Here is a 144,179-nt window from a genome sequence, read left to right as displayed (position 1 = left end):
TAGGATTATGTTCTCGGTATGGACTTGGAGACTTGGTGCCCTATTTGGTAGGCAATAGATTGCCTCCTCCTTTCCTCCTAACTATTATTCAGAGTCATTTCTCCTTTGGGATTTGCCAGCCAAACCTTCCCTTCCCACTGTATCCCCAGTACCAGGTGGGAACTTTGCAGGCAATGGATAAGGCTCCCAGAGAGAGATGGACCTTTGGGTTTAGAGAACACATAATCTAAGGCATCAGCAAAGCAGTGAGTGTAACTGAGGAATGATAGACTCTGTGAGTATAGTATATAATCTCTGTGATGAGCAGAAGTTGTGAGTGTGTGTGTGTGTGTGTGTGTGTGTGTGTGTGTGTGTGTGTGTGTTATACCAAGAGGGGAGATCCTGAAAGCTGCCTTGCTTCACCTTTTCTTCAGAGTGGCTGGCACTGTCCTGAAAGACTGGGCTTCCCCTTACAGACACATGGGCTTCATGAACTGCTCCTTGACCTTGGCAGCCACTCAGAAGAAACACTCTCTGGCTATTCTTCAGCTTTGTAGACCAGAGCTTTGAAACTGTCTGGGATCATATGTGACCAAAACCCCATTCTGGCCTCTCTGTTCAGGCTTGTAAATACAGTCAGGTGCATCTCTCTGAATGTCTGTCTCCAGGTTCTACACAGACTCAGGCATGGCTGGAGGAACTTCTGCTTTCAGCTTAGAGGAAGGGTCACCTGCTTACACTGATGCCCAGCTGGATATCCTGGCTATGTCCTCCTCCAGCTCACTCTTAGGCTATAGGAATGGGGTGAAAACCCTGAGACTAAGGCTGGTTAGAGTTAGAGGGCTCTTGAGTTCTCCCAATCTGGCCATCCTTTTATCACCATCTGATGTCACAGGTTAGGGCTATCTTCAGGTGTGTTTGGAGTCCTCAGGCAGTGCTCCGAGCCAGGGTTATGGAATCACACACAGTGTGTTCTAAATTGGCTTTGGTTTTAATGTAAGCTTTGAAGGGTTGGGTATGACGATGAACGTGGAGTCAAGTGTCCAGTCAGTGCATTGCCACGGGGAGAACAGAGGCTAATCACCCCAATGTGCCTGAATATGAGGGGAAAAAAGCAGAAGACGACATAGAAAGAACTTGGATGAGACACGCAGAAGAACTGGCACAGTAGAAATTAGAAACGGCAGTGATGATGGAATTGTCTTCTCCAGGAGGCTTTTAAAAATAGGAAACATTTTCTTGGATCCAAGCTGGGTCTTTACATATGGTTACCCAGGGCTGGTCAATTTAATTATACTAGTATGCCTCAAGCAAACCCAGACAGCTGAGAAATCTTCCCCTGCTTAAATTAGGGGGAAAAGACTGGGAAGACTTGGAGCCAGAGAAGGAGTGGGAAGGGACAAATGTACTCAGGAAGGGCTGTGTGAAGGCCACCTGGATTTCATCAGAGAACTGCCACGTTCACCTTTCACTCTTTCCTATCTGTATACACACACACACACACACACACACACACACACACACACACACACACAGAGAGAGAGAGAGAGAGAGAGAGAGAGAGAGAGAGAGAGCTACATAAGGATGTACTCTTACATACATACATACACTTTTCTGATTCCATCTCCCCTCTCCATTCTCAGTTCTAGCGAGGGTATTGAAGTAGCATCATATCAGACTCCTGGACCTCTTCTCTGGGCAGATACAGTTCTTAAAGCTGAGGCCAAGGAAGGAACCAGTTTCCCTGCCTGGCATCCCTGACTTTCTCTGACGCTGCTACGGTGATTTTTTATAGCAGTAGATTCTTTGTCTCTGGAATCGGGCTTTTCCTGAAGCCTTCAGCTTTCCCAGCCCTTGCCTAAGAATATCTGGACCAGGATGAAACCACAGTGAGGAAATGGGGGTGGAAGTAGAGATGGCTTCTGCCTTCTCCTCCGGGCTGGGTGTACCCTGCTTCATTAGCATGAGAATAGGGAGACTTTCCCCGTTATCCTCCCTCAGGGATGGAGAGCAACAGCAAGCAAAGGCTCCTGCTCTGTCCTGTTCTTTCAGCGATCCTGCGACTTGGAAAATGACTGCTGTCACTTTCTTCCAATTCCCGGAGGAATCTAAGACCCACAATATTGAGGAAAGCTTTGATGGAGCCGGCTGGTGGATCTCCACTCCAGATTTTCCAGCTGTCCCTGTCCCCCCCACCGCTCAGAGAGCAGGATGCTGAGATGGCTCGGTGATGCAGAAGGTATGTGCTTTTTCAGTTCTGGTGCTGATGCTGTGTGTGTGGTGAGGTCTCTGTGGCGCAATGGACGAGCGCGCTGGACTTCTAATCCAGAGGTTCCGGGTTCGAGTCCCGGCAGAGATGATCACCTGGCATGTGCCTCTTTTGTTTTGAATGCTGTCATGTTAGGTTGATAATTATATTTATTCCTCCCTAGAGGCTCTGAGGAGAGAAACAAAAGCCTTTTACTTGGGAATCCTAGACCTTTTCTTCCCTTTGCCTCCCTCCATCTTCATTCTTTCTCCCTTCCTCCCTGGCTGATTTTCATCATCTGATGGAAGCTTGGATGTCTGCTGCATCTTTATTCTCAGCTGATACAATCCTTTTGCCTTACAATGATATAATAGACACAAAATAACTAAGGTGCCTGGCCACAGGTTTTTATAACTGCCTGGTTCTTCCCTTCTCTCTCTGAGAATGCTGGGGGCAGATCAACCCACATGCAGAAAGGAAATGGCCAATTGTTCTCTAAGATAATATCCATCTTGACCAAAGTGCTCCTTTCAGGGTCAGGGGACAGCTGGGGTTCATACAAAGGGTAATTTCGCACACTCGTTGTCAGCTATGCTTTTGCATCCCTAGCACTTTGGATGCAATGGCTCACCACTCACATATCCATCTGTAAGGTGAAATGTAGCCATGCCCTGCTCTTTGTCTTAGTAGAATAAACTACGAAACAGTCAACTAATTGCCAGGAGCAAGTTGGCTGAGCTTATCCCCAGGAAGTTAAAGGTCTCCCTTAAGTGCTCCTTAATGTGAAGTTTGTTGTGCTTTACCTTTCTGCACGTGAATGTCATCTTTACAATTTCCAACAAGCTGTTTGCTCACCTCCTTGCATCCCTCATTAACTTCTGCCAGCTTTCCAGGTCTCATCTGACAGGCTACATCCAAGCACATTGGGAGCCTGGTCTGACTGGGCTGTAGCTGGGGTTTCTATTTGGAGCCAGCCTGGCTCCCTCCCTTGCACATTGCTGCTGCTCTATATGATTATCTAGATGGCGCTGCCCTTGCCAAGAACTGACCTCCACCTCAGGTGATCCTGAGAAATCTGAGAAGACACCTTCCCTTGCCTGCTGGCGAGAGTCAGCATCTCTCCCATGTGGGACTTCTTGGGAAGGAGACCAGAGGACACAATTATTCAGTTGCACTCTGAGTTGGGGCAGGAAGGAAGGTGCATATTTAGATGTAATGAAACCATGTTAAGGGGTGAGGTACTGAAAATACAGAATCAAACTGTGGATAGAGGCAGGTGCTTTCTCTTCTGAAATGGGCAGATTTGCAGGAAGTTGAAACTTCTGCCCATCTTTTGAAGCAGTCATATTTTAAAGGGACTGAAGAGTCTTGTAGTCAGAGCCAACACAAACCCACCTTTCTGAGTTATCTTAGAGAATGCCTTTGGGGTCCAAAGTTGAGACCAGAAATTCTCCCCAAATCCCTTCATGGAGCGTTTTATTTATTGTTAAACTGACATATTCTTTCTTATTTGCTTTGAAATCTAAGCTGAAAGAAAATATTAGTGTATGTGGAGAAAGGGGTATGAGGAAGTGGAGGGAGTTTAGGGAAGGGATGAGTTATATTTTCCAACCACAATCTTAGTATCACATATGTCTTTCTCATTCTCTGTCTCATATCACTGGTTAGCAACAGTAAAAGTTTAGAGGGTGGAAGGAGGATGTTTCCATGTGCACTGTCCAATGTCAGAGCAAGCACATGGGTTCATCCCTCATCATCCTAAGCTTCATATATCTAGAAAATTCACAAGATTGATAATTGGATGTCTTGGAGTCTTAATGACCAAGGATAAGAGTCAAATCAGGGAAGGTGTGTGTACCCAAGTAAGCTTTGCTTGGGGGTTTGTTCATTGCTTGGCCAGCTCCTTTGGTGAAGTCCCATGTCCCTAGCTTGACTTGAGTTTTCCTTGCTGGTTCTAACTTGTAATAAGAAGACCTTGGCATAAGTCATAACTACCTTCTGAACTTTATTTTGCTTATTTATAGACAAGGTTATATGATCTTTCCTACAAGTATGAAAATCAATGAGAAAGTCCATTGTGTATCTCTGCACAAATACGGAGACTCTGTTTGCTTACAGTATTTTCCTCTCTCTCTCTCTCTCTCTCTCTCTCTCTCTCTCTCTCTCTCTCTCTCTCTCATGTGGGAAGGATGCCTGTCCACAGAGTGATGGCATGTGGGGATCTAAGTATTCACTTCTTCATGCTGTCATCTGACACTGGTGCTAATTTGGGACACCTAGGAAAGAGAACTAACAGGATGTTCCTAGCTGGGAGGGTCTTTTTGAAGACAATGACCCTCTGTGGCTCCAATAAGGGAACCTTCCTTCTCAGCTAGCTAGGTGGGGATATTTGCTAGGCAGTTCATTTAAAGGATACAGAAGTTTCCACATACTTAAACTTAACTTAGTTTTGGCTCTATATGCCCACCCCTGAGGGGTGATGTTTTGGGAACCTGAAGGACATCAATATTTTTCTACATTGATTAAAAATTCTTCTGTATATGATAACAAATTTCCTCTTACTACATGAGAGAAAATTTCCAACTTAAGAATGTTATAACTATTGCATTTCAAAGCCACTCAAAATACAAAATGAAACAGATTTTTTTTATATATAACCTCACTACACTGTGTGGCTCAAATGTTTTAGAGGTACTGGAGCTGATTATTAATTGCGAAGTATGTGGGTAGATCTGTCTTATTTATTACTGTATTCTCGGTGCCTGAAGTATGCTGGGCATTTGATGGATATATTTGAAAGAATTAATGCTGATTTAGACTGGCTATGAGTTATGAAGATAGGAGCCAGAAAGTGATTCTTCTTAGCTCCTAGGAAGCAGGAACATGGGCAATGCCTTCATGCATTAATTCATTTTCTTAACAGTATTTATCAAATACTCTCTTTGCACCATTTCCCATCATTCCAGGTACTTGCATCCAGCATAGCAGCCCCCACATCTCTTGTAGATGCATATTCTTATGATAAGGCAAATGATAGGTAAATAAATATTACCATGGAATTTGAGGCTAGATGGGTGCTATGAAGGAATTTTAGGGATGAATGGGGTAGAGAGTGGTATGAAGAGTGATGATTTGGGGGGACCTTTTGGAGGGGGTGATATCTGAGTGAGTATTTGAATGAAGAGGAATTATATAAGATTTGGATACCAGGACTTTGCACAAAGAGATAGTAAGAACAAGACATCTTAGGGAGGGTTCAGTGTAGGGAGACACCCTAGCCCCACCCCATGGCAACCCGGACATGTCGGTGCCAGGTGGACCCGGGACTCGCCCATGAGGGCAGGGTAAAGGGAAGTCGGGGTGACGTAAGGGAAGGTTCTTAAGGGCTGCACGTGGAGACCCTGGCCCCTTCTCTCTGACCATGCTAGCTTGCTTCCTGTGAGCTCGCTCTGGCTTGCGTTTTGCTCTGGTGTTTACCTGAATAAAGAAGTCTTACCATCACGGACTACAGTTCATCTTTGAGCACACACGGTAATCCTAAGAGTCCAGTTTGAGCAGAAAATCCAAAGGTCAGTGCGGTGACATGGAGAGATGAGTTTAGATATTAAGAGTGGGAATGTCACTGAATGATGCCACTCTGACTCCACCTAGTTAAATCCAGCATTTTCTGACATCCTTGCTACTATCCTGAAATAAAATTCACAGGTAATATAGCGTTCCTATTCTTATAATAAAATATAATTTAGAGGCAATATAACCTTGCTAATCAGGTAGCTGAAACAAACCTATAGAATGTCCTAATAATTGTAGCATAAGAAATAAAAGGGAGATGCACCTGTAATACTGTTTTTATAAGTGAAGGCCACAGTTGTAGTCTCTCCATCACGAAGCATCTCCTTGAATGCAACAGCCACATGGGCAAAGCAGTGCTGGCATGCCGATGGCTTACGTAGCTATGGGGGACATAATACCCAACAATACCAACGGTGATTTCCCAAGGCAATGAACATCTTTTTGTACTGATTTTTACCAAAATGAAGTACTATATTTTTTTCAAAATTAGTAGCACTTGGTAGTGTGAATTCCTGGAAATTTTAAGAAGTTCCTAGGCATACTCAACCTTTCATCAATGCAATGTGATGCTGTCAGCCACAAATTTCATCTCTAGAACTATGTGGTTGAGTTCCACAACAAAAATAAAATTGCTAAAAAAGTCAATGATTTAGATAAGTTTATGTTTTTGTGTTGTGCTGTATTGATAGCTATGCTGGGTGCATGAAGCCAGTGAGCTGTGGGTTGGACATACCTGAAACTATAAAGACAACAAGGACTAATGTATAAGAATGAGTTATAGACTTAGGCTCAACTATCAACCAATACACTTTAATAGGTCATTAAAGAGAAGTACATCACAAGGGAAAGGCTCTGTGAAATTCCCAGGGGTCCATTGTCTGTATGGTTAGTAGTGGTTCCCCTTTCCTTATGACAACAGGAAATTATCAAACTTTCAATACCTTTGAGGGGCAATTCCAGAGCCTTGGATAAATACTGACAAAGGCTTATTGGCTAGGCTTTCCTATGGGCTAGTGATAACATATAGTGAGTTTCAGCAGAGATGTGGATTGGCAAGTTGAAAGGTTAATTTTGGCTATTGATACAGGATAGACATGGTTTGAGATGCAGGCAAGTCCATGGGTCTGCTCGGGCCCAGAGTTTTGCAGAGACATCAGAGTACGTCACTGTGGCATCCAATAGTTGTCACAAGAGAAAAATGTTCATTCTGCTTGTATTTGTAATCAATAGTAATGGAATGTTCATTCTTTTTTTAGTTTTTTATTTTTTTATATATTTGAATTACAAACAAGATTGAATTACATGATGATCCCAGTTCCCTTCTCCCTCCCTTCCTCCTCTACCACCCCCCCCACTAAAATCCTACCTATCATAGGAAAAGGTAAAAGCACATCCAACAACAGAAAACCCAATATGACACCACCTGAAACTAGGAACCATACACTAGTAAGACCTGAACATCACGATGCTCCAGATGAACCAGAAGAGAATGACCTTAAAAGCATCTTCATGAAAATGATAGAGGACCTCAAAGAGGACATGAGAAAACCCCTTAAAGAAATGGAAGAAAAAAACAAACAAAAAAATACAAGGAACGTTTATTCTTAAAACAGTCCTGAAATTACAATGGGATAGGATCCCCTTAACTTCTCTATGCCATCCTTAGAGGCTGGTTAAATCATAAAACAAAACAAAACCAATGCAAAATTTCTGTCCTGTGATGAAGACATTTTTCAGTGATGGATCTTTTGAGATAATAAATGGACAAGACATGGAATATTAGAATAAGATAAATTGAAAACTGTGAGCACAGCAAAAGCAGCCCAGATTTGAATCTCAAGGTTTGCTATTTCCTTGGGGACACACACTAGATCTCTCTGAGCTTCCATTTGCTCACTTTAAAAAATGGCCTGTGCAAAAGACAGAGTTAAATAAGGCAAAAATAAACATGTCTAGATACTTGGTTGCACCATAAAGGCTCACACACATTCATTTTTCTTTTATTTATGGGTGGTTCCTTCAACCAATCTTCAGATTGTGTGTACTGAGGATTTGTGGGATTTAGTGGGAATCAAGAATCTGGATCTTGGAAATGCTTTTGCTTTTTTTGTTCAGGTAGACATAAAGGAGTGTACAACTTATTTTAAAGAGTCATTCTATTCCAAGAATATTTTCTCCCCAAATTTCACTCCAGGGGTGCAAGCAGAGTTTCAGTATAACAGTCCTTATGCTGACCCTGGAAGCTGGGTTTCCTAGGCCTTATGGTGAAAGTCATATAAGGCCTTCTCAGAGTGTCAGTGAGGTAGGAGGGCAGGTATGTCTGTCGACAGAAGGTAAGTAGGTATCTTGAGACGTGGAATTAGGCTAAAAGCAAATGCCTGGGGAGCTGGCAGGAGACGAGGAGTTGGCAGCTGCATTACTGGCCAGGGACCTTTCTGGAGAATTCCCTGCCATGGATTCGGCTCAGTCTGATGCTCAGTAGAGTATCTGTTGGGAGCCGCTAACAACCCCTAATAATCTTGTCTTCCTTTGGCTGCCTCTGTAGACCACTTTTCAGGAAATGTACCACCTAAAATAGCAGACAATTTAGAACCAGTTAAATTTATTTTGAGCAAACATGAAAGGTTTTTTTTTTCTTTTCCAGCTATGTACAAACTTCTAACAGAGCTTTTTAATTTTTTACTTAAATGTGTGTCTAATGGAAGAAGAGAGTGATTGCTCACTCCCAGGTTTCAGGCAGTGGGCCCTAAAGGGACCTGTGTTGAGAGCACATTTCTCTGAAGTCTTAGACTTCTGGGATAATTTAGTACAGGTTTGAGTTCTCCTTGATTTTATCTGTCCTTTTGAGGTCCATAGCTACCATTTGATCTCAAATCTTGGCATAGAAGGGATACCTGGCATGTCTCCTAACAGTTCCTGGAATAATAACTTACAAAAGCACAAATGAGTTTGGGGGTCCCTGAGCACCCACTTGGAGAGGAAAGGAAAGGTGTCTAAGTACAGGTTAGGTGGCAAGTAACCCACAAGTTCATATAAATAAGCATCAGTTCATTTATTCATCCAACAAACATTAATTTCGTATGTACTAGGTATAAAATAACAAGCCAGGTACAGTAATGAGCCTAATAAGATTATCCCATGTACACATTACAGAATTTGAAACTGAACTGTGGATGTAGGAGATCCCTATGAAGGCAGAGAGGTTGTTTGGGGCTGGTGGGGGGGAGTGGACTTTTTTAGAGGCCATGTAAAGCCTCGAGGATGTGCCCCCCTTGACTTGAATCTAAGTGATAAACAGGAATTGGCCAGGCTAACAATGAAAAAAAAAGCTTCCTCAATATAGCAATAGCACATACTAAGGTCCTGTGGTAGGAGGGAAAATGTCCCATGTAAAGGACTGGAAAACAACTTTATTTGACTACGAGGCCTGAGGGAGGAGGTTTGCTATGAAGCTAGGTGGAGAATAAAGAGAAAGATCCTGGGTGGTTCCTGGGGGAGGGGTTCCCTGGAAGACATTTTGCCCTTTAATCTCAAAAAAGGGGGGGGGAAGGAAAAACTGCAGAGACTGAAGTTAGAGACTAGGACAACCAGTTTTGTGTTTTAGAACTAATTCCCTAGCGATTGCTGAGAGAATAGGGCAAACAATAACCAGGAGCCATGCTGGGAACACAGTAGACAACCCCACCAAAAGCAGCAAAAGCCACTTTGAGTTGGATTGAATTAACAGCTCATGGTGGCTACAAGGAGATGCAGGTGACCTAGTGGTATCTTCGAAGCAAGATTGCAGGAGTTGTTCATGTTTTGGAAATGGTATAGAAGGGTAGGAGCTGACAAGAAGGGCTCCAGTTTTATTATGTACCACTTTCCAATCTAATAAAAGGGGGAGGTCTAATCTAATAAAGGGAAAAAACAATTAATTAAATTCAGAGCTTTTGTTTTTGGTGTACTTTTGAGATAGCTAAGGGAAAATGTCACACTTCTCTATGGAGAAAGGACTTAAGGCTGAGCTAAGGAACTGCAGCCTGGAATGACAAAGTAGAGACGAGCTAGAGAAAGACTGGCAAAGGGAAGAAGACAATCAGGAAGCAACAGTGCTGTGGCTGGACGAGTGGAAGGAAATGTTTAAGATGTGATATGGCTGAGTGTGACATGCTACTGAGAAGTCAACTCAACGATAATGAAAACATGTCCATCAAAGTGACTTGGAGGTCCTTGATGGGTGATATTAAGATGCAGTGGAGCAGGAGTAAAAATGAGATTGGAAGGGACAGCAGAGGCAGTGAGGGGGAAGAAATTGAGCCCATGCATGCATGCAGTAAGCTCTTGAGAGTTTGGCTGTTAGAAGTTAGAAGGGTTCAGCTAGAAAAAGCTGAGGCGTCTGATGAGGCTTGCTTATTTAAAACTGTATCATGGGACTTTGCCCTTAATAAATAACAAAGCTAGAAGAATATTGTAAAACCCCACTATAGCTGCCACTGAATTTCGAACTATCTATTTACCATTAGAGTACTCGAGACTGAACCCAGGCCCAGTACGATAGACAAGCACTCTGACCTTGAGCCCCAACTCCATGCCATCACTAATGAGTTTCAACAATGTTGGGCTCATGGCCAAACTTGTTATGTATACACCTCCACTTATTTCATGTGTATTTTAGTAGGAGAGATGGGAATATATCTTAAGCATTAGAGATAAAACCATTGAGGAGTAGAGTTTGGAAGTTCAAGACAGAGAAATTAAACAGCACATGGCAGCTCAGGTTTCTGAGAAGGTGAGTGGAGCACCCTTCAGAGGAGAATCTATGTTACAGAGGAGCACCTACTTTACAGAGGAGGAGCCATTTACAGAGGAGCACACATTTACAGGAGCAGCCATCAGAGGAGCACCAGTCAAGGCACGCCTTTGGGTAACTGGAGGTCTAGCCCTTTGAGCTGTCGTTGGGGGGAAAGAAGGAGCACATGGATTTGCAGAGGGATGAGAGGATTGCATCTGACCATGTGCATAGAGGGCTGGCAACTCCTCTGCATGTTCCTGCTCTCTTTATTCATAGTAAATGAGCAAAAGAGCCCAGAGGAGAAGGTGCTCAATGTTTGAAGAAAGCATAGAAATTCAGACTGTTATTCGGTTGCAAAGATAACATAGCTGAGTAGTAGAAGGAGCCATTGGGAGAAGATAGATTGGCTGTTAGAAGCACATTCAATCTGTGCACCTGTATGCATATATTTTCATGTCCAGCTTGTTTGTCTTCATAACTTAGCGATGTTACTTGATTTCTTACTGCAGCTCTCTCTCTCTCTCTCTCTCTCTCTCTCTCTCTCTCTCTCTCTCTCTCTCTCTCTCTCTCTCTCTCTCTCTCTCTCTCTCTCTCTCGTGTGTGTTACAGAGGGTGTGGACTCCACATTTTTGGAGTATGTGGTCAGAATACATATGTCACACAAAGGAAGGATTTTAGTCCTTAAGTGTGTCTGAGCTCATTAATAGGTTCAGAGCGCCACCTGCTGGAATCCTTTATAGTGTTTACTCTTCCAAGTAAAATTTAAAATCTATTTTCTTGGAAAAGTCAATGTTCTTGCCTGCAGCATTTTCTTCTACAAATTCTAACTTCCAGTTTTTTCAGATATCCGTTTCTGGTTTGTATTTGTGGATCAAAGCAGTAATGTTAAATGTTTTCTGTCTTGATCTTGTTCTTTTAGGCAAATACTGTATCTTGTTTAAATATATTTCTTGCCTTTCAACCTCATTTGTGCTGCGTAAAAGGAAAGGATAAAATGCCACAATTTTCTGAAATGGAGAGTAGAGAAGGATGCTAATGGCTGGACACTTATAAGCCACAGATAATGCAGAATCTACCTTCATAACTATTAATTAATATCATTTAACAGTTTCTTAAATGTATATGTTTTTGTCTCCCTGATTTTACCACCAAATTCATTTTCATTAGGCACACTACATGTAAATTTCTTCATCTCTTGTCCAAGCTGATCCTTCAGTTAACTAGCCTGTTATATATGGTTTTATTTTATTTTATCGAGACAGGCTTTTCCATGTATGTTTTACTTTGAACTCTTGGAAATTCTCATACCTCAGCCTTCTGATTCTAGGTATAAGGCACTATAGCCTGCTTATAACTTAAAATATTTTATCTCAGGTTTTTAATTAATTTTTGTTTTACTTTTTGAAAATAAAATATATTTGCAGCGTTTCCCCCCCCACTTCTTCCCTCTAACCCCTCTCAAGAACTCCCTTGCTCTCTTTCAAATTTATGATGTATTTTTCTCTAATAAATATCATATTAAAAGATGTATTATATTATTTAAATATATTATGAATATAAAATATAACCTGCTCCAGTCCGCATAATGTTTACTACTTGTATGTCTATAGTTTCAGGGATGACCACTTAGCATTGAATAACCAGGGCTCTTTCCTAGGGAGATCTATTTCTCCCACTCTCAGAATTCCTTAGTTGTCTGTGATTCTTTGTCTGGGGTGGAAGCCTCATTGTGGAAGAGGAGGCAGAAAGATTGTAAGAGCCAGAGGAACAGGAAGTTTACTGTGCGACTGTGCCTTCTAGAAATGCCAGAGAAGATACACCCATGGCTCAACTCATCAACATGGCTGTCTAAACAAGACCTGAACAATGACACCAATAGACATGCTAACATGGGAGGTGGAATCTCACGAGGCCTCAACCCTGGAAAGTGGTCTGTCTTACCCTGAGAACAGTGTTAAAAACCGTTTTCTCACGTCTTTAGATAAAGCTACTCAAGTGTTTTCAATTTCTAGATTTTCATTAAGTTATTTATTGCTTCAATTTTTTTCAGCCTATGAGAGAGATCAGGGATAGCTTATTCTAATTAGTTCCTCTCCTGTAGTTCAGTCAATAACTCTTAATTATGATCACTTTAAATATACACATTCAGGAAGATGCCTGCAGGATTTAGGGAAGTGCCAATACAAAATATCTTGAATCATCCTATAAGGGAAACGAGCAACGATTCATTTACTTAAGCAGTGTTTGTGAGGTGCCTGAGCTGGGTCAGGGGTTTGGGAGGCACCAGGTCATGAGACAAAGCAGGATCCTGAACCTAACTGAACAGAGGTGTAGCATGGATGACAGGTTTCATTAAGTCATCATAGTGCATGACGGGGAATTCTAGAAGTGCTAGAGAACTTTCTAGAAGAAGTGACAGGAAAGTTAGAACAAAGACATGCAAGGCAGGCCCTGAGGTGAAGTTGAAATCTGATGGAGAGATCGAGGGGCGGGGGCTGCTAAGTTTTTCATTGAGTTTGTTTTAAACCCCAGGACAAATACTAGTAGTTAAAAATTGTGTGTGTGTGTGTGTGTGTGTGTGTGTGTGTGTCTGTCTGTCTGTCTGTCTGTCTGTCTGTCTGTCTGTCTGTCCTTCTGACTGTCCCACTTTCTGTCTCTGTGTCTCTTTGTCTGTGCGCATGTGCACATTCATGTGTGGTTGTGGGGGTGACCATGCTTAGGTTTATAGTTTAGAAAGATTGTTCAGGCTGAATTGTGGAGAGTGGCTGAAGGGAAGCCGGATTAAGGATCGATTTCAAGGTGTGTGTTATCTGATGCGAGTTGGGCCGGAGAGAGGGAGAGAAGTGAGTCTAAGACGTTTTTCAGATGTTGAAGGGATAAGACTGTTGAAACAGACTATAGGAGAAGGAAAGTGTGTGGCGTGATTCCTGCCTCGAGCAGGTGAGAAATAAGGGATACTGTGAAGGTAGGGGCGTTGGAGGGTGTTCAATGAAGAGGTTACTCCCACAGAGGACACCCTGAATCTGAGGTGTCTAAGAAGTGCAAGTAGATAGACCAGGAAATCAATTGGGTAAATGAGCCCAGGGACTCTGAAGAGAAATCTAGGCCAGAGATACTGGTAGGAGCAGTCAATTTGTCGAGAGGAGATTGATATTTTAGGAGTGTTAAAAGGATGTGGAATGAGGAAGGAAGACTATCTCAGAAGGAGACCTAGGAACTCCTCATTTTAAAAACCGTTTCACATAGACGTCAGGATGTGAGACTGGCTGGTGATGATGGAGGAAAAGGCTGGAGAAGGCCTGGAGCTGGCGGGAGCCTGGGAAGAGAAGCTGTTCTGGTCCAGTGGAGAGATCCGTCCCGGGGAGAGGTAGTTGGAGGCCTAAAGAAGAGAGGGGGAGATGAGGACTGAGAAAGATGATGCTTTTGGTGGGAGGGGTTTCCCTTTCCCTTTTGGAACAGAGCCAGGAAGCAGAAGTTGAATCCCTGCTTGTAGATTCACTGACACGTTAAATGGGCTCCCCACTCCAGGTCTTCTGTTTCCCTCCTGAACAAGAGTAAAGTCACCAACCAAGAATGAGTGTACAAGTTATTGGATCTCCTTTTCTTCATTCCTAAGACACTCAACACCCATCTTCTCTGTGAATTTCTCTTGAAACTCTCCTCCTGTTTGGCATGCATAGATTTCTACTCAGCAATGCATTTTCCTGTCTGAAAGTATTTTGTTGTGGAAGTCAATAGCTTCTTGATGAGATTCAAAAAAGTACCACATCTATCTATCTATCTATCTATCTATCTATCTATCTATCTATCTATCAATCAATCTATCTATCTATCATCTATCACCTATCCATCATCTGTCTACCTACATATCATCTATCACCTATCCATCTATCTATCTATTTATCATCCATCCATCCATCCATCCATCTGTTAATCTATCTACCTACCTACCTACCTACCTACCTACTTACCTACCTACCTACCTATCATCTGTCTACCTACATGTCTTCAAATCACGATTTTGGGGCAAAGAACTGGTAAGAGCAGTTGACTCTGTAGGGTGAGAAAAAGTGATTATGAGTTTATAGAAAGATTTTTTTTCTTTTTCTTTTCTTTTTTTGGGGGCTAGGGAGTTCAAGATAAGGTTCCTCTGTGTAGCCTTGTCTGTCCTGGAACTCACTCTGTAGAGCAGGCTAGCCTTGAACTCACAGAGATCCTCCTGCCTCTGCCTCCTATAGAAAGACTTTTAAGAGGCTTTGGGAAGACAGACACACACGAGGCAGACATAGGAAGTGGCAGGGTGGAAATCACTATGGGAAAATCTTATGTTTCCCTGTGCCCTTCGATGTATAGTGTGCATTTCTATGTTCCAAAATATTTCATAAATTTATGTTTCTCATTGTCTTGGCCCATATAGACTCCTATAACACAATACCATGAGCTTAGTGGCTTATGGAAAGCAGAAATTTATTTCTCATAGTCCTGGAGGCTGGGAAGTCCAAAGTCAGTGATTCGGTGTCTAGTGAGGCCTTGTTTCGGGAGTCTTGCTGGCTCTTCAGATAGTGGGAGGGAGGCCTTGTGCCTCTTGCATATAGACTCTGATTCCATTTGGGATCCTGGAGGGAACAGAATCGCTGAGTCATAGGCTACACTGTTCATCTCCACAGAGTTATATCTTGTTCCTTTAAAGCTATTCCATCGATTTTATATTTTCATTACTGAAAAGACCATCAAGTTTCCCTCGCCAAGGGTTAGGTTTTCAACATCTGAATTTCTGGAACAAACACACATTCAGACTATTGTAGTTGAGGCTGATGCTGGCAGTGTTGATAAGATTGCTCAGTGGGTCAAAAGACTTGTATTCAAGTGTGATGGTCTGTGTTCAAACCTTGATACCTGTGGAGAATGGAAGGACCTGACTCCTGAAAATTGTCCTCTTACCACCACACATGTACCGTGACATATGTGCACCTGTACTCGTATACACCATACATACATGACAATAATAAAACTTAATATGTATATAGACTCAAGTATGTGGAGGTATAAGAACAGTTTAAAAGTATAATTGCAGTCATAAACATTCACGATCCTGCCAGTCTTCTTAAAATGAGACTATTTCCAGTTCTTTTGAAGTCTTTTGGGCTGATCTCTAATTTTGTTCCTGCCTTGGTCCCCAGGGTAACTATCCATTCTCCTAGCTTTTTTCATAGTTCTATCTTGTATATAGCTATACCCAAATTATATATGGCTTCATTTTGCTTGTTAATTTTATGCAAAGGGAACCTTATTCTTCTGTGAGGTTCTTTTATTCCTTCCACTATTACATTTTGTTATTTATTTTACTTATTTATGTTTTTATATCCCAACTGCAGTTTCTCTTCCCTCCTCTCCTCTCACCCTCCACATCCCCTTCCCTGCCTTCATCCACTCCTCTGTTTCTCTTCAGAAAAGGGCAATGCTCTCATGGATATCAACCAGCTATGGTATATTAAATTGTAGTGAGACTAGACAATTCCTCTCCTACTAAGGCTGGACTAGGCAACCCAGTACAAGGAAAGGGTCCCCAAAACAGGTAACAGAGTGGGAGATAGCCCCTGCTTACAGTGTCAGAAGACCCATAAGAAGCCCAAGCTATACAACTGTAGCACAGACGCAGAGGGTCTAGGTCAGTCCATGCAGGCTCCAGTTGTCAGTTCAGTCTCTGTGAGCCCCTGTGAGCCCAGGCTCATTGATTCTGTGGCTTTTCTTGTGGTATTCACTATTACATTTTTGAGATTCATTCATGTTATTGGATGTCCTTCAGTGTAAGTTCATTGGTGTATAATATTCTATTATGAATATGCCACAGTTTATGAACAAATTCCATTTAAAGATTTGTTTTATTTTTAAATTATGTGTGTACGTGTGTGTGTGTACGTGTGTGTGTGTGTGTGTGTGTGTGTGTGTGTGTGTGTGCATGCATACATGAGTGTATGCATGTGTGTGTGTGCCAAGAGGTGTCAGATTCTACAGGCAGTTGTGAGTCACAATATGGATACTGGGAACTGAATTTAGGTCTTGAGCTAGGGTAGTATGTGCTCTTAGCTGTCAAACCATGTCTCCAGCTCTCACATTAACACATTCGGATCTGGATGGATAAACCATTTATTTCCAGGTGGTTGTTCATTGTTTCACTATAAATAATGTTGCTGGGATCTACTTTTATCTCCTAAATTATTTCAGATTATAAATAATCCTGATCTGGAGTATAGGATTGACAGATCATGGATGACTGACAAGTCTTGGGTGATTGACAGGTTGTGGGTGATTGACAGTTTGTGGGTGATTGACAGGTTGTGGGTGATTGACAGGTCTTGGGTTACATTCCTGCTCAATTCCTTCAGGAGATGTTTCATTGCTTTTCCAAAGTGATTCTGACAACTTTAGTATCTGTCTTCATTACTGATAACACTAGAGACTTTGCAAAGTTCAGGCAGAGAGCTCACCTAGTAACCTCCCAGAGAGATGGCCACAGTGTGGGAAGAGCATGGAAACTCCCAGGCTGGAGAGATTTGGGCATGCATTTTCTGTTTGTTTGCTTTCCCTGACTCCCATTTTCAGACTGGAAACTACTGAAAATATTTTCTTTGCCACTTAAATATGCTCAGGAAGCTTCAAGAAAGATGAAAATAATTTTTAAATAGGAGATTCAAAGTCGGAAGTAGCAAAGTGTGGGGGGTGGGGTTCCAAGCTTTGAAGAGTTTTAGTATTCATGGAACAGTGGAGGGGAGGGAATTCATTTGCAAAACTTTGGCTCAGAATTCCTAGCCTCAGTGTTGAAATGCTTAGTAGCCTGGGATTCCTATAGTTTGGGTAGGACTGATTGAGTTTTTCTTTTTTTTTCTCTTTCCCTAGTCTAAATGGATATGGACATACGGCAAGACTTCCCCATTTCCTGAAGCAGAAACACCCAGTACCTATGTCTTCTGTCTGTCCTCCTTCCTTCTAGAGGTCAGCTGTGAGCCATTGTCAGTAGAAGTGGTCCCCAATCCTCACAAGACCCCTGGAAAACCGTCCCAATGGTAGCAATGAACAAATGGAAGCCCAGGGAGTGAGTCACTTGCAGCAAATTAAAGCACTTTCTAGAATGCTGTTCTATCTGGTACCATCTGTGTTTGTTCCCTCCATCTCTCCCAGACTATATATTCTTGTTTTGTCATTTGTAACCATGGGACCATGAATAACTGTTTCATTCTATCTAAGCTTTACATTAGAAAACAACAGTAAACATTTATTAAGCAATAAAAATAGCTATGTGGACTTCTTCCGTTCTGATAGAAGGAATGGTTTGGGCTTGCAAGGATCTTTCCCCTTGACACTATAGTTGTTATTGTTTTTATATTTGTCTCTTAAATCCACTCTCTCTGGTTGAGTACAAGTTTCACTTACTCTATGAGCAGTGTGTGCCTGCAGTTGGGTAGGTATTGGCTATAAAGGTTACTCAGGTGTGTAGTCTGTCATTTTCCCCTCATACCGCTTTGCCGGCACACAGCATATTTATTCCCATCGTGGTCAGGAGTTTCAGTGGAACCTTTCACAAGATGTGCAGTTACCAGCTCACAACATACTCAGGTTCTGTGATTCCACCGGGAGAAACAGTCAGGCCTGGCTGCACAGCCAGCATGCCAATGCCCTGATCCCTGGGGGCCCATTGTCACTGCCTCCCAGGATCCTTACCTCTCAGGTCTCACTTCACACTGCCAACAGGGGATTCACAAGGAGAGAGGAGGCATTGTTCAAATGTAAGAGAATCAGACGGCCATGGTACCTCATGTCTGTGGTCCCAGAACTCAGGAGGCCACAAAAGGAGTATCGCCATGGTTTCCAAGTGAACCTGGGCTGTATAGAAAGATCCTGTTTCAAATATAATATATTGGTGTGTGCGTGTGTGTGTGTGTGTGTGTGTGTGTGTGTGTGTGTGTGTGTGTGTGTGTGTGTAACAATGAACAAGTTTCTAATACATAGACTTACATTGCTGTATATTTGAGAGTCAAAGCCTGGGCTCTGGCAAGCCCAACAAGCGAGGCTCAGCCATCTTTCCTAAAATACCCATTAAAGACACAAGTAATAGTGGAAACCAGGGAAAGAAGATTTATTCTGCACGACTATCATGGGAAAGCAAACAACCGGCTTCTTGGAACTCCCAAATCAATCTTTTCGATCCTGACAAAAGGTTTAGGTTTAAAAAGAAAGCAAGAGGTCTAGAAAGCTAAGCAGTCCTAGTCAAAGTGTGGTCCTGTCTATCCTGTGCTCATCACTGCCTGTCCCTTGGGGTGGTTTGTATCATCATCAGATGTGTGTGAAACCCTCTTGCCAGGAGGCAAGTTCCTCCTCTGGCTTCAGCCTTTCCTTTCCTTTAGCTTGAGACTCCTAGGAAAATTTTAATTCATTGGATCTATTGTTTTTGTAGTCTGATAGCCAAGTGGAGTCACAGGTGTCTTCTTTTGGAATGGCTTCTCTCAGCTCTGTGGTTGTGGCAAACGCCTTTAATCCCAGTACACACGAAACAGAGTCAGGTGGGTCTCTGTGAGTTCATGGCCTCCTGATCTACAGGGTGAGTTCCAGGACAGCCAGGGCTATACAGAGGGACCCTGTCTTAAAAAAAAAATAACAATGCATAAATAAATAGAATAGCTTCTCCCCTGGCAGGACAATTACACCAGAAGGGCCCATTTCCTCCACCTGTGACAGCCTCTGGGGCAGACATTTTTCAGACCTCTTTTCCTGCCTGCCCTTGCTGCTGTCTCCCACTTACCTACCCTACCTGTGTGCCATGTCTTCCTCTCTTCATGAGCACTGATGTGCTGGGTTTCCAGTAGAGAAACACAGAGGGACTGTAAAGGTGTGGTTTGAGGAGTTGTTCACTGTGACACCAGATACTCCACATGCACCATGTACACGTGTGTACACTTGTGCAGGCACACACACACACACACACACACACACATAGACACACATAGAGACAGACAGACAAACAGAGAGAGAGATACACACAGGCACACACATACAAACACATACAAATAGACACGCACACACAGACAGACACAGACACACACATATGGGGCATGCAAAGGAGGTCATGAGCAAGTTCTCAGATGCTCTGGTCACATCATATCACATCACAAGAAACATTACAAGCCTTAGGGTTCAGGTTCTGTTTGTGATTCATCACTCAGGAATCCTAGATTGTCTACTCTAGCAAACTTGGGAGCATTTTTAAAGAATGGTTATTGAAGCCAGCAACAGAGAAGGACTAAAGGGAAGGCTAAATACGGTGTAGGAGAGGTTCTGGCAAATTCTTCCCATGAAGGCGTTCTGCTCTCCTCTGCATCCTGACATTCTTTGATTTGATTTCTCAGTTCTTTTAAAGACGTAAAAGCCATTTTCAGCTTGGATCCTTAAAGAGCTAGGCCACAGGCTGGATTCTCAGAGAACTAGGCCACAGGCTGGATTAGTCTTACAGTTTGCCAACTCTATTTCCATAATTCATTTTCACTTTTAGAAGAGCAAAATATCATAGAGAAAAACTTTAAAGTATTTAATTTGATAATTTGTTTGTTTGTTTTTCGAGAGAGGGTATTGCTTTGGAGCCTGTTCTGGAACTCTCTCTGTAGACCAGGCTGGCCTGGAACTCACAGAAATTTGCCTGCCTCCCAAGTGCTGGGATTAAAGGTGTGTGCCATCAACACCCAGCTCTAATTTGGTAAATTTTTAGGGGAAGTGTTATGAAGGCTTCAATTATTAGAGAATTTCTAGAAGATAGCATGAGCTTATGAAAAGAAAAGGGTCAGAGGTCATTAAAAATGTCGAAAAGAATCTTTGCATTGAGAGGCAGGAATAGGAATGGTCCTGAACAAAGTATAGAATGGGTAAAATGGAAATAAAGATGTCAGGTTATGCCCTAAGCAGAGTTAGTGGTTTTTACACACTGGCCTGGCCCTGTAAGTTTAAGGAAGTTGTTCTTAATCTGTGGTTTATAATGAGTCACCTCATAAGTACAGGCCATGAATGCCACAGACCCTCATCTGCATCCCCACTGCCTTTCAGATGCAGCAGAAGAATGCTTGCTGTGTTCTCAGAGTTAAAGAAAATGGAGAAGAGTGAGGTACCAGCACTGTGAATTGGCGAGGGAAGGAGGCAATGACAACAAACTACAAGAACTGTGGCTAGAATCCTTGGTGACTGGAAACACCCGCAATCCTATAATCCCTACAGCTTTAGTCAAAATCAGGTGTGTTTTCTAAGATAAATGACTGTCAGAAAACAGGTCAAAAAGGAATAAAACCTAAACATGGACATCTCAAAAAGATAAGAAAGAAAAGAATTTCAAGCCTAAGACCAGGTTGGAGAACAGATGACAGAATTTTTTTTTCCTTGAAGATATTTGAAAACCAACAGCTTTAAAAAAATATCTTTGAAAATGGTAGATATCCCAAAGATGGGCTAGATTTTTCCAAAGGTGTGAGGACATTGAGTTAGCAATCAGTGTCTTGGATTCAGTCTTCAGCCTTCTGGCACCAGGAAAACTTGTAGTTTGTTCAAGTCACGGTTTTCTCATCAGGAAAATGAGAACAATGTGCTTTTTATGTTTCATGATTGCAGTTTTATTTGTACGGAGATTTTAAAGGGCTATAATCAATTAAGTAATGACAGACTTTATTTCCTTGGTGGGTTGCTTTTGCTTGGGCACATACAGCCTTCCATGTACTGGGATTTGATGGGTCCTCAAAGTGTAAGTTGCCTACCAACACTGGACTCTAACAATGTGATTAAATCACTTTCATGGGGCTTAAAATCCTTATAGTCTTCAGGTTAATTAGAAGGTGCAGATACTATTGAAAACAAGGCTCAGTTCACAGTGGACATCTGAGCTGTTGTCTAGCTGGCTACCCAGGAATTCCTGAGAGAATGTCACAAAACTGCCATAAAATGCATGGGCCCATGGACCTGGAGGTCACCAGGAAAGCCCTAAAATCCTGAATACAGCTTCACAATTCTGTCTCATGGTAGGATATGTTATACAGGTCTAAGGGTTTTAAGAGATGATAGCCTATGGGACTTTAAGTTTTAAAATTCCTTCCCAGTATCTCCCCTTCCCTCCAAAGAAGTGGCTTTTGAGATAGTGTCCTGACCAAATCTCTTAGAGCTATTCTGGGGTAGACAACTAATGATGCACCAACAAGTGGCACACAGCCCTCTTCTAGGGACTATGTAGTCTAGTCCCCTTGGCAGTAGTTGGGGCTGGATGCTACCAGCATGGGTGAATAGGATATGTGACTTTTATAGGGCAAGGGCATTAAAAAGAAACATGAGATGTGATTTCTCCCTTCTTTGTTTTCTTGTTCACTCCTTGGCTTCTGGTGTCAGGGACTATTCCTCCAAAGGACATGAGTGCAGGAAACTGAGTCTCTGCTTCAATCTGAGTCAACAGACCGGAAGCACTTATATCCAGTAAGAATATGATCAGAAGCTCAGTGTATGGTGTGGGAGGGTGGGGTTGGGTTCTAGGTGTTTTCTGGAATAGTATTAAGTGACTGGTTAGCAGATTTTCTCCTGAGTGACTCTGTTCCATTCATCTATGATCTTCTTGATTTTGTTTTTTAAATTATAGCCCTGGGCCAGCCTGACCCCTACCGAAAGCCCTCATCCAGTGGCTGATGGAAGCAGAGGCAGACACCCACAGATATACACTGAACTGAACTCTGGAACCCAGTTGCAGAGAGAAAGGAATGAATATCAAAGGGGTCAGTACCAGGCTGGTGAAACCTACAGAAACAGCTGGCCTGAACAAGTGGGAGCACATGGACCCCAGATTGCTGTCTGGGAGGCCAGCACGGGACTGATCCAGACCCCTGAACATGGATGTCAATGAGGAGGCCTCCGCACTCTAGGAGGGCCCTGGTAGTGGATTAGTACTTTTCCCTGGTGTAAGAAGGGACTTTGAGAGCCCATCCCACGTGAAGGGATGCACTCTCGGCCTGGACACATGGGGGAGGGCCTAGGCCCAGTCCAGGATGATGTGGTGGACTTTGGGGAGCCCCCATCGAGGGCCTACCCTGCCTGAGGAGTGGTGGGGGGCAGGTGGGGGTTGGGGGGAGGGGAGGGAGAGGGAGAAGGGACTGACATGTGAAGCAAGCTTGTTGCTAATTTGAACTAATAAAAAAATTATAGCCCTGATCTTTACCTTCTTTTGTTGCATTCTTTCTATTTTCCACTTTACATCTTCAAGTGGATCATCAAGTGGATTGAGAGCAATGAGAACAGAGAAAGGTGGGCACTTTATTAATTCATTCTTCCTGCTTAATTTGGCTGTGTGCAAGGAGCTCATTTCTGGTAGGAGTCCAACACAGGTGTTTGCAGGCACTTGGCTGCAGTTCCTGGGCTGGATGTGGAAAAGGTGTAATTGTTGAGGCCCTAAGTTTTAATGACACGGTTTTAAATTGAGAGCCAAGAAGAAGAGAGCTTTCACACTACTTTACTTCCATGAAATTGGTTTCCTTTTCATTTCTTGCTTTGCCATTGGCAGAGTGCCCTTGGAATGTGGGAGTTGTTAGTGGAACACCCTGCAGTCATTACCTGGTTTGTAAACTTGGCACAGGAGGCCCGGAGAGTCATTTCTGCCTAACTCCAAGCTGTGTCCCTGGATTCCAGGTTTAAATGTTCAGCTAGGAGGAAAAGCTAGCACCTTGGAGTTGTGAGGGTGGGGGATGGTGTGCCTCTAAAGTCATATATAAAAAGTAAGCCAACAAACAAATGAAAACAATAACAAAAAAATAAGAGATTGCAAAATTACACCAAACTGACTCATTTCCCCATTTCTTTAGAATTTTCTCAGTTTATTTGCCATGGGATCCTGTAGAGTTTATACATAGATCAGGTGCCACTGCATGTTATCTGAATATAATATTGAATAAGACTACAGTTTCTAAACAAGAAAGCACTCCACAGTTGTTTAGGGGTTATGTGGTTCCACTGGAATGGGAAGATCCAGGGATTCCCTCTGTACTGTCCATCACCAGCTCCATTAGAGAGAGGTAGCCCAGAATCTCACACACCTAGAATAATCCCGTCACTCTCTAGGGCCAAATCGCCTTGCTTCAGAAGGATTCTGCTTCAATGATGAGCCCAATTCAGACCGAAAATCTTTGGTCTTGAATCTCTGGGACTTACTGTGAGCTCGAGACCTCTCTGCCTCATCATTGATAGTCATGGGACCCATCCGTTATGGTTGTCACGTAAAGAAACGTTGCATAGAAGTAAATCCATAGTTAAATATTCAGGAGTGGGGTGGCTGCTTCTAACAGTTGTTCTATTTTTAGTTTTGTGAGTTTCCACCATACTGATTTGCATAATCGCTTCACCAGCTTACATGTCCATAGCAATGAGAAAGGTTCCTCTTTCTCTGTGTCTTTGCTGGCATTTGTTGTTGTTTTCTTGACATCAGTCATTCTCACTGGAGTGAGATGGAATCTAAAAATAGTTTAAGTTTGCATTTTCTTAGTGGCTATGTTCTACACCCTTATTTATTGCTGTGTTATTTACAACAGCTAAGAAATGGGATCAGCCTAGATGTCCGTTAATAGATGAAATGATAAAAAAAAAACTATGCAGTACATACACACATGGGACTACATTCCACTCTCAAGAAAAACATTTTTGGAAAGATGGATTCAACTTGGAAGCATTACATTAAGGTAAATAAGCCAGAGTCAGAAATGTAAATACTGCAGATTTTCTCTTATATGTGGATCCTGGTTTTCAATTTGCATATAAGTATGTGTGGGAGTGCTGGGGAGGTCTTGGAAGTAGAAGGGGGACCTTGCAGGGGGAAGAAATGATGTTATTAAGGGATGGTAGTGAAAAAAGGGCAATATAATGCATGTGGTATAAAAGCTGAAGAGAAGGTACTGGGAAGAAGGAATTGGGTGGCAGGGGACAGGAGTGAAGACAGAGAACCAATAAGAAGAAAGTATGCATAAAATGGCCATGATGAAAGCCAGGACTTTGTAAGCTAACTTAAACAACTAAAACTTAAGAAGCAAATCATTGGGCACTGACAGCCGAATAAGAATCCATTGTCACCTATGTTGTTTCCTGACGTCGGGATAAAGACCGTGGTGATCCTGCCATCAGGCTCTTAGTGATGGTCCTATGCAGGTCCTGCCTTCTCTGAGCATCTTCACATTGTGACACACATCACCAGCATTTCCATAACCAGGGTCACAGCCAGGGTCCATCTTCTCTCTCTGGATCTTTCTGCTGTTCTTGAAGTCATCCCCCTCCCCAGCCACCGCAGTGCTCCAAGATTGATCTAGCCCTTTAATTTGGTTCAGGAATTAGAATGGAGAGGATATTGCCTGGTTGGTATAGAGACACTAACATAACTGGCCCTTTTCACCATCACCTCTATTCTGTGGTAGGTTAGTTGGGAGTAAAGAAAATGGCAGGAGGGAAAGCTGGGCACAGTGGTGATTATGGCTATGCCCACACTGGAAATTAGTAATTTAGTGGAAACAATAGCATTTTCCTTGTTTGTTGCTAAATGGGCTTTGTTGTAGTAACAGCCAACAAAGCTGTAGAGGCTGAAAACTTGAGTGTTTATTTCTTGCTTGCATTCTGCGCCTCTGGCAGGTTGGTACATCTTCATTTGGGGATGCAAAGTGACAGAGATGAATTTAGAACGCTGCTGCTCCCTCTGGCAGTGGAAAGGGAAGAACTAAGGAACATTCATATAATAGTTCCCGTTTCATGGGCCCACATGAGTTATATGGCCATGCCCAAATTTAAGACACAGTTTTCTCCTCTGCTCTTCCCTAAGGGCACAGTCTGCTTCCTCCATCTACCTGTTCTGTGATTTCCTTTGTCTGATGCTTTATGGATGTGAGTGAAGACTGCTGGCCCCAAGTTGAGGTTCTCAAGCTTTCTGTTTTCCTTTTGCTTGCCTATCCCTAGTAAAGGAAAGGAAGAACCCTTAAAAGCCATTCCTTCTGTATTCAGCATTCTGACTGGGGAAATGTAAGATGCCTGACCAGAGCCCAGCAAAGCCAGCAAAATCACAAACCAGTGAGCAAGGAATGCTTGCTGTTGAAAGACAGTAAGGTTTGCTTGGGATTGTTACAGACGCAAACAAACGCTTACTAATATAGCCACCAGACACTCAGAAGGAAGGAAAACAAAACAGCATAATGATGAATAGCTCAAATGACTAATTCATTGTTTGTTTTTTATTCCTTTATGATTTTTAATTGATACACTATTGGTACATTTTTTTAAAAGAGTACAATCCAGTACTTTGATACATCCCTTGAGAGTACTTTATTTGAAATGTTTCATCTGTGCTTAATCCAGACCATTACACCAACATGCATGTATGAGTACAGGAAAACAAAAGGGGAATGTGCTAATTTTATAAGGCTGCTGTTTAAGGTTTTACAATGCCCCTGTTGTGGGATTGAAAAAGCAGTATGTGGTTTGTACTGTTCTACTTTAAAATTAACAAAGGATGCAAAAACTGCACTGTGTGTCGGGGTTGGGGAGACAGCCCAGTGCTAGCTGTGCAAGCATAAGGAACTGCACTCAGATCTCCAGCACACACATAAAATGCTGGGCACGGCAGCACGTGTCTATAGCCCTAGCTCTTGGAGCATGGTTCTGTGATAAGTAGATCCCAGAAGCTCTATGGCTAAATGGTCTAGCTGAACCAGGGAACTCGAAGTTCCATGAGAGTTGAATTCCTGTGTTAAAGAATAAGATGGAGAATAACTAACAAAAAAAGCTCATCACTGATCTTTGGCTTCTACATACACACATACACACATACACACACACATGCATATATGTATGTGTATGCAAAAACATGTACATGTATACACCCTAAATAAATAAAAATAAATGTAATTTCTTAGCCTTGATTGGATTGTAGTTTTAAAAAGAACACCAGAAAAGCACTTGATGCTCAACCTGGGAAATTTGAGTACGTCCTCGGTTTTGGGTGACCTCAGGTGACATTTTTTTATTGTTTTAATATTTCTGGGGGTGATAAGGTACTAAATGAGCATCAGAAATCATTCTTCATAGCAAAAATATAGACTATTGCTAAATATTATGAGACCTAACCCAGATTCTATCATGTAATAATAAATTTATACAGAGACCTACGAATATACATAATATCAGCAAATAAGGAATGTGTTAACATTTCTTTTTTTTTCTATATGATAGGTATATGAATGTCCACTACTTTGTAGCTTCACATTTAAGTTGGAAGTCTTTCGTAGAAAAATAAAATACTAGAAAGAAAATGAAGTAGGGTATTGTGTGGGGTGTGCGAGAGTATATCTACAAAACTCAAGCCTGTGTTCAACTGTCGTCCTAATCCAGAAGCCTGGTGAGGTGAACATGGTTTCAATTTGCTGACTTTCCCCTCTTCTGAGTCTGAATGGTGCTTCTGACCTTCTGCCACCTTCATTGTACCAAGAACCACCCATCGATTTAGAGAAAGATCAATACTCACTCTTTACTTGACTTGTTGCCCACCTGGAGAAAAACGTTCCTTATCTGAGAAAGTCCTTTCTCAGTTGTAGAGACAAACATCTCTAATAACTATATTTGCTGAACTTGGTGTGTTATTATTTTTCCTATACGCCTACATCTTCTGTCTTAAGAGGGGAATGGATTTTTCTTTTTCCCTGAGGTGATTTTCATCCTTGCTCTATCCTTTCTTTCATCTCTTCTTAATGCCTCTGAGACCTTGCTCTGATCTCTGGGCTTTAGTTTTGCTTTAGTTTTTGTTGACTTTCATCCTTCAAATTAGTACACATACTGTCTGTCTAAGATGTACACACACACACACACACACACACACCTGCCACCACCATATTAAAAACGAACTTCTCTTTCTGCCACCCACCCAGTATGTGCTGACCTACCTTTCCCTAAGAGCTATATTTTGATTAACTACAGTCTCCATAAGCCAGAACCTTTCCCCTGGCACTCATCCATTGTTCCCATTCATTTGTGAAGCAACTCTCACTAAGGTAAGAAAAAAGCAACTTGATAGCCAAATCCAGTCCTGTTTTGTTCCCTCTCTCTCTCTCTCTCTCTCTCTCTCTCTCTCTCTCTCTCTCTCTCTCTCTCTCTCTCTCTCTTGCAACTTTTAAAAGACATATCCAGGACACTCTGTGGCAGAGAGAATAAGGATGGCCCCCATAGGCTCATCTATTCTAATGCTTACTCATCGGGAAGGATTAGGAGGTCTTGTTGGAGAAGGTATGTCACTGGGAGTAAGGTTTGAGGTTTCAAAAGCCCAAGCCAGGCCCATTGGCACTCTCTTCCTGTTGCTTGCAGATGTAGATATAGAACTCTAAGCTACTTCTCCAGCACCATGTATGCCTGCATGCCACCATGCTCCCAGCCGTGGCAATAATGAACTAATCCCTGAAACTGTAAGCCAGCTCCAATGAAATGTTTTGTTCTATATGAGTTGCCATAGTCATGGTGTCTCTTCATCCGAATAGAACACGGATGAAAACACTTCCCCCGCCCCCCATATTTTAGCATTTTCTCCTAGTAGCATCCAAAGACACAATTTCAGTCTTACTACTGTTTGTGACCATGGAAATCTAGAAGTGCAGGTCTCTTAAGGCAGAATTGGTTACTTTATTGGCTTTACTGGATCTTTTACTGCCAGTTTTGAGGCTGTAGTTCTGAGTTCTACTAATACAGTCTCTTCCCTTTGTCTGGCAGGTCAGTTTCCCTCCTCCACTTTCATCGCTTTATGTGATATGATTTTCTGTCTTTTCCATCTTGCTGTCTGATGATATTATTAATCTAGTTCCTTATACTTGGGATATTTCCTCAGCTTTGACTGGAATTCCTTCCGGTCTCTTATATAATTGCATTTATCATGCATTCTAAGATCCACAGTAGATGTTTGAAATCACATGCAACAAAGAATTATATTTTGTCCTATTCCTACAACCAATGAGGTAAAGTTTAATGCATAAACTTGGTATAATAAGAGATTACCAACAACCATTAATCATAAAGTAGAATAATGAAAACAATGCAGTTAGTAATAACATAAGACAACTGTATGGTCCAGAGAATGAGCTGTGATAAATGCATTTTCAGTTTTGAATGAGTAAGTTATTAAATACATAAAAGTAAAAATAAAATAAAAAACAACAGTGAGGTGGTAAAGCATCATCCAAATGGAAAGTCAAGACACTAAGCAGATATAGGCTGGGGAAGCCCCTTTAGGGCAGTCATTTGAAGTTTCCAATAAAGAGAGTCCTGGGCAAAGCAGAACTTCAGTGAGGTTTCCAAATAAGGAACAAATAGTGCCAGTAAGAGAAAACTTCATCAAACCGGATGCTTAGAACACCCAGCAGAAATCAACCCAGGAAGTTAAGGCAGCTAACTTTCTCTCCATGGCTGAACGTCTGGATTCTCTTTCATTTGGTTGACCCTTAAATGTCATGGATAAAAATCTGTTGGAAATACTTGACCTGGTTGTTTTTAAGAACACCACATTTTTATTCTTGGGCTGTTTTGTCCTCCCTGTCACACTGAGTTGGAGGCGGGAGACTAGATACACCCAGATAAGAAACCTTTGAGACAAACATGCTGGGGTCTAAAGTGGCAGGAGAACAACCCCACTTTCAGAGCCAGCCTAGCAGGGAGTTCAAATCAAGCCTGGCATTTCCCAAATGTGTGCATTGGCCTGGTTTTGTCTCTTAGACTGTGAACTGCCTAGTGTTAACAGGAAACAAAAGAAGAGGTTTTGGCTTACATGAAGTTCCCAGTATCTAAAATATCTCTGGCTGAGATCTCACGGCAGTAGGAGAAATGCTGCAGAGGCTTGTTGGAAAAAGGAAACTGAAAACATGTGCTTGTTTGGGCACAGCCTCAAGATGTCATAACTATCGTGCCTCCTATCAGCAGGGCTCGGAACTCAGCTACACGGCCAGGGCTAGGGAAGTTTCTAAGTGAAAGGAACCAATCACACTTTCCACTTTCCATCTCTCAAGACCTGATTTTCATGTCCTACCACTAGCAGTGAAAAGCTTTGTGAGGGAGAGCTTTAAACTATTAGGGCATATACTAATCCCTGAGTTGAGAACTGAGGCTGCTGTGGAGAGGGAATCCAGTAGGTAAGCCTTGTCAGAATTTTTCTAGAAAAAGCTTTAGGATCCTTTTGCTAATAGCAAATTAAGAGGAAATGGAAGTTGTAGGTTTCTGGGGTTGGAAAGGAGCATCAGTATTGACTATGCTCCAGAAAAGAATAAAGCTGCAGGAAGCCTGGTTCTAAACCTTCGCTTGACTGAGGAATAGAAGCTTTTTTTTTTTATTATTATTATTATTTCACCACAACTGAGCCTTTAACAAAAGAACATGCAGTTGGCTGTGGCAGGAATTAGAATATATTGTTCAGAGGGTTGACCCAGACTGCGCCTAAAAAGGAACTCTGATTTTCTGGGAGCCTTGGTCTGTAGGTGTCTTACTGACATGAATTTAATTTATATTTGGAAGAGGGCCTTTGATTTCTAGCTGAAGGAGAAAGAAACATAGGGACTGGAGAGCTATTCCTAGATAAAAGATAGTAACAATGGTGTGGCAGAATGCCTATGATGTAACATTAGCTTGAAAGTGGCAGAGCACCAAACTCTATTATAAGTAACCTTACCATTTAAGAAAAGCCAAGTATAGCCCAGAGGTGGTGGCCCACGCCTTTAATCCCAGCACTTGGGAGGCAGAGGCAGGTGGATGTCTGCAAGTCTGTTGCCAGCCTGGTCTACATATAGTAAGTTCCAGGACAGACTCCAAAGCTACACAGAGAAGCCCTGTCTTGAAAAACCAAAACAAACAAACAAACAAACAAACAACAAAAACAAAACAAAAAAGAAATGCTAAACAGATAACATATTCCATAATCTCAGATGTTCAAGTGGCATGGCATTTATTATTTTTTAAAAATTATGTATGCTTTTTAATTTCTATTTCTTTTAGTTTATTAAGTATGAGAAACAATTTTTAAGTTTCTATAATTTAAATTGTATCTTATTTTTCCTTTTCATAGTAAATTCCTAGAATTTAGAAAGCGATGATTCATATGATAACTATGTTGTTTGAATATACAACTGGCGGTTCGGAAGGTTCTGGTAGTGTTAGGAGGTGGAACTTTCTGAAGAAACCTTATTGGATGAAGTGTACCACTGGGACAGGCTGTCTCACTCTTCCGCTATTTCCTGTATGAGCAAGAACTGAAATTGGCCAGATTCATGCCCTACGTGGCGACCAACCATAATGCCTTCCCTGTCGGCTGCTACGCCTTCCCTGTGGTGTTGAAATCCACGCTCCTGGGACTGTGAGTAAAAATAAACCCACTCCTTCCCTGTGTTGCTTTTGGCTGTCACATTTTATTAGAATACAAAGGAAAACAGTTCGCTGATAACCTTTGTAGACTTATTGAAAATGTGCTAAGTACTTCTAAGTATTTATCAGGACATTATGTTGTTCAACTTTTCTACTTTTTTGCTTTTTTTGGCTATGTGAAACTTTAGTTACTGAAGGAAGTGTTTTGTAATTTCCAACTATCAGAGTAGGTTTGTCATTTGTTCGTGGAGAACTGTCAAGTTTTGCTTAGAGCTGTTAATTTTAACAATGAGGTGCATACGTGCTTAGAATTTCTATGTTGCCTTGGTGACTTTAATGTTTAATCATTGTATAGCAGCTCTGTCCTTAATGACACTATTTGTCTTATTATCTTCTCTGACGAATATTAATATAACTGACCTAACTGTTTTTTTTTTTTTGTGCTTAGTGTCTGACTCATACATATGCTCACATTCTTTGCTTTCCTGTTATTCAGTATTATAATACCCTCAGTGTGTCTTTTGTAAACACCATAATGCCTACAGTGGGTTTTAATCCACCTAGCATTCTTTTTAAAGCTGGGAGTCTAATTTCTGTGAATTCTGTCCTTTGAAATGCTTGGATTTTTGTGTGACCGTCTTTCCTATGGTATTTCCCATCCATGTTTGCTTTCTTCTTTTTAAAAAATATGCTCAAGAGTATTTACGCAGTGATGTGTATTATGCTGGTCATGTTTTCATAAGTCCCATGTTATAAATTTTGTGGGGACAAGTCATTTTTCATTAGTCAAGAATAATGCCTTTTTCATAGGTGTGGACTTTGGGAGCCCAATCCACATAGAGGAATTCTCCCTGAGCCAAGACCCACAGGGGTGGGCCTAGGCCCTATCCCAAAGGATATGGAACGCCTCACCCTCCTGGGGAGGAGAAAGGATATGAGATAGGTAGGGTTTTGGTTGGGGGGATGGTAGGGGAGGAGGGGAGGGAGAGGAAACTGGGATTGACATGTAAAACAATCTTGTTTCTAATTAAAAAAAAGAATAATGCCTTTTTGAGATAGCTTTTGGAGAAATCATGTAAGATCAAGTTTACTACTTCAGTGAAGTGAACTTGCATACAGTTAGCTAAAGGGAACAATCCAGTTCCGTTAGTACTGTGTACCTTCCCCTGAATCTAGAAACACTGCTTCTATTCATCTCTGTAATTCATAGGTTGCTTCAATGTTACCTTCTCAAAGAGACGTAGTGTGACCACCTAATCTGAGTCTTACCACATACCCCCAGCCCACATCCTTATTGCATACTATCTACTATGTAAATTTACACTTTTCAGAATAATAATGAAGAAATCTTACCTGATTGGTGACTGATTTCCTCAAAGACTTGCAAGGTGCCTGACTGGACAGAATGAGCTGATGTGTGAACAACTGCTTGATTTACTAGTTTATTTCATAAGTGCTGATTTTTTTTTTTGTATTTCTTTAGAAAGGAATTTTAGATGGTTTTGCACCGTAGGGGTTGGCTGTTTAGTCACAGACAAGTTTGCAAGGAAAGTAGCGCAGAGTGAAGGTCCTTAGGGATACTCCCATGAAGCAACTGTATGTTCTGGGCGTGGGGGAAGCGTGGCCCATCCTGCTGCAGTGGGTCTCAAAGGAGGGCATATTGGCATAGGCATGGCACTGTGTGGCTTATAGAGCTCTATCTGCCATGCTGCTTATTAAATCCTCACATTTATCTCCTATTATCTACATTTAACTGATGGGGAACCAACCCCATCAGATAAATACAAATCAGGCAGTGTCAGAGCACATTACTCTCCTGGCTTGGTGCCACATTTTTTTTTTTTTTTTTTTTTTTTTACTGGAGTGCTTTTCTAAATTAAATCTGGACACCCACCTGTTAGCTGTGGGTTTTAGAGATTCTTAAGAAGGTGATTAAGAAGAGACTCTTAAGCAACGGCAAGCAGTGACCTGAAGTGGAGCAGCTCATCGTGAGGACAGGCTTTAGGCATCTGCCGTCCATCTAGAATCTAACGGGAAGGAATGGACATTTGCTGCAAGACTTTCCTAAGAAGGAGACAAATTCTGACATTTAAGTCTCTTGCAGTTTCTTGCTCTCCCCATAGCATGATAAATATAAACTTCAAACTATAATAATAGCATATGTTGAGCACACCAGGTGTCAGGGATGCTTCATGGATTGCCTGCTTATGAAATCAGTCACATCTCACGTGGAGTCTATGCAGTAGGGACTGTCAGGCAGGGCTTCATCAAAGAACTAGAAAACGCCTTTGATTCCCATCTTAGAGCTAGAAAAGGAAAGACATGGAATTCTAACCCAAGTATTCTCTGTACCAGGAAAGTAGAGACCAATAGAAATATAAACAAGTACATACATTTAACTTTTCTTTTTTTTTCTATTAGTTCAAATTAAGAACAAGCTTGTTTCACATGTCAATCCCTTCTTCTTCTCCCCCCCCCCAACATCCCAGCTGCCCCTAGCCATCCCCCCATCTCTCCCCAGGCAGGGTAAGGCCCTCAAAAGGGCTCCCCAACATTTAACTTTTCTAGTAGCTACATTAAAAACAAAAACAAATAACATCAACCCAATATGTTTGATTAACATCAAAAGTACCCAAAATGTGTCCTATGTCTTCAAAACTCTGGTGTGTATTCTGTTCTCAGAGTTCATCAATTCTGATGATAAATTTTCATCTATATTTAAATTTATATTTATATATACTCAAAATTCACAAAATTTACAGTTAAAAAGTAAGCTTATATATTCAAGTAATTTTAATCATACTGATTTTCTAGAAACTGAATTTAGTTTATGTTTTAATTAAAATTAAATGCAATATAAAATTCAGTCCTCTCAGCTGCACACTTAAAATGTTTGAGAACCACGTGAAGCTACTGTAAGCAAAGCAAGGTACTCTGGATTCAAGCCTGTTTTCTATTTGTTTATTAATTGATTTATTGATTAATTTCTGAAGTGCATTGTGTGATATGTGTATTCATGTGTGTGTGTGTGTGTGTTTATGTGTGTGTGTGTGTGTGTGTGTGTGTGAGTGTGTGTGTGTGTGTGTGTGTGTGTGTGTGTGTGTGTGTGTGTGTGTGTGTGTGTGTATGCTAGAGGTCAAGGTTTCGTGTCTTCCTTAATTGCTCTCCATCTTATTTTTTGAGGCAGGGTCTCTTCTGAACCTGGAGTTCAATGATTTAGTTAGGAATGCTAGCCAGAGAAGTCCAGGGATCTACCCATCTCTGCCTTCCCAGGTCTGGAACTGCAATGTGTTATGCATGCCCAGCTTTTAACTTGGGTGCTGGGAATCCAAATTCATCTCCTCACACGTGAATGCCAGGCAGGTTACTGACAAAATCACCTTCCCCAAGCCCTGTAATTCACACTCTACTTCAGTTACAGAAGAAAAGCACTCTCATCTCCTGCCCCAACTGCCCAGTCCTGGAGCAGTTTCTTTCCACCCCATAATATCAGCACTATCTCTTCATATTCTGTTTTAACACACAACTATGTGACCCTGCACAGATCCTAATGTCTTCTTGGAGAGAGGTGAAACGTTTTGCAAAAGAAAACAAAAACAAACTGCAGATAAGAAAAGTCAAGATGAGAGAGAGGAATATATATATATATATATATATATATATATATATATACCTCCCAGAGGAAAACAGTAGCCAGAACAGATTTTTCTACCAGACCACTGGGATTAATGAGGTTTCAAACTAGCTTCTGAAATTAGTCTTGAAATCCTCCACATCCTTTTTTTGTTGGTATGACTGATTTGGGGAAAGAGAAATGATACACAAGAAATTGGAGAGAGGCAAAAACAGTTAAAAATTCTCTTGATGCTTGGGTTTGTCCTTTGGGGAGTAGACTGAAGTAAAAATGAGAATAGAGCCAACCCTGCTGGACAATGTTAAGAAAAGGAATCAGTTGTGAGCCTTTTTTCCTCTCTTACATTCTGGTCAGAGCTGAGCACTAATTTAAAAATAGACACAGAGATTATTTTGGTCATTTTATTCCTGTATGCATGCCATGTCTGAAGCTAAAAGTAACAGGCATTTTCTCTCTTGCCATGCTCCATTTCCTACCTTAGTGAATGGAGGGAGGAGTTGGCTTCTCTGCAGACTGACCTGCATCCCAGGATCCGGTCTTTGTGTTATACACTCTGTGAGATGAGGCTCTGCTGGTGACTGCTGTGAACACATACTGATTGACATAGCCGACTGGGAAAACAGCCAAGGAAACTGGAAATCATGAGTGTGTGAACCCATCTGACTTCTGTGTGCCCAAAGCACAAAACACAAAGAAGTCCTTGCTCTGTATGCAGATGAGACAGCCTATAGTGACTAAATTGTCTTTAGGTTGGGCAAAGCCAGGAGGAGACACACAGACAGTAATCACATCCAGGTGCCATGCCCATGCAAAAGTTTCCACTTTGGCTATCTCACTTGAACTCCTGATGTGGATGTGATTAGCCTGATTTTCCATATGAGGGCATTGAGATTCAGGGGGACCAGGTAGCACACTCAGGACACAGGGCCAGCCAGTCATAGTCACAAACCCATCTTGTCTTTGATCTCAGCACCTTCCATGCAAGCTGTGATTCCTTTTCAAAAAATGTGAATTTACTTTATGCATAACCATTGTGGAGTCAGTTCTTCCCTTCCACCTTTACATGGCAAGCACATTACATGGTGATTCATCTCCCCAGTCTCAAATTTTCTTCTATAGGTTAATTCATATGGAAAAGAACACGTACATCCTGATTCACAACTGTAGAGGAAGCCTTCTAAGATTCTAGACTTTGTAGGCCTGAGACAAATAGAAACTCAGATTCAGATGGGCTTTATAGTCATTTTTCTTTATTAATCCAAGCCTCTTCCTTTTATCATAGTGACACCCTGAGTCCATCTGGTTCTTCCCTGCTGGCTGTTGCCACCTCCCTATCTGATTCCATGTGTTTCTTCTTTTCTCATTTCCTGCTGTCCCCGCCTTTCCTATTGTTCCCCTTGGACGTTCACTAAGTGTTTTGTGTTTATTAAGATTATGATCAATACCAGGAAAAGAAAGGTGAATAAAATGTTATTCTTCGAGTCAAAAACCAAGCCACAACAATCTCTTTAGGGTTCTAAGATTTTAAAAATGAAAAGTTTCAAGAGGGAACAACCGTGTTGTCCCAGAGGAGAGAGTGTTAGGAAAGAAGGTGGAAGAAGGCATTCAGAATGGTCCTGTTAGCTGGAGCTCCATGTGGACCAGGCCTACAGTGCTGAGTGTGTATCCTTAGCATGCACTGTGAAGAAGATGCGGGAAGATGAGCCTCTACCTGGTAGTTTCCTTACTGTGACACACACTGCCTGGGGTTAATTGCTAGGTGACTTGAACAGTGTTTCCAGGACCACGTACAGAACGGTATGATAGCACTTAGGAGAACAGCTACAGACCTATGATAAACCACGAGAGGAGTCCTGAACTGTGCATTGCAGGGGGCGCCCCAGCCTCATATCATGAATGTTGTCACCACCTTACATTTCACAGCTATAACATTTTAACCACCTGGTTCTATGACCATTCCCAGAAACCTGTTTTCTCCGAGCAATAAAATTTGAATACATTCTATGTCAGCCTTTGAGTCTCCTTTTAATTCTGTTACCTAGTTGTCTTCTCTTCTGTCTCCTTTGGCCTCAACCATGTCTGCTGTTATTTCCTTCTTAAAAATCATTAACCTTTGATTAGCATACAAAACACTGGGCTTCATCCTAGAACTCTCACACTCTTCACAGCTTTCTGACCCTCTTTCCCACCCCAAATAGTCCTCCCTTCCACATAACATATAGGTCCTTTACTTTCTTCTCTTCATGCCCCTCTTACTGCCCTATAGTTTCTGAATTAAATATTCTCAATGTGTTTTAGCCTAATCTGCCTTCATTGCTTTTTCCACTAGTTTTGGATTTACAGTTGAGGACATTAACAGCCCTTTCTACATATCTGTTGCTCTTGGGTTTAACCAACTTTCTGTTGTAAGGCCCCAATGATCTTCCTGTTCGGAACCTTCTCTAGAGCGACTGAATATGGACAGAAAAAGCCACTGAGCTATGCAGCCCATGCCATTGTATGTCTGCAACAACTCCCAAACTCCACTGGGTCTGGACTTGGAGCGAATAAGGCAACCTATCCTTGCACCTATCTTGTCCCTCTGTACCACTCATTATATCTGAAGTTAGCTTAAGAACATACTTGCTTATCATATGCCTCTACTGAGGCTTCTTAAAGGGAAACCTGTGGTTATATTATAGTCTGTTTATCTAGCACACAGCACATGGGTGACACTTAATACATGCTCAGATATTTAGTAATTAATTCTCAGCCTAGACTACTGATAGTGAGCAAGGGTTCACTGCCCAATGCACATAGAAGCCATTATGACATTGTTTTTAGAAACCTTATCGTAATTCTAATGATAAGGAGACAGGAGATGTGCTTATGTCCAACTTCCCACTCAGCTGATAAGGAATTTGTGTGGCCAGATGAAGTAGAAATAGAGAGCTGGTTGGCTGTAAGCAAAAGTCATGGCTGAATAGTCGCTACCAAGTATGGGGGTATAAACAGAACTTATGCCTAATTCTAGTTTGGGCTGAAGTTGTCGACATTGCTCCATTTAAAAATCTGTACCCTCACTCAGGATGGTTTCTTCTATTTCCATCCATTTGCCTGCACATTTCAAGATGTCATTGTTTTTTTTTTTTTTTCCACTGAGTACTCCATTGTATAAATGTACCACAATTTCTCTATCCATTCTTCAGTTGAGGGGCATCTAGGTTGCTTCCAGGTTCTGGCTATTACAAATAATGCTGCTATGAACATGGTTGAGCAGATGCCTTTGTGCTATGAATGTGCATCCTTAGGGTATATGTCTAAGAGTGGAACTGCTGGATCTTGAGCAATGATTCCCATTTTCCTGAGAAACTGCCATACTGATTTCCAAAGTGGCTGTACAAGTTCTCCTCTTCTGTTCTTCCCCCAACTCAGCCTACTTGCTCCCTTATGTTCCCCTCCCCCTCCCTTTCTCCCCTCCTCTTCCTCCTACCACCCTCCCTCCTCCACCAGCAATGGAGGAGTGTTCCCCTTTCCCCACATCCTCTCCAGGATAAACTGTCATTGGCATTTTTGATTTTAGCCATTCTGACAGGTGTAAGACACAGAAAGAAAAACATGGTATCTACTCATTCATAAGTGGATATTGATACAGAGCAAAGGATCACCAGCCTACAATCTACAACCCCAGAGAAGCTAGGAAACAAGGAGGACCCTAAGAGAGACATATAAGGATCCCCCAAGAAGGGGAAAAGGACAAGATCTCCAGAGTAAATTGGGAGCACAGGGGGAGGAGGGAGGGTGGTAGGAGGAAGAGGAGGGGAGAAAGGGAGGGGGAGGGGAACATAAGGGAGCTGAGTTGGGGGAAGAACAGAGAAGGAGAGCAAGGAAAGAGATACCTTAATAGAGGGAGCTGTTAGGGCCTAATGAGAAAGCTAGCACTAGGGAAATCTCCAGGAATCCACAAGATTGACCTCAACTAAAACCTATGAAATAGAGGAGAGGCTGCCTTAAATGCCCTTCCCCGATAATGAGATTGGTGACTACCTTACATTCCATTACAGAGCCTTCATCCAGTAGCTGATGGAAGCAGAAGCAGAGAGTCACAGCTAAGCACTGAGCTGAACTCCTGGAATCCAGTTGTAGAGAGGGAAGAGTGATAAGAAAAGGGATCAAGACCATGCTGGGGAAACCCACACAAATAGCTGACTTGAGCAAGTGGGAGCTCATAGAACCCAGTTTGACAGCTAGGGGAAGCAGCCTAAGACCAAACCAGCCCCTTGAACATGGGTGTCAGCTGGGGGACTTGGACAGTCTATGGGACCTCTGGCAGTGGAACCAGTATTTGTCCCTAGTAAACAAATGGAGTTTGGGAGCCCATTCCCTATGGAGGGATACTCTCTCAGCCTAGATATATGGGGGAAGGCCCAGGTCCTGCCCCAAATGATGTGACAGACTTTGATGATGCCCCATGGGAAACCTCACCTACCCTGGAGAGTGGATGGGGTGGGATGGAGGGATAGTGGGGGTGGGGGATGGGAGAAGAGGAGGGAGAGGGAACTGGGATTGATATGTAAAATAAGATTGTTTCTAATTTAAACAAAAATAAAAAGAATCTGTGCCCTAAGAGCCTGCTCTGTTTCTTAGCTGCCCCTTGTGAAGGACTTGATGTTAGCATGTTTCCAATGTCATTCAAAAATCAGGATTTAGAATTCTACAAGTGTATCTTTTTTGGCTTTTACCTGCTAATTTTTGGTTTTTTATTTAAATTAGAGACAAGATTCTTTTACATGTCAATGTCAGTTCCCTCTCTCTCTCCCCTCCCCTGCCCCCCACAAAGCCTCCTGTCCCAATCCCTTTCTTCTCTCCAGAGAGGGTGAGGCCTTCCTTGGGGGATCTTAAAAGTCTGTCATATCATTTGGAGCAGGGCCTAGACCTTCCCCAGTGTCTCTAGGCTGAGAGAGTAACCCTCTATGAGGAGAGGGCTCCCAAAGTTCATTTGTGTACTAGGGGTAAGTACTGATCTACTACCAGTGACCCCATAGATTGTCCAGACCACCAAACTGACTTCCTCCTTCAGCTATCAGTCTGAGGTCCACGAGCAACCCCTTATTCAGGTCAGCTGTTTCTGTGGATTTCTCCAGCCTGGTCTTGACCCCTCTACAAGTGTATCTTGAAAGCAACTTGTACAGTGTCTGATGATAGGAACGTGCCTCTTTTATAACTCAGTTTCAAATCTCTAGGTCTGTTTTCAGGTCCAAGGTTTTCCCTGTAGCTTTCTGTGTTTCTCCATCACAGCATCTTCACTGTGCTCTGCAGAGGCCCCTGTGTCAGCATCTTGTAGCTTTCTTGCAGGTGGTAGCGCCTTTAAGAGAAGGGGCCAAGTGGAGTAAATCAGCGGGGCCACTTCCCAAAAGCAGATATTGGGCACATGATCTCTCCTGCCACCCTTCTCTTTCACTTCCTATCAACTCGAGGTAAATGACTGCTTTTGTCACATGTCCCCACAAGGACAGACTGTGTCACCACCGTCTCAAAACAATGGGGGCCAGTTTGTCATGAACCGAAACATCCAAAACTGTAGGGACAAAGAAAATTTTTTCTTTGTAGCTTGATCACATGAGGAATTTTGTTGGGCCAGGAGGATACTACCTAACACAAATACCATCTTCCCTTTGTCTAATTAAATAAGTTGATCTTTCTTCCTTCGGTGCACTATCTAGATATGGTAGCTCCTAATTACACATGACCAGGAAACACACTTGAACTGTGGCTAGTGTAAGGAAATGTTGTCTTTTTTCCTAGTAAACTTTATATATAAGACATGTAAGGTGGTGGGAACTGAATGGGGGGGGGGTAAAGGGTACACATAATTCTAGATAGTAAGATTTCTGGTATTTTTCAGGACCAGCCCTGTGCCTGGTATATGATTTAAAAGGTCTGCATATATCTGCAAATCGTGTGTTTCTTAACATTTTTGTTTGGTGAGATAAAGATTTAATGTGAGGAAATTCTGTTCTCACATTAGGAAGGATTTGGATATCTGCACTGATGAGTTTAAGAGATTCAAATTATTGTTATTGGGTATGAAAGGTCTCAGTTGTGAGTTAGCAGTAGCTGATCCACTGAAGGCATCTAAATTCTTTATAAAAGTTCTGCCTCCACTCTGAATGATACCATAGAGATTCAAAAACAACTGTGTATTCATAAATGGAATATATACAAAGTGAGAAACATGAAGGAGCCTCCAACCTGGAATAAAACATACTTCATTATGAAGTGGGCATTTCTTCATTTTTTTCCTGTGTCCAAGTTGTTACGGTCTCTACAATTTTGATTAAGAAAACAGAGGTGCCAAGTTTGAGATGTGAGCTCCCAATTATAATTTGAACCAGGTAGCAAAACACATCTAAGTGATCTACACACGTTAATGTGTATGACTTTCCCTAAGATCTCTAGGTATAATTCTCCATCCTACAGGTAAGGACTGAAATGTAGGACCAGTGAGCTGGGGCAACTGTCCTGCTAACTCTGCTAAGTGGAGAAATGACACTCGAATCCTGAGTACACTGATCCCGTTCTCACTTGCATTGCTCTGTGCTCTTTGCCTCACACCAGCTTTCCATGCCCCTTCTGACTCCACAGTGGTCTGCTGAGGCTGGGAAATTGTGGGTCTGTATGGGGGGGGCTGTCCTGAAGAGGATGCTTTGAGGACTACCTGGAAGAGGCCGAGATGGGAATGAAGAAAGAGCAGGATGAAGCAGCTATGACATTAAAGCCCTCTACCTCTCATTTGTTTGAACACACAGACATGCACACACACACACACACACACACACACACACACACACACACACACACACACACACACCCATACACACATGCACACATACACGTGCACACTCACACACAACGTATATGGTCAAGGGACTTGCAAAACAGAAAGGATCTCCTCCCAGGTGGGGCTGGCTGCTGCCTGTAAGGACAGCATAGGCCAGTGGCCATACAGGGATAGCTGATCTCAGGGATTATACAGCTGCACATTTAGTGGTTTCCCTGAGGTTGAGAGAAAACATAACTTTCAGTTTCCTTTTAGTTCAAAGACTTTTTTTCCCTTGTAATCTGAAAGAGAAACCTGGGAATCCCCTACTTCCCTTCATTTCATCTTTTTTTTTATGTCCCCATTTTCTGAGCCTTGGAGTTGTTTCACCAAAAGAGATCCAATGTCTAGGAGCTCACTAAGATCCCCAGCATGTAGGAGATTTAAGGGTGAAAGGGGTACTGGTTTGGGGTGTGGTTTATATTTCCAGTGGAACATATTTTTATTTTTGGCTTTATTGTGGTGGTTTCATTTTGTTGCAAAAAGAGGCTTTTGAATCTATGAATAGCTTCCTTGTATCCAAACCATGGAACCAACCCTTTCCTTCATGGCTGGCAACACCCTGGTCATACATTTACAATGCCAGGAGCAGCTACAGAGCCCTGGCAAGCTTCTGTCCTGCCAGCTCCCAACTCTCATGGGGAACTGTGTGCCTGTGCTGGCCTGAAACTGCTGCTGACAGCTCCATGTGTGATCATATGCTGTGAAAGTGTTAGTGGGCCAGAGGAGTTAGGAAGCGTTTCGAGAAGCAATCTAGTCAAGAAACAATTTTAAAATGTAGGTTATGGCTAGAAAACAAGACTGCAAAAAATAGCAGCAAAAACCACAAAAACCTGAGGTAGAAATTAATGGCGTTTATTTAAATCCCAGAATATTATACCCCTGGCATACATTGCCATTAGACATTTCCTAAGCTTAGTAAATGAACTGGTCATTGTGGGAAGTGATATTTTGACAATTTCATGTTTCTCTTTAAAATATTCCTGCTAGATAGTCTTTATGTGTGTATTTTGTATTCAAGAGTCAGGCAGGCAAGCTACATGCCTGAGGCCAGTGAATGTAAGGACCAGGACTTGAAGACATACACACACATGCAAATTCTTGCTCTTACTACAATAGCATTGCTTCCTTTGAATCCCAAATGGGAGGGTTTGGATAGCTGATTCTAGAAGGAACTTTGTTAGCATTAGGATGGATAACATCAGTCATGCATGAGGATCTAAACAAAGCTAATGCTGTTTCAGGGAAGAGCATTAGCTTTCTCTTGGTAGCAGTCTTCCCAGAGTTCAGACCCACACTCGACTGGGACACTTGACAATATTCATAAAAATGAACACGTGTGAAGAGATATTTCAAAGTTTATTGCAATTTACTATAATCCACACCTAATTTAATACTATAAGTCTCTTCTCAGCTTGGTCCCTTCTCTCATCAGTCTAACAACTGTGATGTGACAGCTAACATTTATAGCTACCTGCCTGAAGTATTAAACTGAGGTTTATATAGTTTTCTTTTCCACGGTCCTACCTCTTTAGGGAATTCTTAATAATATACAAAGTAGACTATTTCTAATTAGGTGATTAAAATTTCAAATGTTTCTTGCCATTACATATTGCCTAATATTTATCATGCTATTTTAAGAGTTGGTTTTTCTACTAAGAAGCAAACATGGAGTCTTAAAGATATCAGGTCACACAGACCTGGATGGATGGTTTAGATACAAGGCGATCTAGGCACATTTCAATATAGACTACAGGAAGAAAGACAAAAAACCAAAAACCAAATGTTCAGGTTAGAGTAGAGTGTCTCATAGGATATACAGCTGTGAAACTGGAGACATCTTAAAAGCTTGATCATGAACAGAGGCCAGGAGGTCCCAATGGCGGATGTAAGATACCATTCCTTCTACACCAGAGTTCCTACTGTGGGGGTTGGTTGGCTCACAGAATCAACCCGGTTGATTGCAGTTGACCCTTGAAAAGAGTTTTCCATCCAGGCTCCTTATATATCCTTATATATCCTTGACAGCATCTACAAATTCTTTCCAATAAAGAGGAAAACATGGCATATCTGAAAGTTTTCTTCTTTTGAGTTTAGATTAGCTAAATGAATCATGGTAAATTGTAGGACACTCCTACATACAAAAATAGCCAGTCTTTCCATAATTATATTAATTCATAGACAGCAATGAAAATCATTTGGCAAGAGTTTCACATTCTCAACAGTGGGACTGCAAGTGGTTTTTTATTCTACTTTGGTTTGTCTATATTTTCTCATTTTTAAAGCTATGATTTAAATTGCTTTTGTAACAAGAACAAAGGTAAGAACAAGTGAACTTAATAAAATAAGTGGTAAAACACAAGAAAATTGTATGTTTGTTTGAGAATTTATACATCTCTCTCTTTTTTTCTAGCATAAGCAACACAGAATAATCTACTGAAAATAAATTATAGGTACAAAGCAGACAGTTAAAAACAATCCTTAACTTTGGAAAATTGATCTGAAAATGTAAACTTTCATAAATTTCTTTTTTAAAAAACAGGCAAGGGCTATTTAGCTGGCAAGTCACTAACAATTTTCAAAGAATTTCCTCACCAAGTATATTGTTTCTAAAAACAGTTGATTCCTGCACAGAAATACACCTAATGATGATAAGATGTAAAGATGCAAGTATGTCTGGACCCAGCACCTAGCTTAGGAACAGAATTGTATCATGACTTCTAAGGCCTCTGTGTTGACTCCCACTCCCATCCACTTTCTGCCCCCCTGAGATGCCTGAGTGCTGTGAGTTGGTATCACTCTGTATCATTAGATATTATGCTATTTTTATACATTTTAAAAGGGGAGATATTACTATATATAGTATTATATACAATTCTTATATATAATATATATTCTTATATATTGAATACACATATTCTTATATATGTATTTTCTTTATTTTGCATATAATGGTAGTCTCATTCAGGTTGTTTGTAGTTCATTTTCACCTATATCATATAGCACTCTCTGAAGATACTGTAATCTCCTCTTTTTCTTTCTACTTCCCCTTGCCCTCACTTCCCCTCCTCTTCTCCCTTGCACCTATCTTTCTATTCTCCTCCTAGGTTTTACCAACCAGTGTGGTTGAACACTTCCACCAGAAATGGGAAAGTTGTCTTGGAATATGTATATTTTCAAAATTAGTAGATAATTTCACATATATTTCAAACAAGTTGTAGCTCCTTGTGCCATCAGCAGTTTGATTTAGAAGATATGTAAGGGTTAGAGAATGTCTCCGGTAGACTGTTTATTCTGCAATATTCTAACCTGTGGTTAGAATCCCGGAACAAACAAACAAACAAACAAAAAGCTAAGGATAATCCACACCTATAACCTCTATGCTTGGAAAACAGACACAGTTGGATCCCTGGGGCTAGTTGGCCACCCATTGTAACTGGAACAGCAAGTTCCAGGATAAATGAACAATTATGTTTCAAATATAAGATTGGGGGGAGATTAAGGAAGATACTCAGCATGAATATCTGGGCATGGAGGAACTCACCTGCACATATATGTGTGGTGTATGTGTGTATGTGTGTGTGCGCGTGTATATATTTTTATACCTGTACATATATATCATACACGCACAACCACAGAGAGAGGGAGGGAGGAAAGTGAGGGAGGGAGGGTGGGAGGGAGAGAAGGGAGGAAAGGAGGGAAGGGAGGGAGGGCTCCACCGAACTTCAGCAAATTTAGATGTTTTTAATACTATACAGTTGGGGCAGGAGTAGAATGCTTGATTTTGTAGACTTTTATATGCCATTACTAACATTGTTCCATTAATAAATGTCACGAAATTGTTAGTGTGTTAATGTCCTTTTGGGATTTCACTGCTTCAGAAACAGACTGAGAGTATGATCAATATTTCAGACTCTGACTCCAGTTTATCTGTTTCTTTTCTGTCTCAGGCAGGGACCCTGTCCCATCTGCACCTGCACTATCGGAGTGTGGGTCCAACAGCTGTTCCAAGTCCTGGGATTTGGACTGGAGATCCATTCCTCTCTCAGCTTGCCGATATGGTGCCATCTGTATTTCTTCACCCTCCTTATTCTTCAATTCATGTCTTTCCAAAAGATGAGAACCTCAACTTGACAGGGGTTGGGCAGATAACTTATGAAAATCTCTCTTCTTTGTAGTTATTGGGTATGCTTTGAGAAGTTTCCTTTATGCCTATTTAGAGCTTTATTTATATCTGTCCCCATAAGCTCTTGATGCTTGTATAGTCATGGAGTCACGTCATCTAGTACATTACCTAGTTATTTTCAGTCTCTGCAATATAGTGACCTGTTTTTGTGTGTCGTTTGTATGATTAGTATCTTAGCTTTACATGTTCAGATTGTACTGACATACTTCACCTTAACCTATATCAAGATATATAGCCATTAATTAAAACTGTGCCTGTATCTCTATTTCCATGGTAAATAGCATAATGTAAGATGTGTGCAGGCACATGAACAGGCACACACATATGTGCACAGACACACAAGTACATGAACACATACATATATCCTCATTCATGTGCACCCATACACATGAACACAATGCACACATGTATACATCCACCTACCCATCCACTCACATACAAATGTGCATACATACATACCTACAAGTACAGAACAGATACACACCTACACAGAAGTGCACACACATGCACATAGTGCATTCTATATACAACATGGCACATGTCTACATGTGCACATGCATAACCCACACCGATGTAACCGTACACATACATTTGCACACATAGACACAAACCCCTTCATATACCCACGTGCATACCCACACATAAAAATCCACACACAGCAATATACATGCACATATTCACACACATACACATACAAATCATGAGGCGTACACACAATCAACACACATTCATGAACCAACACACATGGGAACATACACAAAGGTACTAAGAGTTTTCATGTTGACAATGTGAAGTAAAGCTTAGAAAGTATCTAAATCTCTATACAGATACCAAAACCAAGGACATAGAAAAGGGCAGGATATCCAAGTGTCAATATGCATGAAAATATTACAATGGCAAAGCTATGTAAAGCTATGAAATATGAAGTAAACACTTCAAATAGGATACAAGGAGGAATGGCTCATAGATTTTAATTTTTACACCATGTACCTCTTCATATGCTTCTGGACATCATATCCATGTGCCTTCTATGTCAATACTGCAGTCTTACCCTTTAGCTAAAGTGACAATATTTGTGCATATGACTGACGTTAGGAGTGTAGAGTATTGTATTCAGTCAAGTTTCCAAGACACAGATGTTGAGATTTGCCTGTGGGAGTCCCAGGAGCATTTGTAAATAAGAGAGGGAAACAGCATTGGACCGAGGGGGAAGCTGAACTCACATGAATTCATAATGGCAGCTGTACAAGTCCCCTCCCTTTCCCTCAGGCCTGGATGGTTTCCAGCTGTCCCTAGCTGGGGCAACTTTTCCAGAAGCTTGCCTTCCAGCTGACTACAGGCAGTGGTGTGACCTTAAGCAAGGTGGCTCCCTATGCAGAGGTTGATTCTGGTATGTAACTCAGCCATCAGCAGCATGTACTCTTCTCTGGGAGGCTGAGCACTGGGCTATGGGATTGGAGGATCTGGGTGGTGACAATTTCCAATGCAGTTACTAAAAAATAGGCAGTTACTGAACCACAGGCAGTTAGAATAAGTAAGACAGGATGGGGTGGGGTGGTGGTGAACACAAAGTCATTTGAGGAAGTCCTAAAAAATAAGTTCACGGTAGCAACTTTGCATGCTTTTATTACCTACTTGTTCATGGATTCAGGGGACATGTCTTGGAGGCCATTTTTGTGTGGGTTGGTTTGTCACTTAAAGAGCTGAGCAGAGAGCTCAGAGGCCTTTGTTTTGTGTTATTCAGAGAAGAAGATAATGAAACTAAGGAAAGAGTGAAGAGTTAGGAAATGCCAGAAAGAGACAGAGCAGGGAAGCCTGGGAGGTTGTAAGGGTGAGCTAGCTGAGTTAGCTGAGGGAAGTCTTTTAGTAGACAGCTACTTTTCATCTCCGTGCTACTGTTTTCATCCTTGGTCAGAGCTGAATCCATTAACTTCCTACCAGGAAGCTGTGTGGGGTAATACGGGAAGGTGTGAGAATCCTTGCTGTGGTTTCTACTTGCCCAAGTTCAGGATTTTTTTTTTTCTACAATTCATTACTAATAGGACCTTAGGTCATACACATAACAAACCTAAGCCTTTTTTTTTTTTTTAACTCATCTTCAAAATGGATGTGACATTACTTTGCAGGGTTGTTAGGAGTGTCATTAATAACTTGAAACAAAGATTGTAACCACAGAAGTTAGAGGCTCAGGGTCAGTGGTCTCCCAAGCCAGAAAAAGCCAATCAGACTGTGGAAATAATGTCATGTGTGTGACAACTCCTAATCATCATTTTAAAGGAAGAATTTTGTATTGTTTATTTGAATAAAAGACAAACAAGGAAGATGGTTGGGTCATAGACTATAATAAAATGTGAGAAATGGATATTTATGTATATATGTGTTTTAGCCATCAACACATAGAGGAGAGGCAGTTGGTATTTGGACAACACAGCTTCGTTGACATTGGGGTGAGGTGTTGGATACCCATCTGCAAAAGCACATTTTTTTTTCAAATTTAATTAGATAATCAGGCTGAAGCCCTTGACATTACAAATCAATAGATGATAGGGCCCGATTGACACATGGGAATCCTTGTGTGTCACATACCTTCATATTTGTGGTGGTCAATTATATCACTTGATTTATAAAACATCTTGGCGAGACAGAGATTTTATGTTACACACACACACACACACACACACACACACACACACACACACCCCTCACTTTGGTGTGCTAGGGACAATTCAGTCATCTGGACCTTCAGTTAGGCTGAGTATATCATATGACTGTGTGTCTGTCTTGGCCTCTGCCTTTCCTGTCCTTCTGTCCATCTGAAGCACTACTCTGTTTTATCACCACCTGCATTAACTCTTCCCGTAATTTTGTAATATTTATCCCACCTGACATGGTAGGTGAGAGGCAATTGTAAGTAGAAAGTTCCTAATTATGAAGGAAAATGCAACAGAAGAACCTGTCTTTTACACATAGAAATGGCGTGATAGATTATTATCATTAAAATCTCATTAGCAAATGATTATTATAAATGTCGGGCTGTAAACTGGAAAAGAAAACCTGCTCTCATTCCCAGGTATCCCCAGCACAGGGACGGACGGTCCTTTCATACAGATTTCACTTGCAGGATCAGAGGGCAACTGAGTCCCCTTACTGTCTGCCATGTCCCTACCCTCACCTCTGACTCATCCTTGTCACTCCTGTCATCAGTATGGTGGGACTGAGCAGACAGAGAGGGTCAAGAAAGAGAGAGGGATCTCTTTTTTTATTTTCATTGTTTAAAATTTGAATTAGAAACAAGATTGATTTACATGACAATCCCAGTTCCCTTCTCCCTCCCTTCCTCGCCTACCACCCCCCAACTAAACCCTACCTATCACATACCCTTTCCTCTATTCTTCACCTGACTCAACCTTTCTGCTCCCTCATGACCTCTGCATTCTTCCTTTTCTTCCCTTCTCATTCTCGTAGCTCCCTCCCCCCTCTTCCCATGCTCTCAATTTGCTCAGGGACAATGTTTGTCTATTTTAGGGTCCTCCTGTTTACTAGTTTCTCTGGAAGTGTGGATTGTAGGCTGGTAATCCTTTACTCTATGTCTAAAGTCCACATATGAGTGAGTACATATCATGTTTGTCTTTTTGAGAGAGGTTATGTCTTAAGTTTGGGTTATTATACATCTTGAATTCTAGTGTGTGGGTTGAGGATGAGTCTTGGTAAGTTGGGTTTAGAATAGTTTATGGATATTAGTAAAAAACATGCACTTAACAATTGTGGATTGAGCCAGGCAGTTGGTGGCACACACCTTTAATCCCAGCACTTGGGAGGCAGAAGTAGGTGGATCTCTATGAGTTTGAGGCCAGCCTGGTCTACAGAGTGAGTTCCAGGACAGACTACAAAGCTATGCAGAAAAGCACTGTCTTGAAAAAATGAAAAACCAACCAACCAACCAACCAACCAAACAACAACAACAAAAAACAATTGTGGATTGAGATCTCCATATATTTCATTCTCTTTGGTCATTGTTATTTTGAAACACAGACTTATATAGCCCAGGTTGGCCTTGAACTTACTTTGTAGCCAAAGATGGCTTCAAAATGATCTTCCTACTCCCTCCTCTTAAATGCACTACCATGGCTGGTCTGATGTGTACATTGATTTATAACCAATATGCTTGAATATAGTGCGTGTTCCAATAGTTTCCATTTGATGAAAATAGCAGAAATAATATAAAGAATGTCATAATACTAGTAATAATGCACAGTGCTTACTGAATATTTTATATTTTCCAGTTAACATTTCTTAGTATTTTAATTGTTTAAACTCTTTAAATTTTCATAATGCCCCATAGGTGCACTCGGGAACACTCCTGGACTAGGTATTTCAGAAGGCTGAGAGACTTAACTCAAGGTCACACAAGCTGATGTTATTTTCATTTGTAAGGTATATTATCATGAACCTCTGTGTATCATGTTCCTGTGATAGGAAGATCTGGATATTCTGGATTTGGTCTTGGGGGTTTTGGAAGAAGTGAACTGTATGGACAGACCTGGCTGGGATAATTGATTGATCAAAGGAACAGCAAGATCTTTTTAAGACAGCAGAACTCAAGAGTAGGGGAGTGAGGGATGTAGGAACAGACCCGACCAAAGGCTACTAGGTAAGTGTGCCAGTGTGAGAGCAGACAACACACTTGAGAAACAGAGGCCATTGGGCAGATAGTAGGTAAGGAGAACTCTCCACAGGGCAGCAAATGTATATGATCCTGCAGCTGTGGAAGCTTAGAGCTTTCTCCAAGGCCACTTGCTTTGTCCCTGTTGTCTGTTCATCTTTGTTTCAGGACAGTATAGCCCAGCATAAGCAAAGAAAGCTAGACCAGAAATTGGAAAATGGGGGCTAAAATCTGTAGATAACTAATTGCTTGTTTCCTAAATCTTAATAGAATTTAGAAGGTCTGAAATGGTCTTCTCTCTGGCTTTACTGAGCTGTAATTGACACAGATAACTGGTATGTGTTTACAGGACATAATGTACTGTCTTCCTGTGTATATACCTTGTGGAATGATTATCATAGAACCAAGCTAATTCACGTGTATATGTATGTACATATGTGTTTGTGTGCATTCGTGTGAGTGTGTGTGTGTGTGTGTCCTCACATAGGTATCCTTAATTGTAAGTATGTCATTAACATCTGAGATCTATTCTCTTAGCAAGTTTCAAATGTATCCTCCTCTATTGCTCTCCATACTCCTGTGCCCAGGCTTCTGGGACCCACAAGTTTCTGCTTCTTTTCTCTAGTGTCCTGACACTTCTTTGTGAGTCTCCCTTTCTCACTCTTCCCCTGCCCAGCATTGTGCTGTCTGAGCTCTGTGGGTCTCTATGGGATGCTTCCATCTCTCTCCTCTCCTCTCTACCACATTCTTTTCACAGCACCAGTTGCCATCTGTATTCTGATGCTGTCTGCATTATCCAGAGTTTTGACCTTTCATCTAAGCTCCAGGCTCATATATTCAATTAAACCTCTCTATTTACATATCTCCTGAGTACCTCAAATTGAACACTTCTCACACACAGTCCACATTATTGTCACCTGCCACGACCTCCTCCTCCTCTTCCTGTTTTTGCAGTGATGCCATTGTTCTCATGTTTTCCTGACCCAGCATCTTGGGTCTTAGCCTTCAATCTGCTGTCTTACGAACAGGGTTTGCTGTTGTTGTTGTTGTCTTGTTATTTTTTTCTGGGCACATGTCACATTTGGGTCTTTCCAGCATCTTACAAATACTTCACATGTATTAGTCCTACCCTCCTCCAACCTAGAAGCCAGGCAAACTTTCTGTTTCCTTTGCAGTGCAGATGTCTGCAGCAGACCAGGCTTGCCTAATGGGTGCTTTCCTGGTGAAGTTTGAGTCTGACATCTTTGGTATAAGAACTGGGACCATGTAGGACATGTATCTTGCCAATATGGCTGCTTTAGGAGTGTCTAGCTCTTAGGTACCAACTGAAGTTGCAATGGGACTGCTGGCACAGAGGCAGCGTTTGCATGCAAGTTGCAGCAGTTGCCATGGAGCCAGACCCTGACTTTCTGCAGGTGTCAGCAGCAGTGAGCATCTCCCTTCAGAACAGTTTTACTGTGTGGTTTGAGGTGTGGGTAGGGGAGAAGGTGGTGGCCCCTTTCCTGTGAGTTTATGCTGGACTTTGTTCCTTCAGCCTTCAGTGATCTCTGAGGGGTTATTATTTTTAAGAAAACAGATTTTATTAAACTACCTAGAGTCAATTCTGTTGTTTGCAGTGAAAATCTCAAACACTTTGAGGTTTTTTGATTCTGGTGTGGAAGGAAATATAGCTGTTTTCTGAGCTCTGTGACAGGCTCTGGGGATGATGGGCTGAGCAAGAAATGGGAATGGGCAGAACTGGGGGATCGTAGCACCTACCCTTCTAGGGTTTGCCTAATTTGCACTCCTAACAGTGCTTTTGTATATTGAGTATGGAGTTATTTCAATGTGTTTTTAAAAGGCAATGCATAACAGGGAGAAGAAAATGGACAATTTAGCAGAAAACAATAGACAAGCTAGTGGAGTTTTCCTGAGCAAGTAACTTCACATCTTCACTTCATGTCAGTTCAGGAGCTTAAGTTAGGAGGCAAGGTTATTTTAGTGTTTTGTAAGGTAATGTGGGAGAAGGTTAGCTCTCAGTGGCTGAGTGATAAAGTTTAGCTTTGTGTCTGAGACAATTATGTACCTGTGCGTGCATGCGTGTGTGCATGCGTGCGTGTGTGTGGTATGCTATATATAACATGCACATATGAACTATGAAATAGCTTCCATTCCACTTTATAGAATTCCTACTTGCTGAGGAGCTGACTCTGAGCCAGGTACTGTAGTGCATGTAGTGCTTGCCTTTAATTCCAGCCCCTGAAGGCATGAACCAAGTGAACCACCAGTTCAAGAGAAGTTTGGGATCAGAATGGAAATTATGTCTCAAAAGTTTTTTAAAAATAAAATCAATTCTGAACAAGATGAGTCTACGTGCTTCCTCCCCCTAATGAATCCATTATAAATTTGTTTATCTGGATGTAAACTAATTTTGTTTCTAAAATATTATTTATTTTATTGCAGATCATAATTGGCATTATGTTATTATGTGTGAGTCCTGGCGGTGATAGAATAGTGAAGTGTTTTAGCGAAAATTAGTGGGCTCCTTATGTTTTAGATTTAATCCATTTTTTATGAATTTATGCATTGGTTTGGCTTAAAACTCAAATAGTACCGGAACGGTGGGAAGAGTAGCTTCTTTGGGGATGGGGATATTGCTCAGTGGTAGAGTGCCAGCCTAGCATATACAATGTCCTTAGTTTTTTCCCCTCACACTGGGCAGAGAGAGAGAGAGAGAGAGAGACTGAGAATAACTCTGCCTCATATATTCCCATCCACTAGCAGCAACTATTTTAGACTTTTGTTTTTGTTTCTTCTGTTTTGAGGTAGGGTCTCTCTCTGAAGTCATGACTGGCATAGAGCTTGACATGCAGGCCAACTTGAGACAACTGTCTTATGCCTGCTTCTCAAGTGCTGCAATGTTAGGTGTGTGCCATTTTGCCTGGCCATGTTCAGCCTTTTATAATGATAATACACTTTTAATTTCCCAGTTTTAACTATGCTGGCATCTATCTTCAGTTTCCTGCAAACAAAGCTGAAAATGTAGCTTTCTCATGCCTCTCTTTTTTACCATTTTGAGAATTCCCACATCTCACAAGTATAGATGATTCCAATATTCAAGAGCAGTCATTTCACAGTTGCTGGCTAAATAGATGGGCATTTAGTGTTTTATACTACTGTATGAGTAAGCAAAACTCACAGTTAACAGAAAAAAAAAAACAGACAACTAGTGTGAAAAATGACAGGCAGGATATTGCCACAGATCCCATGGGTATTGAAAGCCTAATGAATACATTTGTGTACAATACTTTGAAAGCCTTGATGAGTTTTTCTAAAAATAATTTATTTAATTTTATTTTATGTACATTGGCATGAGGTTGTCAGATCCCCTGGAACTGGAGTTGCAGACAGTTGTGAACTGTCATGTGGGTGCTGAGAATTGAATCAGGGTCCTCTGGAAGAACAGCCAGTACTCTTAACCACCGAGCCATCTCTCCAGCCCAAGAGAGATTTTTAAAAAGCCATAACCAAAACCAAACCAAACAACAAAAGTCATTTACTTTTTAAAAAATATACGAGCAACAAACAAGTAGTGGTTGAAAGTGAAAACCCAATTTTATCTCCAAGAAATGATGTTATCTAGTCATAAATACAACTAAATATGTACAATATACATATAAAGAAAACCACAAAATGGAGAAAATAAATTGAAGAACAAAATAGAGACATAGCTAACGTTCATGGAGAGAAAGATTCAGTATTGTCCATAAGTCATTTTCCAACTTGTTTTATAAATTCAATGTAATCAAAATTATAATGAATGACCTCATGGATACTCAAAAGTTGATTTTAAATTTTATATGCTGTTTTCTGGGACTTTGTTTTTTACTTTTTTTTTTTGTTTGTTTGTTTTGTTTTTGTTTTTTGTTTTTTTTAAAGGGAGTGTGCTGGATGTCTCTACAATTTTGTTTAAATGACTGCAGAACCTGGAAAAGCTGTTGCTGCTATTGATGCATAACATATTGCCATTATTGCTCTTTTTATATAAATATAAATATAAGTTTATATTTATAAGCTAATTGAAACTCAAGTATGTGATGAATCCAAGGTGTTTCAGTTAGTGCTCACTTGTGCATGCAAATTTGATTTCATCCTTAGTAAGCAATAAAGTTATATGCTTGCCAAAAATAAAATAAGTGACACACTGGAAGACAAATGTCACACAATTTCAATTTTATGTGTAACCTAGAAATGATGAACTTATGGGAACAGCAGAATTGTGGCTATTAGGCTTCAATGTGTGTCTTTTAACAATGGGGAAACGATTGGTTTAAGGATATAAAACTGCAGTTGGACAAGAGGCATGGACTCTGTGAAGTCTTGAGGTCTACTGAGAGCATGATAAATATGGTTGATAACAATATGCTATATTTTAAAAGTTGTGAGATAGTATACTTTAAGTGTTCTCAAAACAAAAATGATGAATATGTGTGATATAACATGTTAATTGGTTTAATTTAGCCATGCCATTGTGAACATACTGTATTGTGTATCATAATTGTGCATGACTTTATTTATGAGCTAAATAAATGAATGGAAAAAATTATAAAAAAAGAAAAAAATTTATATGGAAAAAGTTCATGGAATCTTGAAGGATTCACCCACATTTGAGACTAAAAGTCAGACTGGAAACCAAGACAGGGTGACAGTGGGGAAATAATATACAATCAGGAGGCTGGAGAGGTTAAGAGTGCTTACTGCTCTTGCAGAGGACTCAGGTTGGGTTCTCAATACCCATATAGAACAGCTCACATCTGCTAGTATCTCCAGTTCTAGGGTATCCTATACCTCTTCTGGACTCCACGGTTTTCTATGCACTCATACAGGCCCCCACACATACATATAAAGAATCAAAACATTAAAAAAAAAACATGTAATCAGTGGGTCAGAGCACAAAGCCTAAATGTAGACCCAAATAAGCATGGTTAACTGAATGAATGACTTGGACAAAGGAGAAAAAGTAATGCAATAACTAAAAGGTACTTCCCCTTTCCCACTTTTAGTAAAAGCAGTTATTTTTCTCACTTAGTATATCCTGATTATAGTTCCCCCTCCCTCCACTTTCCTTAGAGCCTCCCCACCTCCTCTCCTATATGACTTTTCTCCCTTTCTGTCCCTCATTAGAAAATAAACAGTCTTATAAGGGACAATAATATAATATATAATATATAATATAAATAATATAATATAGTATAAACAGTGAGAGATAAAAGGGTGTCCTACATTGCCTGGATGGTTATGTGATCACAGGGCATGGTTAGATGGTCTTCATCCACCCTTGTGACTTCTGGAGTTTGCTTCTGTTAGAGCTGTTTGCATAACATGTTACTATATGTTTTAAATCATACCTCTACTTCCATGACTTCAAGTAGCTACTCAACACTTAGAACCTTCCCATTTGCATTTACACTCTCACTTCTGACCATCACTGTAAATATTTGCATCATCATTGATGATGCATTGAATTAGAAACAAATGCTCACATCAACAGCTTCAAACTCGGGGCAGGAGCCTGGGTAACGATGGAGGATTTTACGTGTAATTTTGTTTGCCCTCTGAGACCAGCAAATCCTTTTTTATTTTGATTTTTGGTTTTATTTTAGTTGGGTTTTAGTTTTGGGTCACGTGCTGTCATATAGCATAGACTTTAGAGTCAAACATTTGTGTACACCAGGGTGACCTTAAGATCTCAGTCTTGCCTTTATCCTCTATGTATGGTGAGAATGTCTGTTAGTGATCAGAAATCAAGTGCTCCTGTAAGTCTGTTTGCTACACAAGTACCAGGAAGTCTTCTGTTATTATTTTTTGCAGCCTCTCGGTTTCTTTTCTTTTCCTTTTTTTTTTTTTTTTTTTTGAGTCACTGTATCTTTAGGGTGAATCAACAGGAAGTGTCTACAAGAATTACTTTTTTTGGTAGCTAGGAAAGGAAGATTATCTCAGCTGATTTAGCTGGATCCTACCCGCTATGGACCTGGGGGCCTGGGAATCTTTGTGGTGCCTGGAGACAGAGGGCGGTGGTACTGTAAAACTGCTTCATGTGCCAGATGGAGACCAGCAGTACATGCTTGTGGGGCACCCAGGGATCAGAAGTGAAGCAGAGTGTTCTGTCAGGGGGACCTTATGGTTTGTCCATAAGTAAAGAAGACTGGGGGACGGGCCATGCTGCTCAGCCTCTGAGGATTTGAACCTGAGCAAATGACATCACCTTGGAAGGTAGACATTTCCTTTACTGTGACTTCAGCTCTGTCCCTTTTCCCTGGAGTCTCTTGATTGGACTCATTTCTCTTGAGCTTCAACCTGTCTTAAAGATTTCCTGCCGGCTTTTTTAAGAGACTGACATTTTCTGCAGTTCCTCTTGCAGGGTCCCGGAGGGACCTTCTAGGGCAGTAGCCCAGTGGCTTAGTGACTTAAAAACCTCATCCAGCACTGGGAGTCTCTGAGTAAATGCCTTTTCTCCCTCCGTGTGACACTGGCCACATCTGCCCATGAGCCCTCTGATTTAGCCCAGACAACGAGCCAGCAATTTCACTCCAGCTTGCAAGAGCTCAAGCTTCAAACCTCTCCATTCCCTTCTGTTCTGCCTCCTCTGTCTTTTCAAAACACAGCTTTAGAAAAACACCCTTTCATCTTCTTTTTCCAGTTTTAAACACAAGCCATCACCTCCCATCCCGGGTTAAACTGCTATTTGTCATAAAACACCACTCCCTCTAATCTGTCTATCATTTGTTTTTTATATTCATAGCTGACTTTGAGTGATTACTCGTACGTCATTCTGTTACACGTTCCTGATTCAATGGCATGGCATTGTAACAGTAGTCATTTAACGGTTCTGATCACCTCTCCTCCACTTTACACTTGAGGATGTAGACACTTTAGAAGGTTGTAATTTACCAGATGTCACACAGCTAGCAAATGGCAGACTCGGGATCCGAGTCTGTGTCTGTCTAGCTATATAGTTGTCAGCCGTAGGCAGCAAATGAACACAGTGGGAAATCCTTAAGAATTCAGAACTCTTGGCACGAGGAAGGTGGGTGTCTGTCCCGCACAGCTGACATCAGGTACAGGAAATGGAGAGTGGGTTTCCTTTGTTTGAGGTGGTGTGCTGCAGAGGAATCACCCTAAGGCTCACTCACACATGCAGTTTCCCTTTTGTTCTTCTATACCGAAATTCGCTGCCCCTTCTAGATCATTCTCATCAGTGTGGAACCAGTCTAATTTCTCCCATGGCAGAAAGCAAGCAAGCAAGCAAGCAAGCAAGCAAGCAAGCAAGCAAGCAAGCAAGCAAACACACATGCACAAATTACTTTCTCCATTTCCTGCCCTGCCTCAATCTTCTATCTCATTTCCTTGGCCCTTTTACAGCTTCCTGTCCCTGTCCCTCTACTTGTCACTTAATTCCATGACAGATCTGTAGTCCACAGGTTACCTAGCATTACAGCAAAACAAACAAGCAGAAGAGACACAGTTGGTTCTTTGTTTACTTTAAGCATGATCTTTTCTTAGCTTCTGGAACACAAATGTACTTTCATTTGTTACCTCCCTCAACAGCCACTTCCTGAAAGGGCTGCTAGGTCTGTTATTGGCAGTGGCCAGAGTTAGCTCTGACTTGTTTCATCTCTCTCTCTCTCTCTCTCTCTCTCTCTCTCTCTCTCTCTCTCTCTCTCTCTCTCTTGCATGTCTTCTGGTGAAATCACCCATTATGAGTGCATCCAGGTCTGTGCCACACCAGTAGAGGCACAGGCCAAAATATGACACCATGACAGCCGGGCCCAGTCTCTGCTTGGTGATAGCCATGTCTTAATCTGGTAACACTAACTGGTTAGTCTGGTGACACTAACCTGAAGCCAGCTGATGCCCAAGCCTAGGATCCAGCAAGGGCACCATTACACCTGGGTCTCACAGTCAGAGAAAAGCATGGAGTTTGAGTAGGACTGTGTACTTTGCCCACTTCAAGGCTGGCAACAATAAAGCCAAACTTGAGTCTGCCCCGCTGGCATGCAGGCAGCTGTTTAAATGCTAGTGCTATCTGGGAGACTTCATCTGTGAACAGTGGCCTGGCTCTAAAGGCTTTTCTTTTCTGATTTCCACCAGTTCCCATCACAGTAAGCAGAATTCTGGGCTAGTTGCCTGTGGCTGGAGTCCTCTTCCTCCATTCTTGTGCCCCAGCTAGATCCAAGGAGGAGAGCTAGAGGAAATCAGCAGTCTGGCTAACATAGTTAGAGTTGCTCATTTTAGCCCAGGGCAGTGCTTCATTGTGATGGCCTGGAGCTGAGTGTAAAGCCTAAAGCCTGGACTTAACTCCTTGTCCCGCTGAGCTCCACAATTCACGGGCCTGAAAACATACCACCATGAACAAATCTAGACGCAATGGTCTCTCAAATGACTTCTTTGGGTATGGGGAGGGTAGTTTGGACTGTAAACAGTTGATCAAAGTTTGTGTGCCTGTGGGAAGATGGTTGCTCAGGGTGCTTATTTAGCTGCCATCTTGTTCTGCTATCTTTCAACTGGGCTTCTTAGTCAAACCGGATGCACCCCTAATACAGCCCAGAACATAGAGATGCTTAGAGCTGTTTTTAGTTGGAGAAGCCTAGCCTACTCACCCCACAAGAGTTTAGTGAATACTTGCTGTATCCCTGGTGCTATTTTAGGAGCTAGGACTGCAGAAATGAACAATGGAGCCCTTGCCCACAAGTCACTTTCATCCCAGCACAGAATGTGAACTAAAACACAAACAAAAACTACGGGATTTCTAAGTAGACAAGTAGAGAAGAAAGGAAACAGTGTGTGGTAACAGAGAGGAACAGGGCCAGGTCCTGTTTCATAAAATGCACCCACGGAAGGTTGAGCAGAAATCTACAGAGGCTGGGTTTCAGCTATGCAGACACCCTGTGAAGACAGATAAATGGTTTCAGCAAGGGATAAACATGACAATTATTATATTATTATTAAAATTGCCAGTGAGTTAGATATAGTTAATTAAGGAATGGGTGTCTTCAAATCATACCCAATAAATCTATATATAATATAATTAATATATATAATCTTTTTAAATTTAAAGGTGTTATTTCACATTCTTCGAATAATACGAAGGCAGTTAACAAAAAAAAGAGAAAAGGGATTGAATTTAGGAGACTTGAGGTTGAGCCATCTACCTTACAAGCTGTGTGGCATCAGGTAAGCCATTCCACTTTGAATACTAAATTTAACCTACAATTGCTGATGTTTTTCAGGGAGGCCATACTGGCCACCTCTGTGTGGTGGCAAGAATCCTCCTAATTTAGAGATAAGTCAGTCCTGCCTATATGCTTTTTTCCCCATCTTCTAAGCTTCCTGTGCAAGCACTTTGAATGCACATTGTACATGGCATAGCACTGTGAAATTACAGCTGCACCTACTGCTGGCCATGAGGCGGCCAATCAGAAGTGAATGCATTTCCTTTGCATATAACCCACCCTCTAACCACTTCACTTTTTTTTTTTAATGTGGTGCTTGCCATTGGACCCAGGGCATCCTGCATAGTAGTTATATGGTCTACTACTGAGTTTCATCCAACAAATATGTGAGAACTTTTCAAGTAGACTTATTATGTAACAAAATGCAAACTGTAAGCAAATAAGGTAAAGAACCTTCACAGAAATCAGTTTTATTTTTTTCATGTAAAATGTTATTAAATGCAATTATATTTCTATTGAAGAGAGATAGAGGAAAATGAAGGTTTCACACAGACCAGCAGGAAGCATGCTGATATAATTAGCATGCTACACATACTAAGCCAAAGGAGATTTCCTTCCTCAGTGCTGTCAAAAAGACTGGTGCACTGGGGCAGAGTTATCACTGTGGCTATTTTGGGTGTATTTCTTAAGGATGCTGATGGTAGTTTAGGGTATAGAGTATGAGCAACACCCATGTAAGCAGAGCCACTCCATCCCTTCCTACCTGCCCAGTCTTTGCCAGGAACAATAGCATTGCCACATTAACCATACTTTTTGTAGCTCAGTGTCATTGGCTGCACTGGTGGGGACCCTCAAGGTCTTTGGCGAGTTGTTTTCCTCTCATGACATCCTCTACCTGGTTCTCTCCCAAGTAACTAATTATTAGTCATGTCAAACATACTCTTACATGTCTTTGGAGCACTTTTCAACTTGGCTGTCAATAATCTTCTTACAGATGTGGTTTTTCTGCTGAGCACTCACCTTGACTATCCTGAATATAGACTTGTTTCCAGTCCTGTAGTCTTACGGTTTTGTTTCAGGCTGATCTCGAGGCTGTGAGATGGAGAATGAATATAGAGAGATACTGTTGTTGTCCGGCCTGGATGAAATCAAGGAGGAGGAACTGAAACGGTTCAAGTTCTTGGTCCCAAATGAGTTTGAGATCTCAAGGAGCAGACTGGAGGAGGCTACAAACAGGACAGAGTTAGCGGACCAACTGATTCAGAGTGCAGGCCCAGCATCTGCGGTGACAAAGACCATTCATATTTTCCGGAAATTGAGTTATATGCATGCTGCAAACCGTCTTGAGGAACAAAAGCAGAAAGGTATGTGGACGTGCCCCTCCTGTAATAACACGAGAGAGAGAAACCCTTAGGAGTGTTGTAGGGAATTAATTTGCCTAATCACCAGTCCCTTGGCCTCCCTGCCTGGGAGTCACTAAAAAGGGTGTTACAGATTCCTCAGCCACTTGCCACAAATGCCAGCAGTTAGGGCTGCCACCCATTGTCTTCACTCTACTTGCAGAAACTTCGGACACAGGATGGCAGTGTTAATGTTCCAGTGGAGAAGGAAATTTTCTCCATCTGTCTCAGCCCCACTGGACCTGTTTTCTCTCCACCTACCAGGTCTCACAGCTGCTTGATGAAATAACTATTCAGAGACTTAATATATAATTATAATTGTTTGGCCATTAGCTTAGGCTTCTTACTGGCTAGCTCTCTCTTAATTGTTAACCCATTACTATTAATCTGTGTATCTCCACATGGCTGTGGCTTACCTAAGTGATGCCCTGTAGTTTTTCTTTTTTAATTATTGTTTCCTTTTAAGCAACAGCTATCCTACTCGATAACTGCCACTCCTGTTCCCTCAGGCACCGACTCTTTCAAAGCTACTAAGAAAACTTATTTAAATCTCTGTCCCACTAAAAAACTAGAGACGCAAAGGTTGAGGTAGAGCAGCTAACCTAGCTCACCTCTTCCAGTCCTCCAACAAGTGCTCGTTCTCATCCCTCCTTTTAAACCCTTCTCCACCTGGCTCCTCCCTACGACTTCTTGTTGGCTAGTTGCTGACACAGCCTGCTGACTGCCGGTGAATTTTATGTAATCAAGCACGTCTTTGAATCATTAAACAAATGTTCCAGAGCATAAACAAAAGTAACCAACCTTAAGATAATATTCTACAGCAGTCAAGGTCTCGTTACACAGTACTTAAGGCTTGCTTTCACACTTTGCTGAAGGCCTGACAATAACATCAAGAAAGCACAGCCTTGAACGGACAAACCAGAGAATCTTCTAACTTTGCCACAGACTATCGACTTCTGTACTGAGCCAGCCCACCATGGTCCTGGTCACTCTTTCTTTAGGAAGCCTTTTAAAATTCTGCACAGATATAAGTTGTTACGTAATTTTGAGGAACTTAGAGCAAGGCCTGATCCTTTATTTTCAAAGGGTGGCTGAAATTTAGAAGGAATATATAGTTCTTTCATATGGCCACAGGGTGGCAGTAAGAACACATAATTGCTTCAGGTAGCTACTTTGTTTAATACTATCAAGCCAAATGAATACATTTGCTGTCTTTTACTGTGCTACTCCCCACCCCCATCAGTCCATATTCCTGATTTTTTTTTCTGGATAAAATGATATAAACCTTCTTACCCATTTCCCCCTCTATTTTACTGTTTCTAATGATGGTGGGATTATAGCAGTTTGATTAGCTCAAAATGACCTACTGTGAGACCTGGCTGAAAACCCATCTGCAGCTCTGCTTGCTGACCTAGAAGTCAGTTTAGTTCCTATACAGCTTCAAAGCTCTATCTGAAGCCATCTTCGAGCCCGCTTGAAGTGCAGCACAGCTGTGTCAGTGATGCCTCGGGCTGTTGGGTAATGCCTGTCGATTTCTGGGTTGTTTCCCAGCAGTCTCACTTAGCATTTATTCTGGCAAATGTTCATCGTGTCTAGTCATGACCTTGTCTCAAGAAAACTGGAGATATCTGAACAAGTTAAAAAATGTCGTTAGAGAATGACATCAGGGTTCTGCCTAATAAACAAGGCTCGAACAGGAAATCTGATGAAAAAATAGGAGGACACATAAGTGTGATAAAACCAAGCAATTCTAACCAAATTCTTTAAATATAACCATAAGTTAGATAGATGAAAAGTGTGTGTTATGAAAGAAAACGAGAAGTATCCAGTGGGAAGATGACGCTCTGCCAAATGCCTCCACAGTAACATTCTGAATGACATTTAATAAAAGACCAGTGCTGTGGTGGGAGAGGATGATGTGTTTATTCTTCTGGGACCCCAGGACTCTCTTTTCTCCTCTCCTATACTGTCCATATAGACTGAATGTTTTTATGTGCATGTTTTTCAAAAGAAATTCATAGAACATTGGAAGATCACTTTAACATCTTGCAAACATTTCTAGTCATTTTGACATTTAGTCACATGCCAACATCATTTACAAAGTGCATGCTACATAACAGCTAAATGGACTTAAAATATGACAAAAACTCTATTAATGTTTTAAGTAAGTTTATGGTTTTGTGTTGGGCTGAATTCAGAGCTGTTCCAGGCTCTTGTGACCCACAGACCCTGGGGTAGACATGTTCCTGGCTCTTGTGACCCACAGACTCTGGGTTAGACATGCCCTGGGCTCATGTGACCCACAGACTCTAGGGTAGACATGTTCCTGGCTCTTGTGGCCCACAGACTCTGGGCCTACTTTGCCTACAAGAACAAAGGTCTCTGTAAACATCCCTGACCAAGACTCAACCACTTTTTGTTGTCTAAAACATAGTGACAGAATACCTACTTATGTGACTAGAGAGTTCACTCTATTGCTGGCTATATTCAATAAATCATTTGATTTCCAACAAAACCAAATCCATGAACATCACTGAAATGGTTCAGATTCTCTGAGAAACCATAGCTAATAATTTCTTATGACATGCTTTGTCCATGAGTTTCTTAAATTATTGAACATTGACCACCTTGATAGATGGTCACATCAAAATTAAGACAAGAAGTGGCTTTTTCAGAGTAAAATAAAACCCAACCATTGACCTGGGTACCCAGGCTATATCATAAAGCTTAAAAAATGAATATGTCACTCCTTTGACAATCCACTTATCCATTCACAAATGTTCCTTGAATTTTTAATGGTTATTGGCAACTGTTTTAGGCTCAGGAAATTAGAGTTCAATCCAATTTTCAGATTTTTGTAACATTTATTATAATAATTAATTATTGTGGGAATTACCAATATGGAGCCAGGGAATTTATTAGGTAAAAGCCTTACTTACAGAGCGACCTAGCCAGCCGGCGGGGCAGCAGTAAGTACAGCAAGCCAAAGATGAAACAGAAGAAGGGGCCTGCCAGGTGCGTGCCCCTCACTCTTAAACCTTCCATACATCACCCTGACCACGCCCTAGAAGGCGTGGTTAGGCACACCTGTAGCCAGCCCCTAGCAGGAGTGGTTACAGTTTCCCCTACAATTAATTGTAGGTATAGTTTTTAAAAATACATTTTTCTTTTAAACCTTCTATTATAGATAAGTTTTCCTTCTATTTTTCCGTATAGTATTCTAAATATGACTACATATGACTTACGATATTGAATTCTGTATATTTGTATTTATTTATTAATCAATTAGCTCCACTTTTAATCTTAAAGCCTTAAAGAACTCCTTTGACAAGTCCTGAAAGGTGAAGCTAGGCGCTTGCCTTTTGATTTTCACATCTTCCTTTTAAAAATCCCTTTTAACACTTATCTATTTAATTTGGCAGTGTGGGAGTCATATGTGTGTCCCAGCACATGTATGATGATGAGAAGATAGCTTGTAGGGCTCAGTTCTCTCGGTCCAGCAAGGGAGATTTGGAGCTGAACTCAGGTCATCAGGTTTGGAGACAAATGTCCTTATCCACTGAGCCATCTTGTTAGTTTACTTCTCCCTCTTGTTGAAGGACAGTTCTCTAGGTAAAATATTCTTTTTTTTTCAATTTATTTATTAGTTCTAGTTAGGGAACAAGCTTGTTTCACATGTAAGTCCCTTCTCCCTCTCCCTCCCCTCATGCCCATCCCTCCTCCCTCACCCCCAACCTATTCCCCACCCCATCCACCCACCACTCCCCAGGCAGGGTAGAGCCCTCAATGGGGGCTCTGCAAAGTCCACCAAATCTTCCTGTGCTGGTCCTGGCCCTTCCCCATGTGTCCAGGGCCAGAGTGTAACCCTTCACGTGGGATAAGCTCTCAAAGTCCCTTCTTGCACCAGGAAAAAATACTAATCCACCACCAGAGGCTCCCTGGAGTGCAGAGGCCTCCTTATTGACATCCATGTTCAGGGGTCTGGCTCAGTCTTGTACTGGCCTCCCAGACAGCATCTGGGGTGGATGTGCCCTTCCTTGTTCAGGCCAACTGTTCCTGTTAGGTTTCTCCAACCTGGTACAGACCCCTTCACTCTTCATTCCTCCCTCTCTTCAACTGAATTCCCGATTTCAGCTCAGTGTATATCTGTGGATGTCTGTCTCTGCTTCCATCAGCCACTGGATGAGGGCTCTAGGATGGCATAAAGAGAAGTCATCAATCTCATTTTAGGGGAAGGGCTTTTAGGTTATCCTCTCCACCATTGCCTGGATTGTCAGATCATGTCATCCTTGTAGGTCTCTGGAGATCTCCCTGGTTCCAGATCTCTTCTCGGACCTATAGTGGCTCCCTCTGATATGGTATCTCTCATCCTGCTCTCTCTCCTCTATTCTTCCACCAACTCAATATTTCTGCTCCTCCATTTCCTCTCCTGTACTCCTGTTCTTCTTGTGCTCTTATTGTGGCAGCACCCTCTCCCCTACCCTCATGCTCCCAATCAGCTCAGGAGTTCATGCCATTTCCCATTTCTGGGGTCCATTTATCCCTTAGAGTTCTTCATGTTTCCTAGTTTCTTTGGTGAAGAGGATTATAGGCTGGTAATCCTTTGTTCTATGTCTAAAATTCATATATGAGTGAATACATACCATGTTTGTCTTTTTGTGACTGGGTTACTTCACTCAGGATGGTTTCTTCTAGTTTCCTCCATTTGCCTGCAAATTTCAAGATTCCATTGCTTTTTTCTGCTGAGTAGTACTCCATTGTATAAATGTACCACATTTTCTCAATCCATTCTTCAGTTGAGGGGCATCTAGGTTGCTTCCAGGTTCTGGCTATTACAAACAATGCTGCTATGAACATGGTTGAACATATGTCCTTGTTGTATGAACATGCCCTATTTGGGTATATACCCAAGAGAGGAATGGCTGGATCTTGAGGTAGACTGATTCCCATTTTTCTGAGCAACCGCCATACTGATTTCCAGAGTGGTCTTACAAGTTCGCACTACCACCAGCAATGGAGGAGTGTTCCTTTTTCTCCGTATCCTCTCCAGCATAGATTGTCATTGGTGTTTTTGATTTTAGCCATTTTGACAAGTGTGAGGTGGTATCTCAGAGTTGTTTTGAGTTGCATTTCTCTGATGGCCAAGGATTTTGAGCACTTTCTTTAGTGACTTTCAGCCATTTCAGATTCCTCTGTTGAGAATTCTCTATTTAGTTCTGTACCTCACTTTTTAATTTCATTGTTTGGTGTTTGGTGGCTAGCTTCTTGAGTTCCTAATATATTTTGGAAATCAGTCCTCTGTCAGATGTGGGTTGGTGAAGATCTTTTCCCATTCTGTGGGTGGTCGTTTTGTCCTACTGACTGTTTCCTTTGCCTTGCAGAAGCTTCTCAGTTTCAGGAGGTCCCATTTATTAATTGCAGACCTCAATGTCTGTGCTACTGGAGTAATGTTCAGGAAGCAGTCTCCTGTGCCAATTTGTTCAAGGGTAATTCCCACTTTCTCTTCTAGAAGATTCAGTGTGGCTGGATTTATGGTGAGATCTTTGATCCATTTGCACTTAAGTTTTGTGCATGGTGACAGGTATGGATCTATCTGCAATTTTTCTGCATGTCCGAATCCAATTGTACCGGAACCATTTGTTGAAGATGCTATCTTTTTTCCATTGTATAGATTTAGCACCTTTGTCAAAAATAAGGCATTCGTAGGTGCATGGGTTAATATCAGGGTTTTCAATTCAATTCCATTGGTCTATTTGTCTATTTTTGTGCCAATACCAAGCTGTTTTCAGAACTATGGCTTTATAGTAGAGCTTGAAGTCGGGGATGGTGGTGCCTCCAGAAGATCCTTTATTGTAAAGAGTTGTTTTGGCTACCCTGGATTTTTTATTTTTTCATATAAAGTTGAGTATTGTTCTTTCAATGTCTGTGAAAAACTGTGTTGGGATTTTGATGGGGATTGCATTGAATCTGTAGATTGCTTTTGGCAGGATTGCCATTTTTACTATGTTAATTCTACCTATCCAAGAGCATGGGAGATCTTTCCATTTTCTGGTATCTTCTTTAATTTCTTTCTTTAAAGTCTCAAAGTTCTTATTGTACAGGTCTTTCAATTTTTTGGTTAGTGTTACCCCAAGATATTTTATGTTGCTTGTGGATATTGTGAAAGGTGATCTTTCCCTGATTTCTTTCTCATTGGATTTATCATCTGTATATAGTAGGGCTGCTGATTTTTTTGAGTTAATTTTGTATCCTGCTACCTTGTTGAAGGTGTTTATCTGCCGTAGGAGTCCCCTGGCAGAGTTTTTCGGGTCACTAATGTAGACTATCATGTCGTCTGCAAATAGTGAGAGTTTGACTTCTTCCTTTCCAATTTGTATCCCTTTGATCCCCTTTTCTTGTCTTATTGCTCTAGCCAGAACTTCAAGTACAATATTGAAGACATATGGAGAGAGTGGACAGCCTTGTCTTGTTCCTGATTTTAGAGGAAAAGCTTTGAGTTTCTCTCCATTTAGTTTGATGTTGGGAATTGGTTTGGTGTATATTGAGTTTATCATGTTTAGATATGTTCCTGTTATTTCTGTTTTCCCCAAGATCTTTATCATGAAGGGATGTTGGATTTTGTCAAAAGCTTTTTTAGCATCTAGTGAGATGATCACGTGGTTTTTCTTTTTCAGTTTGTTTATATGGTGGATTACATTGATGAATTTTCGTATGTTGAACCATCCTTGCATCTCTGGGATGAAGCCTACTTGATCATGGTGGATGATTTTTCTGATATGTCCTTGGATTCGGTTCGCCAATATTTTATTGAGTATTTTAGCATCGCTGTTCATGAAGGATATTGGTCTATAGTTCTCTTTTTTAGTCATATCTTTGTGTGGCTTGGGTATCAAAGTGATTGTAGCCTGTTATAAAGAGTTTGGCAATATCCCATCTGCTTCTATTGTGCGGAGTAGTTTGAAGAGTACTGCAATTATCTTGTTTGAATTTCTGGTAGAATTCTGCAGTGAAGCCATCTGGCCCTGGACTTTTTTTGGTTGGGAGGCTTTTGATGACTGCTTCTATTTCATTAGGGGTTATAGGTCGATTTAAACTGTCTATCTGATCTTGATTTAATTTTGGTAAGTGATATTTATCTAGGAAGCTGTCCATTTCCTTTAGATTTTCCAATTTTGTGGAGTACAGGTTTTCAAAGTATGACCTGAAGATTCTCTCGATTTCCTCAGTGTCCGTTATTATATCCCCTTTTTCATTTCTGATTTTGTTAATTAGCATGCTCTCTCTCTGCCTTTTGGTTAGTTTGGCTAGAGGTTTGTCTATCTTATTGATCTTCTCAAAGAACCAACTCGTTGTTTCATTGATTCTTTGTACTGTTTTCCTAGTTTCTACTTTGTTGATTTCGGCTCTCAGGTTGATTATTTCCTGGCGTCTACTCCTCCTTGGTGTGTTTGCTTCTTTTTGCTCTAAAGCTTTCAGCTGTTCTGTCAATTCTCTAATGTGACTTTACTCCAGTTTCTTCATGTGGGCACTTAGTGCTATGAACTTCCCTCTTAGCACTGCTTTCAGAGTGTCCCATGTGTTTGGTTATGTTGTGTCTACATTCTCATTAAATTGTAGGAAGTCTTTAATTTCTTTTTTTATTTCTTCCTCAACCCAGGAATGGTGTTATTCATTTTCCACAAGTATGTAGTTTTCTGCAATTCGTATTGCTGTTGAATTCTAGCTTTAATGCATGGTGATCTGATAAGACACATGGGTTTATTTAAGTTATTTTGTAACTGTGGAGGTTTGCTTTGCTTCCAACTATGTGGTCAATTTTTGAGAAGGTTCTATGTGGCGCTGAGAAGAAGGTATATTCTTTTGTGTTTGGATGGAATGTTCTATAGATATCTGTTAAACCCAGTTGGGTCATAACTTCTGTCAGATCCTTTGTTTCTTTGTTAAGTTTTTGTCTGGTGGTCCTATCTAGTGGTGTAAAGGGGGTGTTGAAGTCTCCTACTATAAGTGTGTGTGGTTTTATGTGTGGTTTGAGCTTTAGTAATGTTTCTTTTACAAATGTGGGTGCCTTCGTATTTGGAGCATAGATGTTCAGGATTGAGACTTCATCTTGATGGACTTTTCCTGTGATGAGTATGAAATGCCCTTCTTGATCTCTTTTGATTGATTTTAGTTTAAAGTCTAATTTGTTAGATATTAGGATTGCTACACCAGCTTGTTTCTTGAGCTCATTTGATTGGAAAATCTTTTCCCATCCTTTTACTCTGAGGTATCGCCTGTCTTTGAGGTTGAGGTCTGTAAACAGCAGAAGGATGGATTCTGTCTTCATATCCATTCTGTTAGCCTATATCTTTTTATGGGTAAGTTAAGACCATTGACATTTAGGGATATTAATGTCAATTGTTCATTGGTTCTTGTTTGTTTTCGATTTATTGTTGGTGGTGTCATTGTGTGTGGATTTTGCCCTCCTGCTTCTTTTTGTGTTTGGCAAAATTAGATTATCTATTGCCTGCATTTTTGTGCATGTAGTTATGTTCCTTGGGTTGGAGTTTTCCTTCCAGAAACTTCTGTAGTGCTGGATTTGTGGATATGTATTGTTTAAATCTGCTTTTGTCATGGAATATCTTGTTTTCTCCATCTATAGTGATTGAAAGTTTTGCTGGGTACAGTAGTCTGGGTTGACATCCATGCTCCTTTAGTGCTTATAGGGTATCTATCCAAGACCTTCTGGCTTTCAGAGTTTCCATTGAGAAGTCGGTGTGATTCTGATTGGTTTGCCTTTATATGTTACTTGGCCTTTTTCCTTTGCTGCTCTTAATATTTTCTCTTTATTCTGTAGATTTGGTGTTTTGATTATTATGTGTCGGGGGGACTTCTTTTTGTGGTCCAGTCTGTTTGGTGTCCTGTAAGCTTCTTGTACTTTCATAGGCATATCCTTCTGTAGGTTGGGGAAGTTTTCTTCTATGACTTTGTTGAATATGTTTTCTGTACCTTTGAGCAGTGTTTCTTCACCTTCTTCTACACCTATTATTCTTAGGTTTGGTCTTTTCACAGTGTCCCATATTTCCTGCATATTTTGTGTTAGGGATTTGTTGGACTTGAGGTTTTCTTTGATTGATGAATGTATATCCTCTAGCGAGTCTTCAATAGCTGAGATTCTCTCTTCTGTCTCTTGGATTCTATCAGTTATACTCACGTCTTTAGTTCCTGATCGTTTATCCAGTCTTTCCATTTCCAGCATCGCCTCATTCTGTGTTTTCTTTATTGTGTCTAATTCAGCTTTCATGCTTTGAACTGTTTCAAGAGTTTCCTTCACTTATTTGGTTGTTTTATCTTGGGTTTCTTTAGATTCTTTAAGAGATTTGTTTATTTCTTGAATTTTTTGGTTTGTCTTTTCCTCCATTTTGTGTAATTTTTTGTTTGCGTTTTCTTCTATTTCTTTAAGGGATTTTCTTGTTTCCTCTTTAAAGGTCTCTATCATCTTGCTGAGATAATTTTTGAGGTCCATCTCATCTTCATGCTCTGTGTTGGGCTTTTCAGGTCTTGCTGGAGTGGAGTCCCTAGATTCTGGTGGTGTCATATTGGTCTTTCTGTTGTTGAGTGAAATCTTATTCTATCTTCTTCCCATATCTTCTTCTAGTGGGTGCAGGTGGGGTCTCTCTATCTCCTCTTGTGACCCAGTGGTGTGTGGAGGCCAGGAATTCAATGTCAGAAACTCTGGATGGTCTTGCCTCTCCTGGTAGTCTCCTCACTCATTGTGGATCAGTTGGCGGAAAGAGAAGAGTGGGTTGTTTCCAGATTCAGGGAGCTCCTTCTTGTCTGTGCGTGTGTACCCCAAGCAGGTAGGCACAGGCCCTGGGAGGTCGGGGTAAATGATGTTTTGGGCTGAGGTTGGGTAAGGGCAGAGGCTCACTCACCTCGTTCCTGGGGTCAGTCGGCAGAAAGGAATGGAAGAGTGGGGTGCTACCAGATTCAGGGAGCAGGGAGCTCCTCCCTTCCTGGGCGTGTCTCTCCCCCAAGCAGGCAGTCCATTGGGGCGGGGGAGGGGGGAGTGGGTGGTCGGGTGAGTGATGGTTTGGGCTGAGGTTGGGTAAGGGCAGAGGCTCACTCACCTCGTTCCTGGGTCAGTCAGTGGAAAGGGCGGCAAAATATTCTTACTGAGCAATTATTTGTTTTCTTCTCCACTGCTTTAAATACATTACCACATGGTCACCTTGATTACATGTTTTTTGCTCTTGTTCAAATTAACTGATGTTCTAGATGGCCCATACTTTGGGTCTATTCTTTTCGTGGTTAGTGTCTGCACATTTGAGGAAGAGAAAGCAGTAACAATTTTTTTTTGTCTTTGTTTTTCTACTTCTTCATATCCTTCCCCTCCTCTTCATCCTCTGTATTGTTTAACCCAGCTGGGCTTTTGCATATGTCAACTGGTATCAGCTACAGGGAGACTCTTTCTCAGGTTCTCTGATTGGACCAGGCTACTGCCTGTGTCCTGGGGTCAAATAAGCATACTAACTACATTGCATGGTCCAGTAAGATCACTAACTGGACTTTACAGTCAGGTACAGCTGCTGGCTAGCATCTGTGATCACCTCCAATTAAGTAACTTTACAGGATATCGATCTTAAATGGATACTCAGAATCTCTATTTGTGCATGGTGGTAGATTGGGTTCTGAGGCTGGGAAAGGCTGTGGGTGCTGTTAGGCCACTTAGACTAGGCAGGGCCAGAGAATATGCTAGACACCTATGTATCATCTCAGGCTTTCTTTCCAGTTTGGGCCCATACTGAACCTCAGGCAAGGCTCAAAATTCCTCCCAGTCCCACCACTTCTCAGTCACTAGGGTTGGGGAGACCAGACGCTCTACTCTGAGGAAGTATTGGGGCACAAAGTTGCCTTTATAAGAGGCCTTTTTTGAAACCATGGGCTGGGTGGGATGAATTGCGCAATAGGCTGTGGCCAGCAGGATCAGATGTTTCCTTGCAAGGTTATTTGTGTGCATGAGATTGCCTATAATCTTCCGGAAGCCTCATGCATTGCTCTGAGGCTGGGGGCGGGGTCATCACTCCACTGTGGAGGTTGGGCAGATTTAGATGATACATTCCACACCTGTGCATATGTTACACCCTCGCCCAGCAAGTCTGGGGAAGGCTTAAACAGAGTGCTGAGGCTGAGTGGAAAGTTGGCTATGATTCAAAGCCAACAGACTGGTTGTGCATGCCTTTTAAAAGTACTGTAGGATAGTCTCTTTGATTGGTCAAAACCATAGGGTAGAGCATATAATGGTCACAGTGACACCCACTGCATTTTGTTTACTCCTGATTGACCACTGTTATTCCAGTCTTGCCAATGTCCCCTGCATCCCTCATGGGATGAGGTGAAAATGAGCCTCCTACAATGAAATCCCATAATGCTGAGAAAGCCACACGCACACCCCTGGCCCTCTGACTTCAGCATAGGACGTGTGGGGTCATGGAATTCTCTCTGCATGGTACTGTGTCATCTTGGGAGGGAGATAACATTGTGAAAAATGAAAACAGTCCTTTTAGACTCCAGACATCATTGGTTGCATCGTTCTAGAAGATACCTCCATTGCAATGTGCCTTGTCTGTGGATAGTCATGAGCTTTATTCTTGTGAGGCACTGAAGAGGGGAAACTCCTAATCCATCACCCTGCTGCTGTCTCCCTTCTAATTTTCTTCTTGAGAGAAAATGATATTCTAATATCTCAGCCATGCTTGCCCATACATTTCTGGTTAACGCACCTCTTTCTGGTCTTCTTCTTCTCCCCTCCTCCTCCTTGTCCCCCTCTTTCTTCTCTTCCTCCTTCCCCTCTTCTTTCTTCTTCTTCTTCTGCAGTTGATCAACGATCCAAAACTACAAAGAAGAAAGGAACACAGAAAGTAGAAAAAAGAAGTCAAGATGAAAACTGTCCTGGTGCCTCTGCCACCAGCAGAGACGCAGCCTCCAAGAAACACTCTGCTACAGAAGTCTGTCCTCAGGCTAAGGTAGGCTAGGTCAGCTCCTTGGTCCTCATGAGGGTCCCCTTCCATGATCATCCCTGTCATCCAGCACTTGAAGCCTCTGCCCTTTGTCTCAGCGCCTACAAAGCAGGAAAACAAGGTGAGGATAGGGAAGACATGTCGGCATTACAAAAAGAAAAGTCACACAGATTCATCAGTTTATATACCTGGAAGCTTCTAATTTCTGCCATGCTCTGGACATATTAACAAATTGTGATCTTAGCCTCTAGTGGAAGAAAACTCTGACATGGACTATTTTCAGTGAGTATATTTTAGGGTGCTTTCAGCATTGAGGGAATGGGGACAATTTCAAATTCGGTGGAATTGCAGCAAAGAGATCAGCCTGTCCTACGAGAGACTTAGGGGTTCAGAATGCCCTTTAGGGTTGTCCCAATGTGGATGGAAACGACAACCCCTTTACTCACTATATGCCTGTATCTCTTTGTAGCAGAGGCAATAAAACTTGAAGAGAGTCCTTGTCCCTTAATCCTGACAGTAGCATGCAGGGCTCCACCACAAAATCCACCAAGCACATGCAATTTCATTTCCCATGAAGGAAGTGTCATGTCCTACAGAGGAATGTTTAGAGTGTGTTCACCTTTCTGTCTAGAGCACCCACCCATTTCCTCTGTTCGTGGCTCAGAAATTTCTAGAATCGTCAAGAGAACAATACCCAGGTGAAAATGTTGTATTTTAGCCAACAGACATGAAAATACATATTGTATAATCTGGATGATCCAGATAAAATACCTGGGCCTGCAGACAAAATATTCTGTAAAAGTCCCTGGTGAAGTTGGCATTTTCCTGCTTTGGACCAAATTGAGTGTGGATGCTGTTCATGAGGTGTACTTATGAGCTCACATCTCAAGGTCTCCCAGAGATCCAATTCAGAACCTACTCTTCTGGGCCTCTTTTTCTAAGTGTCTCTCTTTGCTTATGGGTCATTAATTAATTGTAAGAAAATAGTATTGTTTTTTTAAAGCATACACATACATGAGGACACACAGATCTGCACATACACACTTTTCCCTATCCTTCTTAATTTCTTATTTTGGAACAACAACAACAACAACAATAACAATAACAAAAACCAAGATGAGAATCAAATCACCATAACTGATTGTGGAGAAGAAAGCCCATTTATCATTGACAATATCCCTGTAGTGTGTTTATGTGGGTTATTTGTGCATTTATTCAATACAGAATTCACTGTACTTTATCCTTTGTTAAATCAAAATAATTTGTTATATTATCCCTTTGAAACATACTTAATATTTCATATGTTGTGTTACAAGATTTTATTTGACAAGATCCTTTTTTGGTATTTAAGTCATTTTAATGATTTATATCTACAAACAAAAAGATGTATTTTTTATGTAAGCCGTAATATATAATTCACTGCTTCTAAGAGTAAACTCACAATGGTAGAGTTGATTCTCGTTTTCATTCTCCCTTTAATTTGTCTATAGGACCTCATCCCAAGATCTCTTCCTTTACTCATATTTAATGATCTGTACTTTTATTATGTACAGAGACATTCCTGTGGATGTGGGGAGCTCTGTGCACATCACTGAACTTTCTCACGCTCATACAAGAGCCACATAAATGCTCAGAACGGTGTTAGAGGGAGAAATACGCTCTAATAGACTCACAAGAAGACAGGATTAGGTTAAGCCCTTAGCAATGATTCAGGTTTCTGACACACTCTTCATAAACTACATGGCAAAGAAGGCTTCTCATTCAGAAACTCTGTCTCCAGAGTCAGCTCCACTGCCCCACTTGAATATAAAAACGTTAGGTATCCCTTTTGAAAAAGCTAGATAATTCCGAGTCTGATCTTTTCCTGTCTCCTCCATCTTCCCTTCAGTTCAACCTTTTCTGGCTTGTTGGGGTTTATCTTGAATGAAGACTGCCTTGGTTACAGCGTTGACCCATAGCTAACACCTCTTCTCTGTTGTCACAGCCTCAGAAGACCCGGGTCATGGCAGAACAGGAAGCCATCAGAGAAGGTTTACAGAAGGATCCCCTGGCTTTGTTGGTGCTGAAAGCTACGATTCCTTTCGAGTGTGAAACTCGGGAAGGGAAGCAAATGATATTCCATGCAACGGTGGCCACAGAGACGAATTTTTTCTTTGTAAAAGTTTTAGATGCACAGTTTAAAGATAAGTTTACCCCACAGAGAACAATTAAAATATCAAACTATCTTTGGTACAATAACTTCTTAGAGGTGACCAGCTCCTCAACTGTGGTTGAGGCTGATGCTGACCACCAAGTCTGTGTTCCAAATAACATCAAAGATAAAGCTGGGAGAACTCCCATGATTAAGAAGCTGAAGACTCAGCCTCCTGGAACAATTGTGAATGGGATTTTTAAAGTCCAGAAGGTAAGTCCATGTATGCAATTCTGTATTGACTGGGAAAAAGAATACAATAGTTATTCTAAGCTTTAATGGAATTCTAGAAATTATGTTTCAATGTTTTTCTTCCTATATAAAATATGAAGCAATTAAAATCAATTAAATAATTGGGTTTAAACAATTTTAACAATCAGAAAAAACAATTTAATAAAATTAAGATTTGCAGGATGAGAATTTGCCAAAACTTGTGGGCAAAGCTCACAAAAGCTTTATTTAATATGTATTTTTTTTTGTTTTGTCTTTTGAGACAGAGTCTTATACTGTGTAGCTTTAGCTGGTCTGGTACTTACCAAAATTCCCCTGCCTCTGCCTCCTGAGTGTTGGGATCCACATGCATGCCACAACAGCCAGTGAAGGTTTATTTTGAAGCCACTTTTATTTATGTTTTTACCCTTGTAACCTCTGAAACACAGACACAGCTATTTCCACCTCTGTGTTGCTGTTACACACTTATTACCATCCACATTCTAAGTCACTTTTTGTTTGTTTGTTTGTTTTCAAGACAGGGCTTCTCTATAGGTTTTGGAACTGTCCTGGAACTCTCTTTGAAGACCAGGCTGGCCTCAAACTCACAGAGATCTGCCTGCCTCTGCCTCCTGAGTGCTCAAAGTCTCTTTTGTTTGGAGCAGATGTGTGCCCATTGATGAACTAGAGGATTGATGAGCAGGGGTTAGAAGACCTAGTATTGAATGAAGATAATGGAAGAGTTAGCATGAAATCCTAGCTAGATGCCAGTTGTCTTTGTCAGGGTTTCCGTTGCTGTGAAAAGACACCATGACCCCAGCAACTCCTTTTTTTTTTTTTTTTTTTTTTTTTTTTTTTTTTTTGGTTTTCCAAGACTGGGTTTCTCTGTGTAGCTTTGAAGCCTATCCTGGCACTCACTCTGGAGACCAGGCTGGCCTCAAACTCACAGAGATCCGCCTGCCTTTGCCTCCCGAGTGCTAGGATTAAAGGTGTGCGCCACCAACGCCCGGCTACCCCCCAGCAACTCTTATAAAGGAGAACATTTAATTGGGGCTGGCTTACAGGTTCAGAGGTTTACTCCGTTATCACTATGCCAGAGAGCTTGGTGACATTCAGGCAGACACGGTGCAGAAGAAGTAAGTAGCTGAGAGTTCTACATCTGGACCCACAGGCAGCAGAAAGAGAGAGTGAGCCACTGGACGCGGCTTGAGCTTCTAAAACTTCCAAGTCCAACTCCAGGGACACATTTCCTACAGCAAGATCAACAAGGCCACATATCCTAATTCTTTCTAATAATGCCACTCCCTATGAACCTGTGGGGGCCTTTTTCATACAAACTACCACACAGGAATCAGGAAAAACTATGCTTGTGTGAAAAATTTTCTGGCCTAGTATAGATTCTAGTACAGGGAACTTGTTGATTTCTGCACTCAGTAGTCAAATGACCTATCTAGTCCCATCAGAAATGGTAACAGGAGAAAATTATCTTCCTTGGAAATTTCAAGCATAAAAATACCTCTTTTTAACCTCTCAATTTTGAATGTTCTGTTTGGTCAACTACCCATAATGTCTAATCATGTGGTCAATAAAACTGACTGTCAAATGCTGTTCATATTTTATGTATGTCACCAGCATCTGGTCCCTTATCATTTGGACTTGATTGTGAATGATTTCTTGTCCTTGACTTTTAACTTTTAAATTTCTTCACTAGGTCTTTTACTGTTAGTTAGTTTTTCTCTGGACTTGTTTCATTAAGTGACCTTTCTCCTAGCCACAAGGTAGCCACCTTTTCCCCTGACTGCCTCCTGTATACTGGCCCTGGAGAAGACCTATCTTCCCTGTCTACTAGTTGTTTCTGTGAGCCATCCTGGATTCCCAGAAGGGAAAAAAAGCCTGGGACTAGAAAGATGTACACAAGAAGCAACATGCTTTTAGTAAGACTCTCCCACCCCCTTCAATGGGACTTGCTAATATCCGTTAGGTAGAATCCTTCTAGTTTGGAAGCTGGAATTGCTCCTCATGTTTCCTTTGGAAAGCTGCTCCTGTCTCCTCTGACAATTGATGTACATGCTGCCCTTCCTTAGTCATCTCAGCAGAGCTTGGTTGTTGTCTTCCTTTCACAGATAATAGAGCAAAGAACGGATAGAGTCCTATATAGAATACATGACAACACAGAGGAGGAGATGGACGTGCTGGTGCTTGGAAACCAGAACCAAGTAAAATGCGAAGAAGGAGATAAACTTAGACTCATCTTCTTTGAGGTGTCAAAAAGTGGAGAGAAAATACAGCTGAAATCGGGACCCCACAGCTTCTTTAAGGTTTGGAAGGATGTCAGTTCCTAGAAGAGGACATTATTTTATGTTTTCTGTCAGAAATCTGAAAAGAGGCTGTTGAACAGGATATGATAGAGAAGAGCCCCAGTATGTAGTGAGCACATCTGCATCTCACAGATCTCACAGAACCAAGGAGCCTGGCTTTAGAACATTCACATCCTAGGCACACAATTACAAACTCAAAGGTTTCACATACAATTTTCTCCCCCTCCCATCCTTTCAACTCCACAGTGAGTTTTCTTGAACACAGTCTAAGTCTAATGAAGGCAACTTGTGCGAAGTTGCACAAATATTGTGACAGATGCTGTTAGAAGTCAAGTCAGACTGTAAACTCCTGGAAAACAAATTTCTGAGGCAGTCCAACCATTCGTGCATATATCATAGTCCAGGGCAGTTAAGTAAGCTATCACACCCTTGTTGTTATCCTATAGACACAGCTTTGCTGTCTCCCCCTCCACTCAACAGTGTTTGTATGGACTGTTGTCTCTCTCTGTAGGTTTTATATAGAGACCTGAGAAAACTTTATCTATGCTCTTATTATGTAGGGATGTGTGTTTGGAGCATATATACTTCAGGAGAGTCATCTAAGAGTGAAGGAATTAAGGGGCTACGGGGGAGGGTGAGTAGATACAATAAGAAGGGAGGTACATTCCAGAACACAGGAACTGGAAGTAGAGAAGACTTAATTTATCAATGACATCTCAGTCTACATCTTTTTCTCCACCTAGGTTATTAAGGCCACAAAGCCGAAAAAATGAGAAGAAAAGTGTGCATTGAAGTCAACTCATCTAAAAGGCATTTTGTTGAAGAATTTTAATACTGCTTCTTGAACCAGATTGAGTTGCCTGAGGAGAGCAGTTTACAGCCTCATCATCTTATCCTGTTAGTTCAAAAAGGATAAATACTACAAAAATACTCTGTCAGATGTATAGCAAAACAATACAAATACAAAAATCTAATAAAATCCCAACACCAGGCATGAGAAACCCTCTTATGAGTAGTTGGTCAGGGTTGTCTAAGAGACTCCCCAAACATTACAGGCTATTCTATTGCTATTGTCCCCCAGAGGTGATGATAAGTTTATATTGCTGAAGATACCATGTACTTCAGACATGAGATTCAGAGGCTTGAGCTTTAACTGACCTGACAATCTTCTACCCAAGTATTGATTATCTTTCATGATCACAGAAGGTGCCATACAAGCTTCCAAAAGAGGGAAGCAACCATCAGTAATACCCAGCTGTGATGCCTAAGAACCATAAAAAAATGACCACCATGGCAAAATAACCTTAAGGGTGAATTAGTGTCATGAATACCTTAGTGGTAACCAACAATTCTTTAGTTGGACTTAAGACCCACTCAACAAGAAAGAAATCACTCCTGAAACCTAGCCAGCTCCCCCGGACTAGTGAACTGATTTTAAAGGAGAACCTATTACCACCACTTTACTAAACCAGCATAATCCCTAACTGCACTCTAGGTATTTGTCCTTATATACATATATAAGTGTAGTCCTTATCTCCCATGAAGAAAATTTCTCCTTGCAATAGATAGAGACATCGCAGAAAATCACAACCAGCAAGATATAGCGTTGTGTATCCCAGCTCTAGTGGACATATCTACAACAGAACTCTTGCATCTAAAATTCAGGGAACATTCTAAAAGAGGAGACAGAAAGCTTGTCACTGGTGGCCGTGTCAGAAAGAGCATCAGGTGGCACTCGATTTTCAGGCATTCGGCTCACCACAATGCAAGGAACTGATGGGTGAGGCATGGCATCAAGGGCTCTGGATCCATAATGTTTCTTGCTACTGCTGTGTCTTTACATGTTTGCCCCTGCCATTTTTCTTTGGTGAATGGGTGTGTGTGGGTCCCCACTGCCTTTAATGCAGTGTGATCATCTCACAGAAATACCCATTGGATTGGGCATTTTTACCTGCATATTGTTACCAAGATGATTTCTTCTTAAGCTTTATTTAAGTAATGAAGTAATTAACCTAATTAATCTTTGTATACAATACAGTGTTGGTTTAAATAGAATTTGGGTGATTAAAGGTTTCTAACAAATACAGCAATGGATTATATAGCTTTAGAGATTATATAGATAGTTTAGTGGGAAAATTAATATAGGTAAAAGTAGGATATAGTGTTGCTCCTGCCCCTGATAAAGCAGGGGCTGCAGGGAATAGAAAATAGGAAGTGTCACACAACTAAGATTTATAAATTTCACTTGATGAGTCATATAGACTGTGGTTTAGGTTAAAGATTAAGAAAAACAATGGAGTCCCAAGAGTTAAGCTAGCTCAATTTTTTTTGTTTGTTTGTTTTATTTTGTTTTATAAATCTTGATGTTGGGCAATGTGTTCATGGGTTTCAGTGTACAACATAGCTAAAAAGAAAGCTTTAAATAATGACTTCATGTAACTAAAAAACAAAGAATTGGATGGTTAGTTAAGATAATTATATAGGCCTCTAAAATATGAAAGTTAAACAAGTGACCTATTTTTTGGCAATTGTAAGAGCTACTGCCTATGTAAATGGTTGTGGCTGAAGGGCTCCTGTCTGTGAGAAGTCTAAAAGATAAGTGTTTGACTGAGTGTGGGTTTCTCAGGAAATGCATAAAGATGTGGTTAAGAAATACAATGGAGTTGACCTGTTCCAGAAAAAATACATTTTTTAGGCGATTATATAGTAACTGTGTAACTTTTGTTTATAAGAAACATCCTTCTCTTTGTAATTGACTTAGTGTGGGGAATATAAAAAGGGTTTTCAAAAAATAAAGAAGTAGAAACTTTTATCCCTCAGAAAAGAAGTCTGTGTGTTTTTCTTGCTGACTCTGCGTCTTGTTCCCAGTCTCGCTGATCTGTAGAAGACTGGTCCTTCTGTAGGTTGTAAGAGCCGGAGCTTGGCTTTCCAGGGACACACATATACTGAACTATTTGCTCCATATGGCCCCTGCTACAGTTAGTTAGCTTTTCCTTGGCAATAGTCCTAAAAATACAAATAAATGAATCTGTATTCTAACACAACCTTACTTATACACACAGAAACTTGAAATTCATATAGTTGTCCTCAGCCACACAATATTATCCTTTGGATTTTTTCCCTGAACATCTAAAAAAATGTAAAAGATACGTTTAGTTTGTTGGCTATTAAAAAGAGCTAATCTATATAAAAACAGGCAAGAGACCAACTTTGCCAATTCCTGATCTTAAGCAAAGATACTATGAATGTTTATAAAATATTTGAAAGTGAAGTATATAGGAACAAATACAAAATATGAGAGGGAAAAGTTAAGAGTGTAATACTGGTTGCAAGGTCTTAACACAGCATATAAAGCAGTGTAATATTTTTGAAATATATTTTGTGTAATTAAAGGTAGATATTGTGTGTCCTAGTGAAATAATTAAAATATTTTAGAGATATGTAAATAATACAATGACATTGTGATTTTAAGGTCAGAATAAGCCAATAGAATACAGGAAGGCAACAGCCCTCACTTGTCTACAATATACTGTTTTTTTCCATAAAAGTATAAACACAAATGAAAATATAGAAAGGGTATTTTTTCTGTAAATACTACTAAAACAATTAGATATCCATGTTAAAAATAATGGACCCAATTCATAACTCACAAAATTAACTAAAAAACAAAAATTGGCTCAGTTGTAAAAATCTGGAGCTTTAAAATATTCGACTGGATTCCCCATGGCTTGTATTTAGGCAAAATTTCTTCTCTATGACTCTAAAATGCAGTTTACATAAGCTATAGGTGTTAGGATCTGTTTTGTACCCATTTATGTGGTCATTTTTTAGACAAGCTTCCCTGGGCTGCTGAGTAGAAATTATGTTCAGTTCAGGTGCAATATTCTGCAAATATCTGTTAGATCTACTTGATGCATAATGCCATTTAATTCTGAAGTTTCTCTACTTTTTTTGTCCCAGTGCCCTGTCTATTGGTCAAAGTGGTGTGGTGAATCCATCTGCTCTTACTGAGGTGGGGTTAATTTGTGTCTTGAAGTCCAGTAGCATGCTTTTTGTAAATTTGGGTGAGCCAGAATTTGGCACATAGATGTTTAGTAGTATCTTGCTGACTAATTGCTTCCTTGATTAGAGTGTGCTGGCCTTCTTTATGTATCCTGAAATTGGTTCCTAGCCAGCAGAGTAATCTTATAATTTTGACCACTTCATTGGATCATTTATGGTAGCATAGAAAATGATATTCTGTGATCAAGGGTTATGATGACTAAACTGATTTTTATAAATAAGTAAATATATAAACATACATATACTAGGCACTCATATAACTATACTAATGTACATATGTAAATAACTAATGTCTGTGTGTAAATATAAATGCATACACATGTATATGCTATTAGCATAATATTATGCAAGGATATATAATATCTAACTGTCATCTAAATGTAGGATATGACACATAATCAGAGAGTGAAAAATTGAAAGTGAAGCAGGACCTTGTGATTCTTGGATCTTTGGACACAGTACATAATGGTAGAACTTCAGTGATTCTTTCCCATATGTCAGTTGGAAATGAATAGCCTTGGAACTTAGAGTAGTGAACTTTCTCTTTCTGCCCCCAGGGTATTCACACTTTTACCACTAATACACACATCCCAGTTCTCTGCCTTTCTACCCAAAAGTAAGTTAGTTGCCTTCAATATCTGCCTGATATAAGTCTTTGCTTGGAATAACTCCCAATAGCTCTACTTGTCAACTTGTACTTTACATGCAAGTGTAAAGCAGGAACTTAGATGGGAGAGCTACTGACGAACCCTGGGATATGAGTAAAGGAGTAGACTCAGATAGTCTGCTTCACAGGGCTGACAGTTCTAGCATACTAGTGCCTTCATGAAACCACCAGAGAATCCTCATTTGGTAAAATAATCAGTATTTCTTCCTTAGCCAGTGAAACTCCTCCTTGGAGCATAAGCCTTGGTAACTACAGTACAGACTGCACTCCAGACCCTACTTTTAACTTGGTTTCTCTGCATAGAACACAGCCTGACCCTTCAAGAAGAGGCCTCTGTCCTTGGCTATCTCACCCAAAGTACAAGTTGACATATTTCTCAAGCCCGGTCGGTGTGTTTCACTCTGATCTGCACAGCACAGGCTATATACTTCATAACTTATAAACAGATGAAAGAGACTCCTGGGGAAGAACTGCTTTAGATAAAATGTTTATTATTCTTTTCTCAAGCTTTGAAACATGCATGTGGAGAATATGAAATGCAGAGAACCTAAAATGTATAAAGAACAAAGTCAAAGAGTACTATTCTCTAGAATTAAGAGCCATATTTTATACATATTTTTCACTATGTGCTGCATATATTTTTTTCTGTAGCTGAATCTTATTACCATAAACATCATTGCCAATGTTGTTCAGTTGTCCTTAAATTGGAGTGTAGGGATTTTCCATAAGTGAGTAAGGATTGGGTGGTTCCAGGTCTCTCATCCTAGCCTGGATGACCTGGAAGAAGAAAAGAATGAAGTCAGATCAGCTGAGAAGCAACTTGCCACACACCTGTTTACACACACTGTCCCCACACTGTCTCTGTGAGCCACTTCTCTTTCCTTACCTAGCTCCTTTACTGAATCTTGAGCCTAGTAATCAGTGTTGCTCCCAGTGCTTGAGAGCATAAAGTGAGCTAGTCACACCCTACCAGGCGTCAGCACAGACAGAAGAGCAGGAGATATGGCGGAGCAATGGTAGGGATGGAGAAACAGCAGTACCCAAGTGGAAGATACTGTTGCACAGATGGTTAATAGGGTGGTACAGAAGGCATGCCTTAAGCAGCTGCAGGGGTTTGAGGGGAATTTGGAATGTTTGACTTATAGTCTTGAGAATAAGGGAGATCTGAAAGCATTTCCCTGTGACTCAACAGGTCAGCCCTTATATTTCACCTATGCATTATTGCTAGTCTTTGGCAGTGTTTAGTGAATCCCATCATGTGACAAGAGCCTGGACTTTGGTTCTTTGTGCTCTAATTTGCTTAAGGCATCCTTGTGAAACATATGGTTTTGTTGTGAGTTCTGTTCATGATCCTTTATGATGAACATTATTTCCAAGTTGTATTTGAGGGGAAAATCAAGTATAGGTCTGCTAAAATTACATAGCAATAAAATGACTCTTAGTGCCGTTCTACTATACCTATTAGATCAGTGTCTCACTCAGCCATCACTAGAGAAGCTTCCTCCTGCAGTAAGTGGAAACTAATTCAGAGACCCAAATCCAGACAATATGCAGGTAATGAGAGACTTTGGAACATTCTGTGCTAAATGGGATGCTTTCATCAGTGCCCCACTCCTCCACTTCCCCTGGAGCTCAGGAGACTATGTGGAAGAGGAGGCAGAAAGACTGTAAGAGCAGAGTTATGAAAGACAACAAGGAAACAAGGCCTTCTAAACATAGCAGGATCCACATTCGAGCTCACACAGACTGTGGCAGAATGCACAGGGCACTCACAAGTCCGACTCAGGAGGGGCCCCAACGCTGTGAGAGGAAAGTGGATCCAAGTTCCCATCCTTAACCAAAAAAACTATTTCTAATGGAGAGATGCTTGCAAAGGAAAAATTAGTTTCCTCTAATGGAATCTCACTGGGTATACAAACCATACTTAAAAGTTGATGGCTAACTCAAAATGGATTCAATGGTAGTTTGGGAAATGTTGTTGCTGTTCTTGCTAATAATGCTTTGAACATTTTTTTGCTAATGGTATTTTCCTTGTATATTATGGTTTCTGATCTCTTGTTTCTAGTGTGTGTGTGTGTGTGTGTGTGTGTGTGTGTGTGTGTGTGTGTGTGTTGCTCCTGCTTTTCCTTTTTGTTTATTCTGGTTAGTTTGTTTTACACGTTTGTTTCCTAAAGATAAAGAGAGAAAAGAGGGATGGAGTTGGATGGATGGGAAGGTGGGGAAGGATCTGGGAGGAGATAAGGAAGGAGAAACTGCGTTAAGAACATATTCTATGAAAAAATATTTTTAAGAAAACAAAAGCAAGAAGAAGCAAAGCAAAGCAAAATAACCCCATTTTGAAAATGATGGTAAGAAAATGTTTACATATATTAATGTCTAAAACTGAATCTACTTTCTGTTGCAACCAAGTCTTAGCAGAGTATTAAAAGGGTTTACTAGGAAGAATGACAATTCCTTAGGCCACACACCTGCAAGTAACTGTGTCTCCCGGATCTCAGCTGCCACTTATCCATACTTGTGCTCAATTCAAAGCAGAAGAGTCTAAGTTTATCCCCTGGCTCACAGTACATATTGGTAAATTGTCCGTGTACCACTACTTCCATCTTCCCTGTTTTATCTTCTATTCCATAGTAAATGAATTCATTCTTCACTGTTTTCTGCAAAAGAAATGATTAACATTCATCGTCTGAGAAATGTGTAAAGTATTGTTACATCTATGAGACATAAATACTGTTAGCTTGTCCCTGATAAGACAAATACAGGCCCAATTTAGAATTATGGGTATAAGACAACTTCAGGGGTTCTCATTCACAAACCAGAAAATGTCTCCCAAGCTTTTATTTAAGGTCTTTATCTGATGGGTTATTAGAGAAAAACTTTCCTTCTACCATATTGTAGAGATGAGAGGTAAGGAGCCCAAGTAGGGAAAAATAAGAATAAAACTGATTGCCATTGTGGGTGTCTTCGATATTACTTCAAGAACTAAGAAGGGTGGCTTTTGGCTCCTTGTGAGTCTGAGACTATATAAGTCGCAATGAAATGGATGATACTTTCTCAGTGCACACATGTATTCTCTGTTCCAAGTATTTCAAATATTAAATCTGCACCATCTAGTTCTGCTTTCCTTACTTGTGTTTTGTTTTCTTTGTTACGGCTATAGCCAGATGTACTTGCACAGTCACTTAGACAAACTGCAGAGAACACCAGGGATAAAAGCCAGATGCCATTGCTGAATATGTACAACATAATATGACACCATACTTTGAACAAGTATTAGGTCATCTAGGTGTGCTATTTACTGGGAAATTGGCACTGAAAGACACCACAACTTAAGTTCAAGAAATCCTCAGTCTCCTCTATTTCACTGTGCCCTGTCACAGCTTGAGAGAGAAACTGTTATATTTGTTTCCTTAAGAATTAATATAGCCGGGCGTTGGCGGCTCACGCCTTTAATCCCAGTACTCAGGAGGCAGAGGCAGGTGGATCTCTGTAAGTTCGAGGCCAGTCTATCTCCAGAGTGAATGCCAGGATAGGCTCCAAAGCTACACAGAGAAACTCTGACTCGAAAAACCAAAAAAAAAAAAAAAAAAAAAATAACATAGAGGCCACTTGCTTAACAATCACTTGATGAATCTAAGTCCAGTCAGAATGGCTAAAATCAAGAAAACACTGGCCAGATGATTCTGATATGATGACTGTGGGGAAAGGGGAATCCCTATTCACTGTTGGCTAGATTGCAAACTAGTACAAGCACTCTGGAAATCAGTGTGGAGATTTCCCTCAAAGCTAAAATGCATCTTTCATATAACCAATTATACCATTGCTTGGCATATGTCCAAAGGAATTGATACCCTACTCCATAAATACCTGTTCAGACATGTTCAATGATGATTTATTTACAATCGCTAGGAGATGATGACAATCTAAATGTCTTTCAGCTGAGAAATGGATAATGGAAATGTGATGCATATCTAAATTGGAATACTATTTAGCTGTAAAAAATGAAAATTGCAGGCAAATGCATGGAACTAGAAAATGTGAGTCATGCAACACAGATGCAGGAAGACAAATATGTGGAGTGTCTCTCCAGACACCAGGGCTAGCAGTGTTGATCCATATGCGACAGGAAGAAAATCAGGTTCAACCCTGCTCAGTAGCAGGTGTTGTTTCAAACTTCTAAAATCTGACACTTGGCAGTTTATTTCAAGTGTATTTAAGCATTGTACAATTCTGGAAAAAAATTTCTGATGACCATTAACTCAATCCTGTGTATACAAAAACACTTAAGACATGTTTACATTGAAACTTTTTACAAAGTACATATGACCCCTTCCATAAAGACGGGTTCTATTGACTGAGAAACAGTGCTCAAGAAAAGGGTCTAGGGAGAATGACTGAGATAAATGTAAGAGTTTGTGGGTGCCAGGCGTGGCCTGGTCCTACGAACAGCACAGAGGTCACCAGGCTATTAACCATACCTACTTCCAGACTTCTGGGCAGAAAACAGGTTAAACACCTCTTCTTTTGAAGAGACAACCCTGAGTGTTTAAACTTCCTGGTTTCCCTAGTGATTATCTGTAAGCAAAAGGACCTTGTGCCCTCTGCACAAATGTATATGTTTTCTCTTATTTGTGGATGCTAGCTCCAAATTTTTTGGTGCAAGTAAATAACCTAGAGTAAATGCAGATCCCAGAAAAGTAAAAGTGGACCATAACAGAAATATTAAGGATGAGAATAGTAGGGCATGGTATCTATGAAGGGAGAAATGGGGGAAAATGACTGTGGGACACTCACCTGGGAAGGGAGAAGAAATGACAACACAGAGGGGGATGGAAGGAGGAGACACAATTAACATTGATGTATGGAAAAGCCATAGGGGGATATATTATGTTGTTTTAACTTAAATTACATATAACATCACACAAACACACACATATGCACACTTACATATAGTTTGATTGAGGTTATGGCAATTGGTATGACAACCTTCCCACCCAAAAACAAACAAACAAAAACCTCCTAGACCTTCTAACAAAAACTACAGTGCCAGGCATGGGAAATTTCCTTTCAGCTTGTTAATCAGGGCAATGCAACAGACCCCATAACAATATAGGCTCCTGCCAGGCAAATAATGTAAGACCCTCTTGCTGAAGGTATCACATAGCTGAGACACAGAATTTGGAGGAACTAACTATATTATCCAGAAGCCTCCTCACTGATGACTTATTCTTATAGTTTCAGAAGAAGCCAAAGAGCAATGAATAGCCCTATCCCAGGTATAATGACAATGAACCACAATGATGATCAGCATGGTAAGATGTTCTGAAAGGTGAAATAGTGGCACTTACATCCTGGAAGTAACCAACTGTTACTTTATTGGATATAAGGTCCACTCATTAGGAAGGAATATGAATGCAGCACCATAAATCATTGGGACATGGAATCTAGAGGAAGAGCCCCCTCCACTTTCCTGAACCAGTGTAATTTCTAACTACATTCTAAATACTTATTGTTAGTATTCAGGTCTGTCCTTGGGGTTCTGACAGGATACACCCTCAGCTGCAGCCACTAAGAGCACCACCTGTGCACATTCACTATGTTCCCTTTGAAAAGGGACCTGACTACCTCCCATCTTCATCTCTCTCTCTCTCTCTCTCTCTCTCTCTCTATCTCTCTCTCTCTCTCTCTCTCTCTCTCTCTCTCTCTCTCCTCTCTCCTGATCCTGTCTCTGGAGGCCAGTCTTCCCCCTCCCTTACCCATTTTTTATGATCCCTTTCTCTAATAAAATCCCCTCCACATGAACCCTGTCTCATGGCATCTTTCTCATGCCACTTTTAAAATTACAACACTTACAGGTACAGGCAGGTGACCCTCCCAGAGTTCCCCTCCCAACAAAGAAGCTTCTTTGTGCAGCAGATAAAGACCATTACAGAAGGCCACAACTGTCAAAATGCAGAGATCAAATGACCATGGGGTGTCCTCCTCCAATTAATATGTTTTTAACATAATCTATGCACTCTAGGCTCAGGAATTATCACAGAAGAGGGGACAGGAAGAATGTAAGAACCAAAGAGTCAGGATACTTGATTCAAGATAGGTTCTTCTAAAAAATGAAATGAGAAGAGGATGTGAAGCAGAGTGGGGAAAATGGTATTAGAAGGAGCTTAGAGAAGCATCAGGGGGAATGTGATCAAGATACTTTGTATAAAATTCTCTAAGAATTCATAAAGCTATAAGTAAGTTGAATGGAATTGAGAACAGTTTAAAGATGAAGTGACCAGGATGTTAGCAACTTGCTACACACATACACACACACACACACACACACACACACACAAATTCATTTTACATACCAACTACAGTTCCCCCTCCCCTACTTATGCTCCTCCCAACCTTTCCCAAACCACTTCCCACCCACTCCTCAGAAAGGATAAGGTATCCATGGGGAGTCAACAAAGCCTGGCACATTCAGTTGAGGTACGACCAAGCCCCTCCCCCCTGCATTGAGGCTGAGCAAGGCACCCACCATAGCAACTTGCTTTCTTATTCTATTTGTCACAACAATTATCCCGGCAAGGGCTTCACCTATTAATTAAGTTACTACTGATATGTGTAGGTAAGGATGCAAACAAACAAGATCTTAAAGCTCTGTATTGATACGAAATACTATAAATGGATCATCATAGTAAAATGCTGGGTTTTGTGTGGAGTCTCTTTGTAAAACATTTTCGTGGCGATACCATGAGAACAATGTGAAGAGACTATCCCACACCTTAAAGTGGTAAGCTCCACTTTCCTCTTCCTGACCAGGGAGGCCTTGGTTTCTTGTGTACAGAAAATAGACCAAACTGCCAAGTTAAGATGTAAAATCTCAGGTTGCAAATGAAAGTTTACAAAATAAGGCAAAGTCTTACCCTATATACTGCGAATACTCCATTCACAAATGTTCCTACTCTTTGTGTACAAATGGTATTAATTTTAGGAGTTGCGTTGGCTCTCTGTCTCAGTGAAGGTGGGATATTCATCACAGTTTTGCCATTCACCTCTGATACACTGGAGGCGCTGTGTATTTCTAGAAAACCATTGCGGCCAATATAATCTGAGATGACAATGACATTGTTGATGATGAACTTTTCCTTTAGGACTTTGTCAAAAACCTTCACTCTGAAGAATTCAGTCTCCGTGGCCACTGTGGCATGGAACATAGTTTTGTCTTCTCTCATGTCGTATGTAAATGGTTCTGTTGCTTTTAATACCATCACTTGTTTGGGACCTTCCTGGTGTCCATCTTCCTCAGAAGGTCGCTTTGGTATAGTTTTCAGTCTTGGTTTCTGCATGGAATGTACACAGGAAAACCAGGCACAGTTAAGATAGACACTAAGGAATATTTTTATTAGATAGAGTGGAAAAAATCTAACCAATTCCTGATGTGATTTGACATAAGTGATAGGAAATAAATGGGGATCTGGGCAGTAACTCCAGCATGTACTAATTACTCACTGTAGGTAAATAGGTTGTATTAATATTTTATGGTGTTTGGGAATGCACTCAAGGCCTCCTGAATGCCAGACAGATTCTTTTCCTGTGAGCTACATCGTGAATCTAACAGCACGTTTTAAAAACTTAAGTTACAAATCTTTTCATACACACACACACACACACACACACACACACACACACACACACACACACACACACCAGTACCGTCTTGTAAAATAGGCTTAGGTAGACAGACAGACAGTGTAAGCACCCCAGGACTCTGATAATCTGAATAATTGAGACTAGAAGCTCTTCCACTTGCATAAGAGCAGCCCTGGAGGAGAACCCTGGACCTGGAAAAGGAAGGAAGAACAGTTATTTGACAACCTGTCCAACCTGTCTGTCTCCCCAGTACTTGGCACCCTGCAAAATACTTTTCTCTCTCTCTCTCTCTCTCTCTCTCTCTCTCTCTCTCTCTCTCTCTCTCTCTCTTTCTCCCTCCCTCCCTCCCTCCCCACTCTCTCTTCCTTCTTCCCTCTATCTTTCCTTCCTTTTCTCCCTTTCTTTGCTTCTTTGAGACAAGGTCTCCATATGTATTATTGGCTGTCTCTGTAGTTGCTGTGTAGATCAGGGTGTGTGGCCTTGAACTCACAGAGGTCCACCATTCTTTTCTGGAATTATAGGTGTATGCCACCATATCTAGATACTTCTTATTATTTCTGATTTCAACAGCATACTTTGAAATGGAGAAGTATGGTGGCAATGACAGGAAACCTAGAGACCACTGTAGGGGGATAGCTATGAACCCACAGCACTTGCTGATCTGATTCAGAAGTCCGTACTCAACAATGTGCTCCAATGGTTTCTAACCTTAAGAAGTTCACTCCCAATGTGACTTAAGCAGTACCTCAGGATGGTGTAAAGAACACTGGACAGAGGCGCATGGGACTTAAGGAGAAGATGCTGTATACTTCTTTAGAAATGAAAAAAAGGTTCTCAGGTGTTTTCAGTGTTTGCAGGAATAAAAAAGTACTGGAAAGAGCCTAATGTCAAACCACATAGCTTTATCTTTATAATGTATGAACTTTGCAATGTTTCAGATGATAAAATCATCTAAATCTGTAATGGTTGAATGGCAGTTCAAGATATGTTAACTATTTTAAAAAATATTTTGTGACTGTGTGTGTTGGGGTAGAAGTGTGTGTGTGTGTGTGTGTGTGTGTGTGTGTGTGTGTGTGTGTGTGTGTGTGTGTGTATGTGTGTATGTGTGTGTGTGACCACAGGACAACATTAGATGCTGGTTCTTACCATCTACTTTGTCTGAGACAGGGTCTCTCTAGCTCACTGCTGGGAGTACCTAACAAGCCGGCCTATGAGTTTCTGTAGATTCTCCTGTCACTGCCTTCAGTCTCTGCTTTGGAACACAAGGGCTTTATACAAACAGATGTTACTGTGTCCAGATCTTACAAAGGCCCTGGTGATTCAAGTTCAGGCTGTCAGGCTTATGTGGCAAGTGCTTTTATCCACTAAGCCATCTCTCAAGCCTGCTTAAATAAAAAATTAAAATCGTACGCTATAGAAAGATATGTGCATTGTAGTGCAAATCTGGTAAAGGACACTCTTCTTATATATAGCAAAAGATAAACAAGACTGGATAGTGAAATGTGGCATTTTCTAAAGAGATTCCAGATAGTTTAAAACTTACTTATTTTTGTGTATTATCTACTTTCCTAAGTTTTCTAAAATGATATTGGTATAATTAAAAGATGAAAAAGAAATCATTGGCGATATATTCTGCTTACCTTTATATTCTACATCATGTTTTCCACTAAAATATCACATTTATGGTCCACCAAGTGAAAAAATGTGGATGAAAGCCAAAACAACAAGAAGTAAAAAAAAAAAAAAGTAATTGTACCCTTTAAGGAACAGGGATGCTCAGGTGCTCACTGATTCATACGTTTTCTTAAAGGAGCCAAGCATAAGAGCAGTACAAAATGAATTTAGGGAAGGACCTCAAATCATATGATAAAACAGACAAGTGTCTCATTAAAATAAAACATCATATATCATAGGGGGCTCAAGGGAAATTCTCTGTTTTCATTCCCATTGCCATTTTATTTATGAGGACAGCCTATCATTACCTTGAGTGGTATTGCTGAAAACAGCAAAGTAGCAGAGGAACTGCCCGGTACTTTCGCTGAACACCACTGAGGAGTACTACTGCTGCTGGGCTGTGTCGCTGCAGACTGTAGAGGAGACTTAAAACTGCTAGGCATTGTTGCTGGGGTGTCCTGAGGGGTATTGTAACTGCCAGACACTGTTGGTGCAGACACCCAGGGACTCTTATAACCACTGGTCATTGTTGCTGGAGTCATCCGGGAAGCCTGGAAACTTCTGTACCCTGCTGCTTGAGGTGTCGAAAGGGTGTGGGCATTGCTGGTCACTGTCGCTGGGCTTGCTTGAAGGGCTGGGACACTGCTGGACGCTGTTTTTGGAGATTTCAGAGGATCTTGGTGACTATATGAACGTGTTGAAGTTACCTGAGCAGTGTGGATACTGCTGGAGGCAGTCACTGGAGACACCTGAGAAGTCTGGCCACTGGTAGAAAATGGTGCTGAAGGACCCCGAGATGTTGAAGGCTCTGGGGGAGTTTGCAGGCTGCTGGAGGCTGTTGTTGGAAGCCCCCGAGGAGTCTGTGGCTCTCTCACAGCCTGGCATCTGTTGGTTGCTGAAAGCTCTGGAAGTTTATGCTTTCCCTGGAGTGACTGTGCTGTTACGATGTCAGGTGATTTGGTGATTGTGTCTCTATGTTTCTGAAGGGAAATAGATGTTTAAAATTCTTTGTGTCCCGATAAATGGTTTTTAAAAATCAGATCAAATACATCTTCAAATACATTTTCCCCATTTAAAAATACTTCTGTTTTGTTAGCCTTCTCCCCCTCCAGGGGCTGTGGGAGTATTATAGATAACATATCTTAGAGACCCCCAGCATCTAGCCTCTTCCCGTGCTAATCAGAATGTCTCTTAGAAATTTGGCCACTAAATCACCGGTTTAGCTTAGAATCTCAACTCTGCATGTCTTATAAAACAGGTCAAAGGTACCCTGGTCCGATTTGACTCAGGGTTGTTGTATGGACAAGATTGACTTCACTTATGAATTTTTCTTCCCTCAGCTTTGTAATGAAATCACTCCAGATTGTCTGCTTTGTTGGTACACAGGAATCCCTGCCAGTACCCTTTCAGGTGATATGATTTTAAATGTGCAACAAGTACCCTGAAATAATGGACCACAGAGGTAAGATTTTGGGAGATGAGGTGTAGCTCAGCTGATATAGTGTTTTCCTAGTATGCACTAGGTAGAGCTCGTTTAAATATCTGCTTAGGTTAAGATCTTTTAAATACTCATTTTATATTTGGTTAAATGAAACTACTGTATATATGAATATATACACATATATTTGAAACATTTGTATATAAAGCCATACATAGTTTAGTGCCTTTAATACACTTACCTAAAACTTATATGAGGCATAAGCCTTAAAAGATCATAATTTAGCTTCAAAGGTAAAACGTAAAACATTGAAAGTGTGTAAAAACTTTCATATGACTACATGTCAATTATTCCTGTTTTCTTTGTGTTTCTGATCCCTTAGAATGTAAGTCTTCTGCAGCCAGAAGAAAGAAAAAGATTCATTGTTGGTATTTCAACAATGAAAGCCATAGCAAAGAAAGATGGGGGCTTTCTTCATTTTGAAGATAATGTCTGAGTCATAATAAACAATAAAGAGAAAATGAAAGGTTCTGCAATTCTAGTTGTAAAGGAGTGTGCAGGCTTTTCACCCAGAATCACATCCAATGAAGGCAACATTGCATGATTCTCTGGTGTATTTGTAAAATGTATTCATTAAGAAGTGTTTGCTCCAAAAAGAAAAAAGATAGATGATGTCATTCAAGCTGATATCATCCAAGCAAAAATGATTATTAATGGCCTTTTCTCCAGGGTTATATATATTTTAATTATATTACTATCATCATTGATGCTGACAGAAAATTAAATGTGCACATTTATTTAACATTCCAAGTAACCCAACCCTAAAAATTAAAATGACAAAACATTGATTGTAAAGAGATTCCTGGTGTAGTGGTAGAATGCAATAAAATAAATAAACATTTGTAAACAGCTGTCAGGGTTTCACAATGTACACTAGAGGGATGAATATTTACATTAAATAAGTAAGTTAGATTTTTACCATTGTGAAGACGTACGGGGTATCTTGGAAGAATGGAGCATAGATTTAATAATTTTTAATCATGTTGTGGCTCAACTGGTAGAATGTTTGCCTAATACACAGGAAACCCAATCAAAACTCATTTAAATATATGTAAAGAGAACATGTTTCAAATAATCTATCAGTACTATGTGATAACGCTGAATAAATGAAGCTACTATAGTTTGTTGAGATCATAAATTATTTCATAACAACATATACAGGACAGGAGAGGAAGGGTTAATAGAAACATTTGATAATGTAATGACTGACTTTATTATATGGTGGAGTTGTGGAGACTTCAGTTTCTGTAGTTTTATCTCCCTTTTCTCAAAGAAAAAAATGCATGTGTTTTCTACAGGTAAGGACTGATTTTTCTTTTTTGTGTGTTAAGATTGAACTTGGGGTCTCATGTGAGCAAAGCTGGGTTCCACTATGGAGTTTTATCCCCACCCCATACTACGGTCTTTTAACATTGTTTGAAGAACAATGATTTTAATACAAAGATAATAAACTCTGTGTTATTGGGTTCTGATTCTGTTGATTCATTTGGAACTGAATACTCTGAACAAATGGCCAGAGAAGAGCATAGGATCATCTCCTACAGGAATAGAAACATTTCATTTATGTCAGTCCTTTAATCACATTTGATGATGGGAGAAGTCTAGGCTTAGATTTAGAAAGTACAAGTTGATGTTTGATGCCCTTTAACAGGCTTTGGGATGTCATATCATTTAAACTGACTGCTACTTCTGAAAATATTTTTAAAGGTAGTAAGGAGGGTCTGAAGAGATGACTCAGGGGACAAGAGTAATTGCTACGCATAGATGAGGACCTAAGATTGCATCCCAGAAACCATAGAAAAATCTGAGCTTTTCATATGTTTGCCTGAAAGCCCAGAGTAGGATGATCTCTGAGACTTGCTGTCTACCAGCATAGCCCCAGGTTCAGGGAGAGACTCTGTCTCAAAGGAAAAAGGAGGGGGGAGTTAAGCAGAGTACTTGAAGTCCTCCTTTGCTATCAACAAATGCATACACACATGTATGCAAACCACACAGCCATACAAATATGTAAACCACACATGCACACACACACAAAACACTTGAAGTCCTCCTTTGCTATCAACAAATGCATACACACTCATGTATATAAACCACGCACACATGTATGTAAACCACACACACACACACACACACACACACACACCACATTCACAAAGTAAGTAATGATTTTATATTTTTGATTCAGGAAATTATATTGTAATAAAATAGTCTTGTACTCCTAACAAAATGAGTGACCAGTAATCATGAATTTGTTGATTCTTCATTTTGCTAAGCCTTTGCACAGATAAAGAAGCTTAGATTAAGTACTCAGAGAAAGGTACTGAGGAGAGCCAGCTTAGTGAGATCTTAGACAACATACCTCTAATGAAGGCGTCTTCATAGTTGGTTCTAATTTCAAAGCTTCCTTTGTGTTGGAGCTAAGGTGAGAAGTACAGGATTCATCATGCTTGGGTCTTTTTGAAACATGTTTGACTTTTCTTTGGTTTTTATTTTTCACTGATGAAATAAAGAAAAGATGATAAACTGAATGAGGTTGTACTGTAGTAAGACAGCTGGAGTCCATCCAGTGCTATTTTGCCTCTTGCTTATATCTCAGTATACTTTCATGGGCGGACACCCAAGTCTCCCTGGGAAGGGGAAATAGAAGAGACTTGGGGATAGAATGAGAGCAGGTGGAGATTGGAACATGAGTGATCTAATTGCAGCCGGGGGGGGGGGTAGAGGGGAAGAGAACTAAAAGAAACTTCTGGAAAGGGGGAGTATTTTGGGATCAGGTAAAAAGCTGGAGCAAGGGAATCTACAAGGATGTCCCGAGCTAAGACTCCTAGCAATAGCAGATATGCAGCCTGAACATCTCCTGTGACTAGATTGTTGCCTAACCCAGTCATCAGAGAGGCTTCATCCAGTAACTGATGGAAACAGATGCAGACCCACAACCAAACATTAGGCTGAGCTCTGGGAATCCCGAAGAAGAAAGGACTGCAGGAACCAGAGGGGTCAAGGACACCCCAAGAAAACCCACAGAAGCAACTAACCTGGGCTCATAGGGGCTCACAGAGACTGAACCAACAACCAAGGAGCCCTCATGGGACTGACCTAGGCACTCTGCATATAAGTTACAGTTGTGTAGCTTGGTACTCTTGTGGGATTTCTAACAGTGGAAACAGGGACTGTCTCTGGCCCTTTTACAGGCGTTTGGAACTCTATTCTTCATACTGAGTCTTCTTGTCCAGCCTTAATACATGGGTAGGTGCTTAGTCTTACCGCTACTTGATAGGTCATGTTTTGCTGATACTCATGGGAGACCTGCCATTGTGGGGTGGGAACAGAGGGGGAATTGGGTAGGGAAGGGACTGGGAGGAGAAACTGTGGCTGGGATGTAAGATAAATACATACACAAATAAATAAATGTATTTTGAAAAAAGAAATCTAAAATTTGCATGATGATATGCCAAATTATCTTCTGCAGGTCACCCCAAATTAGAGAAACAGAGGAAGAAATTGTGACCTAATCTGAGATATGACAATGGATTAATAGTGAACTTTGATTGCTTGTCTTTTGGGTCCCTTTTATTTTCTGATGTAAGAGCTCAGCATAAACCCCAGGCTAGTCTTAAACTGGAGATGTCTCTGTTCCAACCAAATGCTAAGATCACAGTGTGGGACAACATGCCCACTCTCTCTCTCTCTCTCTCTCTCTCTCTCTCTCTCTCTCTCTCTCTTTCATGTATTTTGAACCCAGTAATGTTATAAAGGGGAACTTCTTCACATCTCTTAGATTCTGGATTCTACTTAAATAATGACTCACACTTGTTGCTATAAAATATATTAATGATGGTATACCTTAACTTAGAATTGTGTTAATTGACCTAAGTATTTTTAATTGTGTATTAAAATTTTGCTTTATAATTTTCTATCCATTCCACTTTATTAGAAGCTCTTGTTTCTCTGAGCAACTTCTGTTTTGTTGTTTTTCTTTCTTCACCCACCCCAAAGACATCTACCACCAAATACACTAGAATTCTTTGTAGGAAAGGAGTTGCCTAAGTTTCCAACAACTTGTTAAGATCTGAAATGCTGCCATTCTATAGGTCCCAATGCATACACTGGGGAAGAGGCATACCAGCCATAAACACTGCAAGGAGATAGCAAGGTTGGGGAGGGTAGATAAAGAGTGGACATCCAGGCTGCTCCCGTATTACCTTTTTCCATCTGCTTTCTAAGTGTATGAACAAGGTCTCCAAGTTCTGGAATATTTTGGAACAGTTCTATCAGTATGCTCAATCCAGCATCACTTTGGAACTTTTCTTCCATTAAGTCAGCAATCTTAATTCTATCATAATCATCTTGCATTTTCTTATTCAGTTGTAGGTCAGGGGTCAGTAAAGACTTAAGTACTCTGAAATGGTAGTCACTGATAGACTGTAATCCTGAAAGAAGAACAATTTTCTTGTATTCGTTCACCATCTCTCAAATTATGGGTAAGCCTACAAGAGAAAAACAGTATACAGAATTACACATATAAATAGATAATTTCAAAAACAGGGTGTGTCTAGGTGAGTGAACAACCATGCCACAGTGTTGTCCATAGCTGTGGGTGTGAGAAAAGGAGAATTGATTACTAATTATGGCACTGTGAAAAATGACCAGAAAACTGCCCAGTTAATAAGTAAGTCTAAGAAATTCTTCCCCATTGATGATAATAGCTGTCTTAGGTCAGTGATGATTGTGATAGAAGAAAACATGGAAGTCAGTGGTTGTTACAGCATTTAGAGTATGGGCTATGAGGTTGAAATCCTGGATTCTTTTTCCATTATGTATATCTGATGTTGGACCGTTTTCCATTCTTTATTGGGCTGGAACATGTTCCTGGCTTGCTTAAGTGGCCTGTTTGTAAACAGGCTGCACCTTCTCTCCATGTACAGGAATGAGTGTTGACTTCAATGGGGTGACCTTTCCTGGGGCATTGGTCCTGATGCACTTGGCACTTCATTAAACAGCTTCCATTGGCATCCTGTTTCTCCTGAGGTTAGACCTTGTTCTTTAGGTCTTTGTGCCCACAGTACTCTCTGATGACAACATTTACTGGGTGAAATTATTTCAATAGCTATCTGGTTTTCCACCTTTATGCTTGATTTTCTTAGTTTGTTTTCTCAGCCCATAGTGCCAATTTTCTCTGTACAGGCCATGTTTAAGCCCTGCTAAAGTAATTTCATAGCTCATCAGTTTTTTAAAAATATTCCTTGCTTCCTAAAATATATTGGAATGTATTGGTTAATCTGCACCTTTCACGTATTTTTCAGTTATATTCTTGATACCACACACTTCAGAATACACAACACCCCTTCCCTTGCCAAGCTTTGTGAGATAGACGCTGTCTTTTTCATTGCCATTCTCACCCCACCTTCTCTGAATGCCTTCTATGACAACTGTTAGGAATCAACTGAGATTTTGCCTTCTGGAAACTCTCCAAATTGCTAACTCCCAATGAACAAAATGTCCTCTTCTAGATATGATTAGGAATTTCTGTACATCCTTTATAATTCTAGGGGATGGATTCTAATATCTGCTTAAATTTATAAGTAATTTTAGTTATGGGTTATGTGTGTGCATGTGTGTGATATTCTAACCAGAATGCTAAATATTCTATGACTATTAACTTTTTTGAACAGGATTACCAGCCCAGAGTATGCCTCAGAGTAAAACCTAAGCAGAATGAAAACCAAAGTTTCCTGGGTGTGCCTCTGCTCCAGGTGTGAAACCCTTCTCAGAAAGAGAAGAGACAGGAAGTATATCAACAGGGTCACTGAGGGAGGCAAGATTTTAAGCTCACCAGTGCTTTTATCTTCAATTGTCAGTTGCAAGTCATAAAGAGAAGGCAAGGAGGGCAGTATAGACATACCATAAAAAAATGGCCATAATAGAAGCCAGAAAAATGTGTTACCAACCTACTCAAAGGACCTAGCATAATCTGTTAATTAACATCATTTGTCAAATTTTATTTGACATATGTAGTTAAATGTTATTAATAAGACATTCATTAAAGGTGGAAATTTTAAAATAAATCATCTGCATATTAACTAATGAAAGCTCATTTTCTATATTAGGATTGTCTTAGTTAGAAGTGAAGATAAAAATTTGTATAAAAAACAATAAAATGATTATAGTTTACCTCCTAGAAATAGATAGCAGTTTTAATAATAGAGTTACCTAATAATAGCTATAAAATCAAATTTTCACGTTTTATTTAGGAGTGTATACCTCAATTACTGAATGAACAAGATCATAACTTTTGTAAAGGCTTAGACAATATTGATTTAATATACATACAGTTCTGAAACCAACATTTAAAAACTTCTGTAAGAGTAAACGTGATGGACATATCACAGTGCATAGAGTCTTCACAATATTCTAAAAGTATATAGTATACATCTATTTCTAAATAAATATCCACCTCTTTCCTACATCTTACCACCAGAAAACAAACAAACAAAAACTATGAAAGAAACAAACAAAACCATTATATTTCAGAATGTCAAAGACCAACAATGTTTAAATACCACTTTTCCTACAAAATGTGGAAGTGGATGAAGAATATTAAATGTGCTTATGAAATCATCAAATCAGTGTTTATAATAGCTATAAATCCGAGACATTTTCTACCACATACGCCCATTGGTCCTCATGCTGTTTACTATTGGGATACTAGATGATACAGCTTGATGGCCCGATGCATTTTTCACTGAATGTTATTTCATGGTCATTTTTCATGCCACTAATTCGTCTGTACTCAGTCACTCACCACAGTCACCAGGTTCTAAGTGTGCCCTAGCCGAGGTATCCAAAGCCTTCTCCTTATTATTCGCCTATTCAGACTTATCTCTAAAAAGTTTGTTTGGTAATCTGAAATATGTGAAATGCATTTCTCATGGCGCAGTTCTCTGTGCTGGAGGGATAATGATGTCTGCCATCTTTCTGACTGGACCTTTTGATCCCAGCTACTGTGGATTCATTGCTGACTGCAATAGCCACCAGCTCTGCTTTCTTCTCTCTCAACCAAAAGTTCCACAAGGATTCACCTGTACTCTTGTGCATTTCACAGAGTATCTAATCTCCCCAGAAATCAGGGAAGGACTCACCTCGTTAGAAATTTCTTCAGTGGTGTCCAGGTGTCCAGATTTTGCATTTGCAGCATAGGATGTAATTCTCTCTCTCTCTCTCTCTCTCTCTCTCTCTCTCTCTCTCTCTCTCTCTCTCTGTGTGTGTGTGTGTGTGATGAGAGAGAGAGAGAGAGAGAGAGAGAAGAGAGAGAGGAGGGAGGGAGGGAGAGAGAGAGAGAGAGAGAGAGAGAGAGAGAGAGAGAGAGAGAGAGATGTCAGATGTTAAAATAATAAAAAGTATAGCTCTTGGAAAGTGACCCAGAGGATTTTGTAATCTCCTGAAATGCCAATGAACCAAAATATTTACAGAGAGAATAAGCAAACTGACACTGGTTAGATTCGATGCACAGACTGAGCTGTACTGGGTGTCTTATCCTGTGCTTTTTTGTGGTTAGAGGAGTGATAAAAACAATGAGATAGCCCCTCACCGATGTTCATAGCTTTCGATTTCCTCAGACAGTGAAACTCAAGAGTTTTTTTTTTCTGTAAACACTTAATTACCAAAAAAGTCAAAGAGTTATTACACCTGGGATTTTTCTTCAAAATCTTCATAGGTACAAGATTTAAATTTACAGTCTCCAGGTCTCACAAACTTACCAGTGAGTCCCTAGGAATCTACATTTCTTTGAATGTGATGAAACCTCAGATCAAAAGTCCAAGTCACCCAGCCACTGTCTATCATGCTCAGGATGCAGGCAGCAGTGGCAGGAGAACTTGGCTGTGTCACTTTCGAGCTGTCCTTGAAGAGATTTCAGAGAAAATCTGAGATGAGTTAGCTCTTGGTTTAAGTCATTCTGTAGCATCCACTCATTCATTGGTGGTTCCCAAGGCCTGGACTTGCAGAACATAATGTCGGTACAAACCAGCAACTCCAAGCTCCAAACTCAAATAAATAGAAAGCAATTTGGCATTGCCCTCCCTCCTGGTTCTAGAATTAAGCTGCTTTCCTTCAATGACAAAGCTAATGCTTCTTCAGTGTTTCTGCTTTATTTATGGGTAGCCACAGAGTGCATTGGGGCCTTGAAGACAGTGGAAAAACCTTGAGTTTGGGTTAAGATCACGGGCTGAATTAATACTTGTTTTGTGGTGCTTTTCTGTGAAGAGTGTAAGAATTTGGAGCTGTTGTAATCCTGAGGCATGGAGCCTAGAATCATTTTAGAGGAGAAGCTTCACTTGAGGAATTGCCTACACTAGGTTGTTCTGTGGGCATGTCTGTGAGAGATCACCATGATTATTAATTGATGTGACAGGATTAACCCAGTAGGTAGCACCATTTCTAAGGCATATGGTCCTAGGTTGTACAAACACTGTTTAGCTAAACATGAGCAAGGGAGCAAGCAAGAGAGATAGCAGTGATCAACATTTTGTTGTTGTTTCTTCTTGGAGTGCTTGCCTTAAATTCTTGGCCCAACTTTCCTCAGTGATGAATTGTACCCTGAAAGTGTAAACCAGTAGACCCTTTCTTTCCCAAGTTGCCTTTGGTCAGAGTGCTTTATCACAACAATAGAGAAGAGCCTAGAACACCAAGGTTAAAAATCGGTGCTATGGGGAGTAGCAGGCTTAGAGTTCATTGAAGTTGGACCCCTCCTTTGTGGTTAGCTTTCAATCCCATGCCCCATTTCTTCGGTAGCCCTATAAAAGTGACAAAGCAACTATTTTGTCTTCAGATTTACAACAAACAAACAAACAAAAAACAAACAAAAAGAACATGGAGAGGTAGAACACTCAAGGTTTTGTAGAGGTTCACTAAAGGAAAGCCACTTTTTCCTGGTTAAAAATTTGCCTGAGTGAAGAGATGATGTTCTGATCTGCTCCAAAGATCAGAAGATTATACAGTATTGCTTTCTCCTTCAAAAACTAATCCATCCCTGGTGTGGGGATTTCTTCAGGTGTCAAAGCAGCCAGCAATATGTGAAGAGGTGAGATTGAATACTCAGTTCAGAATGACTTTGTTTAACTGGCATCAAACTTCCAGGGGTTTGATGCCAGGCATTTTTCCCCCAACACATTTAAACACAGTATAATTTGGGGGCAAGGAAGTGTAATTACTTTGAAACTCAACACAGAGTACATGTCATTTCTTGCAAGAAGATGGAATCTGGAGATAGGCTACCTGCATTACCTTGAAAGTCCAGGGAAGTATCTGGCCTAGACTCAGTAATACAGATAGCGCAGAAGTCATTTGGGCTATTAGCCATCTCTGGTCCTGATTGTGGAAACATGGAAGCCCCAGGATGTAAGGGTCACTTAGATTACTAGCCACTTTGGTCCTGGTTGTAGGAGCTTGATATGGCCTGGTCCAACAGATAACACAGATTACTAGTCTATTAAACACCTCCAATCTGAATGGAAGAATGGGTTTTAAATGCATTTGAGAAACAACCCTGTGTGCTTAACAGTTCTGGTCTCCCTGGATATCTGTGGGCATAAGGACCCTACACATCAGTGCCTATCAATTACCTGACAAGGGAAATCACTCCTCAGGGAAATCTGGTGTACACAAGATGTGCAAAGAAGATGGCAGGATGCATTGTTTCCTTAATGAGATGAAAGACGTGTACATATTGAAGTCCCTCCCCTGATATATTATATTAACTCTACCATGTAACACTGTGAAGCCTACCCATTCTTCTAGGTTCTCACTTTATAAAACACCCCTTTTTCCTCTTTATCTTTTTATTTTGAACAGTGGCCCAAAGTCTACACACTCTTTCCAAGACAGTCTGGGTATTTTGTTCTTCCTCTTGGGCCTGTTTCCCATTTTGCTATGAAGCCACCTGCTGATTGATGTCCATGGCTGTACATGAGTGCTTTCTTGTACCCCAAATCAGAAAGACATGGTGCTATCTTTTTTCTATTTTCCACCTCCCTCCTTCTACCAGCTACCTAGATTTATAGAATGCATGCTTGATTGTTTTTCTCCGAAACACTTATGAAATTGTCCCCAAGCTTCCTTTGGAGTCAATTTTTAAATTTTTTTATTAACACTACTAAGAACTCCAAAAAGATCTTTTATTTACTAGAATAATAATGACAGCACTAATCTTTGTAAACAAACATAAGTATTCTTATGGCAGTTTGACAATATGCCTTTGAGCAAAACAAAAGTAGGAGTCTCCTTTTGGGAGCCTATTCCTGCTCTATGAGGTTCTGGCCATGAGCAAAGTACCAGCCATGGATTTGATCTAATGCAGTGGAACTCAAATCCATGCCAAAAGCAGATGGTTACCACTTTAACAGTAGTGCAAAAGAAACCACAGCAGTTCTAGTGGATTTTCTCTCTACTTTGAATGGAATAATAGGGCATTGGTTTAGAAAGAGAAGAGTTTGAGTCCTTATGTAAACATTTGGGCATATAAGCCAGTTTCTGCCTACATTGTAATTATCTTTATGGAATAGAGTTGAAGAGCACAAGAGTGAATAAAATTTCAAATTTGTCCAAGCTATAGTCTGTCCACACCTATTGTGGAAAACACATTCTTTCCTACTCTCTTTGTCTTGTATTTTTATATGAGATTGCCACAGATCGGGTAATTTGTAAGAAGCAAATATTTATTCCTCACAGTTCTGGGAGCTGGGAAACCAGAGGTAAAGATTTGGGAATTTAGTGAGATTTCTTGCTGAGTCCTTGTTACCTGTAAGAAGGGAGCTTTAATTTAGAAAATGTTCCCATAAGATCTAGAGGTAAGGCTTTTTCTTAGTGATTGATGGGGAGGTCCAGCCTATTGTGCTTGGTGCAATCCCTGGCTGCTGGTTTTTGGGTTCTGCAAGAAAACAGGCTGAGCAAGCCATGAAGAACAAGTCAGTAAGCAGCACCCCTCTACAGCATTTGCATCAGCTTCTGCTTCCAGGTTCTTACCCTGTGTAAGTTCCTGTTCTGACTACCTTCAGCCATTAACAGAGATATGGAAGTGTAAACTAAATAAACCTTTTCCCCTATACCTTGCTTTTGCTCATGGTGTTTCAACACAGCAATGGAAACCCTAAGACACCAGAGCTTAGTGTGTTCAGATTCTTGACCTCTTATTCAAGGAATTTGAGTGAAGGCACCTCCAGATTTCAAATTAGATGGGAAACTTTATTAAAAGCTAAGGGGTATTTCAATTAGGAAAGAATAGGAAGTCAAGAGGAACAGCAGGTCATATAAATGAAGATACTCAAGTATAACAATTATTGTCTAGGAATTAGTTGTGGACTTCAAGAGAAGTAGGAGGTTGGTTGTCCAAGGGATACAGCACAGGTGATTCTCTATTTTGATTGACAAGCTTGGGTTCAAAAGGATTTTATTCACTGCAAATGTCCCTTCTCTTGATACATCTAATGAAAATTTCATGCATACTCAATTATATATATAGATAAGATGGTAAATAGGACACAGTTAGTCTCTTTGTACAAGTACCCAAACCAGTCTAGATGGATCAGGCTAGGTCTTTTTGTTTCAGAACATGTTCTGGGATGTGTATCACTAAAGAATTGCTTAGAAAGTAACTAATATATGTTTGAAGCACATATATCTGAAGCCTGATGCACTTGAGGGTTCTAGGTTGCCAATTGCTTTACAGTTGTGTTGTTCATGGAGGAGTTTGCTTGCATAGTATGTGCAGGTAAGGCTCTAAAGCTGCCAATACACTGTTAGAAGAGGGGTGGGTGGAAAGCCCAAGTCAAGTGGAGTCTTAGGTTGTTAAACTATAACCCATGCTTGATTGATTCATCCATATATGGTAATGATACAAAAAACCCTAGGGAACAATTCTCAAGACCATTTTTGTAGTGGTATTAATTCATTTATGAGAATTGATCAAACCCTCATGACCTAAACATAATCATTAATCTCCATTTCCAACATCACTGGACAGGGGAATGTTTACTCCACAAATTTCCAAGGGGACAGAAACATTCATCTTTAGCTCTTATCTCTTTGTATTTGCTCTTTCTACCCTTTCTTTGTTCCTTTCCTTCATGTTAGGTCATTGCCCAGATTATTGATAATGATTATAAATGTAACTGGATCTAGAATCACCAAGGAGGTAATACTCTGGACATGTTTGGAGGGCATTTTTATTTTTTAAATCAGCCCAAATGTGGGTGGTAGCATTCCACTAGAAAAGGCTGTGGAAAGAGAGGCTGGGTGGTGGCACATTCCTTTAATTCCAGCACTCTGGAGGCAGCGGCAGGCAGATCTCTGTGACTTTGAAGCTAGCCTGTTCTACAGAGTGAGTTCTAGGATAGGCTCCAAAGCTACATAGAGAAACTGTCTTGAAAAGCCGACACGCGCGCGCGCGCACACACACACACACACACACACACACACACACACACACACACACACACACAGAGAGAGAGAGAGAGAGAGAGAGAGAGAGAGAGAGAGAGAGAGAGAGAGAGAGAGAGAGAGAGAGAGAGAGCACTCCCCAGCAGCACATACGGATCTCCACTTCCTGAGGCCGATCAGGAAGTGATCAGCCACCTCACTCTCCTCCACACCTGAACTGTGAGCAAAAACAAATCTTTCTTTCCTTCAGTTGCTTTTGCTAGGTATATTGTCACAGCAAGGAGAAAGGTAACCAACAATACAGGGAGCCTTCCTTGAGGCTGATGACTAGTCTCTTAATTCATTTTCTTTGCTTTGGTCTAGGACATGTGCCTTGTGTTCTCAAGCTTTCCATGACCTTATTTCATCCTGTAATTGGAGGTGACATTTCCTTACTGCTGCCAACAGCACAATGTACTCTTATCATCCACTTTTGGAAGTTCTTATTTCAAATGACTAAACTCTATAATTTACTCATGAAAAATTGTGCAAAGGACTTCACCCCTTTCTGAGGACACTGGTCTTGACAATTGCATTCTGGGCTGGATTTCAGCCTCTAACTGCTTTTTATTGATAGTTTGATTTCTCTGAGGGTGGCATAGTCTGTTCCTTTATGAGTGAGGCTTTGTACTTAAATACCACACCCAAAGCATAAGTATTTCATGTAATATATTTACACTACCCTGATCTGCAAATACAGCTCTTTATTTATTATTTATTTATCGGTTTATTTATTTGTTTGTTTTTTGTTTTGACATCCTTACTCAAGTTTCCCTTTCTTCCTCTCCTCCCAGTCCCTTCCCTTCAATTCACTAATCCTCCATTTCTCTTCTGAAAAAGGCAGGCCTCCCATGGATGCCAATCAGCTAGGTTATATCTAGTTGCAGTGAGACTAGGCACCTCCTCTTCTGCCGAGACTGGGTGAGGCAATCTGGCAGATGGAAAGAGTCCTAAAAGCAGACACCAAAGTCAGAGACAGCCCCTACCTCCACTGTTAGGAGCCCCAAAAGAAAATGAAGCTACACAACTGTAACATATATGAAGAGGGCCTAAGTCAGTCCCATGCAGACTCCCTGGTTGTTGGTTCAGTCTCTATGAGGGCCTATGAGCCCAGATTTGTTGATTCTGTTGGTTTTCTTGAGGTGTCCTTGATCCCTCTGGATCCTACAATCCATTTTCTCTTTCTTTCACAGGATTCTCTGAACTCTGCCTAATGTTTGCTTGTTGGTCTTCGCATTGTTTCCATCAGTTGCTGGGTAAAGCCTCTCTTATGACCATTAGGCTAGGCACAAATATATTAATATAGAAGAATATCATTAGGAACCATTTTATTGACTTCTATTTCCCAGTCATGTTTGGTTCTATCCTAGGTCTCTGGGCTGTCCTGTCTCTTGATTTTGACCTTCCAGGCAGTGTCAGGAGTGAGCTCCCTCTCATGGTATGGGTCTCAAGCTGGACCAGTTATTAGTTGGCCACTCCCACAATTTCTGCTTCATCTTGACCCCAACATATCTTGTAGGCCAGAAAATTTGTAGGTTGAAGGTTTTTGCCTATGTTGGCATGGTATCTCAGTTCTTCCAATGGAAGTCTTGCCTAGTAACAGGAGATGGCCATTTCAGGCTCCATATCCCCCATTGCTCAATCTTAGGTAGGCTTCCCCTCACAGATTCTTGAGAGTTTACATTGCACTAGGTGTCTTAGTTAGGGTGTCTATTTCTGTGAAGAGACACTGTGACCATGGAAACTCTTATAAAGGAAAACATTTAGTTGGGGTGTCTTATAGTTTCAGAGGTTTAGTCCACTGTCCTCATGGTGGGACATGGCAGCAAGCAGGCAAACACGGCGCTGAAGAAGGAGCTGAGAGTTCTACATTTTGATCCAAGACAACAGAAAGTGATATGTGTGTTACAGTGAGCATAGCTCAAGCAAAGGAGACCCCAAGGCCTAACCCCACAGTGACACACTTCCTCCTACAAGGACACTCCTGTAGACAGTTTCTTCCTACTTGGTCCCATTGCCTTTCAGTTCCAAATAAACACACAGAGGCTTATATTAATTATAAACTGTTTGGCTGATGGCTCAGGCTTCTTATTGGCTAGCTCTATCTTAATTATTAATCCATTTCTATTAATCTAAGTATTTCTAAATGGGCTTGTCTTACCAGAGAATGCCCGGACCTGTTACTCCTTTGGTGGCTACATGTTGTCCCCCTTGTGATTCTCCCTCTGTGTTCCTCTTCCCAGCATTCCTATTCTGGTAGCCCCACCTATACTTCCTGCTTAACTACTGGCCAATCAGTGTTTATTCACATACAGGGCATACCCCATCACACTCCTACTCTAACAAAGCTATACTTCCTAATAGGGTCACTGCTTTTGAGGTCTCCTTTTTTCAAACCATCAGCGATATCCCCCAATTCCAGTTGTCTTTCTCTCCATCCTCCCCCATATACCCAGAGGCATATACCCAGAGGACACTCCACTATACCACAAGGACACTTGCTCAACTATTTTTCTAGCAGCTTTATTTATAATAGCCAGACACTGGAAATTACCTAGAAGTCCCTCAATCAAAGAATGGTCCATTTACACAATAGAGTATTAACCAGCTGTTAAAAACAATGATATCCTGAAATCTTTTGGCAGATGGGTGGGACTAGAAAAGATCATCCTAAGTGAGTTAACCCAGACTCAGAAAGACAAACATGGTATGTCCTTATTTATAAGAGGTCTTACCTGTAAACTAAAGGGTAGCCATGCTACAATCTACAGACCCAGAGAAGCCAAGCGTCAAGGAGGGCTCAAGAGGGGAACACATGAATCTCACTGAGGAGGGGAAATAGAATAGACATCGAAGGTGGATGGGGGAGGGGTCTGGATGTGAGTGGGGATGGCAACAGGAGTAATCAGGTACACACCCAGCTTTTTTTTTTATACAAGACACAAGAATTTTTATTTTCAAAAAAATAATGTACTTTTACACAAATCTACAGCAGAGTTCAACTGAAGAACAAATAAACTATACTATGTGCCTGGGTTCTGGTCAAAATGTGGGCTTGTTGCTATGGGGTTTCTGGAGGGGTGTTGAGGTCCCTCCAGTTGTGGCTTGGTGTGGTGAGATATTGCTTATGATTTATTAAAGCTAGCTTGAGGATTCAGAAAGCAAAGTCAGCCATAGGTCATAGAAGCCAGGCATACCCATTTAATCCCAGCAGCCAGAAGCTAGGAGGTGGTACACACCTTTAATCCAAGGACTCAGGATTAAGAGATAAATGGATCTCTGAGAGTTCAAGGCCACTAATATCTACACAAGAATGAATCAGTCTAAAAGAGAATTATAGCTCACACCTTTAATGCCAACATTAGGGAAGTATATAAGACAGAAACAACGTCTCAGAGAGGCATTTGTTCTCCAGCCACCCTGAGAAGAGACAGCAGTTTGAGACACGGTGAAGAACTCATATGTGGATCAGCCCTTTCAGTCTGAGCTAGAGGTGAGAGCTAGTGGCTGGCTGCTTTGCTTTCTGAGTCCTCAGGCAAGCTTTAAGAAATCATAAACAATATCTCACCACAGCCTGGTGTGCAGACCCAGTTTTAAAGAAAGTAACAAATGGAAGAATTTGTAGAAGCACTTGATTCAGTTTAAAAAGTTTTTTTTTCTTTCAAAGTATAAACATTATAAAATCAAATTACATACTTAAAATACAAAAAGTATAGAAAGACTAATGTTAAAATCACCATTTCCTAGAGCAAAGAAGTGACTTTTATTTGTTATACGCATGGCCTTTTTCTGTAGTTGGAACTGGATCTTATCGATACAAACATCAGAGGTTTCCAAGTCTCCACAATGAGAATTCATGAAGTCCTGTAACTGAAGCAGGATGGAGCAGTTGTTTCTCAGTTCCTAGCCTTGATGACCTTGAAGAAGGAAGTGAAGATATCAGCTCAGATCGGTTTTGATGGAGCTGGCCACACCCTTCCCTCTTTACTCCGACTGTCTTGTCTCTAAGAGCCATCCCTGGTCTTTCATCATTGTCTGCTTCTTTTAATGATTTTTCTGTTCCTGCAGCCAGATTTTCATCTTTGCTTGAGACTACCACATGAACTCTTTCCCAGCATGAGTGAAAGTGGAAGAGCCTGAGGTGTTGTGGAGCCATGGGTGAGAAGGAAGTGCAATACTTGATGACAAGGGTTGAGTGGAATGTGGAATGTTCTCACTGGGCAGGAGGGCAGGAGGACTGGAAAACAAAAGCCTGGTACAGCTGCTGGGAAGAGGGTTTCGAACTTTGACGTTGGTCCTGCGAACTCAGGAGGCCAGCCCCTATATTTCATTTGTTTCCACTACTATCTTAGACTTGCTTTAATATACAGTGAATCCTGAAGGGATGTATGTGTGTGTGTGTGTGTGTGTGTGAGAGAGAGAGAGAGAGAGAGAGAGAGAGAGAGAGAGAGAGAGAGAGAGAGAGAAGTGTATGGATGATTCTGGTATCTTTGTGGTCTAATTTGCTCCATGTATCCTTGTAAGCATATATTTGTTGTGAGTTCTGCTTGTGAACCTCAGTGATGGGCATTATTTCTATGTTGTCTATGAGGAACTTCAGAAAACCACAGAGCCAGAATTTGAAAAAAACTTTCTTAATCAAAACCATGTTCTTATTGGACAATCTCTCTGCTTTAATAAACTCAGTGCTTTCATTACTTAACACAGCACAAAACAGCTGGATGTTTTGGAACTGGGCTGCCTTAGAACTCATTGTGTGAACCAGGCTAGCCTCCAACTCACAGAGATGCATCCATCTGTCTCAGTCTCCTGAGTGGTGGAATTAAAGGTATGAACCACCATACTCTGCCAATATCATAATGGCTTCTGAGAAGTGCTCTGAATTTCCATTCTTTTCTATGATTAAAATTATCATATTTTAAAGGATGGAGAGGAATGTTTACACATATTAACTGAAAACTTGTTTCCTTCCACATGTTGAATTATCTCTGCAATACCCCCAGCTGTTTTAGTATAATATCAAAAGCACGATTCTTGGAGAGGAGGATGCTCCCCTAGAGCACGTACCTCCATGTTACTATGCCTAGTAGATCTCAGCTGCACTTTATCCTCATTTGATGTCAATTCAAAGCACACAAGTTTAAGTTTATCTCTTGGGTTACAGTCAACACTGGTCAGTCGTCCATAGACCACCACCTCCATCATCCCTGTATTGTCTCGAATTTCATAGCAAATGCAGTCCTTACTCACATTTTTCTGCAAAAGAAAGTAATACCCATCTTCTGAGAAATGGCCAGACACTGTCACATCTATGAGAAGCAAAGGGTGTTCCCAGAATTTTGGCTTGGACAGGAAAAAAATGGAGTTATCTGTTGAGACCCGGGTGGGGGAGTTGGGAAAAACAGCTTCAGATACTCTGTGTTGCAAATCATTGTTTGTGAACCTTTTTTCAAGCTTTAGTATAGACTGTGGTAGCTAATCTTGCTTGTCAACTTGACCTTATCTGGAGTCAACAAACACCCAAGCATCTGGACACATAGGTGGGGGATTATCCTTGATTAGATCATTTGAAGTTAGGAGACCATTTTAAATCTGAGCCACACCTGATGCCAGCAGGCAGAAAAGGAACAGAAAGAATGAAGCTTTTGCTTGCCCTCACTCTCACAGGCAATGTCATCAACTCTGCTACTGCTGAGAAATTCCTTTACTGTTTCTATTCCTAACAGGTAGAAAGAAGGGAAGAACCCTGCTTTCCCAACCCAGTGCATTCTGGGGCAGAAGAGTTCATTTGATTCGTATTCTGGTTGTTATAATCAGTACCTGTCTTAGGCAGTCAACTCTCATTCAAAATCAAATTTTCAAAAATGTAGCAGGTGAAGAAACCCAAAGAAACAAAATCTTAATGATAGTAGTATTGATGTAACTGTCCATGAATGATACAAATAGATGGCATTGCTTGAAAAAATGCCAGAATCTCTTGGCAAATCTTTTTCTAAAACAGTTTTCCTCATGGTACCCTGAAAAGTATATTGAGACTGCATTTTACACTTAAAGGCAGGAAACCCTATGCCCCAACAATGATCATGAAGGCCTTGGAGTTTGGCATGCAGTAAGTTAACCGTTATAATCTGCCAAGATAAGCCTGAAAGTCTAAGATTGCAGAAGAAATTTTATAGAATAATTCAGTGGCTTACCTCATATACCATAAAGATTCCATTCACAAATATTCCTCTTCTTTTTGAGCAAAGATAATTGATTTTAGGTGTTGCATTGGCTCTTTGCATCAGTGCAGTTGAGATAATCATTGATTGGTTAACATTTACCTCTGACACACTGGAGGCACTGTAAATATTTATGAACCCATTGCAACCGAAATAATCTGAGATGGTAATGACATTGCTTTTGATGAACTTCGCCTTCAGGGAAATATCAAACACCTTCACTCTAAAGAATTCAGTCTCAGTGGCCACTGTGGCATGGAACATACTTTTCTCGCTTTTTGTGCTGTATGTAAATGGTTCTGTTGCTTTTAACACCATCACTTGTTTGGGATCGTGGTGGTAACCATGTACCTCAGAAGGTTGAGTAGGAACAGTCTTCAGTCTTGGTTTCTGCATAGAATGTACACAGAAAAAAAAGGCACAATTAAGAGAGCTAATTAATTGGGGAGAGCAAGGGAAAAATCTGAACAATAGCTGGCATGGTATAACTTAGTTCATGGAAGACATGGAGTTATAGGTAAGGATGTCAGCTTGCACCAATCATAAGTACTAGATTATATGTACATTTCTCAAGTGTTGGCAAATGAAGCCAAGGGCACCTGTGTAGTAACTCACAATATGACAGCCGCAGCTGAGAAAATGTGAGTAGGACTTAAGGAGCAACTATCATACACTACCTTTAGAAATAAAGGAAGTTCAATTACAAGTGTTTTCTGTATTCTTTGCAGGTCCAGAAAAGACTGGAGACAGTCTAAAATCAAATCACACAGGATTATCTTTATAAACTCTTCATGGATTGTTTGAGATAATGAAATCACTTACATAGATAATGGTTGCTCGATTGTCAGCTCAACATATATTAAATATTATGTTAAACATTTTAAAAGTTTTTCCCACTCATCCAAGTGTAAGAATGTTTGCATTTGTGTGAGCAGAGAAGAGTAGAGGGCATCCTGTGGTGACAGTCTTTGCTTTTCACCTGTCTGAAAAAGGTTTCTTTCTTGTTCACTGCTGATTTTACATCATGTGCTGTTAGCTTTTGTCAACTTGACACAAACTAGCATTACCAGAAAGATGGAATCTAGACTGAGACATTAGACTGGCTTATGGTCCGGTCTGTAGGACAATTTTGTTGTTGTTGTTGTTTTTAATGATAGATGTGGGAATGCCCAGCTCTCTGTGGGTGGTGCCACCTCAGGCAGGTGTTCCTATATTATATGAGAAAGCAAGCTGAGCAAGTCATGGAGAGCAAGCCAGTAAGCAGTATTCTTTCATGGTCTCTGTTTCAGTTCCTGATTTCAGGTTCCTGCCTTGAGTTCCTGCCTTGGCTTCCCTCAATGATGAATGCTTTAAGCTTAAATACACTCTTCCCTTCCCAAGTTGCTTTTGTTCAGAATGTTTCATCACAGCAACAGAAAGAAGGCTAGGATAGGGATTAATGACCTAGTCCAAGATTGTAATAACCTCCATCATTGTATAGTGAAAACAGGAAATTACCTTGGCTGGTCTTGCTAGAAACATTCTTTTAGGGGCCTGGGCACTGCTGAATGCTTTTGCTGCAGACACTCGAGGGCCTTGGAAACTGCTAGATACTGTTGCTGGAGACATTCCAGTGGTCTGGGCACTGCTGAATGCTGTTGTTAGAGACGCACCAGGGACCTGGGCACTGCTGGATGCTGTTGTTAGAGACACACCAGGGAGGTGGGCACTGCTGGATCTTGTTGCTGGAGACATTCCAGGGGCCTGGGTACTGCTGGATGCTGTTGCTAGAGACATTTGGCGGGCCTGGACTCTAAGTGATATTTCTGGAGACACTTGACTCTCTTGGTCCCTCTTAGAAGCAGTTGTAGAAAACCGAGGAACCTGGACAATATGGGAAGGAATGGATGGCACCTTAGGGGTCAGGAGGCTGTTAGATGCTATTGATACAGACGCATGAGGAGTCTGTCAAACATGGGAGATGGATTGGTAAGCCCCCAGGGCATTTACAACAACAGTTCAGTATTTCTGGACCCATCTATTTAGGTTAAAGTCTTTTAACTGACGATCTAACAACTGTAGTTAAATTAAACTACTGCATATAGTCTATTGAGATCAAAATAATTTCAAATGGTATACCTTCTCAAGAAAAAGGATTAATTTTAAGTGAGGTTTAGACATAAGCATTTGATAATAGGATGAATGTTTAATCATACGAAAGAATCATAGTCTTCAGGGTTTGTGGGTTTGTTTCCACTCCTCCATGAACTACCTCTTTTTGTCTTGATAACAGTTGATTTTCCCTTTTCCTTTTTCTGTTGGAAACTAACTTGTGTATGCCAAGCTCTCATCTCCTACTGAGATTTATTGTAAACCCCCAGTCATGGTTTTCAATGTTAAATAAAGCACAATAACTTTAACACCAAGAGCATCAACTTATCATCGTTGGGGACAGCATTCTCTGAACAGAAAATCAGAGGTAGGATTGTCTTATACAGGAACAAAAATTTCATTTACATCACTTTTCTGTGCATCTCCGTGGCGACAGAAGAGCAGGTCTATGTTTAGAAAGTCCAGCTTGAGGTTTGATGTCCTTTAAGAGGCTTTGGAAAAGTATGTCCTTAAACTGACTGCCATTTTATCAATGTCTATAAGAAGAACGATGACTTAACCTGTTTTATGTTCCTTTATTGTGCCTGTCTGGGCTTATGTACCACTGAGGCCATGTGAAGGTCAGAAGACATCATCACATGGCTGTTAGTTCTCTCTTTCTAATATGTGGGATCTGGGAATCAAACACGGGTCATCAGTGAGGCAGTAAGCACCTCTGCCTGCAGAGCCACCTCACTTGCCTGAGTAATGATTTTTCATTCCCATCATAGAGAATTACACAGCACAAGTTAAAGTATGAGATAGTCCTGACACATGAATGACCATTAAGTATGAGACTGGTTACCCCACATCTCCACTTTTAAGATCCTATGACTAGACAGATAAGCATTCACTTAATGTAAAAAGGGGAAGAACCTTAGTGGATTTTCCACTGGGAGCTTAACCACCATACCTGTGAGTTCAGTGTACTCCTGCCTGATTCTGGTTCCAAATCTTCATTTGTGGTGGACATAGGTTGGGAAGAACTGGGTTCATCTCTCTTGCGTCTTCTTGCTGGGATGTTGCTTTTCTCCGTCTCTTTCCTTTTAGCTGGTGCAGGGGAGAAAATGCAGTAAACTCAGGAACACTGGTGTGAGACAACTGGCATTCATTCAATACTATTTGCTCTCAGCTCCTGCTTGTCTTGCTGTAATTGCCTACCTCTGTTTTGGAAGTTTGATGGGACCACAAGGTCACCCATGTTACCAAGTCAGGTACAGGACAGCCTCAGGAGTGTCCTTGTTCTCTCTAGGTGCAGAGGACACAGTCTTGGGACTCCTGTGTCCATCAGTCATGCCCTGCCCCAACTCTCTCATCCTACAGTCTGTTTTTAAAGAATTTAAAGTTTAGGTCTGGGGAGATGTTTCTGTGGGTAAAGCCCTTGCTCTGCAAGTGTGGAGACCTGAATCAACTATTTGATGACAAGTTAAAATGGCTATATAGAACTCCCAGGCTAAGCAGCAGATGTAGCCATATTCTAGCTTGCCCATTTAGCTGAAAATGAGAGCCTCGTGTTCAATAAGAGACCTTTGATGAGAAACAACATAGTGAGCAATAGAGGAAGACACACAGTGTTGACCTGTGGCTTCCAAATGCTTGTATGAGGATAATCAGTGACCAACCATCTTCTGTAGAAGACCACTCTGAATCAGAGAATCCTTGAAGGAAATGATGTGATTTGTGATGTGTGTGATATGACAAAATGCTGATAGTTGCTTTGACTTCCTACCTTTTGTTTCTGTTTGTTTTTATCTATTAATTTGTTAGTTATTTGTTTGTGCACTTCTTTTGGGTACAGAGTTTAGCTACATAGACCAGACTGGTCTTAAACTGAACATCTCCCTGTTTTCAAACTCCTGATTGCTAGTATCAGAGATGGGAGTGTCTATGCCAAGTTAGTCATGTTTCTTTTCTTTTTCTTAAGCCCGGTGACTATAAAATATAGCTATTTCTTACCTCTGGTAGGTAGACTTTCACTTAATTATTGACCACAACATTTTTTTTTTGTAGAATAGATAATGTTGAGTGTCTTAATGGAGCATTAATACTAATTGGTTTAAATACTTTAAAATAAAAATTATCTCAATCTTTATTTTATAATTTTCTCATCTTTGTACAGTAGTGGAAGGTCTCATCTCTTTCAACAGCTTCTGCATTTTTATTTGCCCCAGTGCCCTCAAAGATAGACAACCCCCAAAACACAGAATTCTTTATAAGAAGGAAGATTTTTATGCTGTTGATTTTTTTTTTTACATCTGAAATGCTGCCCTTCTTTAGATGCTGAGGTATACACTGTGAAAAGTGATGTCAGTTATGATCACCACATGGAGCTAGTGTGCAGCTGGAGAAGTTGAAGAAAGGGTGGGCATCCAGGCTGCTCCCATATTACCTTTTGCCTTCACTTTTTTGAGTTTATCAGCAAGGTCTCCAAGTCCTGGCATCTCTTTGTACAGTTCTATCAGTTGGTGCATTCCAGCATCTTTTGGGAACTTTTCTTCCATCAAGTCGGCAATCCTAATTCTGTCATAATCATCTTGCATTTTTCTATTTAGTTTTAGTTCTTTGCTCAACAAGGACTTAACCATTTTAAAATCATGGTCACTGATACCCATTAGTCCTGTCAGAAGAACAATTTTCTTATATTCATTCACCATTTCTCAAATTACAGGTGAACCTAAAGGAGAATAATAGCATACAGAATTACACACAGTCACAGACAGTTTCAAAAACAAGGTACACTTAGACAAGTCAATGACACATGCCACAGTGTCCATAATTGCAGGAAGACATGGTGCTGGAGAAACATCTCAGAGTTCTACATCTGGATCCACAGGCTTCAAGGAAAGCCACTGGGCCCACCACTAATGACATACTTTCTACAAACAAGGTCAGATCTACTCCAACAAGATCTTATCTTGTAATCCTTTCAAATGGTGCCACTCCTGTTGATCAGGCACTCAAATGTATGAGCCTATGGGGACGATTCTCATTTATACCACCAGAAGTGTTAAAATTCTGGATCTTCTTTCTAGTACTCAGTGATGTTGGTGCTTATTCCTGGATGTGGTTCCTGACTCTTGTCATACTATTTTCTGAAGTTGCTTGGGGCTTCTTAATGTATGTATGAATATTGGTTGACTACAACACAATGGCCCATGCTGGGGGCACTGACACTTGCCCACTTGGCTCTAAACATTTCTCACTGACATTCTGATTCCCATGGTGTTGGATACTGGTCTCAGGGTCCTCTGTGCCCATATGATGGTCACTGTGCTCAACACCTACATACTCTCTAGTCAGGTCACAGAATTTATTGGGTAGGATTATGTCAAGAGTTGTTTGTTTTTCTCCTTTGTGTTTCATAGCCTTTGATATCATGAGTCAGTTTCAATTGTTCATTGAGTCTGTTTTCTGTATTTAAACCATTATTAAATTCAGTTCAAATCCCCAATAGTTCCTCAATTTGTTAAAACATCTTGCTCCTTAAAATATCTCGGGAGGCCTCCAATGATCTTTGTCTTTGTATTTGCTTCTTTATGCCTAGTATGAGAAGCTTTAGGGTTAAGTCTTCCATCACTTGTCCTGCTTTGTGCTGTTGCTAATTAGAGTTTAATTGTCATTCTCACATTTCTTTCTGTCTGACTCCTCATGGTAACTTTTAAGAAGAAAAAAAAGTGAGACATCTTCTGGAAATTTCCAAGATGCTAAAAAGAACATAGTCTCATTCTGTGATTCTTCATCTCATTTGAGCTTTGTGTACTATCTTGGTGACTCAGCATGTGAATGGATTCCAAGTTAGCTTAAATCTGGAAGTCATTTGGGTTAGGAATTATGTTTTGTGTATCTTCTGTATAATGGGAATGCCACATTTTCTGGGTCTGTTCACTGCTTTCCTTTTGAGAAAAGTTAAGCATCAATTGGTTGAAAAGGCCAAGACAGTGAAGGAAAATCCATCTAAGGAAACATCAACGTTAAGATGATTAAAGATATTTTAAAAAGTGACCACTCTGTAAACCTTCAGACATGAAGACTACTGTCTTAGGGTTTCTATCATTGTGATAAAGCAATGACCATAAATATCCTGGTGAGGAAAGGGTTATAGCCTTAAAATCCTGCTCCTATTTCACTTAATGATAGACTGTGGTGTAGAAGTTAAGCCAAAATAAGCACTTTCCTCCACAGGTCACAGAGGAGTGCCGCTTACTGGCTTGTTCCCCATGGCTTGTTCAGCTTGCTTTGTTACAGCATCCAGGACCACTAGTCCAGATATGGCAATGCTCACAGTGAGCTGGGCCCTCTACATTAAACACCAATCAAGAAAGTACTCCACAGGGACGATCAAGGGCCAGTCTGGTAGGGACATTTTCTCAATTAAAGTTCTGTTTTACAAAATGACTCTAGTTTTTTGTCAAGCTGACATGAAACTAACCATCACAGCTAGATCACCTGCAAAGATTCAAAGACACGATTAGAGCTCATTATCAACAGCAATTTGCCTTAAGCAAAAGTGTGTGGATTTTATATATACTGTTCCATGATGTCAAAACCAAAGAACTTTAAAATTATGAAGTTTTGATTAATTGCTTAATGATTCATGACAAACACATATCTCCAAAAGATAATGTGTGGTGACAGGAGGCCTGAGTACTCTGTGTGTATCCCATTTACATGTGAACTATGATGTTTTGTTGTTGAAGTACTGTCTTGATTTGGTGATAATGATCCTAATCTCAATGATATTTCCATTAATATAGGAAATAGGCATTAATATCCATCTGCAGTTACCATATTCTGGATAGGAAAATATATTCTCACTGGCATCAAGAGATGCAGTCAACTTACCATGAATTAAAAATGAAAAAGAAACAAAACTTGCTGATAGTATCTTAACCCAGATAAAATAAGACAGTTCTAAAATGTACTGTTTGATATTACAAGCCTTAGTAGTTTCAAAAGTCAAAAACATAGAAAAAGATATTAGAATTAACTGTGAGAAAGCCATAAGTAAAATTGAGTGTACTTCAGAGTAAAAACTAAGCAGAAATACAAGCTTCGCTGGTCTTGCCTCTGTATCACAAGTGAAACTCTGATCAAAGAGATGAAAACTAGGAAGGAAATACGGTTGATGCAGGGAGGCAAAGGGTGTAACAGTTCACTAATGGTTTCATCTTAATCTGTAAACATAACTTATAAAGAAAAGGCAAGGAGGAGAATACAGAAGTATCAGCAATGAATACTACAGCAAGAGCAAAACATAAAATTAAAAACAAAGAAGGTATTAATTATCAGCTTGAATATAAATGCCATAGTCAGTTAAGTAAAAGCTTTTGTTAATTTTTACTTAAGATATATAGCTATTGTTAATTCAATGATAACCAAACTACAATCTGTAGAACCCCAAAGGGTAGGTATAGAGTAAAGTACTAGAGTTGTGCTTCTCAACCTTCCCAATGCTGCTTCTCTTTAATACAGTTCCTCATGTGGTACCCCAATCTTAAAGTTATTTTGGTTGCTACTCCATAGCTATAATTTTGCTACTGTTATGATTCATAATGTAAGTATTTGATATGCAGCATATTTGTGAAAGGGACTTTTAAATTCCTGAGGGTTCCTGACCCACATGCTGAGAAACATTAGACTAGAGTGAAGTGCTGGATCTCCTTAGGCAAGGGAAATAGAATAAATAATTATGAATGGATGGGAGGCTGGAACAGCGGGATCAGTTGAGGAGGGAGAGGGGAGAAAGAGTTGTGCAAGGGGATATGGGGAGAGACATCTACAATTAAGGGCAATTTGAGGGGTAGTATAAAAACCTAATACAGTAGAAACCTAATACATATAATCTAAATGAAATTGCAAAATATATCAGGGAGACAGAGTCCCATCTAGCCATTTCTTGTCACCAAATGAAGCTTCCCACCAGAATTGGGTTACATTCAATTGAGTTGTTGTACAAAGGGGCCCTACAGGAATCCCCAGACAACCCAGACTGTTGTCAAGGCCAAAGGTTGCTCTCTTCAAACTGACAATAAGGCCCCATTGCTGAAGACAGCACCCATACAACTCATTGAACATGGAGATGTCGAGTTGGTGCCTACATAAAGCATTGACCCCTACTTGCTAACATCTTTGGTATATGGAGGTACTCTGCATATACCCAAAAGAGAAACACCAACCCAGCTACAAACCTTTTGATCTACAAGGGTGTTCTGCTTGAAAGATATGTGAGAGTAACCAACTAATAACTGATTTGACTTAACGTCCACTCCATGAGATGGAATCAATGACCTGACACAGCTTGGGTGATCAAGAACCAGAGAGTAGATAGCCCAGGGACCTAGAGGAAAACCAAATAATACTTGTCTAAAAAGAGAAAAACAATGCAGTGAAAAATGACTCCTAATGATATTTGCTATACTAATAAATCAATTCCTTGTACAGCCATTATCAGAGAAACTTCCTCCTCCAGCAGCTGGGAATCAATGCAGAGACCCCACAGTCAGGCATTATCCAGAGAATAAGAGACATTGATACACACAACCCTCCATGGGATGTCTCCATCAAATCCCTCCCCTCAAAGCTTCCCATGGAAGAGCAGGCAGAAAGAGTGTAAGAGACAGAGTGGAGGGAAGACACCAGCAGAATAAGTCCTCTAAACCAACCTAAGCAAAGTGCACATGAACTCACTGAGACTCAAGCAGCATGCCCAGGGCCTGCCCAGGTCTACATTAGGTCCTTTGCTTATATTATGGCTTCCAGTTTAGTGTTTTTATTCAATTCTTAAGTGTGCTAATGAATGGGTCTCTGATTCTTGTGCCTTCCCTTGGACTTTTCCCTGTGTTTGTTTGTCTTTGTCTGACTTGGATGTGATAGTTTTTGTTTTACCTTATTATATTTTATTTTGTTGTATTTTTTTTAACAACTGAACTGTCATTTAAACCTGCTGGGAAATCGATGGAGTGATGGTGGGTATATTAGTCTCTCCAGGGCAGACCTCAAGTTCAGGAATAGATAACTAAAGCCTTCCTCTTACCCACTTACTCAGGCTTACACTTAGGAAGTTTATTAAACAACCTGAAATATGCAAAATGTATTTTTCTTGGCTCATGCCTCTGCAGTGGAGGAATAAAGATGTTGCCATCTTCCTGAGTGAACCACCCGAATCCAGCTGCTGCAGGTTCATTTCTGAGGGCAGCAGCCACCAGCTCTGCTTCCCCAACCCTAGAAGAACCAGCAAGATTTTCCCCTCTGTTCTTGTGGTTTTCATAGAGGTAGCTAATGTCTACAGAAAGAGGTAGAACTCACGTTGCTGAAAGTTTCTTCAGAGGTGTCAGGATCCTGAGGTCTTCTACAGGGTAGGATACAAGGCTTCTCCCCTCCTCCTCCTCCTCTTCTTTTTCTTCCTCTTTGTAGAGTGTGTTAGAGGGGCCAGTCGGTGTTTGTGTGTGTGTGTGTGTGTGTGTAGATAAGCTAATAAGTCTCCTAGGAACTGGAGAATGAAATATACAGAAGTTCAAAGGTTATACTACTTGAAGGACTGAGCCTTCCTGGGTGCCTCATCCTGTGTTGTTTTGCAGGTAGAGGAGAAAAAGAGTGAGCCTCCACCCAGTGCTTTCACAGCTTTCGATTTCCTCATACACTGAAACTCAGCAGTTTCTTTCCTGTACACATTGTAGTTACCATGAAAAGTCAGAGATGGTGATGCTTGATGTTGTTGGTTTTTTTTTTTCTCTTGGTTTTTCTTACAAATCTTATAGGTAGAAGATTCAAATTTCAAAGCTTTGTATCCAACCAAATCACAAGTGAGTCCCTAGGAATCCAAATTCCTTTAAATGGTATGAAACCTCAAAGGGAAAGCTGAGTCACCAGCACAATGCTTTCTTTCCTGTTCAGGATGAAGGCCAAAGCAGGAGGAGAGATTGGCCCTGTTAGTTGCCAGCTGCCCTTCCATGGATTTCAAAGAAAATCGGAGATGAAATCACCTTTGGCTTAAGAGCTTCAGGCAGCATTCAATCACTCACTTATTAATTCCCCAGCCCCGAATGAACTTTCCAGAGTCTAATGTTGTTACAAACATACCACTTGGACCTTGAATAGAGTGTAACATGAATAATACAAACCCAGAGACAGATACTGTGGTTCAAGCTGAAGATCAGAAAAGAAAAGCAGTCAGACACTAGAGAGCTCTTAGCTATACCATATCTTCAGACTTAAAAGGAGTGAATTCCTGTCTCCTCCCATTTTATATTCTCTTGTACTGGGATTAAAGGCATGCACCACCACCGCCCAGTTTCTATGGTTAACTAGTGTGGCTGCTAGGATTAAAGGAGTATACTACCACCAGCTGGGCCCAATGACTGTGGCTAGCTTTACATTCTGATCTTCAGGCAAGCTTTATTAGATCATAAACAATATATCACAACAAAAGAGAAAGCACTTTGGCATCAGCCTTCCTCTTGTCTATAGTTAAGTTGGCCCTTTTCACTGATAAAGATAATCACTAAGAGAAAACTACTTCCTTATGGTCAAAAGAATGGAATCTCATTTCCACCTCTGGTCCTTGGTAGAGAATGACATTCTAATTAGTTCCTAAGTTCAGAGTACTGCATCCTACGTTGTTGCCTCTCTTAAAAGTCATCCAGGCCTACAATCTACTGGCCTAAAGACCATTCTTCCAGCTGAAGACAAGCTAAGGAGAAGGCAGGAGTAATTATCCCCTTAATGAAATAATAAACTTAGACTTCATAGAAGTTCCTCCACTCACAAGCCACTTAACAGAGCTTCTCCTACATAGCAAGCACCATTAAGCTGGCTAACTGTTCCAAAACGCTAAAACTCACACACATTTCCCTTTTCTTTCTTTCTATCTTTTTCTTTCTGATACTAGTCCAGTACCTAGCCCCATTTACTTGATAATTTGGGAGTTCTCATTTACTCTGAAGCCTGCCTTCTCTACTGCCATGTAGCTGCTGGCTAGCCTCCACTACCAAGCATGCCTGCTTGCATGTACCATAACCCCGAAAGACATGACTCTTCCTCCTAGTCTTCCCACTGTAGGCATTTATTGCGATTTACAGATCGTATGCCTGGTTATTTTTCTTTCAAAATGTAGTAAAATTGTCCTTGAACCTCCTTCAAAGTTCATTTCAAAATTTTTTTCATTAACATGATTAAGAACACAAAAAAACCCACCCCAGTTTCCATGTTAACAGCAATATTTATTGAGGAATACAAACATGAATATCCAGAAGGCAGTTTGACAGCAGGCTGTTTACAACAGCAGCAGCAGCAGTAGGTCCTCCAGCCATGGATGGGATTTTGAACAGGTGTACAATACCAGACATGGATTTCTTCCCATGTACCAGAACTCAAATACTTCTAGAAAGCCATTGATTAGCCCTATAACATTTGTGTCACTATTATACTGGCTATTCTAGTGAATGAATAATGAAAAACCACACAGTAGTTCTACTGGCCTTTCTTACTACTTTGAGTGAAATAATGATGAAGCATAGGTTGGGGTTGGAGAGCAGAGTATGTCTTTGTGTAAACACTAGGGTACTGCAAACCAGATTTTACCTACTACAGACAGATTTGGCACTGTTATTCCATCTTTTGGCTTAGCATGCAGGGGATATGTGAGTAAATGAAAACTCAGGTTTATTGGACTTACTGGTCTCTTGTACCTAACTACATAGATTGCTGGTATCTTTGTCTAATTTGTGTTTTTATAGCATAAGTTCACAGACAGAATAGTTGACAAGAAACAGAAATTTATTCTTATAGTACTGAAGGTTGGGAAACCATTTGATGGTGCTTTGCTGCTGTTTACATGTTAACAATGGTTGGGGCCTGGGTAAGGTGTTTCTGCATCTCAGTTGTCTGCATCTCAGACTTGAAACAAAAGCTCACATAGATTGCAAATAGCAGGAAAACCTTAGTCAAAGCCAAGCAATAGCATAGACGGGAAAGCAATGTGCAAGATTTCAAAGTATATATTTAATCAAAAATAGTGATTTAGTTAAAAGAATATATATCATGCAGTAAATTGTCACCCTGTATGATGTTGCTGGAAGCACTTGAGGATCCTGGAGACCATGGGACGCTGTTAGAAGCATTGGAAGAGCCTGAGAATGGCAGGAGACAAAGTTAAAGGTGCCCTGAAAGAATGGACTGTGCAGTCAGAGTGTCATGGAATAGGCATCTAGATCAATTGGCAGAGTGCTTGAGCAGTATTCACAAAACCCAGTCAAGACTCATTCATGCATCGGACTAGGTTCAAGTCTTTTAAATTGCCATGTTCTAATTCTGGCTGAATAAAACCACCACATAATGAGAAACATTTGCGTATAAGATGACAAATCTATTTAGAGTTTTTCAATATACTTTTCTACTTTGAGATTCTAAATTCTTCTTCAAAAGTAACAGGTAAGTTACTCAAATAACATGATGTCCATCATTCCTGTTTTCTTGTGTATATTGGTGATTCCATGTGGTTCAAGTTCGATAAATTAGAAAATAGCTTTACCAGGCTGCTGTCATCCAAACCAAAATTATTATTAATAATGACTTTTCATCAAGGATAATGCAATTTTATAATTATATTAGGAGCACCATTTAGGAACACAACTAGTTAGATAAACCTAAGATTATGCTGCATAATCCAAATAATGCCAGTGTAATTATTAAAAAGAATTATATACTGGTCATCTAGAGTCCTGATACATTGTTATCATACGATAAAATAATCAGACTTTGAAAATTGTGGCTGGGATCTCAAAATATATACCTGATGAATCATAATATTAATTAAATTAACAAATTGGAGTTCAGATGAGAAGATATTTTGTTCAAGATTATGTTTATTGTAATTATGTTAAGAAGGCATCTATCTGAGTAGGAACAGAAGGTCTTACTTTTGATGAAGAAAGAGCTGGGAGGGTTTGCTGGAGCCCTAGGGTCTGTGCTGGTGTCTGATATGGTTACAAACCCACAATTGCCTGTTTCTTGCAGTATCATTAGAATTTTTGCTTGAGTTCTTCCTTTTCTGAATGAAAAAAGACTTAAATAACTTATTTCTGGATAAAGGTTTTATTCCACACACAGCAATATCTTTTTATAGAGAATCTACTCTCAAGTTTCCTCTGGATAACAGCATATCCTCAGATGCTCATACCATCTGCCCTCCAGCTACCTTAGTCTTCTCATATTTATTAGAATTATTAGGATTATGTTTTAATGTTAACTTCACAACCATGGGCATCATTTGGCAGTTTCATATACTTGTGTCATTACACTGTTCTCTGTCCTGGTCCTTTCCCCACTGCCTTCTCCTTGTTCCTGTATTTCTCTGGCTTGTTTTCTTCATTCCTCAAACTGATTTTCACTTCTCTTTTCTTAATACATGTATTACATCTCTAGTAATCCCCTTCCTTAAGATCTCTTCCTCCTCTCTCAAGATTCCCTTTCTAGTTTAATGAACTACACACACACACACACACACACACACACACACACACACACACACACACACACTGCTCTGTCACCAATTAAAATCCAGAGAACACTTTCATGTCTAGGGATAAAGAGTGGGTTCTGTGTGTGTTGCATACTGACTCCAGATAGTTCTATTTCTAGTTTGTTTCATTTTAATAAAGAACATTCCTAGGCTATTGTGATTATAGTTTACTAAAACTGTCTCTTTCTAATCAAGATAATATACAAATTGTTTCCAATACATGTCTCTAGCCTCATAAATCCCAAGCAATGACAGAAATATTACTTTCACCTTTTATGAGAGATTGTTAAAAGAAATGTAGACTCTTAGAACTAATATAATCAATAACATCCATGGGAAAATTAAACTAAAATCAGGCAGTTCTTTTCTGTAGGAACCCAGTCTTCAGAGTCATCCACTGTTGTTCCACTGGTGGTGAGGACAACCTGGGTAGGAGTGTAGCTCAAGCCTTGAAGCTGGGCGTTGGTGGCACACGCCTTTAATCCCAGCACTTGGGAGGCAGAGGCAGGTGGATCTCTTGTGAGTTTGAGGCCAGCCTGGTGTACAAGAGCTAGTTCCAGGACAGCCTCCAAAGCCACAGAGAAATCTCAGCACAATTCTTCACAGAACTTGAAAAAACAGTTCTCAACTTTATATGGAAAAGCAAAACATCACTGTAAAATAAAAGAACTTCCGGAGGCATCACCATCCATGATTTCAAACTCTATTATAGAGCTATAGTCCTGAAAACAGCTTGGTATTGGCACAAAAATAGATAGTTAGACCAATGGAATCGAGTTAAAACCCTAATATTAACCTGCACACCTATGAACGACTGATTTTTGACAAAGAAGTCAAAACTATACAATGGAATAAAGAAAGCATCTTCAACAAATGGTGCTGGCATAACTGGATGCTGACATGTAGAAGACTGCAGAAAGATCCATATCTATTGCCATGAACAAAACTTAAGTCCCAAAGGATCAAAGACCTCAGCATAAACCCAGAAACACTGAACTTCTTAGAAGAGAAAGTAGGAAATACCCTTGAAGGAAGGAATTGGTACAGAAGACTGTTTCCTGAACATAACACCAGTAGCACAGACACCGATATTGACAATTAATAAATGGAAACTCCTGAAACTGAGAAGCTTCTGTAATGCAAAGGACACAGTCAACAAGACAAAATGACAGCCCATGGATTGGGGAAAGATATTCATCAACCCCCACATCTGACAGAGGGCTGATCTCCAAAATTTACAAAGAATTCAAGAAGCTAGTCTCCAAAATACCAAATAATCCAATTAAAAAGTGGGGTACAGAACTAAATAGAGAATTCTCAATAGAGGAATCTAAAATGGCTGAAAGACACATAAGAAAGTGTTCAACATTCTTATCCATCAGGGAAATGCAAATCAAAACAACTCTGAGATACCATCTTACACCTGTCAGAATGGCTAAAATTGAAAACACCAATGACAGTTTATGCTGGAGAGGATGAGGAGAAAGGGGAACACTCCTCCACTGCTGGTGGGAGTGCCAACTTGTACAGCCACTTTGGAAATCTGTATGGCGATTTCTCAGGAAAATGGCAATCAGTCTACCTCAAGATCCAGCAATTCCACTCTCAGGCATATACCCAAAAGAAGCATATTCCTACAACAAGAACATCTGTTCACCTATGTTCATAGCAGCATTATGTGTAATAGCCAGAACCCGGAAACAGCTTAGATGCCCCTCAACTGAAAAATGGATAGAAAAAATGTGGTACATTTACACAATGGAGTACTACTCAGCGGGGGGAAAAAAGCAATGGAATCTTGAAATTCGTAGGCTGGATAGAACTAGAAGAAACCATCCTGAGTGAGGTAACCCAGTCACAAAAAGACAAGCATTGTATGTACTCACTCATATGTGGATTTTAGACATAGAGTAAAGGATTTCCAGCCTGCAGCCCAGGCTGCTAGAGAGGCTGGTAAACAAGGAGGACCCTTAGAGAGACATACATGGTCCCCTGGAGAAGGGGAAAGGGACAAGGTCTCCTGAGCAACTTGGGAGCATGGGGGGAGGGGAGAGGGAACTAGGAGAATGAGAAGGGGAGAAGAGAAGGGTTGAGGAAGACATGATGGGGCAGGGAGGTTGAGTTGGGGGAAGAACAGAAGAGAGCAAGATAAGAGATAATATAATAGAGGGAGACATTATAAGTTCAAAGAGAAATCAGGCACTAGGGAAATGTCTGGAGAGCTACAAAGATGACACCAGCTAACAATCTAAGCAACAGAGGATAGGCTACCTTAAATGCTCTCTCCTGATAATGAGATTGATGACTAATTCATGTGCCATCGTATAGCCTTCCTCCAGCACCTGGTGGAAGTAGAAGCAGACACCCACAGCTAAACCTTGAACCAAACTGAAATCCAGATGCAGAGAAGGAGGACTGATGAGCAAAGGGGTCCATACCAGGCTGGTGAAACCCACAGAAACAGCTGACCTGAACAAGTGAGAACTCTTAGTGCCCACACTGATAGCTGGGAAATCAGCATGGGACTGATCCGGACCCCCTGAATGTGGGTGTCAGTGAGGAGACCTTGGAAAGCTATGGGGCCTCTTGTTGTGGATCAGTACTTATCTCTAGCATAGGAAGGGACTTTAAGAGCCCATTCCACATGGTGGGATACTCCCTGAGCCTAGACACAAGGAGGTGGGCCTAGGCCCTATCCTAGAGAAGATGACAGACTTTGAAGACCCCCTATGGAAGGCCTCACCCTCCCTGGGGAGTAGAAAGGTATGGGATAGGTAGGGTGTTAGTTGAGGGGGGGGGCATGGCGAGGAGGGAAAGGAGACGGACCTGGGATTGATATGTAAAATAATTTTCTTTCTAATAAAAAAGGAAAAAAAAAACAAAAAAAGTCACATTAGAAAATAGTGATTTAATTTCTATACTTATGTCCCCTTCTGTAGAATTGTACAAACTTTCTTGTGCTCACCACCCCAATTAATTTTTTCAAAGCTCTAGGTTACAGGTAAGCACAGAAATTATATCAAGACACATAAAGTGGGGTAAAACGAAAAGGAGTAAAATAGGGGTGTTATGATAGGAGTTGATGGCTGTAGGTGTGACTTGGCTTATCTTCCTTTGTCCTCTCAGCCATGGCAGCCTGCTTTTGGTTTGATCTTACTGTCCAGCAGGAAGAAAGCTAACCCCTAATTAATTCCAATAAGGTAAATGCTATGAAGAAAGAACAGAATCTTGTCTGCTCTTCTCAGAAGGGTGTTTCAGTGAGGAACAGCCTGAGGATCAGCCAGCCTGGCACCTTAGTGTTGAGTGTAGATTGGCTAGTGGAGAGACGGGGTGATGAACTTGAAAACAGGGAAAAAAACGTGTGTCCAAACAGCTGCTGAGAGGTGTATAGAACAATGTGACTAAACTTTATCACAAGCAACAGAAAAAGGGCTTAGGAGAAACTCGATAGCAGGGATGGACATGCTCTTGTGTCCTAAACTCATAATCTCCTAAGCAAATGCTCTGTCCTACACTGAGATCCTGATACATGAACTTGATAACTTAATGATTGATTTACTTGTATGATGAAGTCAGTGGAATCAGGGATTAGTGAGGAACTTCTCCAAGGTTATGATCATTCTGGTGATATGCTTTAGGGCAGCACTAGCATTGGGAAGAGGATGGCGGCACCTTCTTTGAGAATCTGCTGGGTAGTGATGGGTTCTCACAAGGAGTTCGGGGACAATCCTCGTCTTCCTGTGTGTTGACAGCTGAAGATCTCACAGGAAGCTGCTTCTACTGGGTAAGCTTCATTTTCCCAGATCCTTGAGGTGTTGTTTCTTTTTCTGGGCTTGTTTCCCTTTTTCTGAAAGATTAATGTTTGCCATTTTCTCTTGGTAATACCGATTTTCATTTTTTGTTTGTTGGAGATGAACTGGGGGCCCCGTGCTTTTGCGCTTCATCCCCAACCATTAGTATTGTTTCTAAATACTAGATAACATAATATTTTTAATACCGAGAGAGCTCACTTTATCTTAATATATTCTGATTATACTTATGTCCTTGGGACTCAACCCTCTTAAAAGATAGTTAGAGGTGAGCACAGGGTCACCTTACACAGGAGCAGAATCGTTTTATTTATGTCTCTCTCTTCGTCTTTGTGGTGACAGAACACTAATAGGCCTACAGCTAAAAAGTCCTAGTTTAGAAGATTTTATTTTTGTTTATTTACTTTTTTAAAAGACAGGGTCTTGGTTGGCCTGGAACTTGCTATGTAGATCAGGTCCAGTTTAGATTTAAATCTTTTAACCATCTTTGGAAAGCCATGCTATTTAACTGACTATCACCATAGTAAGTACTTTTTGAAACATGCAATCATTTTGTGTTTCCATCGCTGGGAATTATATTGCACTGAAGTAGTTCTAAAACAAAACAGATAACTAGAAACCATCAATTTGCTGACACTAAACCCCATTTTCACTGTTTTTTTGAACTAGGTAAAGCACTAATTTTTCTCAAAAAGGACAAAGAGGGGAGGAAGAACCAGGGTAGAAGCTTTTTGCTTGAGAGCTCGGCCCCTTTACTTGTGATGACAGGGTCTCTGGGACTGATGCTGGTCCCAGCCCTTCGTTCACAGTGGACATATGTTGGGAAGTACTGGCTTCAGCTGGCTTTTGTTTGGCCAATGCAGTTTCTTGTTTGCCTTTCTTTGTCCTTTGAATTGATACAGTAAAGAAAGCACAGTGGACCAGGAAGCTGTTATTAGAAGAGCAGAAGTTGATCCTACCACTTCCTCTCAGTTCCTGCTTGTGTCTCAGCGTGCAGGCCTACCACTGCTCAGAAGCCCAGCATAGACACAAAGTGGCCAAAGGTATCACGCCAAGGACAAATACTGCCTCAGGTTTCTTAGCCTTTCCCAGGCACCATGAACAGTCTTCCTCTCTTGGGGATTTCTGTGGACATCCATCAAACCTTGCTCAGACCCTCTTATTGTATAGAATCACCATGCATGTGTGATTCTAAAGTTTATATGATGATAATGGTTTGTCATCATCTGCAGAAGATCATTCCAAATTACAGCAACAGAAAAAGAAATTATGATTTAAATTGCGACATGGCAAAGTGGTGATATTTGACTTTGACTTCTTACCTTTTTTTTTTGTTGTTGTTGTCATTTTGTCTTTTGGTACAGGGTCTATGTAGCCCAGGCTGGTCTCACAATGGAATCCTCCCTGCTCTAACTTCCTGAGTTCAGATGGCATAGGTATGTACCACTATGCTTAATTTTTATCGTGATTTTTGTACCCACTGATTTATAAAGGGAGCTTGATAATATCTCCAAGATACAGATTTACTTGTTATTAATAAATATTGTCACACATTTAATGCCAGATGAATACTAATAATGGAGTAAATATATTAATTAAGCATGAGCATTAAAATATTTAAATAATTATCAATGAACTTTCCTCTAAATTAGTTTTTATTTTAAAATACTTCATATAACATTAATTTGTTTTATGTTGACTTTCCATCATTTTCTGCCTTCAAATTTTAGTTTCAGATTTTAATTTTGGTATCTTAAGTATATAAATGTTTGGCCTGCATGCATGTCTGTGCACCACATGTATGCCTGGTGCCTAAGAGCAACAGGTGGTGAAACTCCATGTAGGGGCTGGGAATCAAACCTGGATCCTTTGAAAGAACAACAAATGCTCTTAACAACTGAACCAGCTCTTCAGCCCATAACATTAATTTCTTATCCGATAACTTCACATGGGCATGCAATATGCAATTCATTCTGGTTCAATTAAGTTTTTAATTTTACTTTGCCATTTTCTTTTTATTTTATTATTTTTATGTTTATAATTGTAACTAGACCACTTTTAAATTAGAAACAAGTTTCTTTTACAGGTCAATCCCAGTTCCCTCTACCTCACCCCCATCCCAACACCTTTTTGCTCCCCAGGGAGGATGAGGTCTTCCATGGGGATCTTAAAAGCCTGTCATATCATTTGGAGCAGGGCCTAGACCCTCCCCCATGTATCTAGGCTGAGAGAGTATCCCTCTATGTGGAGTGGGCTTCAAAAGTCCATTCATGTACTAGGGATAAATACTGATTCACTACCAGAGGTCCCATAGATTTCCCAGACATCCAAATTGACATCCTCGTTCAGGGGGTCTGGAACAGTCCTATGCTGGTTTCCCAGCTATCAGTCTGGGGTCCATGGGCTTCCCCTTGTTCAAGTCAGCTGTTTCTGTGGGTTTCTCCTGCCTGGTCTTGACCACTTTGCTCATCACTCCTCCCTCTCTGTAACTGGATTCCAGAGTTCAGCTCAGTGTTTAGCTTTGGGTGTCTGCTTCTGCTTCCATCAGCTACTGAATGAAGGCTCTAAGATGGCATATAAGGTAGTCATCAATCTCATTATCAGAGAATGGCATTTAAGGTAGCCTCTCAACTATTGCTTAGATTGTTAGTTGGGGTCAAACTTGTAGATCTCTGGACATTTTCCTAATGCCAGAATTCTCTTTAAACCTATGATGGCTCCCTCTATTATGGTATCTCTTTTCTTGATCCCCTCTTTTCTTCCTCTGACTAAATCTTTCTGCTCCCTCATGTCCTCCCCTCCCCTCCTCTTTTCCCCTTATTTTTCTCCTAGCTCCCTCTCCCCTCCCCCATGCTCCCAATTAGCTCAGGAGATCTTGTCCCTTTCCCCTTCTCTGGGGGACCATGTAAGTCTCTCTCAGGGTACTCTTTGTTTCCTTGCTTCTCTGGCCCTGTGGATTGTAGGTTGCTACTTCTTTGCTCTATGTTTAAAATTCATATATGAGTGAGTACACACCATTTTTGTCTTTTTGTGACTGGGTTCTGTCACTCAGGATGGTTTCTTCTAGTTTCCTCCATTTGCCTGTGAATTTCAAGATTCCATTTTTTCCCCACTGAGTAGTACTCCAATGTGTAAATGAACCACATTTTCTCCATCCATTCTTCAAGTGAGGGGCATCTAGGTTGTTTCCAGGTTCTGGCTACTACAAATAATGCTTCTATGAACATGGTTGAACAGATGTCCTTGTTGTATGAATGTGCTACTTTTGGCTATATGCCTAAGAGTGGAAACTGCTGGATCTTCTGGTAGACTCATTCCCATTTTCCTGAGGAACTACCATATTGATTTCCAACATGGCCATACCAGTGGCACTCCCACCAGCAATGGAGGAGTATTCCCCTTTCTCCACATCCTTTCCAGCATAAGCTATCATTGATGTTTTTTATTTTAGCCATTCTGACAGGAGTGAGATGGTATCAAAGAGCTGTTTTGATTTGCATTTCCCTGATGGCTAAGAATGTTGAACACTTTCTTATGTGTCTTTCAACAATTTTAGATTCCTCTGTTCAGAATTCTCTATTTAGTTCTCAATTTTTAATTGGATTAGTTGGTGTTTTGGTGACTAGCTTCTTGAGTTCCTTGTATATTTTGGAAATCAGCTCTCTGTCAGATGTGGGGCTGGTGAAGATCTTTTCCCATTCTGTGGGCTGCCATTATGTTTTGTTGACTGTGTCCTTTGCCTTACAAAAGCTTCTCAGTTTCAGGAAGTCCCATTTATTAATTGTCGAGCTCAGTGTCTGTGCTACTGGTGTTATGTTCAGGAAGTGGTTTCCTCTACCAATTCGTTGGAGGGTACCACCTATTTTCTATTCTAAGAGTTTCAGTGTGGCTGGATTTATGTTGAGGTCTTTGATCCATTTGGACTTAAGTTTTGTGTATGGGAATAAATATAGATCTATCTGCAGTCTGCTACATGTCAGCTTCCAGTTATGTCAGCACCATTTGTTGAAGATGCTTTCTTTGTTCCATTGTATAATTTTAGCTTCTTTGTCAAAAATCAGATGCTTGTAGGTGTATGGGTTAATATCAGGGTTTTCAATTCAATTCCATTTTTCTCTGTGTCTATTTTCATGCCAATACCAAGCTGTTTTCAGGACTATAGCTCTATAATAGAACTTGAAGTCAGGGATGGTGATGCCTCCAGATGTTCCTTTGTTGTACAGGGTTGTTTTGGCTATCCTGGGTCTTTCGTTTTTCCATATAAAGTTGAGAATTGTTCTTTCAAAGCCTGAGAAGAATTGTACTGAGATTTTGATGGGGATTGCACTGAATCTGTAGATTGCTTTTGGCAAGATTGACATTTTTACTATGTTGATCTTACCTATCCAAGATCATGGGAGATCTTTTCCTTTTCTGGTATCTTCTTTAATTTCTTTCTTTAAAGACTTAAAGTTCTTGAGATACAAGTCTTTCACTTGTTTGATTAGCAATACCCTAAGGTATTTTATGTTGTTTGTGGCAATTGTATAGGGTGATGTTTCTCTGATTTCTTTCTCAGCACATTTATCGTCTGTATGTAGTAGGGCTACTGTTTTTTTTTTTTTGTTGTTGTTGTTGTTGTTAATTTTGTTATCCTGTCACTTTGCTGAAGACATTTAACAGCTCTAGGAGTTCCCTGGTAGAGTTTTTTGGGTCACTTATGCAAATTATTGTATCATCTGCAAATAGTGAATGTTTGACTTTTTCTTTTCCAATTTGTATCTCCTTGATCTCCTTTTGTTGTCTAATTGCTCTAGCTAGAACTTCAAGTACAATATTGAAGACATATGGAGAGAGTGGATAGCCTTATCTTTTTCCTGATTTTAGCGAAATGGCCTTGAGTTTCTGTCCATGTAATTTGATGTTAGCTGTTAGTTTAATGTATATTGCTTTTATTATGTTTAGGTATGGTCAAGGAAGAAATAAAAAAATAAATTAAAGACTTCCTATAATTCAATGAGAATGAAGACACAACATTCCCAACCTTATGAGACACTTCGAAAGCAGTGCTAAGAGGAAATTTCATAGCACTAAGTGCCCATATGAAGAAACTAGAGAATAGTCACACTAGAGAATTGACAGCACAACTGAAAACTCTAGAACAAAAAGAATCAAATTCACCCCATGAGGATTACATGCCAGGAAATAACCAAATTGAGGGTTGAAATCAATAAAGTAGAAACTAGGAAAACAATACAAAGAATCAATGTAATGAAAAGTTGGTTCTTTGAGAAAATCAAAAAGATAGACAAACCTTTACCCAAACTTACCAAACAGCAGCAAATGAACATGCAAATTAACAAAATAAGAAATGAAAAGAGGGACATAACAACAGATACTGAGGAAATCCAGAGAATCATCAGGTCATACTTTGAAAACCTGTACTCCTCAAAATTCAAAACTCTAAAGGAAATGGACAATTTTCTGGATAGATATCACTTACCAAAATTAAATCAAGAACAGATAAGCAACTTAAACAAACCTATAACCCCTAATGAAATAGAAGTAGTCATCAAAAGTCTCCCAACCAAAAAAAAAAAAAAAAAGCCCAGGGCCAGATGACTGCAATGCAGAATTCTACCAGAAATTCAAAGAACAGCTGATACAAATTCTCCTCAAAGTGTTCTACACAATAGAACAGAAGGGTCATTGCCAAACTCCTTTTACAAGGCTTCAATAACCTTGGTACCCAAGCCACACAAAGACACAACTAAGAAAGAGAACTGCAGACCCATATTCCTCATGAACACTGATGCAAAAATACTCAATAAAATACTGGCAAATGGAATCCAAGAACACATCAGAAAAATCCATCATGATCAAGTAGGCTTCATCCCAGGGATGCAGGGATGCTTAACATATGGAAATCCATTAATGTAATCCACCATATAAACAAACTGAAAAAGAAAAAAACACATGATCATCTCACTAGATACTGAAAAAGCCTTTGACAAAAGCCAACACCCCTTCTTGATTAAGGTCTTGGAGTGATCAGGAATAATTTCATCATTTTCTAATGTGTCTATTATATTGGAATTTATGATCTCATTCAATAGATTCTGATTTTAAAAAAATTCAACTCAGTCCTGAGGACTGAGGACAGATACCAATGTCAAATACATAAAATTATTGTATGAAAGAAGTTCTTGAGGATGATTACTAGCTGGGGACGGTTGACAAAGGGTGGGCTCCCAGCGTGGTCCCTGTTTCCTTTTGCCTTCTCTGTTTTAAGCTTTTTCATAAGGTTTTCAAGTTTTTCGGTGTTTTGATCAGTCCAGCATCTTCTGGGAATCTGTCCTCCATCAGGTCAGCCATCTGAATTCTATCATAATTATTTTGCATTGGTTTAGATAGTCTTAATTCTTTTCTTAATAAGCCCTCGATTGTCCTAAATTGGTAGTCATCTAGGTCCTCTAATCCTCTTAAAAGAATAATTTTCTTTTATTCATTCATTATGTCTAAAATTATGCATGTGCCTAAAAGATAAAAATGCATATGATATTACATACATACACAGACAATTCCAAAAATACAATATTCTTGTATAAGTGAATGGCCCATTCCATAGTATTCTCTCTCTCTCTCTCTCTCTCTCTCTCTCTCTCTCTCTCTCTGTGTGTGTGTGTGTGTGTGTGTGTGTGTGTGTGTGTGTAAGAAAAAGAGATTTAAATACAAGATGTGACACTGTTAAAAATTAGCGTGGAATTGATCTGTTAATAAACAAGTCTAGAAATTCTTCCCTGTTAATGTCTAACTTAAGCCTGTCATGGTTTGTGGTGGAAGAAAGTGTGGAAACTAGAAGTCACTATAGCCTTTAGAGTTGTGCGTGTTAAAATCCTGAGTCCTCCTTTTATTCCTTATTAGTGCTGAGCTTGCCCCTGCGTGTGTGATTGACTCTTCCTGTACCCTTGGCTGAAGTGGCTTGTGTGCAAACGGACTGCATGCTTTCATCATAAACAGGAATGATGGTTGACTGCAGCCCTATGGCCCATCTCACTTCCTATTTCTTAAGCAGTTTTTATTGTAATCTCGTATATGCTGGTGTTTGCACCCTGCTCTCTGTGTCTTCTTGTGCCCCTATGACTGTCACTTTGCTGAACATCTGTGTATTTTCTAGTGTCAGGTCACAATATTTACTAGGTGGAATTATGTCAATAATTGTTTGGTTTTACTCCTTTTAGGTTTGATTTCCTTAGATGAACTCATTTGTTCACAGAGACAGTTTCCCATCTCTGTGATGTTTAAACCATACTGAAGTCCTACCTCAATTGTAGAATACAAAATTTGAAAAATTTGACCTTTTATGACTTGTGACAACAGAGGTATATCCAAAATATAATTATATGTGCAATCCAAGAGGCTGTGTTTACTTTTAATGAATCTGACCTACATGTGAGCATCCATGTTTTGTTGTGGAAATAAAATTGTTTTAGGTTTGGGCATAATGATTGCATTCAGAATATATAAGAGTGAGGTAGCCAAATTCTCAATATGAGAATATATTCAGTTCCACCAGTATAAAGGGCGTGTGAGCTAAACATAATTCAAACCAGTTTATTTAGCCTAGGGAAAAATGACACAGCATGGGAAATTCTCAGAAATATTCTACTGCACTCAGATCCCAGTAATTTATAATGGTAAGATGGGAAGAAAACAGTGAGTAAAACTGAGAAATACTTCAAACCAAGGGTGTGCTTCTGCTTCAAAAGTGAAGCCCTGGTCAAAGACAGGAGGAACAGAAAGAATATCAATATGGTTGACAGACAGAAAAAAGGACATCGAGTTGACTAATTTATTTGTCTTAAAATGTAAGGAGGAAATGCCATAATGTGAAGGACAGATAATGAAAACAAAACAAAGCAAAAATACAGTGTTATCAGTCTATGCATGAAGAGACTAGCCTGGCACTAAAATTTTAAATTTAATTTTTGTTACCCTTTAATGACATGCACGTATATGTTGTTTGTGAAATATGTCTTAATGGTGGAATAATTTAAAAATAAATTACTTTACCCAATAACAAAAGGAAAGCCAGATTGTTTATAGTAATGTACTTTTAAATGGAATGCAGGGAAAGTTTTTTTAATAGCTATCACAAAATTATACAGTTGTACTTTACATTTAAAAAGTCACTATTGTGGCCTATGAATTTATTTAATAAAATAGTGCATTGCATTTCTTACTGCTCATGTTCATTCACGTCTCAAAAATAGTGTTCTAGAATATATTTTGTTTCCTTTGTGCATGTATGTACACACACCTACTCACATATATACATAGTGGACATTCCATTTGTGATGAGGGAGCACACACAAACTGTAATTTGAAAGAAACACAAGAAAAAGCTAACACTGATCCATGGTTGATTCAACATTGTGACTCTCAGTTACTAAATGGACAAAGTGAAACAGCTGCAAAGATTTAGAAAGTTTAGCAATTTAATTGATAAACTGGGGAGGATTCATCTAATATGGTAACAGCCCCCCAAATCAGCATTTACAATGTTCTTTTCAAGTATACATGAAGGGCTATATCAGAGCACACGGGCAGCCTGTAAAACATTCCACAAGTAAGTAATAGAAATCTGTTTCAAATGAGCTCTAACTCTTCCCCATGTCTCACTGTAAGAAATTAAAAACACCAACTAACCAAAACAGTGAACTGTCCAGTTGATGGAAATTCTCTCTTGTAGTGATTGAATACTGCTTTGACAGCTGGAGTACAGGGCAGCAGAGCAGGTTGTTAAATGTCATTATAAAAGCATTAAAACATGTTTTGTTTGAGTAGCTGATCTGAAACATTTCTACTGCACATAACCATCACCTCTCATGCTGTGTAATAGTGGAATACTAGAGAGTGCAATTCCAGGTCATTTATCTTTTTCACTAAATAAAAATTTATGTTAATCCATTCATTTCACTATCCTATCATTTACGCAGTCAATCACTAGTCAACAACTTCCTTCTCTCTCTACAGCCAAGATAACTAAAGCCTTCTTCTCATTTTCTATTTACTAGTACTTACACTTAGAAAGTTATGCCGGGCGTTGGTGGTGCACACCTTTAATCCCAGCGCTCGGGAGGCAGAGGCAGGCGGATCTCTGTGAGTTCGAGACCAGCCTGGTCTCCAGAACGAGTGCCAGGATAGGCTCCAAAGCCACACAGAGAAACCCTGTCTCAAAAACCAAAAAGAAAGAAAGAAAAGAAAGAAAGTTATTTTACAAGCTGGAGAGTGACTGCTCTTCCAGAGGTCCTGAGTTCAATTCCCAGCAACACATGCTGTCTCACAACCATCTACAATGGGATCTGGTGCCCAATTCCGTCATGCATGTGTACATGCAAACAGACCAGTCATATACAAAAATACATATATCTTTTTTCAGTATTTTACTGTCCTCAGTGATCAAAAAACATTTGTGTTGGCTCCAGCCCCAGGAAGGGTAGAATAATGATGACTGCCATGTTCCCTAGTGAAGCATTGGAATCTGGCTGCTGCAGGTTCACTGCCCTGAAGGCAGCTGGCACCAGCCCTGCTTTCTCCACTCACCTCTGAAGGAGGCAGCACTGATTTCCCCTGTGCCCTGTGTGATTCACAGAGAGCTCAACTCTACATAGCAGAGGCAGGACTCACCTTGAAAATTTCTTCAGCAGTGTCCAGATGCCAGTTCCCCTCAAGGCAAGAAGCAGGACAATTTTCTTTTAGTAAGAAGATGGAACTCCCAGAGATTGGACCAGGATGTTACAATCCCCCAACTGCCAAAAGCATGAAGAATTTTTTCACTCTGTGAAAATCTCTTAGTAGCTTGTCTCACTGAGCAGTGTGCCCCCCTACCTCGTCTCAGTGTCTGTACACCGGCAACTTTGAGGCCGGGCACTGCTGTGGTTACTCATTCCCCCCAGATGCACCCATTATAACTATTTTTTAATTGCAAGAGTTTGCTGCTGAAATGTTACATAAGCAGCAGAGAGTCAAAGCAGATTAGAATGAAGAAAATGAAGAGTATCAAAGCTGAACAAAAACGAAGAACATGACCCTCAGATCTTGTACGTGAGTCTTTATATAGATAAGACTTTCCTGAACACCCCTACTCTAAGGCATTCTAATTATAACCCTATGCAGTTCTGGGAGCTGGACTCCAGGGCTGCATTATGTAGTGCAGTTACTTTTGGTTTAAGCACTACTAAATCATTCTCTCATTCATTAATAGTTCTCCCAGCCTGAAAATAACCCAAGAAAGATTTCGTCACACACTTACAAATGTAATGATGGATAAATGGGAAGGAATTAGCTGCCATCTGGACAAGTGCTAAACTGCTTTCCTTTAGTGATTAAGTTAATGAGTCCTTAGCATTTCTGCACTATTTGTTATTTATGGCTGAACCCAGCAGGTATAGTGGGTCTATGTAATAACACCATTGAAGCCTTGACAACTGTGGCTAAGCTCTTAGGTGTTAGTAACATCAGGAACCTGAAATGACCATTAACCTATTTGTTTTCTGTCAAGGACAGTGGGGACTCTCTGGTGTCTCATGTAATTGGAGACACAGTACAAATGGTGCCAGGCAGTGGATGTCGGTGAGAACACTCCAGCAGATGTGCAAACAGGAATATGTTCTTGGGGTGATATCATTCAGCAGGTTAGGGTCCCATGTGCACATAGGCATGCAAGAAAGTTTTCAAATGCTGGTTTTGGGCAGCTCTTGTGCCCAATGATTTTGACAGAGAGAATGTAGCAGTCAAGCAGGCAGCAGCAGTTACAATCCTGCCTTCTAGTCCTGCATGCAGTTTGCTCATAAGTCTTGGGCATCAAGGCTCTATTGCTCTTGTGTAGTCAGACCTAAGCCATTCACACCCTCTGCTTTCCAAACCTTACAATTCCTGAAGGCTTAGGAACTCAGCATTCACTTGGCCTAGGATTATAGCTTCATGGAGAGCTTGGGTATTGGGAGTCTTCAGTCTTGGACAGCAGCCAGTGTTAACGATTCTAGGTCTAGGGTACCTGAGAACCTTGGCTCCAAATGCTCCACAGGCCTCAGGAAGTCTTCCTATGGTCATTATCTACAGGTTTTCACCTCTAATTCTCTATGCCTTTGGTACTTAATCCTCTACTTCTGCCATGCTGCTGTGACCTGTTGAGACCACTGTCCTTATATTGTTTAGCTGCCCCTTCTGGAAGCCTGCAGTGTCATCATGTTCATTTGCCATGCTGACTGCCTGCATGTCATGCTGCTCTGCTGCATGCACCTTTGCTGTAATGCTGCCACTTCTGCTGGTTCCTTTTTCCTTTTCCTTTTTGGTTCTTATTGGTTTTTATAAATAAAAATTCATACAGCAAAATTTTCCATGGTCTCTTCCCTTTCCCGTCTCCTACCAGATTTTCCCTATCTCCCTACTGCTCAACATCATCAACAAGCTTCCCCCCTCTCTCTCACACACATACACAAATAGAAAAACAAACAAACAAACAAACAAACAAAGAACCAGCAATGTTTGAGGGAGATCTAGGGATTCCCTTTGGCCAAAAATTCAACAAGACTTAACCAATTCCTGGTACTGGGGAGTTTCATGAGGTGTATAGTGCTGGGTATGAATTTTCTCTTCTGTTGCAGACCTCAAATCCAATCTGAAAGCAGTTGGTTACCGCTGTAATAATGGTGCCATTATTATGCCAAGTATTCTACTTTTTTTCTTTTCTTCCAAACTCAAAAAGAAACTGACAACTTTGCTTCTGGTCTTCTCTACACTGTGAGTGGCATAAGTTCGGGCAGGAGAGGCGTTGAGTCCTTATGTAAACATCAGGGTGACTGCAGTTTTCTCCAGGATCTCAATCTTTCACTTTTCTTAGAGGACAACTTGTTAACACACAGGGTGTTATCAAATGCATGCAGAGTAGCAGGACATTTAAGAATGGGTGGGAACACCCTTCCTACAAGGAAGATCATTAGGGTCAAGAAGAAAACAACTTAGAAGCTACAGGAAATCCCTGAAACCAGATTAAATATGTTCCCCCATCCCCAAGAAAGTGTAGACTGAAAGGAGTGTTGCTAGGCACTCACAGACAAGCTAATATTCCTGGACATAATAGAAACCAGTCAAGCTACCTGGAAGAGGCTCAGAGCAACTGAACTACCTGAGAAAGACACTCTCTAATGTATTGTACTGTCCTTAGGCTGTCAAGTGTGTACTAGGTTTCCAGCTGTGGAGGACCAAATAATTCCGTTATGAAATATTTTGAGATCCAGCCTCCAGTTTCACTCAACAGGAGCAACCAGAAGCTCCAGTCTACTATTGTATTGCTAATTAAGAGCAAGTCTACTATTGCTTACCATAGCCTCAGTATAGGATGTCTCCTAGTTTGCATCTCTATTGGGCCTAAGCATCTGAATAGGCCTGCACCTGGACAGAGGGACTAGGTGTAAGTAACTAGGGAGGGTTAGGAGCCATCAAGAGACAGGAGAACAGGACAGAAGTTATCTCCTCGTGGTCATGGCAGGATGGCTAAGAAACAGCCAAAAAGATGACAAAGGGAAGACTCTAGTTTTACAACATGGAACTGAGAGATCTCTAAAGATGACAAGAGGCCTGTGTTTGGTCTTTATTGCTGCTGGGTTGCTAGGAGTTTCCAGATCTACACACCCCCACTCAGGCCGAACCTCATGGGTTAAGACCGAGACATGCCGGGTCATGACACCAGCCCTTATGAACTGTCATTTCTTTTGATGATAAAACTATCTTTGAGTCATTTCTGTTCTTGTAAATAACGCCTTGTCAATATTACTATAAGAACCACAATAAATATGTATCTCATTATGTCACCAAATCAGATTTAAGTTATATCTAAACTTTGGCTTGGGGTTAGGAGATATTTGTTTACTCCTCTTCAGAAATATTGTCCTACAACATAGATATAGATTAATTCCAGCCTACTGTATGTAGGTAGGTTTGACACCGTTATTTTCATCTTTGTTGCACAGCATTTGTAGTCCATATAATTTGAAACTTTAGTTCTATATAAGATACAATTCCCTGTTTCTTACTATTATGGAAAATACATAATTTCCTTTTGTTTTGTATTGTGCCAGGTAACTACAGATAAAGTGTTATATAAGTAAAATAAATGTAATACTGAATGTTGAAAGCTTGGAATCCAAGACCTAATCTTGAGCATTTGATGAGGTTTCTTCCCGTGTCTTTGTTACAGGATATGGGGGTGGTCAGAATCCAAGCCTGGTGTTTTCAAAATCTTCTATTTTCATTCAAAGATTTGGGGTAAGACTCACACAGATAGCAAATAAGCAGTGAAACTTTATTCATGGAAAAGTGTCAGTACCGATTAGACAAGAATATGTATGAAGAGCAGTAAGTAGTGAGCCACTTGAGGACAGGAGCTCAAGGGCCCCAGTTTTTGTTTGGAGCCCCTTTCATGGAGTTCAAGAGAAGGAGCATTTCTAGGGAGGCTTTCAGAATTGAATCAGCGTTGATAGAATTTCCTTCTCACATTGATGACCTTAAAGAAGAAAACGTAGATGTTAAATCCGTTGAAATGCAGATGGTTCCACTCTTCTCTCTACAGTCCTACTGTGTCACGTCCCCCTTCTCACTCTGGCCTATCTCTATAATGCCTCTCCGTCCTTGCAGTCAGCTTGTTTGGAACTATGAAACTAACTAGTCACTCCTACAGGCTTGAGCACAAAGCTACAGTGGAAAGGGCTGAGGTACCTGAGGTAAAGATTGAGTTGCTGATTCTCACTGAACTGCAGGTTGGGAGGAGGGAGAAAAGGCTTTGCTGGTGCAGCTGCTGTAGGGGAAGGTTTGAAACTTTGGCTGATGGTCTGAGAAGGATGGTACTTTAAGAGCATTTCTATGTGAATATCCACGTGATCCCTTATATTTCTTCTGTTTACACTGTAATAGTGACCTTTTTAGTAAAAGTGTAAATTGAATCCCACACAGTGTGTAAGTATGACAAGGATTGTGGATTTTAGCATATTGTGGTCTGATTTGCTCAGGGTAGCCTTGGGGACTTGGCATTTCTTTTCATGATCTTATGTAACACTGAGAATTTGAATGTTACAAATGAAGTCCCCAAGTTCTTTGTGTTTCAGTCTTTGGTCAATTTGAAAAAAAATCAGAGTCAGAATTTGAAACAAACATCTTAATTAACCTGAGTCCTTCTGAATTATCACTCTGCTTTGATAAAGAAATAGGTTTTATTATTTAACTAACCATTTATCAATTTTTGAGTCTATCTGAATTTATTTTCTTTATTATTATTTAAAAACCCTTACTTAAAAATAATGTAAAAAATTTATTAAATACACAAAGCTTAATTTTCCTCCACTTGTTGGATTTTCCATGCAATGCTAATAGTCAAGATTTACTAGAGTATTAAATATGTATTTATGATTCTTAGGAAGAACGATATTTCCCAGAGCACACACCTGCATGTAACTGTGCCTTACAGACCTCAGCAGCCATATGTTTTCACTTGAGGTCAATCTAAAGCAGACCAGCCGAAGTTTATTGCCTGGCTCACACCTGATACGGGTCAGTCGTCCATAGACCACCACTTCCATTGATCCGGTATCATCTCCAATCCAATAGTAAATCTCATTAATCCTCTCATTTTTCTGAAAAACAAGTTAACTTTCATCTTTTCAGAAATGTGTCATTGCTTGTCGAATCAAGCAGAAATAAAGTGTGTCGGCATAAATGTGGCCCTGACAAGGAAAGTGTGGCTCTTAGGTTTAGAATCGTAGGCACAAGGGCCACTGAGATAGCTCAG

The 144,179-nt window shown here is 40.5% G+C and overlaps 4 protein-coding genes and 1 non-coding gene across 17 annotated transcripts in view; 2 read left to right on the top strand and 3 right to left on the bottom strand.

The window, feature by feature from the left end:
• The first annotated feature begins 2,264 nt into the window (after positions 1–2,264).
• Trnar-ucu lies at positions 2,265–2,338 on the top strand. The gene has a single exon. It is a non-coding gene; the product is annotated as a tRNA-Arg (tRNA).
• A 28,497-nt stretch (positions 2,339–30,835) lies between these two features.
• Positions 30,836–80,483, top strand: LOC100750381 (interferon-inducible protein AIM2). 11 transcript variants are annotated; one of them, XM_027418925.2, is made up of 10 exons: positions 30,841–30,984; positions 45,436–45,546; positions 46,941–47,061; positions 50,014–50,105; positions 59,432–59,547; positions 60,626–60,910; positions 72,803–72,951; positions 74,930–75,349; positions 77,470–77,664; positions 78,408–80,483. In XM_027418925.2, exons 6-10 carry the CDS (start codon positions 60,646–60,648, stop codon positions 78,435–78,437), a joined length of 1,059 nt encoding a protein of 352 aa, XP_027274726.1. In that variant the 5' UTR covers positions 30,841–30,984; positions 45,436–45,546; positions 46,941–47,061; positions 50,014–50,105; positions 59,432–59,547; positions 60,626–60,645; the 3' UTR covers positions 78,438–80,483. The 11 variants fall into 11 exon arrangements, with proteins under 11 accessions (XP_027274727.1, XP_027274726.1, XP_027274728.1 ...); XM_027418927.2 differs by lacking the exon at positions 46,941–47,061; XM_035445751.1 differs by lacking the exon at positions 50,014–50,105.
• A 2,427-nt stretch (positions 80,484–82,910) lies between these two features.
• Positions 82,911–97,686, bottom strand: LOC100757690 (pyrin and HIN domain-containing protein 1-like). Its single transcript, XM_035445746.1, has 6 exons — positions 97,409–97,686; positions 95,566–95,702; positions 92,017–92,688; positions 89,308–89,724; positions 84,862–85,050; positions 82,911–83,170 (listed from the first exon to the last, which is right to left on the bottom strand). Exons 1-6 carry the CDS (start codon positions 97,671–97,673, stop codon positions 83,093–83,095), a joined length of 1,758 nt encoding a protein of 585 aa, XP_035301637.1. The 5' UTR covers positions 97,674–97,686; the 3' UTR covers positions 82,911–83,092.
• An 11,286-nt stretch (positions 97,687–108,972) lies between these two features.
• On the bottom strand, positions 108,973–121,775 carry LOC100757974 (pyrin and HIN domain-containing protein 1). 2 transcript variants are annotated; one of them, XM_027418916.2, is made up of 7 exons: positions 121,334–121,770; positions 116,418–116,702; positions 114,942–115,078; positions 113,396–113,761; positions 111,872–112,288; positions 110,745–110,933; positions 108,973–109,594 (listed from the first exon to the last, which is right to left on the bottom strand). In XM_027418916.2, the coding sequence occupies exons 2-7, from the start codon at positions 116,680–116,682 to the stop codon at positions 109,574–109,576; spliced, it is 1,395 nt and encodes a 464-aa protein (XP_027274717.1). In that variant the 5' UTR covers positions 116,683–116,702; positions 121,334–121,770; the 3' UTR covers positions 108,973–109,573. The 2 variants fall into 2 exon arrangements, with proteins under 2 accessions (XP_027274717.1, XP_035301638.1); XM_035445747.1 differs by lacking the exon at positions 110,745–110,933 and having other exon boundaries at positions 121,334–121,775.
• Positions 121,776–142,679: 20,904 nt separating this feature from the next.
• Positions 142,680–144,179, bottom strand: part of LOC100758264 (interferon-activable protein 203-like) — a 13,509-nt gene continuing 12,009 nt past the window's right edge. The window contains exons 5-6 of one of the 2 annotated variants that reach the window (XM_027418919.2): positions 143,836–144,024; positions 142,680–142,901 (exon numbers count right to left, since the gene is read on the bottom strand). In XM_027418919.2, the coding sequence (XP_027274720.1) occupies positions 142,866–142,901; positions 143,836–144,024 (225 nt within the window). In that variant the 3' untranslated portion in view covers positions 142,680–142,865. The remainder of the gene's footprint in view (positions 142,902–143,835; positions 144,025–144,179) is intronic. The other variant, XM_027418920.2, reaches the window with a different exon arrangement.

This window comes from Cricetulus griseus, chromosome 5, assembly GCF_003668045.3.
Source record: "Cricetulus griseus strain 17A/GY chromosome 5, alternate assembly CriGri-PICRH-1.0, whole genome shotgun sequence".
NCBI lineage: Eukaryota > Metazoa > Chordata > Mammalia > Rodentia > Cricetidae > Cricetulus > Cricetulus griseus.
The sequence above is the reverse complement of the archived record's forward strand: the minus strand, read 5'-3'. Positions and strand labels throughout refer to the sequence as shown.

What these genes read in the sequence shown, in the direction of transcription:
- LOC100750381 (XM_027418926.2), top strand. Translation starts at nt 60,646, where the DNA reads ATGGAGAATGAATATAGAGAGATACTGTTGTTGTCCGGCCTGGATGAA. An exon ending in GGATTTTTAAAGTCCAGAAG is followed by an intron (nt 75,350 to 77,469) that starts GTAAGTCCATGT and finishes TTCCTTTCACAG; the next exon opens with ATAATAGAGCAAAGAACGGA. An exon ending in GACCCCACAGCTTCTTTAAG is followed by an intron (nt 77,665 to 78,407) that starts GTTTGGAAGGAT and finishes TTCTCCACCTAG; the next exon opens with GTTATTAAGGCCACAAAGCC.
- LOC100757690 (XM_035445746.1), bottom strand. Translation starts at nt 97,673, where the DNA reads ATGGTGAACGAATACAAGAAAATTGTTCTTCTTTCAGGATTACAGTCT. An exon ending in TGAAGACGCCTTCATTAGAG is followed by an intron (nt 92,689 to 95,565) that starts GTATGTTGTCTA and finishes ATTTCCCTTCAG; the next exon opens with AAACATAGAGACACAATCAC. An exon ending in GAGTATTCGCAGTATATAGG is followed by an intron (nt 85,051 to 89,307) that starts GTAAGACTTTGC and finishes TTTCTTTTGCAG; the next exon opens with AAAACAGTGAAGAATGAATT.
- LOC100757974 (XM_027418916.2), bottom strand. Translation starts at nt 116,682, where the DNA reads ATGGTGAATGAATATAAGAAAATTGTTCTTCTGACAGGACTAATGGGT. An exon ending in TTCTAGCAAGACCAGCCAAG is followed by an intron (nt 112,289 to 113,395) that starts GTAATTTCCTGT and finishes CATTCTATGCAG; the next exon opens with AAACCAAGACTGAAGACTGT. An exon ending in GAATCTTTATGGTATATGAG is followed by an intron (nt 110,934 to 111,871) that starts GTAAGCCACTGA and finishes TTTCTTTTGCAG; the next exon opens with AAAAATGTGAGTAAGGACTG.